At 44.3% G+C, this 119,012-nt stretch overlaps 26 protein-coding genes and 1 non-coding gene across 27 annotated transcripts; 12 read left to right on the plus strand and 15 right to left on the minus strand.

The window, feature by feature from the left end:
- Nucleotides 1-2,494: 2,494 nt before the first annotated feature.
- Nucleotides 2,495-5,636, minus strand: F4807DRAFT_331002 (amidase signature enzyme). The gene is made up of 6 exons (XM_047995273.1): nt 5,327-5,636; nt 4,882-5,272; nt 4,585-4,819; nt 4,058-4,504; nt 3,297-3,969; nt 2,495-3,117 (listed from the first exon to the last, which is right to left on the minus strand). Exons 2-6 carry the CDS (start codon nt 4,899-4,901, stop codon nt 2,762-2,764), a joined length of 1,731 nt encoding a protein of 576 aa, XP_047849013.1. The 5' UTR covers nt 4,902-5,272; nt 5,327-5,636; the 3' UTR covers nt 2,495-2,761.
- Nucleotides 5,637-5,644: 8 nt separating this feature from the next.
- Nucleotides 5,645-7,428, minus strand: F4807DRAFT_446955 (uncharacterized protein). Its single transcript, XM_047999848.1, has 2 exons — nt 6,507-7,428; nt 5,645-6,410 (listed from the first exon to the last, which is right to left on the minus strand). The coding sequence occupies exons 1-2, from the start codon at nt 6,915-6,917 to the stop codon at nt 6,285-6,287; spliced, it is 537 nt and encodes a 178-aa protein (XP_047849014.1). The 5' UTR covers nt 6,918-7,428; the 3' UTR covers nt 5,645-6,284.
- A 4,034-nt stretch (nt 7,429-11,462) lies between these two features.
- F4807DRAFT_446972 (cytochrome P450) lies at nt 11,463-14,000 on the plus strand. Its single transcript, XM_047999849.1, has 3 exons — nt 11,463-13,421; nt 13,475-13,884; nt 13,934-14,000. The coding sequence occupies exons 1-2, from the start codon at nt 11,965-11,967 to the stop codon at nt 13,674-13,676; spliced, it is 1,659 nt and encodes a 552-aa protein (XP_047849015.1). The 5' UTR covers nt 11,463-11,964; the 3' UTR covers nt 13,677-13,884; nt 13,934-14,000.
- On the minus strand, nt 13,878-24,182 carry F4807DRAFT_331130 (vacuolar protein sorting-associated protein 13). Its single transcript, XM_047995274.1, has 2 exons — nt 17,451-24,182; nt 13,878-17,369 (listed from the first exon to the last, which is right to left on the minus strand). The coding sequence occupies exons 1-2, from the start codon at nt 23,909-23,911 to the stop codon at nt 14,219-14,221; spliced, it is 9,612 nt and encodes a 3,203-aa protein (XP_047849016.1). The 5' UTR covers nt 23,912-24,182; the 3' UTR covers nt 13,878-14,218.
- A 702-nt stretch (nt 24,183-24,884) lies between these two features.
- Nucleotides 24,885-26,815, plus strand: F4807DRAFT_446975 (uncharacterized protein). The gene is made up of 2 exons (XM_047999850.1): nt 24,885-25,665; nt 25,721-26,815. The coding sequence occupies exons 1-2, from the start codon at nt 25,297-25,299 to the stop codon at nt 26,582-26,584; spliced, it is 1,233 nt and encodes a 410-aa protein (XP_047849017.1). The 5' UTR covers nt 24,885-25,296; the 3' UTR covers nt 26,585-26,815.
- Nucleotides 26,816-26,888: 73 nt separating this feature from the next.
- F4807DRAFT_331262 (uncharacterized protein) lies at nt 26,889-28,039 on the minus strand. Its single transcript, XM_047995275.1, has 2 exons — nt 27,451-28,039; nt 26,889-27,367 (listed from the first exon to the last, which is right to left on the minus strand). The coding sequence occupies exons 1-2, from the start codon at nt 27,716-27,718 to the stop codon at nt 27,069-27,071; spliced, it is 567 nt and encodes a 188-aa protein (XP_047849018.1). The 5' UTR covers nt 27,719-28,039; the 3' UTR covers nt 26,889-27,068.
- Nucleotides 28,040-29,665: 1,626 nt separating this feature from the next.
- Nucleotides 29,666-32,485, plus strand: F4807DRAFT_454625 (glycosyltransferase family 4 protein; the record flags this gene model as incomplete). Its single annotated transcript, XM_048000603.1, has 8 exons — nt 29,666-29,755; nt 30,040-30,419; nt 30,473-30,753; nt 30,852-31,054; nt 31,219-31,562; nt 31,622-31,644; nt 31,701-31,827; nt 31,882-32,485. 8 exons carry the CDS (start codon nt 29,666-29,668, stop codon nt 32,483-32,485), a joined length of 2,052 nt encoding a protein of 683 aa, XP_047849019.1.
- Nucleotides 32,486-33,582: 1,097 nt separating this feature from the next.
- Nucleotides 33,583-35,288, plus strand: F4807DRAFT_331285 (flavohemo protein). Its single transcript, XM_047995276.1, has one exon. It carries the CDS (start codon nt 33,696-33,698, stop codon nt 34,932-34,934), a length of 1,239 nt encoding a protein of 412 aa, XP_047849020.1. The 5' UTR covers nt 33,583-33,695; the 3' UTR covers nt 34,935-35,288.
- A 2,446-nt stretch (nt 35,289-37,734) lies between these two features.
- On the plus strand, nt 37,735-45,517 carry F4807DRAFT_471991 (beta-ketoacyl synthase domain-containing protein; the record flags this gene model as incomplete). The annotated part of the gene is made up of 3 exons (XM_048002978.1): nt 37,735-41,294; nt 41,354-45,159; nt 45,252-45,517. The coding sequence occupies 3 exons, from the start codon at nt 37,735-37,737 to the stop codon at nt 45,311-45,313; spliced, it is 7,428 nt and encodes a 2,475-aa protein (XP_047849021.1). The 3' UTR covers nt 45,314-45,517.
- Nucleotides 45,518-45,721: 204 nt separating this feature from the next.
- Nucleotides 45,722-46,479, minus strand: F4807DRAFT_454628 (manganese and iron superoxide dismutase; the record flags this gene model as incomplete). Its single annotated transcript, XM_048000604.1, has 2 exons — nt 45,722-46,290; nt 46,350-46,479. 2 exons carry the CDS (start codon nt 46,477-46,479, stop codon nt 45,722-45,724), a joined length of 699 nt encoding a protein of 232 aa, XP_047849022.1.
- Nucleotides 46,480-46,895: 416 nt separating this feature from the next.
- F4807DRAFT_447014 (DNA replication complex GINS protein PSF3) lies at nt 46,896-48,031 on the plus strand. The gene is made up of 2 exons (XM_047999851.1): nt 46,896-47,138; nt 47,208-48,031. The coding sequence occupies exons 1-2, from the start codon at nt 47,097-47,099 to the stop codon at nt 47,730-47,732; spliced, it is 567 nt and encodes a 188-aa protein (XP_047849023.1). The 5' UTR covers nt 46,896-47,096; the 3' UTR covers nt 47,733-48,031.
- Nucleotides 48,032-49,045: 1,014 nt separating this feature from the next.
- Nucleotides 49,046-52,520, plus strand: F4807DRAFT_331525 (TFP11-domain-containing protein). Its single transcript, XM_047995277.1, has 2 exons — nt 49,046-52,137; nt 52,425-52,520. The coding sequence occupies exon 1, from the start codon at nt 49,129-49,131 to the stop codon at nt 51,970-51,972; it is 2,844 nt and encodes a 947-aa protein (XP_047849024.1). The 5' UTR covers nt 49,046-49,128; the 3' UTR covers nt 51,973-52,137; nt 52,425-52,520.
- A 261-nt stretch (nt 52,521-52,781) lies between these two features.
- F4807DRAFT_454631 (oryzin precursor) lies at nt 52,782-54,274 on the plus strand (the record flags this gene model as incomplete). The annotated part of the gene is made up of 4 exons (XM_048000605.1): nt 52,782-53,380; nt 53,532-53,677; nt 53,728-54,010; nt 54,082-54,274. The coding sequence occupies 4 exons, from the start codon at nt 52,782-52,784 to the stop codon at nt 54,272-54,274; spliced, it is 1,221 nt and encodes a 406-aa protein (XP_047849025.1).
- A 38-nt stretch (nt 54,275-54,312) lies between these two features.
- F4807DRAFT_331551 (OPT-domain-containing protein) lies at nt 54,313-57,854 on the minus strand. The gene is made up of 6 exons (XM_047995278.1): nt 57,516-57,854; nt 57,287-57,447; nt 55,689-57,236; nt 55,286-55,517; nt 55,044-55,095; nt 54,313-54,988 (listed from the first exon to the last, which is right to left on the minus strand). The coding sequence occupies exons 1-6, from the start codon at nt 57,632-57,634 to the stop codon at nt 54,515-54,517; spliced, it is 2,586 nt and encodes an 861-aa protein (XP_047849026.1). The 5' UTR covers nt 57,635-57,854; the 3' UTR covers nt 54,313-54,514.
- A 2,679-nt stretch (nt 57,855-60,533) lies between these two features.
- On the minus strand, nt 60,534-62,594 carry F4807DRAFT_465627 (amino-acid permease inda1; the record flags this gene model as incomplete). Its single annotated transcript, XM_048002298.1, has 5 exons — nt 60,534-60,788; nt 60,863-61,418; nt 61,500-62,064; nt 62,157-62,214; nt 62,307-62,594. 5 exons carry the CDS (start codon nt 62,592-62,594, stop codon nt 60,534-60,536), a joined length of 1,722 nt encoding a protein of 573 aa, XP_047849027.1.
- Nucleotides 62,595-66,858: 4,264 nt separating this feature from the next.
- Nucleotides 66,859-67,376, minus strand: F4807DRAFT_465628 (uncharacterized protein; the record flags this gene model as incomplete). The annotated part of the gene is made up of 2 exons (XM_048002299.1): nt 66,859-67,006; nt 67,084-67,376. 2 exons carry the CDS (start codon nt 67,374-67,376, stop codon nt 66,859-66,861), a joined length of 441 nt encoding a protein of 146 aa, XP_047849028.1.
- A 1,351-nt stretch (nt 67,377-68,727) lies between these two features.
- Nucleotides 68,728-77,252, minus strand: F4807DRAFT_331715 (uncharacterized protein). The gene is made up of 3 exons (XM_047995279.1): nt 74,013-77,252; nt 72,842-73,959; nt 68,728-72,784 (listed from the first exon to the last, which is right to left on the minus strand). The coding sequence occupies exons 1-3, from the start codon at nt 77,166-77,168 to the stop codon at nt 69,064-69,066; spliced, it is 7,995 nt and encodes a 2,664-aa protein (XP_047849029.1). The 5' UTR covers nt 77,169-77,252; the 3' UTR covers nt 68,728-69,063.
- A 1,453-nt stretch (nt 77,253-78,705) lies between these two features.
- On the minus strand, nt 78,706-83,744 carry F4807DRAFT_447039 (SAPS-domain-containing protein). Its single transcript, XM_047999852.1, has 4 exons — nt 82,469-83,744; nt 80,927-82,381; nt 80,188-80,865; nt 78,706-80,066 (listed from the first exon to the last, which is right to left on the minus strand). Exons 1-4 carry the CDS (start codon nt 83,135-83,137, stop codon nt 79,299-79,301), a joined length of 3,570 nt encoding a protein of 1,189 aa, XP_047849030.1. The 5' UTR covers nt 83,138-83,744; the 3' UTR covers nt 78,706-79,298.
- Nucleotides 83,745-85,324: 1,580 nt separating this feature from the next.
- Nucleotides 85,325-86,861, minus strand: F4807DRAFT_465631 (dynein regulator; the record flags this gene model as incomplete). The annotated part of the gene is made up of 3 exons (XM_048002300.1): nt 85,325-86,503; nt 86,573-86,738; nt 86,824-86,861. The coding sequence occupies 3 exons, from the start codon at nt 86,859-86,861 to the stop codon at nt 85,325-85,327; spliced, it is 1,383 nt and encodes a 460-aa protein (XP_047849031.1).
- A 1,880-nt stretch (nt 86,862-88,741) lies between these two features.
- F4807DRAFT_447049 (armadillo-type protein) lies at nt 88,742-92,467 on the plus strand. Its single transcript, XM_047999853.1, has 3 exons — nt 88,742-89,338; nt 89,408-92,017; nt 92,073-92,467. Exons 1-3 carry the CDS (start codon nt 89,279-89,281, stop codon nt 92,097-92,099), a joined length of 2,697 nt encoding a protein of 898 aa, XP_047849032.1. The 5' UTR covers nt 88,742-89,278; the 3' UTR covers nt 92,100-92,467.
- F4807DRAFT_447052 (NAD(P)-binding protein) lies at nt 92,468-94,615 on the minus strand. Its single transcript, XM_047999854.1, has 2 exons — nt 93,155-94,615; nt 92,468-92,921 (listed from the first exon to the last, which is right to left on the minus strand). Exons 1-2 carry the CDS (start codon nt 93,905-93,907, stop codon nt 92,643-92,645), a joined length of 1,032 nt encoding a protein of 343 aa, XP_047849033.1. The 5' UTR covers nt 93,908-94,615; the 3' UTR covers nt 92,468-92,642.
- Nucleotides 94,616-94,826: 211 nt separating this feature from the next.
- On the plus strand, nt 94,827-94,932 carry F4807DRAFT_t156. The gene has a single exon. It is a non-coding gene; the product is annotated as a tRNA-Ile (tRNA).
- A 113-nt stretch (nt 94,933-95,045) lies between these two features.
- On the minus strand, nt 95,046-96,960 carry F4807DRAFT_472005 (MFS general substrate transporter; the record flags this gene model as incomplete). Its single annotated transcript, XM_048002979.1, has 6 exons — nt 95,046-95,519; nt 95,576-95,666; nt 95,721-96,077; nt 96,157-96,336; nt 96,406-96,561; nt 96,676-96,960. The coding sequence occupies 6 exons, from the start codon at nt 96,958-96,960 to the stop codon at nt 95,149-95,151; spliced, it is 1,440 nt and encodes a 479-aa protein (XP_047849034.1). The 3' UTR covers nt 95,046-95,148.
- A 743-nt stretch (nt 96,961-97,703) lies between these two features.
- Nucleotides 97,704-99,346, plus strand: F4807DRAFT_472009 (Clavaminate synthase-like protein). Its single transcript, XM_048002980.1, has 5 exons — nt 97,704-98,131; nt 98,182-98,451; nt 98,559-98,676; nt 98,817-98,858; nt 98,917-99,346. Exons 1-5 carry the CDS (start codon nt 97,733-97,735, stop codon nt 99,222-99,224), a joined length of 1,137 nt encoding a protein of 378 aa, XP_047849035.1. The 5' UTR covers nt 97,704-97,732; the 3' UTR covers nt 99,225-99,346.
- Nucleotides 99,343-100,895, minus strand: F4807DRAFT_447060 (uncharacterized protein). Its single transcript, XM_047999855.1, has 2 exons — nt 100,111-100,895; nt 99,343-100,064 (listed from the first exon to the last, which is right to left on the minus strand). Exons 1-2 carry the CDS (start codon nt 100,750-100,752, stop codon nt 99,450-99,452), a joined length of 1,257 nt encoding a protein of 418 aa, XP_047849036.1. The 5' UTR covers nt 100,753-100,895; the 3' UTR covers nt 99,343-99,449.
- An 848-nt stretch (nt 100,896-101,743) lies between these two features.
- F4807DRAFT_454641 (zinc-binding dehydrogenase) lies at nt 101,744-102,775 on the plus strand (the record flags this gene model as incomplete). The annotated part of the gene is made up of 1 exon (XM_048000606.1): nt 101,744-102,775. The coding sequence occupies one exon, from the start codon at nt 101,744-101,746 to the stop codon at nt 102,773-102,775; it is 1,032 nt and encodes a 343-aa protein (XP_047849037.1).
- Nucleotides 102,776-102,924: 149 nt separating this feature from the next.
- Nucleotides 102,925-106,228, minus strand: F4807DRAFT_331956 (threonyl-tRNA synthetase). Its single transcript, XM_047995280.1, has 7 exons — nt 104,921-106,228; nt 104,314-104,843; nt 104,198-104,230; nt 104,023-104,068; nt 103,722-103,964; nt 103,446-103,661; nt 102,925-103,356 (listed from the first exon to the last, which is right to left on the minus strand). The coding sequence occupies exons 1-7, from the start codon at nt 106,020-106,022 to the stop codon at nt 103,169-103,171; spliced, it is 2,358 nt and encodes a 785-aa protein (XP_047849038.1). The 5' UTR covers nt 106,023-106,228; the 3' UTR covers nt 102,925-103,168.
- Between the last annotated feature and the right edge of the window lie 12,784 nt (nt 106,229-119,012).

Consider the following 119,012-nt stretch of genomic DNA (forward strand, 5'->3'; position numbering starts at 1 on the left):
GTCCCAACTGACCTTGTCGAATACACCTATGATATTATCTTGGTTGTAGGTATGCGTTGTCGAGGGCAGCGTGTACGAGTACGTCGTGTCCGCTCGCCCCTGTCTTTTCTTTTCCTTTTTCTTTTTTCTTCTTTGCATCGCAACCATATGACATCTTCACACGTACCTACATATGATCTCAAACTGGATTTCTAGGTTCTAGTTGTATCCAGATGTTGCCCAGCAAGGTTTGGCTCGGGCTAGGCCCGACTTGGCTCGCCTGTGGCAGAGAGCCTGCAGCTATCGTAGATCCTCAACTACCGGCCGATGCATTTCCGGCATTCCCCATCACATTAAACCTCGTACTCCTGTAGAGCAAAACTAAGTGCCCCGTTATCGGCTATGTCACGATGGCATGAGATGATCAAGATTCGAGAAGTGTCCGTGATTCTATTTATTAAGACCCAGGTTCTTCTATTATACTTAGATGTACTTGGGTTCCTAGCCATAATACGTTCGCCGGAGATAATGACCTACATAAAGATTTGGCTTTTTTAAGAGGTTCGGAGTCTGTGGCTGCACATCGAAGCTGTATAACATGTGCGTTAGCAACGTTTAATTAGGGTTGTCGACCGCCCGGTTGGAAAGAGACGGGATTGCTTAGGCTGTAAGGTAGGTTTCAGACGATCGCTTCCCCCTAAAGTGATCGCATATATTCTCTTACCAACAACGATGATAGCGTGGCGCTACTTTGCATAGCGTATGTACTATAGAGATCAGAACCGCCAACTCCGCTGTTGCTGGGCTGCTAGGCTAGCTGGTAGCTAAGCTGCTGCCAAGTTCCATAGCGAATGCATCGTGTCGATCACGTCCATCACTAGTGCGGGGGATCACACACGCAAAGACAAGGATTGTAATCGTAGTACCTAGTGTAGTGTATGATCAGTATTTCTCCTCTTCAACATCCCCGCGCTTCTTCAAGCCCTCGAGCCCTCGCGTCTTCACGCCCTCACTTCGCTGTCCGCACCAAAGCACGTACGATGTCGAACGAGAGCGCTGTGAGCTCCGGACCGACTTTATAACACAGCGTCGTGTCTTCGGGACAGAGCGAAGTGGCAAGGTAAACGGGCGACCGCGGTCCTGGAAAATGCTTTCTGCTTACCGCCCTTTTCCCGTCTTCTCCGATTCCTCTCTTATCAGTCGGTAGTAGCACGACCCCATCACGAGTTGTCCTCCGCCAGCCCCGTATGTAGATGATGGATGGGTCACGCCCGTATGTCAACACCCATTCACTCTCCTGTCTTTCTACATCTATCTGATCTATTCAAATAGCTAATCTAACCCCCCACAATTCCCCTCCCTTGTGAATGCATACTTATCTCTCTAGGAACAGGGGAGACATACGAACAAGACTTCTACTCAAAAGGGAAGTGAGAGAAAAGGTGAGGGGAGGAAAAGGCATACCTCGGTAGTCTCTACGCCTAACCCCACCGCTGACAATTATCACTTACTGTTTCCGTAGGTAATTCAGACTGCCTCGGGGCGCTCGTGTAGGTCTTCAAATGCATATCAAGATACAATGAAACGTCGGCTGGCCTATCGTGGATTAGCGCCTATACGTGTAATAAGCTTGCTCTGATAGATTGAGGCATACCCGCAGACCGGGCGGGACAAGCCTAGGGGTTGAGCTGGCTTGCATATGATCGACGCCTGGAGAGTTTGCCCCGGACTTCTAACGAACCAAACATATCAGTAGAGGCTTACTACATAGCATGCGGTTCATCCGGTATGAATAGGTAGACAATCTATGCCCATCGCTGCGCATAGCCACCGATGTCATCTATTGATTTCTTCGTTAAACCGACATCTAACATGGAAATAGTTGAGGTGCCCGTTTCGGACATGGTGTCGTTGGGTCACCATCAATTGGGTAAAGACAACGACTTGACGACCAACATGGGCGCTCCCTTACCTATTCATACGTATCACTGCATTTGGAATGACGTCGTATCGTATAACTTTAGCGGATGCGAATTACTAACACCCAATCAGTCCTATAAGGTTTTCCATATTGAGCGTCTATCTGATGAACAAGGAACTCTTAGAGAGCTCGACTCTCTGGACCACTTCCGGAATTGAATCTCACTTTAGCAATTTTTAAAAATCCTACCTAGGAACAACTTGCACAGTTATAGATTACTAAACTTATAGAAAGACTAAGGGATACTAAGGTGGGCAATAAGGTGCTTTACAATCAAACGATTCAAGTGTGTTTCGAGTCTATTCTATGAGTAGGTGTTGATAGGTAGGTAGTCAGAATGTACTACAATAATCTCACACCTTGGAGAATGAGGAATATATACCTTATGATACCTATTCATCCACTATACAACAGCATAAACAACTGTTAATAGGAAGAGAGGTGACATGCACCCTGAATTATCTACCTACATAAATAATCCACGTGTGTTCATATTGTCAAAATGCAACGCATAGGTAATTACTTCAAATAATTGATTAAGTCGTATGAGTCTGGGCAATATTTCAATCTAGTCAAATATTAGGTCATTAAGCATGTAGAGAGGTAATAGGAATCCATGGATGAGTTATGTCATCCATTCTTATTCCTATTTGACTTATGTACATTAATTGGCGACATAACTTATTCGCTTAGAATGAGAATCTCGATGACAAACATGCGTAAACCTGCCTATGTTAAGTACCTACTTACCTGTAATCACTCTTTCATAACCACGCACCACACTCTTCCTCATTACCTTACTCATTCCTCATCTAGCCCTAGCCCACCAACCTCCCACGCGGCAGCGGCAAGGAAGACAGCCTGCTCGTCAAATCTCTTGCCCACGATCTGCATACCAACCGGTAACTTCGCCTTCCCATCTCCACCGCCGCCTTCAACGTGACCCCAGCCAACGGGTATAACCAAGCCCGGATGGCCCGTAATGTTAAACGGCATGGTGTTGAGCGTGTTCGAGAGGAGAAACTCCGCCTTCTTCGCGATACCCATGCCCGCTCCTGCGTGCTGTGGCCCGACCGTCGGCGTCGCGGGCATGATTAGCACGTCGAACTGCTGCAGTGCTTTGTCGTACGCGGCGCGTAGTTCTTGGACGTGACGTACTATACAATAATTATTAGATCTCTTATTTTTATTTTTTTATGTATATATTAATAAATGAAGAAGCTGATGAGATCTATAAATGTATAAGGGATCATGATTTTCAATGAGCTTAATCAGGAAGCTATCGCTCCGAAGACGAGTCAAAAAAGGGGAGATAGAAATTCTCAATGTTACATACCAGCCTTATCCCGTACGGTTTCTGGATACTTCGACCGGTCGGATAGGACCTCGCTGCTCAAAAGCAAAGCAATGACAAGCGGGTTCGACGCAGTCATCGTCTCATACCAGTTCTGATCAGGAGCAGCTGGGGCGGGGCCCGGGAATGGGAATGGGAGAGAAGACGCGGTGGAGGAACCCTGGCGGGATAACAGGATATCCGCCATGTAAGCGCGGGTTGAAGCCGTGAAGATGTGCGGCGCCGCGATATGCAGCGGAATAGAGACATCGGCGACGGAGGCGCCAAGGGCGGCGAAGCGCGATGAAGCCTTGCGGATGACGGATATGACCTCAGGACTGATGCCGGCGACGCTGAAAGCTTCTTTAAGCACTCCAACACGTATACCACGGCCCGCTGCTTGGGGTGTCCAGGTGCCGGCCGCGGCACGCGCAGCGATCTGTTCGTCAAGGATGGCATGGTATTGAGGTACATTAGCTCGAAGGGGGGTTTCAGGGGTCATACGGGGATCGAAGCCGTCGTAACCGGCGAGTACCGCAAGGAAGAGCGCGGTATCATGAACAGAGGATGCCATTGGACCAACATGGTCGAGTATGGGGAAGAGCGAGCTGATGCCCGTGAAAGGAACTAAACCATGTGTTGGCTTGAGGCCATAGATACCGCAGTACGCAGCAGGCTTTCGTCATGTCAGCGGGCGATACATTCAGTCGATGGGAGTTATTAGAATGGAAACTGGTTTGGCGATAGAAGAGGAGAATACGAACGACTCTGATGCTGCCGCCCTGGTCACTCCCAGTAGCGAAGTCTACCCCTTCACCTAAATCTTCGATAGGGAGACCTCTGGATTCGCGCCACTTCTTGACAACGTTGAGGGCGATAAGCGCCGCTGATCCGCTACTACTTCCACCTGCGGAGTAGCCCTTCAACCAAGGGTTGTCGACGGGTCCCGTGGCGCTGGTACAAGACATAGCCGACATGCAGTAATTCTCGCATGTCGAAATACCTGTGATTACCGCGCCGGCCTCAAGGATGCGAGATACGACGGGGGCATCGAGGGTCGGGATCGGGGCTGGCTTATCGTTGCATAGGTGGAAAGGCTGAGTACCGCCTGTAGTTGGAACGCCCGCGACAGCCGTGTTGTCCTTGATAGCGACTTTCTTACCAGCTAGTAAGCCTGCGCTATTTTGGAGCTCCGGACCCTTGATACACGTCTGAAATAAGAGCATGTGTTAGTGAATATGAAGTGGGATATCGTTTGAACTTAAGGGGGAGGATAAGGGGTAGCTAATACCCGATAGCTCCAAGCATTCAGAGGATTCTCAGAAGTAGATGGCAGAGTATACGTTCGAGAGGATTGAGCAGGAGTCCCGAGGTCTGGTGTAAGCCAGTCTGGCAAATGGTCGACGATATTCACGGATTCCTCCGCCGCGTGAACGATGTCGAGATATTCTAGCTCATCTTGAGGTTTCAGCTGAAATCCATGCGCCTCCGCGATTGCTCGCAAGGTGTCGACAGACGCGTGTTTCCTTGACAAGCGTTAATTGAAATCTTCTCAGAGTTCGCCTTCAGTTTCGTTGAATTTACTTACTTCGCTTGCTGGGAAGGCATCTCGTTATCTCGAAGATTCTTAAAGTGGAAGTTATGTATTGTATATTATAATATATTCGAATTTGAGTGAGAAAGTGAGAAGTTTCAAGGCGGGCGGCGTCTATCTTCTTTCGAGAGGTCAAACTTGGAGGCGGGAATTGGACTATTTATCATCTGGGCTGAAAGGCTGGAAGAGTTGAAGGCTTGACCTCGATCCTCCCGAAGCAGCATTTCCCGATACCATTAACGATACCCCGGGCTGTCCCGACTTGTGATTGGCCAAGACTATACGACCACCTCTATCCCCTGTGCCGCTCCGAAGCTCCGCTGACAGTGATTCAATAATTATCGGAACGCCGCAATTGCGGACCGCCGAAAACATGCGGTCGATACTAAATTCCACCAATATGAGACGAGTTTCTTCATGCTGGGGACATTTTCTCTACCCAAATTATCGCCATATGTAGTTGGCCTGGCAGCTTCTGCGTCATATTCTAATACCCACATGGAGTGCGGTGTAAAAGGAACTAATGATATCCATGGATAGCTGATTCTGCCTCTCCGGGAGAGTAATAGAGTCTACATTGAGCATATAAACTTATTCGGAAATCACCACAAATTTGTCATAGTTAGGCAGTAAGGTACCTAGGCGCTTTTCGAATCGTAGGGCTGGCTGTTGACCAGATTCAGGGGTAACCAAATTATATAGGTAGTTTTCTTTGAGCAAATCATACCACACAGCAGATGCAAGATGGAACAATGTAATGATTTGAATGTTGTTATTGATATTGATATCTTTGGGAAAGCTGCGTTTCCCCGTCATCATTGAGACCGCGTCTTCCCAGCGTATTCTGTAATTAATCGTCCTACGTTATCGGAAAAGTTCCCCCGAGATAATAAAGCAGAGATGGGTTGCCTAGCCAGGCCATTATGCTTCGCGTATCCCAGCCCCGGAGACACCCGAGAAGTCTCAGATACTGCACGTCCAATTTCGCCCGGCCCCGAAAATGCAGAAAAAAATTTAAGACGATCAAAACGCCTAGCCCAATGCAGATCTCTCCCAACCTTTGATGAAGGCTCGTCCGCGAACGGAAGGGAAAAGAGGATGCGGCCTATCTAAAAATGGTTGTCTAATGAAAATCCCGTTATATCTCTGCAAGGCTGTAAAAATTCCAGTTGTCCAGTTGTCCAGTGGGGTGCCAATGCGGTATATCTAATGCGTTCGTTTGTAAATGATGCTCGTGTTCCTTATATCGACGTGATGAATAATGCGCGCGAAAAAAATAATAATGACGATTCTACAGCCGCCGATGCGGTTATACAAATGCTGTATTGGGTATCTCGTAAAAGAAACAAAGGACTGCTCGGCAATCCTCGCGCTTCGGAATTTCATTCGTCGTTCGTTTAGTGCTTGCCATGCTCGTGACCCCCCGACGCGCCGGTCGGATTTGCGTTGTGGCGATGATGCTGGTTGTGGTGATGATGGTGATGATGATGATGCTGTTGCGAATGGGAATAGTGCTGTCGCACCTAATTTAGTTTAGTTAGCACGATATCCTTCTTGTGTTCTCATACGACCTAATTATAGGTCTACAGGTAGGTAATATGTTGGTTTGTAAAACTTACCCTTTGGCGACCTCGCTGCTCCTCCTCGGCAGGGAAGCTCACCGACTTTCTCTCTTCCTCGTACCACGCGCTTAGGCTTTTCCCTCCAAACATAAGGTCGTCATCGTCTATGACTATCGGTTCCAACCACACCTGTTTTTGGAACTCGATTTCTTGCGCGTTCGTATCGGGCAAATAGTAATGCAGAGCGTCGTCGGCCGGAGCATGTGAGGCCGTAGTAGTGGTAGTAACCATCTTGAGAGGTGAGGGTTTATGCGCCTGCGAGGTTGCAAGCTTATCTGATGATTTATTGTAGGAGGATTGATGCGGTGAACGCGGTTGCGAATGCGGAGATCTGTGGCTCTGTTGCGACACCGGTCTACTTCGTGATCTTCTGCTGTCGTCAGATACACACGAATTACGTCGCGACATGGGCGATGATGGTGATGCTGATGATTAAACACAATGTCGCGAGGGAGAGAGGAGATGCTCGCGACGCGTTCAAGTGACGTATACACAACAACTGAAGAAGGTATGTAGAATAAGGTAAGGCCGGTAAGGTTGGTGAGTTATTCTGAAGTGTCAGAAAATGGTGGCAGTTTCGATAGTCAGGGCTGCACCAGGCTGCCTTATGTGATTCCAAATCCCCCGCCGTTCCTAGAGCGGGATGTCTAAACTGTGACTCTGGGGTGAATAGGTGGGTAAAAAGGACAAGAATAGAATCGGGAGGAAGAGGCAGAGGGAGAGGTAATAATAAATATCGGCGATGAAGGGGCGCGGACTAGCACCAAGTACCTAGTCCAGGTCCAGGGTTTGTTGTAAGCCCTGCAACGCTCGGAGCCGTAATAAGGAGAATAATATTAACAAATTGTTGGGGGCTGGCTGGGAAGAAAAGGGAGAAAAAATGGAGAAAATGGAGAAAAACGGTTACCTTTAACGCGGGGATTTCCGGAATAGGAAATCCAAGACTGTCGAAACGGTCGAATATATTATTGCGCAAGACGGTTTCCAAACGGATATACTTTTCTTGGACTTTGTTGTCGAATTCTTTTACGTTGGTAGGATCGATGGTAATGGCACTATAATACATTTATTCGATGATGGAAATGATGGAAATTCTAGTCGGTTCTCAAGAAGTTGAAAACAAGTTCAAATAGAATTGAGAATCAAAACTTCTCATCTTCACTTACGCGACGATATTGTGGGATCCGCGGCTATTTATCAAGAAGAAAAAAAGGAGAAAAAAAACTCTTTACAAATCTTTCAACGACTAGGCCGACTAGGTTGACCGGGCTGATGGAAGAGAAACGATAGGACGACTACATAGTAAAATCTACTTCTGGATGACTTTCATCTGAGCTAATCCTCACTACTATATCCTGCTTTTTTCGTGTGGCGGAATTCTGGCCTCAAGTACCTCATTAGTTATGTCATGTTTCTTAATGGACAGATGGAATCATGGAAACTATTCAAGCTCCTTCACAAGATCTCACGCAGACATGATGAAATGGCTGATCCCAATGGCACCTTAGAACGAATTTAGCGCTCAAACGGTTTCGTGTTTTCGCCTTCGCAGCCTCGAGAACTTTTCGGGATTATCGAAGTATGACAATCCTTGCAAACTTCCATTTCCCCTAAGCAGGTAAGATATACCAGATCCCGAAGTCCGTTAAGGTAGCGTCTAAATACATGCACAATCACAAGTACCTAGGTCGATAACAATGAGAAGAAGGGAAAATAAACTGCTCGACTGCTCGATTGCTCGATCGATTATGACTACCTAATGCGGCCTCAACTCGGTCTATCTTACAGGCCCATCAGCCTATAACATGGGGATTACCTCTCCGACCGGTTAAGCAGGTTGGCTGGCCTGGCTGGCCTAGCTGGCCTACTTGTCAGATTTGCTGGTATACAACAAGGTCGCGGTTGGGGAAGCCAACAGATACACCGTAAGCACCGGTCGCGTCTGGACCGGCCGAGACGGTTCTTTCTGGGCAAGAGCTGCAAATCGAATCACCCATCGGCGAGCCGATCATCAGCGATCGACCCTGTCGAAGTACCTTTTTACGGGAATATTCTTGGTTACGTGCATCATTATTTGCTTAACTTTTGCCGTTCGTCAACTCCAACAAGACCATGCTTACAGGTAGATATACATTTTAAGCCTCGCCCAAGTCCCAGTCCCTACGTACTATATGTGGGTTGCATTCGACAGAACCCCGAAGTCTTCTTTAACCCAGGCTTCCTTCTGATTCGTTTAGGAAACTTGGGCAGCTTAATTCAAAGGTTGCCAATTTTCTCACATCCTTGCAATCGCAGACATGGCGACGTGTAATCAAATATGTTATTATTAGCTTGACCGACACTCTTACATGCCTGGCGGCTGAGTGATATCGATCAGAGTCGGGTTACGAAGACTGGAAGAGTAGGTACATAGCACCGCGTGTTGAGGGATACACGTCGACTATAACACGTTAAGCAGCTAGTTAATGGCTCGCTCTCGAGTTGCCAGGCAAGTTAGGCCGCCTGGCTGCCTGTGCAACTCCAACTAGGTAGGTATCTACCTGATCTCCTCCGGGGTACCGGGGTCGAAATAAGCAGACAGGCAGATATGTCGAAGGCCATCTCTCTCCGCTTCTGCTGATCGATACTATTGGCTTAGAAGCCATGTGCCGTTCGCTTATCGTTGTCCTCCTGCCAAATAAGATCAGCTTGATATCTCCCCTCGTTCCGTTCCGTATCGCGAACAGAGCCAGAGCTATTAAGACCTGCACTAGGGAGGCTGTGTAGGTAAAGATATGTAGAAGCATGAACAAATCTCGGTTCCTAAAAGCTCCGAGCACGCTCGGCTCGCCTTAATTACGAACTGTTATGTCTGTGTGGTGAGCCTGATGATAATTTAACGTATGTCCGTGCTGTCCGTCAGATCGACAGGGTTACAATTTGAGGGGAGGGGTTCATCAAGGCTGATCGAGCTCACCATCCCACATTAGCGGGCGATCCTTTGCACATGCCCGCCCGCGAAACACGAGAGTTCGCGAATGCGCATTGATCTATTAATTATCTCTCGGCGATTCGGTGGCTACTACATATATGTCTACCTAGACAGACGAACAGATAGGTAAACATCACCGTTCTTCTCGACGACCGCTGGTAGATACCTAGGTAGATAGATATCTCACAGGCACTAATCTAGATTACAAGCTCGTCGATTGGCGACCACGTATGTACAGCGCATCAGAGGTGATGTGTACATACCTGTGGAATATGTAGGTACCTAGGCACTCCGCGTTCCATGTGTTCTCGCGTAATAAGTGAAGCGGCAAAGCATTGCTAGCCTACCTAGTAGGTACCTTACCTACCGACGTAGTAAACTTCGGGTTACTAATCTGGTCTAGACGGAGAACTCGACAGGCACAGCCTTCCTTGTCCTTCTGCGGTGCTAGAGAAGACTCACCGTAAAGTTATAATATTTCACGGTGGGAGTTGACGGGATATTTCGTCAAGTGTTGCAAGAAATATGACCGACATCTAATAAGTCAAGTCCAGTGATGCCAGTAATATACCGTGATATGCCATGGATGCGGGATAGTAGGGTCAACTGATCGACCGCTAGCTTGTTAGTACCCGGGTTGAGGCTGTCTTAAGACCAGATCTTGTGCCACACCACTGCCCTCGACGTATATCATGTGCTCGACTAACGGTTGGTCGCTTTAGGAATTATCAGCTTCGAGTGTAACTGAACCGTTTCTTTGAAGTTTGTGCCGGAGCAACGCGGGATGAAGGAAAAAACGGATTTGAATAGTCTCGGGAATCTGTAATTCTGCGATTTTCTTTTCCCCATAGCAAATAATTCTATTCAACACGTCTTCATACGCCCCCATACGGCTACGTAGTGTACAGGGCTGACTTTAGGATTCATTTCGTCATTGCGGGCCCGGCCGAGCTGCCAAGTTGCAGTTCATCCCGGCGCCATAGGGCAGGATGCCGATGAGCATCTCCCAATTCGATGCCCACCACATTCGCTGAGTCGGCTCGGTGGGCTTGAGCTATTCATATATCGCATAACACTTTAAGCCTGTGACAAGAAATCAAGACTGGAAATTTCTATTCCTCAATCACACTAGCATTGACCCCGCTTCAATGTTGTCTCTATAACCATGGATGTGTTGACGTCCCTTGGCCGCATTAAGACATGTGGCCATAAAACTTGTAATGTATTGTCACCATGCCTAATTCTTTTTACCCTCATTGACGTCACCAACCCAACACATAACCAGGGATTGTTGTGGGGTCCGTACGTATGAAGACGTTGAATTCGCTTGAAGCAATTTAATTCTTGATATTCCTATTTCATACCGTTACTGCAAAACGGATTGCTTCTCTGGATTACGGCACTACAATCGTGTGCGTGTAAGCTATAATCTAATGTATCAATGCTACTGTTATATTTCTTGACGACAATCGATTTCATTCGATGTAACTCCTAGACATGCACTCTATTTCCACCCAGCCTGGACTTTCATATAGCTCGAGCTTACCGTCAGCTTTCAATTAATAAATGTCTACTTCTCATGGAAATCTGCCACCTTCGCCTTTCTAATGCCAGTCATCATTGCTCTAAGGTGGCCAAATTGAATCCTATACGGTGAAGCGAATACCACAAATGATACTAAGACCTCAGGTCACCAATATATGGAAATGGGAAGTGAAAAAACTGTCTTCGATGAACAGTCTGTCTTATATCTGGTACTCGTCCCTAGACCTCGTTGTTGTCATACCTGCCCGCCTGATAGTCGGCTCAACGACGCGTAGAGATACTTGCACACGGATGATTGAAGCTCATGCTAGAAATATACTCGACGGAAGTGATGTCGCTGTCGTATAGGTGTATTCATATACGATACCTGCATGCTTAGGTACGTAAGCAAGGACAACTCTGATAGGGAAAGGCTCAGCAGCAATTAAAATGATATCTAGGATGCTAAGTTCGAGGTTCATAATCTAAGTCTCATAAGATCCCCCTTATCATTTGATGTGTTCTTGTCCTTCCTTAACCTAAACGTGTGAAGCTCTTGCTAAATGATTCTGTACGCTGCTGTACATAACCTTAACTCTAACCCTGACCTTGTTCGTTGCCAATGTCCAAGACAGGTAAGTACCTACCTCAACGTTCATTCGAAGCATGTGATAACTTATTAATATCTTAGTATAATTGGCTACACGCAACGCGGTACCTTCCCTACCAAACCTATTTGATGACATCATGATCACACTACATCGCAATAGCCAGTGAATGCAACGTTCACCTTGTATCCTCCCAGGATACGCTAAAGCAACTACCCCGGATTTCTAGGGGCAATTTATATCAATTCTCACGCGGAACTCGCCCCGCAGAAATACTCCCCACAGTCTCCTTCTCCTGACTTTACATGATTCCTCCTCGGGGTACCGGAAATACATCTCGGAGGTGTGAATCATGGCGTCCGCGAAGAAGACGCGTGAAATGGATTCACTTCCGAGGAGGGCTAAGCAGCAGTATGTCGTCGCGATGGTCATCGCAGCTCTCCTGTGGGCAGCCTTTATGGTCGACATCCTCTACTTGAGACCCGGGCTTTTGTCAATGGCGCAGAAGGCTTTCGGACTGCTGCTGGCCTTAGCTATTACCTACACGCAGACCACGCTGCGTGGAGAGCATCGGTATTATGTCGAGATGGCGAAAGCCGGGTGTGAGCCTTTGCCATCATTCCCAAACGACCTTCTCGGAATACGGTTCCTACTGGATGCAGCGCGGCAGATAAAGTCGAACACCTTGCTAGCAGGATGGAGCCGGCTTTTCGACACGCTAGGACACACGTACCAGCATAGAATATTTCCCAATCCGGGCGTCGTCATCGCGACAGACGAGCCAGAGAACGTTCGCACCGTGCTCGTCGTGCGATTCGACGATTGGGTTATCCCGCAGATGCGAACCCGTGCTTTCCTCCCCGTTCTCGGCCGCCACTCTATTTTCACCACCAACGGCGACGAATGGAGGCACTCGAGGGCAACTTTGCGGCCGGCCTTCGTGCGTGACCAAGTTGCCGACCTGCGCTGTCTCGATCACCACGTCGCTAAAATGATCAGTCACGTCCCGCGCGACGGGCAACCTTTCGATTTACAGGCCATGCTTGCCATGCTAACGATCGACACCATCTCCGACTTCATGTTTGGTAATTCGACGGATTTATTAGGCACTGCTCCTGAGGACGGACTCCGATTTGGCCGCTGTTTTGACCTGTCTATGCAAAAGATCGCCCACCGGGCGAGATTAGGTTGGCTAACGCTACTCCGGCCGGACCGCGAACTGGATGAATGCACTTCGTTCATCAATGCGTACGTGGAGAAATATATCGCCAACGTGAAAGCGGAGCGGGACGAGAAAAAGGGGATGGGCCAGGATAGTCAAGGCGGCAAGCGGTACGTGTTCCTCAACGAACTACTCGAGACGGGAGAACCGGACGAAGTGATTCGTGATCATCTCGTAAGCATCTTTACGGCCGGTCGAGATACTACCACAAGTGTATTGTCTTATCTATTTTTCGAACTCTCGCGGCGACCAAACGTAGTGGAAGCTATTCAGCGTGAGGTGGAAGAACTGAACCTACGTGATATGGACCAGCTCCCATCATGGGAAGACTTGCGCAATATGAAGTATTTGAACTGGGCTGTAAAGGAGGCCCTCAGGTTAAACCCTCCCGTGGCGACAAACGGGCGTGAGGCCGTCCGTGATACAATTATTCCGAGAGGCGGCGGGCCCGACGGCAAGTCCCCCGTATTCGTCAAGAAGGGAACCCTACTTCGCTATTTTCCTTGGGCATTGCATAGACGGCGGAATATCTATGGTGATGATGCTGATGAATTCCGTCCGGAGCGCTGGGAGACACTGAGAACTACGTACGTATGCAAAAACTCTTGGACTGACTACAATGATCCTGATATTTTCGCAGTTTTGAGTATGTCCCGTTTAACGCGGGACCGCGCATTTGCGTCGGACAGCAATTCGCCCTAACGCAGTTGGCGTTCGTCACCTTTCGGATACTACAGGCTTTTAGGGCGATCGAGCGGAGGGACGACAGGCCGCCAATCCAAAAGTTCGGGATCAACACCTCCATGCTTCACGGATGCTGGGTCAGCATGACGCCGGCGTGAGTAAAGTTGAATGTTTAGCTGTCTATTAGATAGCATAAGTTAACCTCAGCCCCGCTTTACTTAGCAAAGGCACAGTGATTTGCATTACAGGCCTAACAATGCAGGCTCGAGAAAATATTTAAAGGACTAGGAAGTCAAGACTACCTACATGTTTCCGAGACACATGCCCTGAAATCCGAGATGGATTAAAAAAGAGGCTGACTGATCTGTAAGAGCTGTTCTTTTAGGGAAGTTATCCCGTCTAATAAATTCTCTAGATAGGGACTTTGCAGGGCACTGTAAATTGAGCTAGGACCAGGCATTGGCCTACAGGTAGATTAGGTACTCAAGTATCATTCTCATTATTTTCATGATAAAGTCGTAACAAGTTGTAGTTATTCATATAAGACGTGAAAGCACCATACGCCAGGATCGCATCCTCTGCATAAATACTCTATGTAGTCGTCGGTCCGTTCGTTAATTACCTTGACATGTTTTAATAAAGAGACCCGACGAATCCGGTCCCTGACCATTCTCGTCCTTGCCATCCAATGGAGCCATAACTACTCTAGACCTCTGAACCTACGGTTGAATTCTTCAACGGCGATAGCTACCATTCGGTATAAGAAGGCGCGTTGGCTCTCTTCGCCGACGGGGATGAACGGCCCATTTGTGCCGCCGCGTAAGACGATGCTAAGGCCCGTGCGTTCTTTTGCGATCGTCTGCACGTCTTTGAGTGGGATGTCCCATTCAGTGGTTAGCCTCCTACTCCTAATAAGAAGAATCCGGCTGAATGTGACCATGACCACCATGTCTTCCCTTGGTAGCTCTAGATGCGCTATGTAGTTCTCGTTGAAATACTTCCCGTTATCCACTTGCTTGAGCCAAGACTGCCCTAGAGCCTCGCGTTGGTTATAAGGACGTACGATGCCATCCGCTGGCACAAACCGCGTTAAGCGAACACGGTCTAGTTCGGATCCGTCAAAGACGGTCGTAGTATTGCGAATGCCCTCAGACACGTTAGACGCGAGATCGAAGACGCCGACAGCTGGCTTCGTAGCCAAACCAATAAATCCTTTCCCAACACCTTTGAAGAACCCGACGGCGCCCTCTTGTTCTGCGCCTTCGAGCGGCTTCCGAGCGACACCACCGAGACCGGATGCAACCGACGTGAAGAAGGAGTTTGCACCAGCCGTAACACCGAATAAGGCATGCTTGGGTCGATTTCGAGCTCGTGTTATGCGGCGGCGATCTTGGAATTGCTTGTCTAAGGTTGCAGCTGCCAAGCCTTTGCCAAAGCTGCCTGTGACCTTGGAAAAGGAGTCGGAGAATCCGTACACGGACTTTTTAACAAAGCTAGCAGCCCCCTTCGCGATGCCTAGCCCAAGGTCTTCAGGTTTGTCAGACATAATGAGACCCTGGTATGGCTCATAGAAGACATCAGTTATACCACTGCTGATGCTGTTAAATAAGCCGACCGGATTGCCGAGGAAATCAGCACTGCCGATGATCTTGTGGACCTGGAAAAGAACCTCTTGACTGTAATGATTCGAAATGTTCTGTGTCAGAACGGGAATAGAGACTCGAGCGTTCTCTAGTAGCAGAGCATTCAGCCGAATTGGCGCATCGTTGACATTTCCGATGGCCATGGTCATGACGTTGACGAAGAACATAATAGGATTGCGGGAAGATGTCTTATCCTCGACGTTGACACGCTCTGTACGCATGAAGGATAAATCCAACTGCATCGGCTGTATATTTAAGAGTTCGAAGTAAATATCCTGGCCCGATTGTTCTTGTTTAGGCTCCGGAATGTCCAGACCTTCGTCACAGAGCTTGCCTTCGTTAGTCTCTGACCATGATGCGCCAGGAATCTTCGAGAAATCCAACACGGCATATATGAAGTCCTCATCAAGATCGACGGTCATCTGCTGAAGTAAAATGGTGGCGTATTTGACGTAGAGCACACCGTACGAATCATCCTTGACTCTCGTAACCATGATATGTAACGAAGGGTGCAGCTCAGTCTCCTGTGCCTGTTTGGGGACCACACTAGGATAAAGTATCATGGGGAAGAGTCCGCCGTAAAGCTGATTATCAACCTGTATCCACTTGATCGAGGTACTGATCGTTTGATATAAGGCTGATTCACTGTACCGGAGGTTGATGTCTCTGAACGTGACGTACGCAAGCTCCTTCAGCTGTTGGTTAATGAGCGAGATGCCAATACCAGAAAGTCGTAGTTGTGCTTGGAATGTTGTATCGGTATCTTGGCTCTTTACTTCAAAGCCACCAGTGCTGCTGGCATTGGAACCCGTTTGTGTCCTCTGACGGTATAAGCTCTTACTTGGCTTGAAGTTGGATAAGATGAGCGTCTGAGTTGGGCCATCGGCGGCGACGTTGATGTCGATTATCTTTTGCATGCCGGAACTACTGGTAAATTTCATCGGTACTTGATTTCCAATCTCGGCAAGTTTCACGTGTCGCTCTTTGCCATAGGCATTGATGACCACTTCTCTAAACTTGGCGGCTGGGAAGTCCCAAGCATATGGCATGATGCTGCGTGGTGGTAGGCGATATCTAATCGGCCTCCATCCAGAGCGATCTTCTACGCCGTCCTCATCTACATTCGGATTCGCTTGGTAAAAAGTGAACTCCGTGTCACTCTCGTTTCGCATGGAGAACGGCCAGTTCTTTGCCTCCATGCTAAGATGGAGAAAGATAGTCGAATCCTCCATAAGGACTTCGACCCTAATGAGTCGCTGTCGCTGACCCGCTTTTGCAATCTTGATGTGTATGGTGCCTAGGTCCGATATGTTGATAGGCGATGTCCACTGGTCATCGATTCCCGGAAACCTCAAAGCTATTTGCTTTGTCGCTGACCGTTGGAGCCAGTGGAGAGGCTGCAAAGCTCCCGATTTCAGGGTCATGGTCTTGGACGATGTAGGCTCCCTAATGACAAGCTCCTCGCCAACCTTGTTCTTCACCACGAAACGAGGTGCTAGAGTAACGACCTTGGTTAACTTGTACTTGCCCTCACCGGGCTCAACTGTTATACCGACGTGAATTTCGGAATCCTTCTTAGAAGACGGCAAGACAACTTCCGCCGTGCTTCCGATAGCATCGAAACTTTGTGGTTTGCTCCATTCCGAGTCGCCTATTCTTAGAAGAGCTCGGTTGCGCTGATCATCGTTCGAAAATGAAAACATGAAGGGTAAGGCTTTCGGTCGCTCTTGATCTGAAGTGTCTGCCACAGCTGATTGACCCGCGGCTCTCTTTGGTTGTTGCAAGAATTGCTTGCCACGGATGTTAACTTCCAGCCCGGTCTTGTTCAATATTATGTATGGGCTGTAAACGGTGACCTTGAAAGCGCCGCCGCCGTCTGGTATTCTAAAGTAATGAAGCCTGAGATTGAGAGGGAGATCCTCGGCATCCTTGCATACTAATTTATGCTCTTTTCGGAAGTCTTCTTGCGCACCAGGGTTGACGATGGCGAACTCGCTTGGTTTGAAAACGGTATCTTGCATGTCTATGCTCAACAAGAGAAGATGCGACAACTCTACGACATGGACAGGGCTGACACCACCCTTTCTCAAGAAGTTCGTCCAGTCCCGTTTGGTGTTTTTGTCGTAAATTCGGTATTTGAAATCATACGGAAGAAGATTCTCAAGGACGATAGGTGGAGAGAGCTTTAGTTTCATATAGGGATATTTTCTGTACATGTTAGAGATGGGGGGTTTTTTTTTTAAACAAAGAAAAAAAAAAAGGAAAACTCGGTTTCAAGCGAGGACTTACCCAGTCAAGAAGTGGCCCCTATCAAAGCTGGCATTGAGCTGGAAGTAGAACAGGTCGCTGTTTTCACCCTTACACACGAGCGTGCGTGTAGGTCGCTTGAGCAAATCTCTCCACCACAGATGTTCGGACGACCATGCGTAACCAAAGCCGGAGTCAGGTCGTACCAGTAATGATTTGACATAGGAAGCAGCTACTGGAGCTGGTCGGCTTTCCCCTGGAGCAATCTTCTCGATCTTGAGGAGGTGGCCTTCTTCGGCGTCGAACACACCTAGCTCTACCGGTATCTGTGTCTCGTTTTCGACTACGAGTGGGGACCGAAGAGTTACATATTTTATGTTATCCGAGCCTAAGTTGACTTCGACCAGTAATCGATGGAGAGTATTATCTGTTTTTGGTCGTAAGCTGTACAAGAACTCGCCTTCACGGTTCAGGCGAATATTCTTGATCATGTCAAAGCCGCTACCCTCGATTTGAACAGCAACGCTACTCATAGCATTGCTTTCTGACATAATATTTTCTCTCATCTTCTCCCAGTGCTCGAAACTCCACGGCCCCTCCTCGCCGTCTTGTAGCTTGAGGGAGATATTTTCGTCATCGCTTTGGCTTTTGGCTTGAACCAAGACGTCAAAGCCGGTATAATTCCGGATCTTATAAGGAGCCTCGACGCCGCGAGGCTTACCTAAGACATCTTCATCTTTGGTCAGGAAATCGAACGACTTGGATGCTAGCGCAATTGTTGCCGTTGTTATTGTCACGTCGAATGTCCTCTTCGAGGAGACATCCACTGAGAAGAGGCCGCTTTCCTGCGCCCTCGCAACACCTAGACCGACCTGCCAAGGTTCCAATAGTGGCTCCCAAGCAGATTTCGCAAAATTGTAGACATTGATATACATATCAATCGCAGTCTCAGCTTTGAGAGTGCTAGACCAGTCGGCCGCTGAGGCAGTGAAGTTTTTGATGCTTAGGTCTAATATGGGCAATTCATGAACATCGCCGATCAACACAATACGGACTCCTTCAACTGTAGCTGTGAGTTCTTCATGGCGCTTGGGACCTTTGCTGATATCATGGGGTTGGTGGAATGGTTCTTTTCCAGACCTTTGAGTAGTTACTGTGCCAGGAGTCTTGGCAGTTTTACTCCTGTTAGCAGCAATCGTAGACTGCCCTCGGCCACTCGCCGTGCGTTCCTTAAGACCCGATTGGCGAAGCTGTTGGGCCTTCTTGTCAGACGCACTAGCTTTAGGTTGGCTACTATTACTTTCAGAGAGCTCGGACGCCTTGCCGATTATCTGGAGAACGAGGAGGATATCTCGAAGTGAAAGTCGAAGGATTAACGGGTCGACGTCCACATGGATATTTGTTTTGGTTGGCTGCGAGCTGTCCATCGATACCTGGACCGAGAAGTCATCAAGAACACGAAGCCGAGTCTCGTCAAATTTGTCCATGCGACAAAGGAACATCCCCACTTGAGATACTTGGAAAGTTAAGGAGTGCTGTTGCGACAGTAACACTTGCTTCGTGCCTAAAACAATCGCCTCCGAGCTAGAACTGAGGGGATTGGCGATCAATATGACCTGCGAATCGACGATATTAACGCGGAAGGCAATACTCATATTAGACTCGTCATTTTTCTTTGTCGTATTCTCCGACGACTGAGACCCTTGGATGCTCCTTTGAGGAGACTTGCCAGTCCACTGCACATGCATTGATTCGGCATCAGAGATGTCGGGGCTATCCACGGGACTTTCTAGCCCCGCTAGCTCAGGCTCGCTGGTTTGTAACCCGGTCACCAGGAATTTCTGGATTGCGAAGAGGTAATCTAAAGCGAAGATGATTTTGGGGCTGTCGATAGCGACAACGGCAATCAAATTCTTCTCCTTGCCTCCGGTCATAGACACGCTCGCCATAAACTGTTGGACGTTTTTATTGGAAGACGTCATAATCCTTCTATACTTGCTACCCTCGCGAGCACGACTGTCATGTATGGTGAACGACTGTATCACAAACTCTGCTTCTAGGGAGCCATCAGCAAGCATTCGGGTCTTGAGCTTGCTGTCGTCCAGTGAAAACCGTGACAGACTAGCGGCATCCATGTCGCCAACGGGTTCTTTCTCGCGGGCATTGATCAACTCGAGACCAATCTTATGGAGATTGAACACGAGGTCAAGCTTGGTCCAGGTATGTTCTCTCGAACCCAACTCTGGCGAAAGATCAATCAACTGGCCATCAGCCCCGCTGGTAGTAGATGTCATTGTCTTAGCCCTTCGCAGTGTACCCTCGTCCACATCTCGTTCAGCTTCTTCTCCCCTAGCGTTAGCGTCCGTCGCGAAGGCAGCTGGGACGGATCTGGAGATTTCCAAGAGAAATTTGAGCTGATATTGGGTAAGCCTAAGGTTGATATCGGTCATGCTGCCTTCGACCTCCATATCTGGACGCTTCCACCCTTCTTTGTGTTCCGCGTAGGTAATGTTAAAGCCGAGGTCCACGTGATCAATCATTTCAAGCTCTTCGGACTGTTCATTGGGATAATGGAATAAAGACGTAAGTCTGATGTTCCTGATACCCGCAGAGAGCTTCATGGCAATTTCGGAATTCTCGGAATCGTCCAAGGGGGCGAATTTGTTCTGTGCGTAAATCTCTCCTAGGTAGACGGTGACTAGGTCTCGCCTTGGACGATCTGGAGAGACATCATGAGGGAATACGATGATAGGGGTGTTAATGATGATATCAAACTTGAATCTACCAGTGCTCTGCTGTAATTGTTGGGCTTGGTTCGCGGCCGCTTGACGAGCAGCATTGTAGATAGCTTGCATCTTGCCGAATTTGACCAAGAATTCGATAATCTTCCTGAATGGCTCTTCAAGGAAGTTGACCTTAATGGAACCAGCACGTAGATAGACTGAGGAATCATATCCTGGGTACGCCTTCTTGTTACTAGAATCATAAGTCTCGTAACGGAAATCGGCGAGCTCGTCTCCCTGAATGGCAACAAGCTGGCGGAAACTCGAGTCTTCTGATGCACCGATGTTAACGTCATCGACTAGTGTTAGATCACCGAGATTGGCTGCTACCCTCATCGTCTTGCCGAGCAAGAAAACTCCAACATCAGCATGATTGAATGAGAGCGTCGCTAATCGGATACCGTCATTGTTAAGAATCAAGCGTATACTCTTAAGATCAACCTTAACCCGGATAGAACCACCCTCGCTCTGCTGTGGAGCAATAGATGGCTCCGCAATTTCGACCTCATCCTCTCCTTCTTCAGAGTTTTTGACTATTCTCTGTTGGGAATTCGAGGCTTCATTATTAGTGAAGGTGGCGAGTATGAAATCCAATAGTGTGAGCAAGGTCTTCCTCGTCACGACGAGGTTGATTGTGGAGACAGCAACATTGACATTTGTTTCTATGCCTTCGTAAACTGGCATAAACTCGGGAGATTCCCTTTTCACTTTAGTGAACTTGACGCGAACTAGATCCCTCTTTTGCTGGTGGTCTTCAACGTCGCCCGACGATACGATAGATTTGAATTCCGCAGGAGGATTGTCAACGAAGTCGTCTACCGCTACAGACCCTAGTGACACCTCAGCTGCCATGTCGAACGGCCTGATGTAGAAATTTAGGTCAAAATTCTCTGCAATCAGTTCTACCAACAGGGATTCAGGTTGTTCTCCATCAGGGTCGCTCCTATAGAGAGAACCTTGCAATTTGTCAACGGCAAATTTGAACTCGAAGTTCTTCTGCTGAGTCTTAAGTTGCTGAGTCGAACTTCCGTCAGCGGCATCCTCAAACTCGTCCGAGTCATCGTCCGACTCGCTATCCAGAATCACGGCAGTTTGTTGAGTAAGGAATAAGTTGGCTGAACTTTTACGATCGTGGGCTTTAGGTGAGCGAGTTGATGCGGAACTGAGCAAACGTGGTCTTTTAGGCTGTTCAGTAGGTTGAGCTTGTTGCGGCTCTCCATCAAATTTTGGTATTGCAACATCGATTAGTTTCATGAGGCTATTGTATCTAGTGTCCGATACCATAGCTCGAAGGACTGGCATGTGGCCTGACACTTTGACCTTAGTCAGGTTCGGCGCCTTAGGTAATATCGACAGAGCCACCACAAAGTCGACGTTGATCTTCTCCACGATATGTAGCATACGAGAATCATCCTTCTCAACTAGCTGGGATTTCGTTTCCTCGATCGAGGATCCGATCAGGACTTGCGTTGACGTTAGCTTAACAAGAAAGCGATCGTACATGAGAGATTCAAGCCGTTTGAAATCATCTTCGGAAAACTTTTGATTGTGTTTATCCTGAACTTGTTTCAGGGTTCCCTTGTCAACCAATTCACTGTTGACGCTAATATGACCAGCATCCAAGATCAGACACGTTGATGTACTGGTTTTAATAGACTGGGGTATTATGATAAGAGGAGCCTGAAGATCTAGCTTGGCATTGATGGTCTTATGTTCTTCAAGGGCGAATTCGAGCCCGGCACGCGTCTGCTGTCTTAATCCTTCAACAGTAGCCCCGGCAGTCTCCATCAACGCGGATATGGATTCCATGTGCCTCTCGGGCGGCTTGAAGAAGTCGACGATGCCAATGACGAAGTTGGGGTTCCACACAATTTCCAAGGGCTTGAGCTTTGCCGTGACCGCGAAATCACCTTGGCCGTCAAGTGGATTTTGTTCAACTTGAAGGTCGAAGAAGGTCTCTTGGTCAGCTTCCTCAAGCTCGGCAATTGAAAGCCGCCTCTTGCTAATGGTATTCGGCGCGTCCTTGACCCGAACTATCTCTTTGAACAAGCTCTCGGGCGTGGTGCCATCATTAACTCGGAAACCACCAAGGCTGATATCAGCAAGCACGGAATCTGGTCTCTTAATCGCCTTAGCTTTAAAAACATCAAAATGCAAGCTAAGCAGATCGGTCTTGCTGCCATGGGGGCTTTGCCTCAGAGTGAAACTGCCTGTGCTGAGAGATGCGTCAATTTGCATCTTGACGGTGTCACGCGGTGTATCGACAGCCTCTGCTAGAGCGGTCTTCTCATCCCAGTCGATGGCCTCGTAGAGCTCTTTACGCTGCTCCTCGGTCATCTGGGTGTTCTCCTCCGTCGAGTCCGTAGGTTCGGCAGGTTTTGAACCCCAAGCCCAAGCCAGCCAACCTTGCTGTTGCGGCTCGGTCTTTGGGGTTGCTCTTTTGAGGGCTTCAGCATTCTCCTTCCTTAGCTGGTTGCGAGCTAAAGATCTCCAAAAGCGCAAGTCCTCATATCCAAGCTTCCATTCTAGCCTGTCGAGATCGTCAATATCCTGGGGCGAAAACTGTTGATTCGCCTTCTTTTTCTTGAAAAGCTCGATATATCGGCGACGATCATCGCGACGCTCGCGGAAGTACTCCCAGGTCCACCGACGGTTCCTCTCATGGATCTTCCTAAGCACCGCATTGCCCGCAAACTTCAGCCAGGCTCGAGGATCTTCTTTCGGCGTCACCCCCTTAGGCTGAAGCTTCTTGTATTCTTGATGACGAATGAAGTAGTGGAAGAGGTCAACCATCATCAAGCCATCTCGATATTGGTCATCGTCGAGGACCACACCTATCTCATCAAACAGCAGGCTTGCCTTGAATTTAGGCACGTGTATGTCGCCCGTCTTGTCCAGCTCAATCTTAGCTTGGCCACTCACCGGTTTCAGGATAAACTGATGGTCTGCCGAGGAGGTATCGTCGCCCTTCCCAATCATCTCTTTGAAATCTTTTATCATATCATCATGACGAACCGAATGTTCCTCATTACTCACTTCACGGCCCGGACCGAGAAGTGTGGTGTCTGTATTCCAGTAAACCGCCAGCGCCCCAAGCGTGGCCAGCTTGTGGGTGGTAGTAGTCGAATTCTGGATGAAGGTAGGTGTCCACTCGCCGTCCGTGCTGACTGCACTGAACTCAGCAAGGGTGAGGCCTAAAGCGAAGGGGTGCCCAGGCGCAGATATAGAGTCTTCATATCTCACATGAATATTCTTGACTGTAACCTGCAAATTATCGACGATCTTGGTGACAAGGCTCTCCGTAAAGCTCTGGCTCCTCTTCTGCTCCTCTTGGCTGAGACCTTCTTGGGAACGTTCTTTCAAGAGCTCGGCCGAGTCTAGTTTTTCCATCTTTACTCGCTGCCGCCTACGCTCCTCTTCTTCCTCGTCGTAAGCGGCTTCTTCCTTTGGGGACGCGAGAAGGAAAACATCCTCAATAAGGATTTTGACCGGGGCGCCACGTAGGTTGGACCAGGGAATGGCGAGAGTAAGCTCTCCCAAATGTCCTTCCATAACGTTGATGGGGAGTTTCAACTGATCGAGCGCCTCCTTTCGGAGCTCGAGATTGTGTAGTTTCACATCGCCAGACCATATACCGACTTTCAACTGGGTAGGGTCAAAGTTCTTGACGTACATACCCAAGAAACGGTTGAGCAAGCCAGCAACCAAGCCTTCCAACATCCTGACAGTGTTGTGCCGTAACCCGGGCCGGGATGAGTTCGTAGATTAATGGGGGGTATTAGGTCGCTTCATCTGCGAGGACGGGATTAAGTTAGGAAGTTGGGAATTGTATTGTAGCGCATTGGTCTATGATCGTTTCGCAAGGTCTTAGCTATCGAGTAAGTCGCGCGTTACAGGTATAGGCACCTATTGCGTATTCAACAGCTCTACGAAGCTATATCGTGATCGTCAATTCGTTATGGTGGGGTACGGATGAGCACGTGCGCCGCGACAAAGAAATCGAGAATAGTCGAAAGTAGCAGAGAAGTTAAGTCGAGCAAGGGAAGAATTCAATGAGTGCCTCCTGCAAGGGATAGATGGTGTAGATAATATGAATGGTACGTGGTTCCTAGACAGATAGCATAGGAGGAGAGTAGGTAAGATCGAGGCTGTGTCGTTGCAAGAAAGCTCATTAGACCTCGGGTTAGAATATGGAGAACAGAATTAGGTTAGCTACTAGGTGAAAGTAGCTTGAAGTAAGTACCTATGACGGAATTGATAATATTATTTGGGCAGCTGCAATGTAACATGTAGTTGTTGTTTTGAACTCAACGCACAAAATCTACGAAGTTGGTGATAATTGTACCTTCCATTATGAATAAATAGGTATGGATTGGGCTCGGTTGGAATAGCATCCGCGACCAAAAAAAAAACTCTTAGGTCTTTTGAGAGTTGGGCCTCGTTCAAGGTTGCCTGTTGTGAAGGAGCGATGACGCTGGGGAGTATTGTGGCTCGACCTGACCAACTTCAAATTTAAACACCCTTGCTCCAAGCAAACCGTCCAATGGGTAATCTCCAGTCGCGACTAGTGGGGAGTACCTGGATAAAGCTCAGCCACATATGGAGGGGCAGCATCTAGGTACATATCCAACGCTAGCTAGACTTCGCAAGTGCTATGTATTTCATCTATTTCATCTATTACGTCATTACATAGGTGCACACAATTTGATATTGAACACTGACATATGACATCAAGAACAGCCAGGAACGCCTCTGTTAGGAGGTCTCACAGTGAACTAGAAAGGGTGTGACGATGCAATTACATCAGTTCTTCCAACTATTATTTGTTTACAATCAACCTTCCAATACAATGCGACGAAATTACCAATATCAACTCTCTACATGTATCTATCTGGTAATTCTCGTGGTTCATGGTGATATTTTCGTGTTGTCTTCATGAAAGTCTTTCAGATTGAAGAAAGGAAAACCAATTTGCTGCCTTTCTGTGTTACATACCCCGTAATTGAACAATTCCAGCTCCGGACAATCTATTTCGCTTTCATTATCGCATTCCTGTCCAGATACTCTCTAGATTCTTTCAGATACATGACCCTAAAATTTCCAGGATGCTGCGAAACACACGATCTCTCTTTACTAAACCTCTTCCAAAAGTTGCGGCCCAAAGAGCTCCAACTTCACCATTACTACTAGATTTACAACATCGAGTAGCAATTAGAGCCACGACACCCAGCTTAGTTCTCCCAAGAGGGCACATTTCTCACTTCGTTCTACCGGCACAGAGAGCTACTTACTCTACTAAGACGCCAAGCGGCCTCCAGTATAAGAGAGATCCCCAAGAAGAAAAGAAGTTTAGCGAGCAGAAGCTTCATTCGGACCCAAAGGCGGTGACTTCGGAATCGAGCGTTCGCCATGTATATGAACCTAGTAGTAGTCAAGAAGAGAAACCCATTGGACATGGCGTTAAGGATGAGCTAGTACAATTATCTCTCCTTCTGCTATGGATTATATTTGCTAACAGGTTAAACGTAGGAAACCGTCAAGGAGACATTTGCGCTCACGGATGTTCCAAAAGAACCCTACGTGCTAGGCCTCGCCGGTACTTTGCCTTATCTTGCGACCTCGATATCCACAGTCTACCTCTCATGGGATCTGAACACGGAGTGGCCATCCACATCTAACTTCGTCAATAACATCTTAATAAATCATGATACGGCTCGCGACTTACTAAGTGTCATCGAGCCTATACAATTGGGCTATGGTGCTATCATTATCAGCTTCCTTGGTGCTGTCCATTGGGGTATGGAGTATATGGAGAAGGCACCCAACCCACAGCGTACGCGGTTTCGGTACGGGCTTGGTGTTTTGGCACCTATAGCAGCCTGGCCTACCTTACTGATGCCGATGGACTTTGCCCTGACATCCCAGTTTGCCGCTTTTGCCATGTTGTATTTCGCCGATTCTCGAGCTACCGTCCGAGCTTGGGCACCATCGTGGTACGGAACATATCGGTTCGTCTTGACGGCTATCGTAGGCGCTGCCCTCGTTATAAGCCTCATTGGTCGAATGAAACTTGGCGATGCTAAACCGAGGCTCACTGGCCTAAGCGAGAAGTTCCACGAACGTGGGCGCGAAGAGAACTACACGAAGAAATGGGAGGAGCTCGAGGAGAAGGAGAGGGAGAAGATACAGAAAGAGAAGGAAGCCGCTAAGGAGAAAGAGAAGAAAGAAAAGGAAAGAGAGGCTAAGGAGCGTGCTGAAAATGAGAATCGCGAGAAGAGCAAGGAGAAGGGTAAGGACGACAAGAGTAAAGATGACAAGAGTAAGAATGACAAGGACAATGATGGGAACCAAGAAGAGAAGCAGGAAGATGGAGAGGAAGGGAATGAAAAATAATGATGATGAAGGAAATAACGAAGTGGCCTGCAGACAGAAATTTTGTTGGAATTGGTAGCATTTGATGAAGGCGATCATGGGGTTAGGAATCAAAGTTACCTAGGTAATTGAGGGGGTCTTGCGTTTACTTTCCTACCTAGGTAGGCACTGCATTCAAGAAGTTTATATTATACCAATTGTTTTAACACCATGACCCGTGTTAGCTTAATCAATCATCACCATTCTGCTTGTCGTATCTCGTTGACCTTGAGATTTTGCACGTATTCTGCTATTCTTAACTTTGGCACAATTAAAGGAGACTGAGTATTATGAACATCTCGAGACTTCATTACCTAGGTAGTCTTATAAATCATGCGGCTAATGAGTATGCTCATGTGTAGGTATATAATATTATATCTATCCAGTGATTGCGCAAATACCCCAAGTGTAAATACGAAATCTCCTCGTGACCACATGCAATGACTTTCTTACCAAGTAACCCGTTTTAAAATAAAAGATTGAAAAGCATTGCCAGTACCGCCATCCTCATAATAGAACCAGAACCCAGGTCACTTTGGTAACTCAAAGCGCCACTTCGAGAAGTGCTGGAAGTCGCTGATGCGCTCGTCATGGTGTTGCTCGTGGGATTGCTAGCAACAGTACCGCTAACAAGGCCTGACACGGTACCCACGATGGTAGCAGGAACTGTGCCAGAACCGGTGACCGTGGCGGCGGCTCCCACGTAAGAACCAAAGGAGCTCCCGACGGTCAAAGCACGAGGGATTGCAGCCGCACAGTTGCAAACTATTAAGATACATAACTTTAGTCTCAAGGCACACGCAGAAGAATTGAAAACTGAAGTTAAGACTTAAGTGAGATGGACTCACCAGAAGAAGCGCCGTCGATAACAGCTTGGAAAGAAGATTCCGAGCACCCAGAGGCAACACACGGTTCTATTGCCGCGTAAAGGCTGGCCTCATTTTGACACTGACAAGCAAAGTCTAATCCACCACATCCAACCGAGGGCGCATTTTCGAGGAAACAGGACTGCGCGCAGGAGGGGATTTCAGTCTGAGCTACGTCCAAACAATCGGCAGCTTGTACCACCAGCTTGGTCGTAAAAAGTGCCATGCTCGTGAAAAGCAAAAACGCCATTTCGGTAGAGTAAGCGGTGCTCGTTCTCAAACGAAATCCCTCAATAATAGGTAGCTACCTTATTCAAGCTATAGAAAAACTTGTCAGTGGGTTGAGTATAATAGAAGGGGACGGTCACACCGTTACGACGACATCGGCGGGCGGCCGCGAACATATGAAAAGGCCCGTCGGCAGCGTTTTCAATTTTCACATGGTAAAGTAATACTCCCATCATGTCGGCTTAACCTTGGATACAGGTTTGGAGGCGTTCCTACAAACCGGTATCGTCCTTCCCACCTTTTCCCCATCTTCCCCATCTTCTCCAGCTTCCCCGGATTTTCTGTATACGATTCCTGGCTCTACCTCGGCGCGTATACCGATGGACGGGAACGAATGACTAGGAGGAAAAGGGAATAAATTCCCAATCCAGCAGGTCACCCCGCCTGGCTGGAGTTATGATTGGATATGGACTCTCAGCTATTGTAGATCATTCTGATGTTACCCGAGGACTGATGAATACCTACCTATGCGTATTGTGAAGTGAAAAACGAAGCAGAATGAATAGCTAGAGAATTCAGAAGGTTGGTCACACTCGACTTGGCTTGACTCTATTCTGTACCTAATGTAGAACCAGAATGTATGTGCATAAAATGTTAGTATCAGTATGGCCAATAAAAGGGGGTGTCCATGCTGCCATGTTGGATTTGGTGTTGATTCAAGTTTTTTGAATCCGGGTGAGAAATTAGAATTCGTTTATTCGCAGCATCACAAACGTGCGCCGCGGATGCGGATGCGGATTCCCGTCACGAGCGTGCGGTGCCGCGCGCCTTTCGACAGGGGCGAAAAATGGACTGATGCACATCTCGCTGTGATCATGCCAATTTGACGGAGTCACCAACTTACATAAGACTAAACGAGTTAATAACCGTCAAAACATCAGATCACAGAGGAGCCAGGTGCGTAAGAGCCGTGGACCTGGGTGTTTAACCATGCCCAATATGTCGGTAGGTTATGTAAGTATGTATTCCTCTCAGCCTCAATTCTAAACTTGACCACCAGTTTTATTTACTATTATACTATTTGACTATTGGAGCTTCACTAAGAAGGTTAAGCGTTTAATCCGTTTCAATATTCGTCGTCGGTTGAACTTTCAATTAGAAACCCTTCAAGGTTGTATTTGCAAGTACTTCAAATACCCCTGTACCCCGGCAACTCGGATCGAATGCGTCACTGTGACACCGGGATACGATTGAATTACACTAAAAAGTCGCGCGTTTCGCTCGCCTTCCGCGCACTGCCTCGATCAATGCTTGATCCAATGCGCGGGATGAAAAGAGGTAAGAGCCACACGTTTGTACACACGTGGGTACCCTGTTCCCGTGCCCAAACCTAAAGCCTTCTCCCTGTGGCAGCAGAAGGCAATTGCAATACGGAAGAAGGACTATTCCTGGGCAGTCACCAATTCAAGGTTCACCGCGGGATGCAATAAACATTCGAAGATGCCCAACCTTGAATGAGTACCTGGGTACATGTATCTGCTTGTACCTGCTCACCTCACGTATATGGATACATGCATACAATTAACATCCCACATTGCAGATATGTACTTGTCATATATGTAGGTGTGTAGGTAATTCCTTACCTTTGTAAGTACACATAATATAGGATTTATCAACTTCAATCAGTAAACCTCTCAGCTCTGTTCTCTCTCACCGCTTCCTTTCAAATCACCTTCGCCGGTCCACCCGGACGTCGCCTACCTGAGCCACCAACATACCATAGGAATTCTCCTGACGATTCATACCTGCCCAAGGTATCGACCGGAGGCGAGGGGGAGGTTAAGTGATAAAAAGATGCCATCAACTCTCTCTGGGCCTACCTAGGTACTATCTTATGTCCATAAGCTCTTTGTCTATCCAATAAATACTAGTCTGTCAGCATTGACTTTTGTTCGGTGCCCAATCAGAAATGGCCCCGATCCTAGAAAGGAGAAGGAGGTTCTCAACCTCTTCTACTCATCACAAACGCCGCCTGAGCGAGTTCGCTGCTAAACGGTCAGTATTTCAAAACCTCCCTATTTCTACGATGTTCTCCAGTCGTATGCTATATCTCACAGGGACTGACTCGTTTACACAGTACGTCATCGTGGTGTTTTCCACTGCCAGATCACCTCTCTTAGCATATCCCGTTGATCGGAGGTTATGCTAAGGCAGAATATCTCGCCTTTCTATGCAAGATGCTAATATGTAATAGATGGGCCTTATTCGCGGGCTCTCACGGTATGTCCATATCATAATCTTGAAAACTAAAACCGAACACTTAGCTAACTTAAATCCTCAAAGCCACTATTTCTTGGAATATCGGCTGTAACAAGCGATGATGATACCGTGGTCTTGTCTATTGCGACTCATGATCAGACCTATCTCATTGATTACATGGTTGAGCATTTGAAGATCAATGACTCTTCGAAAGCGGGCCAGGATGTCATCGCAGACTATGTAATCAGCCAGGTGCAGAAGTATGAACATGAAAACTTCGTCAAGTTTGTCGGTGCCGGGCTTCCCCTCAATCTGATGCAATTGAGTCCTACACTCAATTCCCGCCTTTGGTTGGAAATCGATATCGTCCCGATCGACTTTGACGTTGATAGTTCCGAAACATCCTTTTGGGATGACAAGAACGTTGACGAACAAGCCGACTCGATGGCGCGTAAATGCGTCATGTAAGCCAAAATATTCTCATATTCAGATTCGCCCTACTAACGCAGTCCAATAGGGTTTTTGGACCTTCTCTGGTCCCTATCCTACAGGTCGGCTTCCGGGGCGCTGTTATGAGTGACGCTGGATTTAGAGCGCACTTGACAACGCTCGGCGACTACAAACCGACATGCAGCAGTGCAACATGGGATTCCACCATGCATTATGCTAATCAGCTTAAGGAGAAAAAGGTCAAAATCGCCTTTTTCAGTTCGACTCCGCAGGGTGGCGGAGTCGCGCTCATGCGACATGCCTTGGTGCGGTTCGCTCGTCTCGCAGGTGTTGACTTGACTTGGTATGGTATGTCAAATCGCAATATTGCTCAACGATTTGCTCCTCCTTTTAAGCATCTCTATAATGATCCTAGTCGTGTACTTTATGTTAACATGTTATTCAAGTCCCGAAGCCGCGTCCAGGGGTCTTCCGAATCACCAAGAACATGCACAATATCCTTCAAGGTGTCAGCGACCCAGCCGAACGTATTACACCAGAAGACCAAGAGACGATTACCGATTGGATCACTGAAAATGCCAATCGTTATTGGCTCTCTAAAGGCGGACCGTTACGTCCAGTCGAGGAAGGAGGCGCCAACGTCGTTGTGGTATGTATATGAAATTTGGATCAGGGGGTCGATCTCTTTGAGCCCCTTGTCCCAAATACACGTCTTCTCCCTATTAGACCCACACACAACTCTCTACGTATTCTCAATACACGTAGTCAATATGTGGATATTTCTATCTATCTAAACTAACGTAATCGTATTAGATTGACGACCCTCAGATGCCTGGCCTCATCCCACTCATCAAGGAGGTCACGCCGGATCGGCCTGTTATCTACCGCTCGCACATCCAAATTCGTAGTGACCTGGTTGCTCAAAGTGGCTCACCCCAAGATCAAGTATGGACGTTCTTATGGAACAACATTCGGCATGCGGATATGTTCGTGAGCCATCCCATACCTAAATTTGTTCCAGCCAACGTGCCCCGCGAGTTGGTCACCTACTTGCCAGCTACTACTGATTGGCTCGATGGCTTGAATAAGCACATAAACGACTGGGACACCGGTTACTATGGAACCAACTACAATTCGCAATGTCATGCTCAACATATGTAAGTTTGATCAATATCTACTCACTAAACAATGCGATGATTAACATGGACCCTCTTAGGACTCCGCTGAGATATCCAGATTGTAAGTGTCATAATCCCAACATTCTATTAACCATACTAATACTCATACCTACCTAGCCAAATACATTATCCAGGTCGCTCGCTTTGACCCTGCGAAAGGAATACCCACGGTTGTTGACTCGTACGGCGAGTTTCGTAAGCGCGCCCAAGAACTAGGGATAGAGGATGTCCCTCAGTTGATAGTGTGAGTTATCTCAAGAAACTCATTTTCCTTATACGAAAAACTCACTCGTCGTAGTACCGGCAATAGCTCCATTGATGATCCTGACGGGAATTTGATATACGACCTCGTCATGGATCAGATTGAGACCCACTATTCAGAATACGCAGATGACATTAGCGTCATGCGTCTACAGGCCAATGATCAGCTTCTGAATACCCTTATCGCAAAAGCACATGTCGTGCTGCAGCTGTCCACGCGGGAAGGGTTTGAAGTGAAAGTGTCCGAAGCGCTGCACGCCGGACGACCGGTGATTGCCACTCTAGCGGGCGGAATACCGATCCAAGTCAAAGATAAGGAAAATGGTTTCCTCGTCGAGCCCGGCGACTATAAGGCCGTGGCACAACACCTCATAGAGTTATTCACCGACGAAGACCTATGGAATCGGATGAGCCGCGCAGCGAGAACTGGTGTCAGCGACGAAGTCGGTACGGTTGGCAACGCCTTGTCATGGTTCTACCTCGCAAATAAATTCTTCGATGTCGGAGCCAATAAAACTGGTATTAACGGCGTTGGAGGGTTTAAGGGGAGCTGTAGATGGGTGAACGACCTGGCGCGAGAAGAAGCTGGCCATCCGTATAAAGAAGGGGAGAATCGTCTCCCACGCGAGTTTACGAAGTAAGCCGAATTACCCAGATTGCATGAATATGGCTCGAAGCAATATATTTCGTTTTACACACTCGCAGTGGATGTGGATGTGGATGTGGATGGGATGAAAGGGACAGCCTCTCTTATTAGGATTTTTTTCCCCTAGCATGTAGCTAGGGTAGGGTACCCGTCGTTTCGAAAACATGAGTCATGGCTTGGCCAATTTCTTATGTACTACTGGTCAAAGGGGATTTTTTCCGTAGAGGATACACATAATAGACGACTGGCTAGAGAATGCGATACATGTCTATATCGTATGACTTGGTGCCGGAGATGAGTGATTCCGGGAGTTGGGTATCTAGTCCAGAGTCAGCGCCAATTACGTAAATGGTAGCGTTTTGGACTAGCACACACTAGCGGGTTGTTCAAGCTTCAAAAGTGGTCGATGAGTAATGTGGTCGTTTTAAGAGGTGATAAATTTTCAAGCCAATGTGTATTTACGGCGTTCAAAGGTTGACATGGACCACTCAACGTAAAAATAGCCCACTAGTGACGACGTGGACCTTCCTACGCCGCATCTGGCATCTATCTAATGCCGGGTTTCAGGCTACTTTTTCTTGGAAAAATGCAGCGAGGATATGAGAATATCCGAGGAGATGCTTGTCAGAAATGTCTCCGTGGATAAGCTGAGATCAGTCAAGCTGCCAAGATTGGAGTCGATATACGAATATATGAACCCAGGTCTCTCGTCTAGTACTTGTGTCATCATATCTACCCATGCACTAGATTCAATTAACGAAACATCGGGGGATATTGGGTGGTTTTGACTAGCCCACCGCGGAGATAGGAAATCCACGAAAAAGGCCGGGGAGCCGCGTGGGTTCATCACGGCTTCTATACTTCGTCGCTGCGGACGAGCCGCAAGCATTGACTCGGCATCTTCCATAGGGCCGTGGTACGATGAATTTATGGCATGTCGGGGATTTATGCGATGTTTGCGTCCGACGAATAGATGCATGTGTGCAGGATGGGTAGGAGTATATAAAGACGATGCTACCACATCGAGGGAAGCTATTCCAATTCACTTAATTACTATTGCAATCAAAAGTCAACAACCTTATAACAACGTGCTTCTCGTCGATAATATTCGTCGAAGGGGATAAGCAACTACTTTACTCGCCGAGGGACTTGCCTGGACTTGCCTGCTTACCCACCCCCTTCTTCCGGAGACCTACCTATCCAACATGGCCGTCTCCGCGCCCATTTCGCCGGAGCATATCGCCATCGTCAAGGCGACCGCGCCGGTCCTCAAGGAACATGGCACGACGATCACGACACTTTTCTACAAGAATATGATCTCCGCGCATCCCGAACTCAAGAACGTATTCAGCATGTCAAACCAAGAGAGCGGAGCCCAGCCAAGAGCCTTGGCTGCTGCCGTATTCGCGTACGCTACCTATGTCGACGATCTCGGCCAGCTGAAGGCGCTGGTAGAGCGTATCGCGCACAAGCACGAGAGCCTCAAGGTCAAGCCCGACCAGTACCACATCGTCGGGAAACACCTACTCGAGGCTGTCGCGGCTGTTCTAGGCGACGCTTGCACCCCGGCAATCGCGGAGGCCTGGACTGCCGCCTACGCCGCATTGGCCGACGTCTTCATCAGTCGGGAACAGCAGCTGTACGCGGCTCACGAGAACTGGCCGGGCTGGCGCCGCTTCAAAATACAGCGAAAGGTGCCGGAGACGTCCGAGATCACCAGCTTCTACCTCATCCCTGAAGACGAAAAGCCGCTCCCGTCCTTTCTGCCAGGCCAGTACATCAGCCTACAAGTGTTCGTTCCCCAGATGGGCCACATGCAACCGAGGCAATACTCGTTAAGCGAAGCGCCGCGGAGCGACTATTACCGAATCAGCGTGAAGAGGGAGAAGGGCGAGCAGCTCGGCGTTCCGGGCCTGATATCCAACCTGCTGCACGACAATTACAAAGAGGGCGACGTACTCGAGCTGTCGGCGCCGGCGGGTGAGTTCTTCGTAGACCCGAAAGAAAGTAAGAGCAGTCCGATCGCGCTCATATCCGCCGGCGTCGGTATCACTCCTATGCTCTCGATCCTCAACAGTTTGGTGAACGCCGGTTCTCGTCGGCGTATCTCGTGGATCCACGGTGTGCACAGCTCGGAAGCGCGCGCTTTCAAAGATCACATCCGTGGCGTGTGCGCCAAGGGCGTGGACAATGATATCAAGACTACATTTTTCGTGACTTCGCCTCAGCAGGGCGAAGTCCAGGGCGTCGATTACCACTTCGCTGGAAGGACGGACCTAAGCAAAGTCGATCCCAACACTGCCCTCTTCCTTGAAGACTCCGAGGCTGAGTATTACATCTGTGGACCATATTCTTTCATGAAGGACTCGGAGAAGTACTTGATTGGTGCCGGTGTTGGGGCAGAGCGTATTCATCTCGAGGTATTCGGAACCGGTGATCAGTGACGATTGTTAGTTCACGAACAAAGGTATATTCACCTCTCTTGAGGAAGCGATATTCATACTGTACATATTTTTATCTCGTTAGCGGTAGCATGTCTCAGAACTGTTGGGCACAGCCAGGAGTCTTGGGGATATTTGGGAAGATTCCTCTCCAATAATGTACTTGTTCGATAGATACTTAGATACGAGGACAACGTTAGAGGTTTATTATACGGTGGTCGTCTTGTCTCCTGTAAGTATCTATCAAGGTACCCTAGGTTGAACCGAGGTAGGCATCCACCTAGGCAAGGAAAAAGTAGCAAACTTCGTTGGAGAACTTCTTGGGAGTTCGTAAGGACGCGCCATGTCAGCTATATGCGGTAGGTTAGTGTTATTCTCTTGTCAATCAATGGCCAACGATTCACGTTTGTGGTGGCGCTTGGGATCTTTCGGGACGGTCCGCTGTCACACTGTTTGTAAATTGTAACCTCGGTGTGTACAATCTCCCTTAAGACAATTCCATCTGCATACAAATTGTCTAAATTTCGAGTGAGACATACAGGATTAACCTAGTAGTCCATGGTGCCTGATTGGTCCTGACTGTAGATGGAGAATTAGATACCGTAGGTAGCAAACAAACGTTGATCCTTTATTCTTTTTTTTTTTTTTTTTTTTTTTTTTTTTGCAACGTGACCTCACTTGCTAACCTAGGTAGGTAGGTATTTGCTTTTTCATTGCGGGGAACCGTTGAGATTTCCAACTGTTTCAGAGGATCTTAGGGAACTCGAAATGACAAGCTGTAAGTGTCTAAGTATGTCCCTACTCCTGGGTTCAGACGAGAGTAACAATCAACGCAAGGGGTTCGGTAATTACTAATTACAGCTAACTCCGAGGTGCTCGGAATTGAATCATTTCTCCAAATCACATGGAACTCCCCTCCATTTTCAAATCCCGTCACGGCAAGCCTCCGTATATTAAACGAATTTCTGTAGGTACCTACCTATATACAGGTCTAACAAGACTGGTACCTTCGTATTCGACGTAGAGTAGGAAACACATCGTTTGCTTGTCGAGTCCAACCATCACATATGTTTAGATATTCTATTCCAGATCAAGCAATGTCATGATGGCATAATTTAAGTTCGTCGCACAACTATGTCTAGACGTCGACGTGACTGGTAATGTCCTAAGTCCTATGATATGTATTATGCACGTTACTCAATGACGTTTGACCAATATGGTAAATACCCTGAAGGTATTCAAGTCAACACCGACGGCCGTATTCAACCTAAAGCCGAATTGGGGTGGTCCATCGGTAGCAGACTCGAGGAACCACACGGAAACCAACATATGCTTGTGAGATGTGTCTAGCTCTTCCTTCGACATAAGGTACTCAAGTAAACCCGTACGCGTGGATGCCTTGCTTTATTCGGTGTAAGGTACTGGGTGAGAACTATAGATTAACATAGAATTATCTGCTAGAATAAACTCCTGGGGCCAGGACTGTGGCGAGAGGGCCGTACTACGAAAGAAGTAGAATGTATCCGACATCTTGTTTTTCTGCTAGTACGGTATCGCAATTTACCATATAAATTGATAATGTTTATACTGATCCACCAACGGTAGAGTGATATCTGACTGATAAAGTCTAGCTTCGGGTATTTCCATTCTACCTATCTCTTTTGCACAAAGAACAAGGCTACGAATCTAAGACCTGGGAAACCCTGAGGAGCATTCTAGCCGGGATTTCTTATAATAGACATCTTTGTTGTAGGTTTTCTGGTGGACTCGATGTTGTAATCTATCATCGATCAAAATCTCGCAGATACGTGACGCTTGATTAGAGAAATTTTCTAAAATAATATCGTAGTCACTACTTACACACAGTTTTAGTCAGTGTAAGGGACGTGTTTAGCTACCTATCTAGTTCTGTTACGTGTTTTGTCAACTACCCAAGTAGATGGATACGGCTGAATAGGGGTAAGTGAGGCTGTGTTAATAGGCAGGTAGTTGGATATGACCTGTCTACACGTATTCTACTTAACTACAGTGCAAGTATGGCCGAAAGTATTTGACTAATAAGCCTCGAAGGAAACCATATAACGAAACAAATATGTTAGCATTGGTTTCGGAGGATTATAGTTGCTATGGCTTCGTATCTCCTTGGTAACAACCTCCTACAAGTTGCCAACTCTTATCAAGGGCGTTACCTTAACGACGAGGAATTCTCACACTAGGTAATAAGGCCCGTCGACTCTTTCGAAACTTATTAGTTGACCTAGATGAGCCACTTCTTTCTATTTTAGCATAGGATTTCTGAAGATAACTTCGAATCAAAGAATCTTCCTCGGTTTGTCTCCATCCTACTTACTTCATTATAATGGGTGTACCGCCCATGTAGCCCAGAGGTCGTTGATTATCATCTCGAGGTCATATCGATCTCGATCTCATACCCATAACTATCTCTTTCAAGTTTACTTCTCGTATAGAGCCCTCGTTGCAGCCTCATAGTCAATTCTCCTTGTCCCCTTTCTAAGCTACTGTTTCGACCCTTTGATCATCAACGACACCTACACCCCCCTTTCGCTCAACTACCCTCTTGTTAAACCATTCGCCGTGTCAAACTATGCTCTTTCAGTTATTCCATCTAACAGTTTATAATAGATGACCTCACATTTATATCCACTCGAGAATATCCTGTTGATTGCTCAGGTTATTTACCACCCCTTTATTCTCCACTTTCTCAGTTGGTCGCACGCCTTGCACACCAAATTGTAACACCTCCTACATAATACAAATAATTTTGGGTTAAACCGTCCTGGCGATGGTGTACAAACGCCCCTCATCAGAGCCTGTCGCAGTTGTCGGGAGTAGTTGCCGCTTTGCTGGCGGTGCTACCTCGCTAGCCAAGCTATGGGAAGTCCTATGCGAGGTCCCCGACCTCTCCCAAGAAGTGCCACCTGAAAGATTCAATGCTACAGCATTCTATCATCCCGATGGCGAATACCACGGCACGACGAATTCCATCAAGGCATACTGGTTACAACAGGACCATCGAGTTTTCGACGCGGGCATGTTCAACATTACACCCAAAGAAGCTGAGGCGGTCGACCCCCAACAACGCATGGTTCTCGAAGTCGTCTATGAAGCAATGGAGTCAGCTGGATATACCTTAGACACATATTACGGGAAGAACGTATCCGTCTTCTCTGGTGTGATGACGGCGGACCATGACGTACTATCTCAGCGCGACGAGCTTTCGACAAGTCAGTATTACGCCACTGGGAATGCACGTTCGATCATTTCGAACCGGGTTTCGTATTTCTTCAACTTTCAGGGCCCGTCTATGACGATAGATACCGCTTGCAGCTCGAGTCTCGTGGCTCTCCATCAAGCAATCCTGAGCCTGCGGTCTGGCGAGAGCGCTATGGCCTGTGTTACGGGCGTGAACTTGATGTTAACGCCGGAACAATTCCTCGTGGAATCCAGTCTGCACATGCTTAGCCCAACAGGAAAGAGCCGAATGTGGGACGCTTCCGCCGACGGCTACGCACGAGGAGAAGGCGTCGCAGCGTTACTCCTCAAGCCCCTTTCTCGGGCCTTGGCAGATGGCGACGAAATTATGGCAATTATTCGAGACACTGGAGTTAATTCAGACGGGCGAACGAAGGGAATAACTTTGCCTAATCCCGAGGCTCAGTCTTCGTTGATTAAGGAGACTTATAAGAAGACGGGGTTGGACTCTATAGACCCCGAGGATCAGTGCCAGTATTTTGAGGCTCATGGTACCGGTACACCCGCGGGTGACCCCAGAGAGGCGGAAGCAATTTGCAATGCCTTTTTCGACCCAAGTACATGTGCTAGCCCGACGGCTAATGCCGATAATATGCTAGTCGGGTCTTGCAAGACAGTGCTTGGACATACCGAGGGTGCCGCTGGCTTGGCTGGGTTGCTCAAGGTCATACAATCAATGAAGCACGGACTGATCCCCCCAAATTTACATTTCAATTCCATCAATCCTAATGTAAAGCCGTTCTATACACGCCTGGAGATTCCCACTTCTCTTATTCCTTGGCCGCAGCCTCCCGTAGGCCAACCAAAAAGGGCAAGCATCAATTCATTCGGATTCGGAGGTGCTAACGCCCACGCTATTATCGAATCCTATGAGCCGCACATTCACGATGCTATCTATCGGCAGCGTACAAGAGAGGAAGGGAGCGAAGGTCTACAACACCAGGATGTAACCGATAAGCCTTCGCTCTACCTACCACTCCTTCTATCAGCTGCCTCCCAAGTATCATTGCGGGCCGTCGTTTCGTCTTATAGAGAATACTTATTACAACATCCAGATGTCGACCATGATAAACTGGCATGGGCTGTATTCTCTCGTCGAACAGCCCTCCCGTACCGTCTTGCTGTTTCAGCGAATTCGAGGTCTCAAGTCCTTAACGCTTTCGGGAAGATACTGGACGAGTCATCATCGCCTAGTAATACAGGAATCCGGAATAAGACCATAGGTGGGCGACCCAGGATCCTCGGGATCTTTACCGGCCAAGGTGCCCAATGGGCTACGATGTCTAGGTCGTTGTTCCTCAATAACAGAACATATCGCTGTACTATACGTAACCTCGACCAAGTCTTGAGATCTACTTCTCAGCCACCCGACTGGACTTTGGAAGGACAGATCTTAGCAGAGGGGAGTGCGTCGCTAGTCAATATTGCTGCCGTATCCCAACCTCTCTGCACTGCGATACAAATAGGGCTAGTCGATCTGTTAAAGAGCCTAAACGTCAGTTTTCATACCGTCGTTGGGCATTCATCGGGAGAGATCGCGGCGGCGTATGCGGCAGGAAGATTATCGGCGAGAGATGCGATTTTGATCTCGTACTATCGTGGCTACCTGGCACACCTCGCTAGCAGCCCCGAAGGTCAGAAGGGCGGCATGCTCGCAATAGGAATTTCGGAGAAGGAGGCATTCCGATTTTGCGAGGCACCAATGTTCGACGGCAGACTCCATGTCGCCGCGAGCAACTCTCCGTCTAGTGTCACACTCTCAGGCGACCTGGATGTGATCCAGAAAGCTCACGAGGAACTAACTAAGGAGAGAAAGTTCTCAAGGATACTCGTAGTCGATTCGGCCTATCACTCTCCCCATATGATAAAACCTGCGGTCGAATATGTCAAGGCCCTGCAATCTAGCGACATTGAGCCAGATAAGCTGGGTAACGGAACAGTCTGGGTATCTAGCGTGCATGGGCGCTCTATGAACGGAGACGAAGAGCTGAGCGCTGAGTACTGGAGGGACAACATGGTTAACATGGTGCGATTCCATGATGCTGTCGCGAATGCCATCTCTCAACACGGTCCGTTCGACTGTGCTTTAGAAGTTGGTCCCCACCCAGCTCTCAAGGGTCCTTTCACCCAGACAGTCAAATCCCTCGGACACGACCTTCATTATTCGAGTCCTCTGAATCGAACCAAGGATGACACCCTGGCGTTTTCAGACTTTCTTGGGTTCCTATGGTCTCATTATGGCTCACAAGAAATCAACATTGGCAAGTATATTGAACAGTCATCCAGTTCAGCTGTCCTCGACACCCGCATTGCTGACCTACCGACTTACCCATGGGATCACTCCCAATTGCATTATCGAGAGTCGCGAATCTCCCGCCAGTTCCATTTTAAAACCAGCCCTCCTCACGAGTTACTTGGCGTTCGTACTAGAGACGACAATGAGCATGAAATGCGATGGCGAAACCTGCTGAAGCTGGATAAGCTACCTTGGGTAGAACATCATAGCTTCCAAGGCCATGCTCTCCTGCCCGCTTCAGCATATTGTATCATGGCACTTGATGCGGCTCGATGTCTCTTGAAGGAAGAGTCGGCGTCGTTGGTGGAATTGCAGGATGTGCAGATTCTAAGCGGCATAAACATCGAGCGGGATTCCATAGGCACCGAGATCTTGTTTACGCTTGCCGTACTGCCGCAGAGCAATGGTTACGATAAAAACTTGATCGTTGAAGCTGACTTTACATTAGCATCTTGTCCTGCTGACGGAACCACAGTTATGAGAAAGAATATGATGGGACGTCTGATAATTCATCTAGGGGAACCTACCTTGGATGCATTACCGCCTAGATGCCCTTCAGAGTCGGAGACATTTCCTGCGACTCCAGAGTCATTCTATAAAACGATGGAAGAAACGGGATTGGCATATACGGGTCCTTTCCATGCCTTAAATTCTATTCAACGCCGTTATAACTACTGTTCCGCGACCTTGAAGCGCTGGCACCCGGAGGATTCAACCACCCTGCAGATTAGTCCTGCTACGCTTGATAGTTGCTTTCAATCCGCATTCTTGACGTATACGTTTCCTGGAGATAAGTAAGTAACAATTTATCATACAAAGTATTGGAAAGTTTTCTTGCTAACAATGTTTATAGATCCCTTTGGACATCATTTTTGCCAATATGCATCGACCGAATAAAATTTAATCTCGCAACGAGTAAGGGGGACAACCTAACTGTGGACACGCACATGGTCGATATCCAACCTTCCTCAACGGATTCCAAGGCCACATTCTTCGTCGACATGGACATATTCAACGAGGATGGGGATATGGAGATACAAGTCGAGGGACTGACCGTTGCTGCGTTGGCTCACACCTTGCCAAAAGACGACTATGAGCTGTATCTCAACACCGTCTTCGACATCGATCCAACTGACGAGATCGTGCAAGGAGATGCTTCATCTAGCACCACCGTCGACCCGGTTCTCATAGAGGAATGCGCACGGGTTGCTACGTTCTTTGTCAGAAATAATGCTGACAGCAGCGATCCATCACCAGATCTAAGTCCTTTCTATGAAAGACTGGCAAGTTGGTTTCCCGAAATTTTAGGGATGGTGAGTGCGGATTACTGGCGCATCGACACCAAGGAAACTATCGACGCTCTTATACAAGGATCAGATTTTTATGGTTGTCTGAACCTGATTCGCGAATTAGACAGCCACCAGCCGGACTTCGTGGCCGATGTCCTACCTATCTTGATCGAGGAGACGCACCACTTATCCTGTACTAGCCGTCATGTTGGTCGTATCGCGAGGCAGATCGCTCATCGGTACCCTCAAATGGACATGCTCGGTCTAGCTGGGTCTGAGTCTGAACTCCTTGCCGATGTCTTGTATGCCGTAGGCTCTGCGTTCTCTTCCTTTACCGTCGGCACCGGGACGCTGCGGTATCCAAGCCGGAGCCAGTTGGTTCCAGCAGAAGAGCTTAGACGGAGAATTGTTCCTTTGACATTGGATCTTACCAAGGACTTAAAAGATCAGCTGGGACGAGAAAGAATGTACGATCTCGTCTTGCTGTCGGCATCCGAGCTTGAGGATAATTATATTCCTCACACGCTGAAGTACTTGCGCGAAATCATGAGACCAGGAGGCTTCTTGATAGTAGTTCAATCTTCGAAGAGTCCAACGAAGTCTCGATTATTGCGAAATCTCAAGGAACAGTACGACGGAGCTGGAGCTCCCACACCACCCCAGTGGCCCGACGTCCTCGATGCATACGGCTTCATTCAAGTTGCCAAAAACAGCAATCAATCATATTTTGCCGGTTACTCTATCATGGTGCGGCAATTGAGTAGCCCAGAACTAATACTACTCAAACAGCCATCGAGGACTATAGACGATGCTATAACCGATCACTTGCTTATCATTGGCGGTAATGAATCCTCCAGTCGCCAACTAGTTCACCAGTTGGAGCAACGCCTCCTGAGCCAATGTCGGCAATTTACCGTACGAGCCACGTTCGATGAGGTCGAGTCGAAAGCTCTGAACGCCTGCACCGCCGCAATCGTTTTAGCAGATCTTGATCAGCCGCTGATGACAAATATGACACAGGGGATGCTGGATCAGCTGCGGGATCTCTTGCGGCCGAACATGAAGGTACTCTGGCTCACTTTCCAGGCATTGTCAGGGAATCCGGACAATGCAGCCACCTTCGGTTTCACGCGCACAGTATCGGCCGAGGTTCCAGGTCTCGTGCTGCAGATGCTTGATCTAGAAGAGATCGAGGGCTCTGGAGATCTCGTAGCGGATCACTTCATCTGTCTAATGGGAGGAGTTGAGAAGAGCGAGAGCAATGCGCTATGGACGGACGAGCGTGAGATCCATATCAAGGGTGGACAGCGATTAATCCCCCGTGTCCTACCTTTGAAAGAATCAAACGATAGCGTCAACTCTTTCCGACGAGTAGTTTCACATCCAACAAACTCCCTCCGAGAACCTGTCGAAGTCACCTCATATCTCAACTCGGATGGCCTGATTCGGTACGAGGCCAGGAGTGGATGTTCTAGTCCTTCGGGTGACCCAGCCGATCAAACCCGGATTTATGTAGATTACAGCTCCGCGGAAGCGCTAAGACTCGACAGCGAAGATTGCGAACGGACCGGCGGCCCATGTCTTGCCTATATATGTTTCGGCGTCAACTGTTCCACTGGCGAAGGGGTTATGGCGATATCTTCCAACAATTCTTCGTACCTCTCGTTACCGAGTGAGCAAGTATATCCTATTAGCCCGAGTGCTGAGATTGGTCTACCTTTGATATCTCTCGCGATGCAATACATAGTAGCCGAAACGATTGCGAATCGAGCTGCTAGACAACCAATTATCCTGATTGATTCGGATCCTATGCTCACCCAATGCGTAGTAGAATCCGTCCACGACCTTAGCTCTGTCATTTCGTATTCCACAACACCTTCTGGGAAGGACAATGGGCATGCTTCCGAATTTTTACATGCGCGTGCATCGACGAGAGATATCAAGAAACTCTTCCCGCCGAAAGGGGCGGTCATCTTCGATTTCCAACCGGCAAAGCACGTAATGCTGTCCGGGCAAATTTCGAATTTGCTTCCAGCCAACTGCAAGTACTATTCCGGCGACATAGCAAATCCCCGTAATTACTGTGGGAAGACGTGCTGGAAAACGGCTGTATCAAAGGCCTTGGAGTCGGATCTCACAAGCTTACGAAAGCATGTCAAATTTGACACTTCTTCTCTACCAGAACTGCTATTGAATACCAAATTATCGCCGTCGCCTTTCCGTTTGATCGATTGGAGAGCTGACCGAAATGCGATGTGTACCAAAGAACACGTCATGTCGAAGAAGGTTTTCCGCCCGGACAGGACGTATGTGCTGTTCGGGACGACAAGAGATCTTGGTCAAAGTTTGTGCTATCTGTTCGTCGAGCATGGCGCCCAGAATATCGTACTAGCTAGTCGAAACCCGAAAATGGACCCGAAATGGGTCAAGGAGCTATCAGACGCCTACAGCGCAAACATCGAGATACGCAAGTGCGATGTTACAGATCTTGCTAGTGTGGAAGCGTTGAAGGAAAATCTGTGGCAGTCCATGCCTCCAGTTGCCGGAATCGTTAACGGAGCCATGGTTCTCGATGACCGTGTCTTCGCGCAGATAGACTTGGATACTTGGGAGCGAGTAATGCGACCCAAGACGGTTGGGTCGCAAAACCTTGACATCGCATTCCGTGATTCAAATTTAGAATTCTTCATCATGACTTCATCCTTTGCAGCTATCGGCGGCCACCCGGGTCAAGCCAACTATGCTGCCGCCAACATGTACATGAACGGATTAGCAGGTATGCGACGATCTCGCGGTCAAGCCGCGTCGGTCCTGAATATCGGCGTTATTTATGGCCTCGGTTTCCTTCTACGAGAGAAAGAAGAACTCTACGCCGGTCTAGAGCGCGAGGGATATCCACCCATCTCGGAGCGTGATATCCACCATATGTTCCTCGAAGCCGTCGCCGCAGGTCGTCCTAGAGGAGCATCAAACCCGGAGCCACCCATCGACATCACCACCGGTTTGCGCAGATTCGATCCCACCGACCCGAATCCTTTGCATTGGCATCAAGATCCACGATTTAGCCATTATAATTTCCAAGATAGAGAAGAGTCGAGCACGGCGACCGAGGGTGAACGGAAACCCCTCAAAGACAGCATAGCGGCACTGACGGAGCCTTCCGCCATCGCGCAGGTCATCCTAGAGGCGTTCATGGAAAGGTTGCATACGCTCCTCCAACTACCTAAAGAGGCCATCCATGCGGTCCAAACCCTATCCGAATTAGGCGTTGATTCGCTTGCTGCAGTAGAAGTCCGGACGTGGATCTTCAAGGCCGTCGGTAAAGATATCTCGGTGATCAAATTACTCGGTAGCATTAGTATACAGAAAAGTAAGTAACATCCCCTTTACTAACCCCCTTTTCAACCTTTTCCCCTCTCCCTATTTATAAATTGAAACAAGCATGCTAACAATGACGAACAGTGTGCGCAGACCTGGCTGGGCGGATTATAGCCGAGCGTCGCGTTCAGAATGACGGCATGTAATAGGAACGCTTCCTTTCACTTACATTATATACATGTCACATTATCCGAAACAAGTATCGGGAGTCGTTTTTGCTGCACTCAACGGGGAAGGAGCCTATAATTTTAGCATGCAGTATGAGATGAGCAGAAACTTACAAGCGGAACAAGAGCACATCGTGAGTAGGTAACTACGCAGGTAGATTACCCAGGCACCTAGTCAGTAATACTTCCTGTGATTAGATTTGATACTATCTGAAATAGCGAGGCGTTCTCTGAATAGTATTTCGTGATAAAGTTGCCAGATATTGATTGATGATTTGATATATGTGAGCTAGTTCATATTAACCAACGGGCGACATGTGATATAATTCTTTGATCCTTTGACCCGTTTCGTTGTCGCCTAATTTACAGAAGCGAAGCTATTGCGACTTAAGCCTGGCTCAATCTCTGAGCTACGGTACCCCAGTTTATGACATTCCAGATCGCCTTGAAGTATTCGGCCTTGCGGTTCTGGTATTGAAGGTAGTAAGCATGCTCCCAGGCGTCAATGCCTAGCAGTGGGATGAAGTTGCCGGTGACGGGGTCCTGGTTCGGCTTGGTGATAACTTGTAAGGTTCCGGCAGTCTTGTCCTTGACCAGCCAAGCCCAGCCGCTTCCCTGGATGCCGGCTAGGGCAGTGTTGATTTGCGTCTGGAGAGTACCGAAGGAGCCGAAGTCTTTGTCAATGGCAGACTTAAGAGCACCCTCTGGCTCACCACCACCACCCTTGCTGTTAGGAGCTAGGTTTTCCCAGAGCAAAGTATGGTTCTTGTGTCCACCGCCGTTGAAGTTAAGGAGGGGAGCGGCAGCGGCAGCTTGGGAGAAGTCCCCCTTAGCCTTAGCTTCTTCGATGGTCTCTAGCGCGGTATTCAAACCATTGACATAAGCTTGGTGGTGGCCTTTGTGGTGGAGCTCCATGATTTTGCCGGAGATATAGGGTTCGAGAGCGCCATAGTCGTCTACGCAACCATTGAGTTAATCAAGGAAGACCTTACTACCTAGGATTCGGATCGCTTACAAGACAAGTCTGGCAACGTAGCTTTGCCTCGAGTGAAGGAAGTGGCCAAAGCCGCTGCGCCGGGTTTGACAGAGCCAGCTCGTAGAGCCGCTCTGGCAGCTGGGGCAGTTCGGAATAGTGTAGTCGCCATCTTAATTGAGAAGAGACCTTTAGGATCGAAGGCGGGGTAGAAGTTGTCAAGATACGATTGAATATTTTTGATATTGCGATGTTATGATGAGGAGGAATTGCAAAGTTGCAAGTTAACCGAAACTACAGGTGCTAAGGTTGATGCTTAATAAATGGATATCTCGGTTACTCCCGCATGGAAAAAATACCCTCAGCTCTTTATTACATGTATGTTACGATTTCGCAATCACGGATGATGTCAACTATTACATATGCAGCTACGACCGAGCTTTCTCAGCTGTATCTGGTTTGGAGGGGGAGCTAAGTACATTTGATCTAGTACTTGCTAGTAGTACCTACGATTGTAAACACGGTTAGCGCCGTTAGTTACATTTGTAACGCATCTAATTCTTTCACAGTACTTACGCCCAGTAATCAGATACTGTACCTGTCACCAGTACCTAGTATTGCTCTAAGGCGCTCTCTCCCCCACCACAAATAAATATTGTCCTCCAATTAACATCCCACTTTCACACGAGACGCGACTTGCGTTTGCTTATCCTCGTTCATTTCAAAGGCGTACTCGGGTAAGAATGTGGAAATCTCTCGTGTCCAATTCCAAGGACACCTTAATATAACATGTCCTATTACGATATAGACTCAATACTTACCGATGCCGAAGTAAGTCGATCCTTTAGCTGTTGATACATATTTCATTACTTCCACATCACTAACCAATTCTTCCGTTAGAAAGTTCCCTGTAAATTCGAGCTCGACGTACCCGAACTCGGCTATCTAGACAACAACCCGTCACATCCTCTCAAAGCTGGTACTTCCGTTGGTCTACCGCTATGGCTCGCCGAACCCCTCGCTCTCACTAGAAGAGAACCAACTAGCTCAGAAGAAGACTCCAAGTCGTTCGTCTCGCTCGACCTGCCACCGTCCTTGTCAAACGAAGTCATGTCCGCTCTGAAGGCCGATCCCCGTGCTGTGCCCCTTCGCGACCAATCTCACAACTTCTACGGTCTCGGAACTCGCATGCTTGACGTCTTCGAGGAGAGGGAAATATGCGCCATACTCAGAAAGACCTTCGTCACGAGGGCTACTGATATTGCCCTCCACGCTAGAAAGGCTGGCGCTACTGAGGATATGGGCGTTGGTGCCGGCGAAGAATTCTTGAGAGGGCTGGAGGAATGGGAGAGGAAGCTTTTTAGGAAGGCCCATGAAGGTACCAAGGGAGGTAAGGAGTGGATGGAAGGTGTTAAAAAGCATTGATGACCTCCAACGGCTCCCGAGCCAATTCTTAAAGAAGCAAGAATCATCTAAGATGCACCCCGTTCAAATACCTACATATGCTTCCACGCAGGGATTACCTAGGTTGGCGATTTGACAGTCATTTGCGCCATCGTATGAATCTGTTAGTACGCCCAGGCGGCTCCAGGTGGTTAACGACACGCCTGAGATATGACATCGTTGCTATATTATGTTCCTAGGCTTTAATGGATTATATGAAAAGGCTTGTTTGTATGCAGATGCCTCTACCTACAAGAATAAAATAAGTAATTAATCGCCTAGTATTTGCATGTGTACGTACATACTAGGTAAGTTCGGGGGGTTGTTAACGGCACCCCCTATGAACGGCACCCCCTGTAAAAACGGGCTAAACTTAGCCGTTTTAGGTATAGCGCGGTATATTCTTAAATAAAAAACCATTTTAAATTAATTAAATAATTTTTAATTATTATTTCGGGTATAATTTAATAAAATTAATTAATAAAATTTTATTATTAATTTTAATTAAATTAATTTTTAAGTTATTAATATTTTAATAAAAAAATTTTATAATTAATATTTTATATATTAATAATATTATAATATATTATACGTATATATAAATAATAAAATACGTATAATATATTATAATATTATTAATATATAAAATATTAATTATAAAATTTTTTTATTTAATTAAATTCGGAACTTTAATTTAATTACATAATTATTTTTATTTTTTTAAAAATAAACGTTTAATTAATTTATTAAATTTTTAATTAAAAATATTTTTATATATATTTTTAAATATTACGTAATTTTTAAAATTAATTTATATAATTTATAAAAATAATTATTTAATTAAAAAATTAAATAAAAATAAATCTTAAAATAATTTAATTTAAAATTATTTTATATTTTTTTATATTATATTAATAATCGTTTTATATATTAATTAATTTAAATATTTATTATAAAACGTATTAATAAAAATAACACGTTTTAATTAATTTAAAAAATTTTAATAATAATATAAATAATTAAATTAAAAATAAAAATATAAAAAGTAAGGATAAAAAAATATAACAAGTTATATAAATTTTCAAAGAAATTTAACGTTTAATTAATTGATTTGGTCCGGGGTGCCGTTCATAGGGGGTGCCGTTGACAACCCGCCGAACTTAGGTACAAACTTAAATAAATTTATGGAACTACACGTCACTGGCCTTATCGATTAAATTTTTCAGAAAAAGGCGGGTCAACGCGAGGTACCATACATACAGGGGTACCTAGAAATAACTAAACCTTTCAAATAACAATATCGATTTTGCACCCTACAAACATAGAAATGAATAACCACTTCTCTTCCTAAGCTTCGCATGCAATAAGTGCAAGCAATATGTCGTTTGATCCCAGCAGGATTTCCAAGGCCGACGCAGCTGCTTATACTTCTTCATCGTCCGACGATGACGATGACGACGGGTATCTACAGCCGTCTGTTGATCCGCGAGCTGACGACTTTGCTGATCTCAACCCTCGTAAACGAAGACGGACCGGTCGCAACGCGAAAGAAAGTGCTGCCTTAGGAATATTCGGCTCCGAAAGCGAAGACGACGGCCCAGGCAGGAAGTGGAAATCTAAGAAGGACTTGCGCCATAAGAATGTAGCATTCGTTTCGGCTGGGCAGAAAGATTTGAATTCGACCCTTGACGACGATGACGATGACGATTACGAAGACGAAGATGAGCCTAGCAGTCACCCTGGCTTGGGAGCGAAAGACTCGACCTCGAAAGCGCAACGGTTGGAAGATGATGAGTATGGGGAGGACGAAGATGAAGAAATGACTGGGTTCGGTCTGGGATTTGGTGCTTCTGCGCGTAGCCTAGGTTGGGCACCTTCCTCTCGATCGCAAACAATGTCAGCCTCTGGGGATACACCAAGCAAACCGCCAAAGATTAGGTCTGTGTATGATGGAAGTACACCTCTAGGAAAGGGATTCGTCCCATCATCTGCGAACGAACCCGTCTTAAAAGCAAATATTGACGATGGACCGTCTCTGGCATCTCAGACCCCTAAACCGGGCGCATCCGGTAAAGGGGGAAAGGCCAAGTCCTTCGCAGCTCGGATGATGGAAAAGATGGGTTATGTCGAAGGCCAGGGTCTCGGCGCTCAAGGTCAAGGAAGAAACGTCATTATCGAGGCGACTCTGCGTCCGCAGGGTGTCGGTCTTGGTGCTGTTAAAGAGAAGTCGCAGCAAGAACGCAAGGAGGAAAAGCGACAGGCACGTATGCGTGGAGAGGAGGTGGTTGACTCGGACGAGGAGAGAAAAGAAAAACGCGAAAGGAGGAAGAAGGGCAGAGACAGCATAGCTGGTAGCGGCGCAAGCACTCCAAAGAAGCCTAAGACCAAATATCTAACCGTCACCGACATTCAAAAAGCCGCGCCCGGTCTCCATATACCGGACGCATTTACCCCGATCCTAGATCTTACTGGGCGCGATCAGAAACTCCTGACGTCTGGCTCGGGGTTATTAACACCCACAACTGGCACCGAAGCGACAGCGCAGACGGAGGCACGCAAGTTGACAAGGCGCGCACAAGGTGACCTTGCGGCATTTGTTGAAGAATGGAAGAATCTCGAGGATCGGAAAGCATGGCTCGCCATGGAAGAAACGCAACGTCAACAGGAGCTCGACGAACTTAAGGATAGCTTCTCGGTGCTCAGTGTGGTCTCATCCGTCCTAGATGGAGTTAGCAAAGCCGCCCATGAGAGGGACTGGGATCATGTCATATCGGGGCTCAAGAAAGCCGAATCTACAATATCAACTCGCGGCGACGAAGAGATCGCGGCGCTCTCAGTGTCTGCCATTCACCCTTTTCTGAGGGATGCTATTCAAGGGTGGCAACCTTTGGACGACCCCAAATTAGGTAAATTTGCCTCTGATCTTTCGGACATTCGAGGATTACTGGGTCTCACCAAAGCTCCCAATGGGACTGCTATTACAAAGTGGAATGACACTGAGATAGATGGCACACATCGTCATCATATCAGATCAACAACACCTTGGGAAAGCATGATCTATCAAATCATCTTCCCTAAACTTGTCACAGCCATTTCCCAGACATGGGATGTCCATGACGCCACGCCTGTCCTGGAATTCTTTGAGAGGTGGCAACAACTTCTGCCTGATTTCGTCCGCTTGCAGCTCCTTGAGCAAGTAGCAAGGCGACTCGACGAGGGTATTAATAATTGGAAGCCAAGAAAGAGGCACGAAAACTTGCATATATGGTTATTTCCTTGGCTTCAGCATCTCCCGACTCACCATCTTGAGCCGAAAGGCCCTGGGCTGGTGGGAGAAGTGAGGCGCAAATATAGGCAACTGATCAATACGTGGGATTTCTCGAAAGGCGTAGTACCCGGTCTCAAGCAGTGGAAAGACGTATTCCGCCCGTCCAAGGAACAGGACCAGTGGAAACCTTTAGTCATGCATCATATCCTCCCAAGCCTTTCTCGATACCTGCGCATTAATTTCCGAGTCGACCCAAGCGATCAAGAGCCATATCTAGATATGCTTAACGGGGCGCTTAAATGGACAGAGGTTATCTCCACGTCCATGGTAGGGGAGGTTATAGCTTCAGAAGTGTTTCCTATGTGGCACGACGTTCTCTACCAGTGGCTCACCAGCGCAGATGCCAACTACGAAGAAGTCGGCGCGTGGTTCGAATGGTGGAAGGATCAAGCATTACCAAATGAGATATCGTCTTTGCCGAGTGTCGCGGCCGAGTTCGAAAAGGGTATGACTATGATCGAAGCTGCTCTAGATCTCGGCATCGACGCAAAACACCAACTCCCTCGACCGGACGGACAACCTGCCCATCAACCGAAATCCAAATCGCATAAATCAAAGGCAGATAGGAAGCCCGACCTAGCGCCGCCGCCGCAGCAGCAGCGGCCTCTAGAGAAAGAAGAACCTACCTTCCGCGACGAGGTAGAGGATTGGTGCCAAGAGAACGATCTCCAGTTTATCCCGATTCACAAGGCCAACGAAGAGGGCAAACACTACTTCCGCATCACAGCACGTATGGATGGGAAGGGAGGCGTGTTGGCGTATTTCAAGGGCGGCGATATTTTGGTTGTCGAATCCCGGAAGACAAATTTAACATTGAAGCGATATACGAAAGAGGATTGGGGTCTCCTTCTCGAGCCCCTGTACCAGGAAGTCGAGCAAGGCGGGAGAAGATGAAAACATGTGTATCAAGAATTACTTCAAAAAGGGGTAAAAGAAGGCACCAGCAGTCAATAAAGCCACAGATCAGGATTTAATCACTGCTCGTCACCGCTTCGCTAACACGTTGCCCATATGGTCACAACCTGAATTGGATTTATCAAGCTAAATAGTATTGCGGTTGTAAGTATTTCTCCTAGGATTACACCCTTCGGAATACATTTATTATTGTTGTTTAAGATGGTATGAGAAACGTGGTGGTTGTTATTTCTTGCCCAGCTCAGAGTGTCTATTCAAGTCTCAAGAAGGGATTATGTTTACTATCACGTTTCAGCTCACTCGACGCTCCCCTGTCAGGATATCTGCAGTTTCTTCCCACAGGCCGAAGTTTCTTTTCAATACCTCCCTACCTAGCAGATAAAGACTTAGGTAGGTGATATGCATATGGGGAAACGCTTATCTACGCGCAGGTCTCTTGGAACCTTACATGGTCATCAATGAAATTGAGGGAAGGGATCATGGTCTCTAAACCCGCCGCCTACTCTTTCCGACAGACATATTGCTACATACCTCATCAACTTCAAGTATGTGTTTGATCTTCCCGTCATTCTCATCATTCTCGCCTGTCTTGGCCTCTTTTTCTTGCTCTACAGGATATTATCACCCGTCAATATCCATAATCCGTCAATTCGCTTCTCCGGACCGCCATATCTTTATCGATACATTTCGTATCGTTTCGTTCATTATTCCATCTTCTATTATGATATCAACTACCTCGTAGGCATACTTCAAGCTACTCACGCCCTAGTTCCTGAGCCGTCGCAGCAATGGTTAGCTTTAGAAAGCTACCTCTTACGAGTATCGTCCTCGTTAGCTTTGTATCTACTCATGCTCTTCACCTGCGTACAAACGACGAGCCAGACCCCAATACCGGCCGGTATATCGTTACCCTCAGGGATGGGCTAGAAGCTTTAGCCGTGGAACAACATGTGCAATGGGCCACTAGTTTACGCGCCCGTGATACCGCTGCACCAACAATCGAGATAGGAAGCCGATGGAACATCGGCTCTTGGAACGCTTACTCTTGTACCATGGACGGGGATACTCTTGCTCAGGTTAATAGGAGCAACGCTGTCAAGTTGATCGAACCGGATAGCATAATCGACCTCTCTAGACACATTACACAAGAGAACACATCTTGGGGTCTAGGTTCCATCTCTCACAGGGAAACAAATCACACAGATTACGTCTATGACTCAAGAGCTGGCGAGGGTACATACGCTTACATCCTCGATACTGGGCTGCTAACGACGCACGAAGAATTTAAGGGCCGTGCTTCTTTAGGTTATAATGCTGTCGGGGGCGTATTCGTGGACGAGGTCGGTCACGGAACCCACGTTGCGGGTACGCTTGGTGGCAAGACATAGTACGTGGACTTCAGACCATCCACTAGTGCTTCTCTTGTCCTTCGTAACGACACAAGTTGTCTTTATAGAAGCTATCCGGTGACAACGAACTCGAACCACCAAACCTACATTACACAAGGCTAGGCGCTGTTGCTAATCAGGTACATATAGTGGCGTTGCTAAAAAAGCGAAGCTCATTTCCGTCAAAATCTTTGCTGGATACCGGTCGAGCGTATCCAACCTCCTCCAAGGGTTCGAATGGGCTGTTAGCAATATTACAAGCGAAAACCGCCAACGAAGCTCAGTCATAAGCATTAGTTGGTTTCCCGCGAAAGTTAAGTATGCAATTTAAGTAACATCTTGGCAGGTGCGGGAGGTGAAGCCCGAATAGCTGTTAATCAGGCAGTTGAAGAAGCGTACAATTTAGGTGTATTGACAGTCGTGGCAGCTGGTAACGCAGATCAAGATGCGCAAGGTTTCTCGCCTGCCTCAGCCCCAGACGCTATCACTGTCGGTTCTGTAGGCAGAGATGATTCGCGTTCCATGTTCAGCAACTGGGGTGAATTGGTTGATATCTTTGCCCCAGGCGAAAATATCGAGTCCGCGTGGGTTCGCGACAATCGGGATACAAGAAATCTCACCGGTACGAGGTATGCAGCATCCAGTCTTTGCTGTCCTCTTCCCTTTTTCCCCGAGTGCCCGCTAACTTGTATTACCACAGTATGTCTACACCTCACATCTCTGGTCTGATCTTATACCTCAAGAGTGTTATCCCTTATCGAATGGAAACCCCTGCAGATAGCATCAAGGAGCTGCAGCAGCTAGCAACACACGGAATCGTGAGAGATGCTAGGCGTTCCAATAATCTGCTCGGGTTCAATGGCAATGGTGAGACCATCCTTGCAGATGGTTGAGTATCTGTGATTTACTCGAGTCACTCGATGTTGAACCAGACTCGCGGGATGTCGCCCTTGAAGGGATTTGTGTAGTTAAAGCTGAATACAGCTGACTACACAAGCTTCGTAATACCTACACAAGCCACTTCCTTTACCCCGATGTACTTCAGGTGGAAGTAGAACACTAATATATAACCTAATCGCTATAAGCTAGACATGTTTCCTGTGACTCTTAAGAACAGGCACGCGATAAAATTCCTAATGGAATTCCCCTATACGCGGGCCAAAGTACTCATTCTCCCCGAGTTGGTATAATGTGCAAGCGTCCTGTTCACATCCCTGAGATGTAACAGAATTGCCCCACCATTTCAGCTCAACCTCCGTCCACTGAAGAGAGAAGAATATGATGATGGCAGAGACAGCAATGGCGCTGCTAAAAGAAGCAGATAGCACAAAGTTGTACTTGGACCAGAACCCGAGATAACGCTGCTTCAAATAGACCCACGAGAACCAAGCAATAGGTACGGCTGGCCAGATATAGGATAAGTTGTACGGGGCCAGCGAAAGACTCCCGTAGAAAATGGCAACAGGGTGTATTTGACGCATCCAGGTCTTCCGGAACCTCTTGTTCATGTAATAAATAATTATCGGAACGACAAAGCCAATGGGGAAGCCGGCTAATAGCCAAGTGTACATGCCTCCTCGGCCGAAGACCCTGTAAGGTTCGTAGTTGTTAACGAGGATAAATTGTTATAGTAATGATTATAATTAACAAAGCTTACTTGATAGGGCCCACGGTCCCCCAAAGGACGCTGGCTGTAAAAAATGTGTTGATCCCACTACATTCCAGAGGATTAGCAATGCCTTCGAGTAGGTGGGTATTTGATGATGCGATCCGTTTGGTAAGAGTTGCAGCAGTCAAATATGCTGAAAGAGGAAACCGGCGCAACAAGGAAGGTCAAAAGGAGTGACGGTTGATGAATACCGTGGTGGGAATTATTCTATGGGCAACCTCGAAATAGTACTTACGGACAGGTAAATCGGTTGGGGGCGTTGACTGTGCAGACATTTGGAATTTGATTAATCTGGAAGTTGAGCACACCCACGCTGACGAAAGTGGAAACCAGCGTGCCCATCATTTGAGCTGCGAAGGTCTGCCGAGGCGGGATCTTGACATAATGGGCGAGCTTCAGGTCTTGTGAAAACAGAAGTGCATGAGCACAGGTGACATAACCGAACGACTTGAAATAGTTCATTGCCACTGTAGCATTACAATGTCAGTTACCACTTATAGCATAGCGAGTATCTTGTGAGCTTCCAAGACTTAGGTCGGGAATTATTCAACTCCCGAATAGGAATGCCATGAAGAGGGTGTTGCCAACGGCTGTGAGTGTTGGCCAAAAAAGGGGACTTGGCTCTGAGGGGCACTTACAAGCGTTTCCTGCCACAAATGAGCCTCCGATGAATTCGGCGAGCACGTTCAGCGTAACCTCAATTCCAGTTATAGCCTTGACGATACCTATAGGGATGACGAAAAGGGCACAGAGTGCCAGGCCGTAGAAGACAACACCGGGACTCGTATATGTTTCCCAGTGCGCGATCCCGACGCATCCGAGGGCGATGGCAGCGGCAAGTATGATAGTATACCACCACTCAGGAACTTCGGCATACTTGGACATGAGCCTGCTGTGGACATCTTGGTATTCGTTGATTGCGTCACGCTTATCCTTGCGAAAGCTGTTGAACAAGTTTACGAAGCCCATCTTGATTTCGTGGCGATGGTAGAGGTACGCGTACGAGATGATGGCCGAGTATATAGCAAAGAAGAATAAATATATATTGATGCTTCCAGCAGACAGGAAAGGGAAAGAGTACGCCTCGTACTTAGTGGCGTCAAACAGACCACGCTCGTCCACGGCGTTGGAGACGTTATAGAGCGCGCCCGTGTTGTCAAAGACTCGGTTGGAGTTGATTGGTAGATAACCAGTGTTATACGTGTTCGTATACCATAGTGCAGCGATGACACAACAAGCCATGGCGGCGCCGATAAATTTATTTAGAGTTGAAAAGAAGGGTATCATCAAAGGATCCGTTGTGTCGAAGAGTAGAGTGTTCCAATCCCAAGTAGGCCACGGGTTGATACCCAGGCCATTGTAAAAGCCCGTGATTGCGGAGAGATTCACATTGTTCGGCGAGATCCATGTGAGCCAGCTGAATACGCTGAGGGCCGTAAATATATAATTAGGGAACCAGAAGTATACGAACATGGCAGTGAAGGTTATGCCGAAGAATCTGATGCGAGAGACGGTGAAGATCTTGCCAAACGGACTCTCTACAGGCACATTTCTATCGTTGTGGAAAGCTGCGTTGAGGGCAATCGTCACTAAGGACGAAGGCCACACGCAATATGACGGGTAGACCAAGAACCGCCGAACTATGCCAGCCATTCCATAGCCGATATAGTTCGTAGAAAGCGCAATCAGTATCTGGTACGAGAACTGGCCGGCATAGCTCTGGTTAAAATAGGCCGGCAAGTATTGGACCCATATAATGTTGTTGGTATATGGATAATTCCACGAGACGTTTGCCATAATGGTGATGAGCATATGCTCTTTCCTGGAAAAGGGGCCTGGGTTCAAACTGTGCCTCGTACCCCAGAGCGTGATGCCAGCATCGGGAAGCAATCTCTCAAACGCCTTTCCGATGGGGAATGCCAACAGCTGAGCAACGTTCGCCTGGACAGCTATCGTCGGCTGGCGAATGGAGAAGAGCTGGTTGATGAAAGCGAGGAGTACCGAAAATCCCAAACCAATCACCCAAGCTCGAATAGTCCCGCAGGGTATGCTAACATCGTCGTGATTGTCAACAACTGCGCGCACCTCGGAATAAGGGCTATTGACGGTGATAAGAGCAGCCTCTAGCTTCATCTCGTCGACCAGGACGGCATGTTTTTCAGGATTCTCGAAGATATCCTCGTTTCCTGACAAGTAGATTAATATATTTTCTTGACCCCGGCCGCCATATGCGTACCTAGGAACGCCCTGATGCGCTGAATGATGCTAAAGGGGAAATTCGGATCATTTTCATGGATTATTAGCACCCTTTCCATCATAGGTCGAATCTCTTCCAAGGTAAGCCGGTCAGCTAGCCCTTTCGCTTCGGCAAGATCATTCTCAGTAACGTTAAGATCTCTATAACGAAGTCATCAGCGCATGTTCGTAGTATCCACCGAGACGGATTTATATCGACAGATACATACGTTTCTACCTGGGTATTGACCGGCAATTCAACTTCGCTGTTGCGGTAGCCATCCGAATAGGCCTTCTCATCCACCTTTTGGGAAGCAACCGTGCCCTTATTTTCTATATCATGGGCCATATCGGTCGCTTGCCTATCTTATAAATTCCTTTGGTATGGTGTACGATGAGAATGGGGTTTCCAATGTTGCACATGGAGTTAGACGACCATAACAACACATACATATAGAATAGAAGGAAGGAGACCACATCCATTAAATTCGCGCCCACGAACGCTCCCCTGGAGCAGAAATACTACGAGAATTTATGGGTTTTGTTCTCGAGGAGGGTGCGTGCGCATTGCGACATGGTACCAAGCGCACACTCGGCTACCCGAAAGCAAACACCAATATAACCATCTTTGGAATGAACAATGATATATTGATTTGATAGGTTATGTCGGCATCTTCTTGATAGCGAACAGACCGGTGATAAGACCGTTGACCTTCCACAAGTAGGTCGGCTACATAGGTACCATTTCGAGTGCGACAGGTGTGGGAAGGGACCGAGATACCGGTCAGTTTTAGCCGTCGTGCGATGAACCCAATGATACCCAGTGGATAGGTATCTCTAATCTGCTTGTCTCGGAAATATTGGTCACATATGTACCGGCCTTGTTTAGTAAGTTCCTCGTTATCTTGTTTCTAAAGCATGCCGAGTTTCCAAGAACATCGCGGCAACGATAATATCGGCATCTAATCACGTTGAAACAAGAGTACCGGACACCCAGCTTAATACTTGGCACCATGGAAATCATTACAGATATCGCTACCGAGGGTTACATTTTTCGCATAATCATTTCTCCCCGACCTGGATGGGGTGTTGTGATGCCATGTGCAAGCTAGAATGCGTCAACACGGATCGCCATCTCAGCATTGACGCACCCACATCATAAATGTGTTTGGTGTTTGCAATGGGGCCCATCAAACAAGATTGTCGCTACCAAGTTATGATTGTTCACTGGGCATTGAACCAACGATTAAAAATTTTGGCCATGTCGACACCTTTTCAGGAAGGAGATGGTGTGACATTGATTTATTTCCCTGTCCGGTTCAGAGAGGGGACAGAAAGATAAGGACGAAAACCCAGTAAGCTATTATACATCCAGATTCGCCTTGAATATAAAGATCTTCATATACCGGGTAACAGTAGCAGTAACAGTAACAGTAACAAGTAACAGTAAAAAGAAAATCAAATCGGTAACAAGATACTTAAAATAGCAGGTTAGCCTTGGGCTTGAAAGGCAATACAAGCTGCAGCTTTTTATATCAGCTATGACTTACGACAATCAAGGGGTAAATGAATATTTCGTCCCCAAGCCGAAGCTAGAACTTTCGTAATAGCCACCAGTGGTCTCTAGATGGAAGGCTTTCACCACTAGTATAATATGACATTACTACAGGTTTCTAGTGGTGTACCAAGAAATTTCCATCAGCTCGGTCTCAATTATAGCTTTCATCGTGAAGACATAAACTATTCGCTTGCCAATCGTTATTGTACATCCTTACTACGATATGAATGTTACTTACGTCCGCCCATACATCGTTGTTGAAGAGCAACGCATCATAATGCAATCAGAGATAACTAGGTACCTAGGTAAGAATGCACCTTTATAGACCATTAATGATATATATGCCACTTACCCTGCTCTAGGACAATGCCCAATCCAATGACCATAACCATGTACAGGTAGATAAGTAGCTCCCGGCAATATCGTGATAGCCTTACGGCCGCATCCAAAATCTAGCAAACTTCATCGCCTATTGCAAGCAAGCCTAGCTAATATGTAAGTTAATTAACATACTACATATCGTGAAGCTATATAGTATTACATGTAAGGATGGGTATCTTTTATTTTCTTAGCCGGAACAAGTCTTCGGACAGGGCTCAGGAGGTAGAATACTGTTCAGCTAGCCTGAGGGTCCTCCCAGCATACCAGAATCTAGCTTTTATGGGTGTCAGTGGGCGCCGGTATGTTATTACCTGAGATTAAGTGTATTCTAGTTCATAAACCTCTTCCGAAGGAGATAAGTACCTAGGTAGGTAGGCAAATAATTATGCGTCGAGCCCCTATCTTTGGACAAGATCCATTACTAATAACTTTAGGCCCTCATACATTTAGAAATGAAGCATCTAGACCACTTAAAGGAACTTTTCTAGCTTTAAGATCTCATTTAGAGTTCAAGTTTAGCTCTAAAGCAGTGTGCTTCTCATGATATTAAGGTACGTAGAGAATTGTGTTGTTTACACAACTGTATCGGGACCGCTTACCAACAGAACTGACACGATAACAATAGGGTACGATAATCAGTAGGCACCTATCAACCATGCTGCTTATAAGCCTCCTAATCAGTTTATTTCCCCGAGGCAAGCTACTACTCAAACAATTAGAGTCGTGATTTGGTATGGCTGGATCCTAGAAGGCTTTTCCATACTTACATCGTTTCCATGTTGGCTAACCTCCGATTTCCCAAGCGACCCCTTATTAATAACTAGGAATATTTAAAGTTATAGGATGCGTTGGAATTGGAATTCAATGTCATCAACACTGGTAGAATTATTTCACTTTATAGCTACATAGGTAGGTACCTAGGAAAGGGTATTCATGGCATTACATTTGGTTGCAGTCCACCCTTGGACCTCTGTCTCTACTGCGGTACCTACAACGCCCCCAATATCAATCATGATGACTATCAAATGGGTGATACTTATTCACGTCCTACGTATTAGATTCAATATGAGTCCAGTCGAACTGTCCCATCCCCATTTGTGGTTATGATATACCAAGAATGGCACGACTCGTCCTCAACTCTTACATATGTTCGACCATAGCATATTGCAGTTAAAGCAACAGAAAGACCTAGTGATTTACACATGTATCTCCTTAATTTTTATACGTCCATATATACACGGTGCTAGTCTAGTATCCTATTTGAAAGGTACGACCTAGGCAAACATCCCCTCCTATATAGCTTTTCGGATCAGAATAAGAGATGAAATATGCGGCTCAATGCAGGCTTTGCGGCAATCTGTGCGCGGTACGCGTTGATCTCGTCCCAGTCAACTTCTCGTCGACCCGTGTCCACATCGATCTGGTGTGTGCGGAGCCAGCCTGTACGCTTCCAGCAATAGCCTACGATCCAGAATAATATGACAACGGGGAGCGCAAGGTAAGATTGGAAGAAGCCTGCAGCATCGTTGAAACCGCCTTCAGGGGGGCAGATCGCGACATAAAACTAAAGCGAAGTGAGTATTCAGAAAGGGCATACTAGGTATATATATACCCATGACTCGGAGCGGATATGCTTACCTGAGCAATCAATACTAAAATAATCAAGATTAATCCGAGCCACGATCCCCAAACGCCACCGACCGCTTTGAAGGGAATTTCGTCAAGGGTGTGGCCGCGATACGCCCAAGCTTTTCGGAAACGGATGTGCGACAAGCAGATAGAACCCCAGGTGAAGAGAGCGGCTAGACCTGACAAGGCCAAGAGCCAGTCGAAAATGTCCGGTCCGGCGGCAGCTAAGTTGAGGTATGCTAATAGTCCAAATAGGAGGAGAGCGCCAACAGAAAAGGTAGGACGTCCGCTGCGGTCGACGTAGGAGAAGATCTTGGGAGCATAGCCCTGCTGAGCGAGAGCGGTGAGAGTGCGGCTCCCGCCGTAAACACCTGATACGCCGATTGAAATGACGGAGATTAGGATGATGAAGTTCATGAAGTGGTTGAACCCGGCGAGGCCCGCATATTGCCCGACCAAGACGAAAGGCGACGCGGTAACATCGTTGGAGCTAGTGGCATTCAATAGATGAGGGTCGTCGCTAGGAATTAGAAGGCCGACAAAAGTGAGACCAAGTATATAAAAGCTGGTACTCGTCGTTAGCGCTAACCTCTTACAGATATAAATAAGGGAAAAAAGAGTTAGTTATGGCTCGAGGGACACGTACAGGGTAATACGCCAGAAGACCTGTTTGATGGCGCCGGGAAGAGCCTTGGCGGGGTTTCTCGCCTCAGCAGCAGCGAGACCGACCAACTCAGTTCCGCTGAAAGAAAAGGCGGCGGTGACGAAGACGGCGCAGAAGCCACGGAAACCATGGCGGAACGCACCAGGGTCGTACCACAGTCGTGCACCATAATAATTGTCGTACCAACCTCCTTCAGGGCCACCTCCAAGGACGCAAACCAGAGAGATAACCATGAAGATAACCGTGGCGGAGAGCTTCAGAATCGAGGCCCAGAACTCTTCCTCGGCATAGCCTAGGGTGCCGAATATGTTGACTATGATGATGAAGACGTAGAAGACGGTAATCCAGACACCGGAGCTTACTTCCGCATTCCAATACGAGATCGAGATGGCACACACGGTCAACTCAAGCGGAACGACAACGGCCCATTGCAGAACATAATTCCAACCCATGGCAAACCCCCAGGAGGGGTCGATAAAACGAGTCGCATACGTGTAGAAACCACCAGAAACAGGATACATAACAGCAAGTTCACCGAGAGCATAGACTAGAAAACCGGGAGTCAATATAAGCTGTCCAAGGGAGACGCCGCGAAAGAAGTCAGGGAGATTAAGATAATTGTTAGGTAGCTATGCATACCGACGTTGAACATCATCACACCGATGATTACGAAGTCAATCAAGAGAGTGGCAGGGCCCTATGAAAAAACACATTGATTAGCAGGAGCAGGGAAAAAGAATGAAAAGGGCATGGCGGAAGGTTAAGAAAGAAAAGACTCTTGCGACTTACACCGGTGGCTAAAGCGCTGCCCGAGCCGACGAAGAAACCAGCTCCAATCGAACCTCCGATGGCGATCATGTGTAGATGTCGGGGTTTCATGCTTCGGTCGAGCTCAACAATTCCGGTGCCGTAATCGCGCTTCTTGAAAGATTCCAGATTCAGACCATTGCGGGTAGCCCAGCTGTCGGAATTCTGGACATCGTCCGCCTGGGTAATGACCGGGCTCGAATAGCTCGGGAGGCCGACATCCTTCTCGTCTTTGCTGCCGCTACTGGCAGCGGGGTCGGAAGACACCATTATGGATTACGGGATTCGTCGGCTAGCTCGACGGAGGCGGCGGCTGCGACAGCGATAATTACGAAGAGGTTTGCTTGGGACAAAGAAGGAAAAGGGGAAAACGGGGAAGAGGGGTTTATAGTTGACGATGGGCGAACGGCCAGAAATCGCGACAATGTATGTTCCAATCAGGCCAGGGACGGCCGCTAGACTGCGCGAGTCTTAAGAGTGAGTGAAGGGAACAGCGGAAATTCGATGTTACAGTAGAAGGGTTACGAGGGCGTGGTAGACTCTTATTTATTATCGAATGTTATGTAGGAAGGTATTGAACCTATTACATGGCATGGCGTATAGTACTTTGTTATATTTCATACAAGGGTGTTGATAGGGATTGGTGGATCAGTTGGCGGAACGGGGAGGGAAATCCTGGTAAGCTGGGGGGCACTGGGTGCTGTTGGGTGGTGGCCAAGAAAGCGTCGACCGCATGAGAAGACGAAGGATGCCTGTAGCCGAGGAGTAGTGACATTTGAAGACAATGAGTAGGTTCAGCTTCTGTTAAAGTGATTCAGCGTGCGTCTGGAAGAAATTACCTACAGTCAGGCTCTCTGCCACAGGAGCTGATGGTAGAGTGACTGCGTAGAGTGACTGTGCATTAATAAAATGGGACGAAAGGAAGACCGTCAGCATAGGGAAAACGACGAATAAGACGAATAAGACGAAGAACATGAAAACGGCCAGCTTCGGGGACAACTCGCGTGATGCATCGCATCCCATCTTGGCCACCCGGAACCAAGCCCATCAAGAAGCTAGTATATTTCTAGACAAGGCGGCCGAGACGAACACACGCGCCTCGAAAGCAACGCCGCTCGCATGCAGCTTGGGTGTACATAGTATGGACACACAGATATCTGCGTTACCTACGTACTCACATACCTACATACATGCCTACATACCTACCAGCTACCTAACCATCTATCTAACCATCTACCCACCTACCTACGTCCATACCTACATATACACATACCTAGATGCATAGGTACATATTCTAAGCCTTGTTTTTTCGATCTAGTTCTTCCCCTAACAACGTGATCGACCGACTAGCTGACGGGACTAGTTGACGGGCCAGTCCCTTAGTGTTGACCGAATTGCGACGGCATATGAAACGATGGAAAGTACATGGAAGAATGCAGAGCGAATTTGGGTTGTTTCTTACATACCTGGTGCGTATGTCTCTCCCCTAGTTGAGATCACGCCCTTGTTACCGGCCCGAAAAGGCCTGGCTTCTTTCTAGATGTCGTAGATAAGACTAACTGGCTGACGGGCTGACTGGGTACGCACGTTTACCTACATACCTCAGCTCATGACATGTACTGACATACCTGCAGGGCGGCTCCCTAACATCTCCAGTCTTTTCTCCACCCTCGGATCTTAAATACTGTTTATTCTGTACACTAGAGAAAACGCTTGTCTGCCGAGTTGCCTCACTGACGATGCTTCTCCAGCTTGCCAAGGCTCTACCACCTTCTAGCTCTCAAGCCCGCCCTAGGTTTTTGTATTTCGCGCGGCATTCGTACGGCTAGCCGATCCGGATCCCTTAGATATTTGTTCGCCCCAGAATGACGATTGAATCATGTTTCTAAACATACAAACAAAATAAAGTAAAATAAAATCAAACAGAATAGCAACGAGTCCTATACGGCGGATTATCTAAAGTGCTGACGAGCATTCGCGAAAGGATGCGCTAAGATTGATCATACAGGCCTTTTTGTTTTATTATTTTTTTATTAACGCCGGTTTGCTCCAATTTAGATAAGAGTTTATACACACTCTGGTTGGCTGTCTCGAGGGGGGCGCAGTTCATTTGCATCCCTGGTTTGCCTCTGTATTGTGTCATGTTGTCTTGTCTGTACTTTTACGAGGTACCCTACTTTTCCCTTTTCTGCTGATGTCTTGGGACAGCAAGATAGAAGTTTGACCTTCTCTTCTTGGTACCAGCCTACTTTTGAAAATAAATGAACGCTCCGTCCGCGCTCTTCTGGCCGCAATGCATAAAATAACTTTCCTTGTGTCTAGATCTTGGTAAGGTCTAAGCTCCGATCACACCTGTATGGACCTATCCGTCCTGTCCGTCCTGCCTGTCAGAGGCTAGATGCGTAGCATTCGGTCAATGCTCTAAGAGAAAAAAAAAACACTCGCGAAAGGGATCGTAAATGACAATTCCAGGGAAGAGAAAGAAGGTCTTGACGGTAGGTCGTCAATTAAACGTTGATGAGGCCAAGACGCCGCAGGAAGAATGGAAAAGAGCGAATGGTAGAGAAGAGGACCGAGCCCAAGACATTGGGAGCATCAAAGAACCATGGTTGGAGATCATCCTTCCCTGTAGATTTTCCCTTTCCCCGATAATATCTTGGTCACTACCATGTACATATATGGACATATGGTACAATATTGGCCATAGCTCTTGTGGAGGCTGGGGTTGACGATCAGCCATGTACTATTATGTAGGTGTTTATTAGATCGCGAATTTCTCGATATGATTTGATGGCTCAATTTCAATATATTATAAACTGCATTAGACCTAGTACATACTACATACCTTCCGGAACGAGCTTAGACAGGCAGGACTGTAGGAGAAGACTAATGCGTAGAACTTTTCTAGAAGCCCCTCTTCCTCGCGAACATACCTAATGGTCATAGTACGGTAACTTGTAAGCACGCCATGGCGTTAGGTATCTAACATGCACTTGCTGGTTTCACGGCATCCTGAGCTACGAGGCAAGGCATCGATGATTCTCTCACCACTCTTGTAGCATCTATCTTAGGTATAGGAGGTATAGGAGGTATAGGAGGTATGGTAGGTATGGTAGGTATGATTTAAAGTAAAGATCCCGGTTCATCTGTTTCACGAAATGCCATATTCAGCACAGACACGTCCGTGATGCCATACTGATTCTCATCACAGATCGATTTACTTATACATATATAGCTATAGGTAGGTAATAAAATAGAAGACATGCCCGAGCTTCACGGTTAGAGTCGGGCGATCAGCATAACCCATAGGTCTACAGTAATACGTAACGTGGTATTGTTCCAGAACAATTCGTCACCGATGCCATCAGTCATAGCGCTTCTCGCCAATCTCATCAGACACCCAATTAGCCATGTGTTGTCCACTCAAATCCCCAGACGTTGTTACCTGAATCTCTACCCGAGTCCCTACATATTACATAGTATACTATAGTATATTAGTTACCTAAGTACTCGGGGTAGCCCGTCAATTATGCTTCCAAAGACAATTCGCCGGCTTACTCGCGTCACAGACCTTGCCGATTCAATAATTGGGCAACCAACCCCTCCCTTCACTCCTCAGGTCTCATCCCCCTCCGTGCGCTTTGATCCACGATAAATCCTGCTAGACAACGACAAGACGCATGTCAAATTTTTCACGAAAAAAAGAGCCCGATGCCAACTTTCTATTGCTTCGGTCAATCCGAGCCGTTCCTCTCGTTGAAATCCAACAGCGGTCTAGTCTAATTATAATACCCGCGTATCACACGTAGCATATGTATATCGTTCTCGCCGCGTATTGTGATCTCGGGACCCGGTAATACGGTAGCATGCCCTAAAAAGGGTTCGGTGTGGCCCGCGGGATGGCCTGGTGGGCGAACCCCTAATCCCCCTCTGTCCCCTAAAGGGGGGGTCCAAGTGGATCTTACCGGGGAATACAACTTGGCTGGCTTCGCTGAGTGGAGGATTCAGGGAATGGGTCAAGATTGGAGTTCGCTTCCGTATTGGCTGTCTACTTTATCCATTGCCTTTTCTTGTACGTAACGTTATGACCGGCTATTGGCTCACCGCGTCGATAAGGCTTTCGCAAAATGCGGAGGGCATTAGCCAGAACTGTCATATAAACCTTGAGCCTGTGCATTATATGGTACCGTCCCGAACGAATGCGCACTGTATGCTCTTTTACTGTAATCATCGACTTGGACGTTCAGAAAAAGATCGCGAGTCTCTTATCTATCAGCCTCCTGGTCAGTACGAGCCAAACTACTACGGACACTATGTCTATATATAATTAGTAAGGACGCAGGCGTTATCGCCCGTATAAGAGCCTCACCTAAAGTCAACGACCTCGGTATGGTAGTCGAGTACGTACCTGACGTCTCGATAGGGCTGACCTCGCTCGTCCGCCGTCCAAAGACTCGCCGTTCATATGGTAACACCGCCGTGGTCTCGGATGCATCCGATATGCGAGACTCAAACTTTGACCCGAAATACTGGTTCACCCAGTATAAATATCGAGGAGGGGGATTAGTGGTCCCCAGAATCTCACTTCCATACATTCAACCGACTGGCTATTGCGCGCGTTCGCTTTTAAGGTGGTTTGCTCACTTAACCATTGCCGCCACTCAATATCAACCTTGAACCACCTGTTGATCAATCAGCAACTACGCGCAAGCCGTCATTGGATTATCCGCTCATGAGATCACCCCTGAATGCGGCATACTCATCTGGCACCCTGTCAGGAATCTCTCTGCCCATTCTTTCGTTGCTATACCAGACGTGAATCTGTCGTATCCGTTCTTCGAGCATATGTACCCTCGAGCCGGAATATTCTTGGCAAGCCCTCATACAGAACATCTGATCTTTGAACCTGATACCAGGTGCCTTCGATGTTGTTGAGTTGGTTCCCCGTTCGTCTATGACATCTTGGATAAGTTTGAGTTCCTTCTTAGACGCATCGAGTTCCTGTCGTATCTTCTTCTCGGCAACGACAATCCAATTCGAGTCTTCCTTCATCATTCGTTTATCTTCTACTTTGGTGAATAACGGTAAGCTGAGTTACTTGACAGGAGCAAATCGAGACTTGAAGGGATTTATCAGACTAGTTGATGAATATACCAGATAATGCGGCTTGTTGAACGCCAAACACAGGCTCATAAATAACGGATCTTTGTCTACGTCAGGACAAGCGGGCTGGCTAACTCCTAGACAAAGCGCATTTATGCTTTGATGAATGCATACAACGCATTGACAAAGAGAAACATGATCATTATTGAAGTTTGTCAATAATAGGGAACTGCACATTCAAATGAAAGTTAATAATATTCATTGCATCCCATCTTTCATAAAAAAGGTCATCATTATCAACCATTATCAACTCCATCATGCCCGGGTGTAAGATAGATACATTATGCAGTGCCTTCTACTCGCAAGGGACGATGATAATTACGTACTATTAAGTACAATGCATCACATACAGCATTGTACTTGAGCCAGGAAAGAGGTATACCGTAGTCATAGTAGATCACACCTGCAGGCACATAGAGATATCTAAACCTACATACCACCTAGGTGCTCTAGGTGCTGCAGGAGACAGCTTATCAAGTGGGAAAACATGAAAGGGCAGAAGTTACAAGCCCTTTTTCCTGTTACATTTTAATTCCAATAAAGGTACCTGTGACAAAGGGAGTATTCAGTATCAATTCTAATCATAGAATAGAGATCTTACATGTCAATATTGAGCCTTGTTTGTCGTTACAATGGTATTGTAATACAAGGGAAGTTCAACAATGTCATATATAGTGACGTTCATCTCAACCCCAAATTCGTGGGATTCAGTTCTGCGGGAGTCAAAATAACTAGGTAAACCGATTTAATACCAAGAAAATGTGTTGGACAAATCAAGAGCGATATCACTGCTACGAGTGCCAACGAGAGTTTGGCCACCGGGAAATTCGTATACCTTGCTTCGAGGTCGAAGAAGGTAGACCCTGCCTAAGGCTCATGAAAAGACAGGCGGTGGTCCTAGACCATTCGACCTGTGATAGATGTAAGGAAGCTAGAAAGGCAGAAGAGATCTGCCAGCAGAAGATCTACCGTCAAGTACCCCTGTACTACAATCTCGACAAACGAAGATGTATCCGCGAGGCGTACTGGTAGGTAGATCCCATAAACCCCACAAACCCCGTCACATCATCTCCGCAATCTCCACATTCCTCCAGCTTACCCCTGACCCCTGATTCTGCGGACAAGCAACACGACAACTACTCAGACTAAGTCGGATAGGGCCCACTTAGAAACGAGCAGGAAAGCGAGGATGGATGCTCTGGAGAAGGCGGAGGAAGCCAAGGCCGCTGCAAAGCGAGAGTGAATAGGTGGAGGTAACTATTAAGTCGACGATAACTACATGTACTTAGGTTTTATAAAAGTGCTAAAGGAGAAAAAGGTCGTGCTGATCTAGCGTGATATCTCTACATGCAATAGCCCGTCCGTAGCTTATTGTATACTGCGGAATCAATATAATAGCGCATAAGAGTAGGTAGGTAATGCTAAATGCCCAGGTACCCATACAAGAAACTTGCCATTGCCCCCGTGCTCTTTTGATTCCCAAAACACCATCCATGCAAATGCTAACAAGCGTGTCTATAATATATAATGCAACAAGTAGGGAATATTCCATATGATCTTGGAGAGAAAAGGAGATCTAGCCGGATATGGCGGGTATCATCATTTTCCCAAGGAGGGAGGCCCCCTTTTTCGTAGCTTTCGTATCGTACGTCTTTATAGCCGGCTTCTTCGTCCACGGAGCGCTAGAACCTAGCGGGATATCTTCTCCGAGTTCCTCGTCGCTTTGACTACTACCCATCGTCATAGATGCTAAAGATGCGCTGCCACCACTGCCCTTATGTTTATGGTGGTTCCCTATAGGATACCTACCGGAAGTTGCGTTTGTCGAGTTAGGTATTCCGCCAAGTCTGCGTATGCCTTTGCCCCAGGCCGACTGTCTGCCTATTAGCATAGGACTCCTGCTACGTCCAATTTGGGGCGCGTGCTTTTTGGCGATGATCAATTCGTATTGCTGCATCATAGTTGGGTGGTCAATGATTTCCTCCATCGTGAAATTCGTGCCCTCAATGCCTAAGACAGAGTGTATGTTCTCGGTATAGTACCTAGCAAGCTCAGCTGCGGGTATGAGTGCGCCCCAGATTTCATAGAATGGTACTGAACGAATATCGGGCACCTTGAGCGAATGAGCCTCTAAAACTGTATCCCATGCGGCGGAAATTATGGTATGGACACCTCGAGCCAGATCCGGATCGACCGATTCTATCGTTGATAGCACGCCGAGTTCACGCTTCGGTGTTGGGAGCGGAATCCTGGATGTAGAATAATTGTCACCAAGACCTTTCAAAACTATCGGCTCCATGACGAATGACGAGGTCAGAAGGGTGATGATGGAGCAAAGCATCTTCAGCACATCATCTGCGAAGTATAGAGGCAACCTCTTCTCGCAGAACATGAGGGATATATCAACATTGGAGGCTCCCAACGCGGTAGATCTAATAAAGATATCCGACTCTTGATGATTCGATTCCACGCAGCCTAACTTGCAGCAAGCGGTGCCGATAATGAAATTAGTCGATTTATAATCTTCAATTTGGCTTCTATGGCAAACAACAGTGCTGAATCGAGACCAGGATGGCCAAGGCGTACATTTCTGTACAATGTCGGAAGCCTGCATGTTTTCATAAGGCACGCTGGCGACATGCTGGCTTTGTATATACCGAAAGTATTCATACGGTGTGGTGGGGGTATCTGGAAGTCGTGTTCGCACCGGCATGATGTTACCTATGGGACCGACGACGTCTGATATATCAGGAAGGCCAGTTGGAAGGCTTAAGTTTTTGCCTTCGATAAGCTGCCCGAACACCACGTCATCCGTTCCAGACAAATTTGAAAGAACAATAGACCACGCACCCTTGAGGATTGTCTCGAATGGTATACCTAGATTCTGCAGTGATCCCACGGAAATTTGCTGACGGATGGTGATAGAATTGGAGCTGATGCTTGCAGGTGAGGGTTGAGACACAATTTGCGTCATTGTCGCTCCCGAGAGGAGAGCACTCCAATATTCGCTCGCATGGTTTGGATACGTAAACTGAGAAGCTCTAACTACCTCGCAAAAACCAGGGCGTGGAACGACCTGATCGCCGCAACTGAGGCCATAAAACCGACTGAGGTCCTGGGTAAGTACAGGCAAGGAATAATCGTCATACTGGGCTCTGGAGAGGCGGATTAGCAGCATAGAGCTCTTTCCGGCATCGAGGTAGGAAAACTTGGTGATAGGTCTACGGAAATCGGCCGGCTTTAACTGCTCCCTCTTAATGATCTTCGCGGCCAGGTTGCCGAGCCTCCAACTCTGACATTGAAACCTCATGAAATCTGGGCGATATGATCGGAGGACTGTCTGATAGAGTTGGCGGCCATGGCTTACGAATGCGGTTCGAAGTATTGGGTGGGCTTTAGTCAGTATGAAGCACGCGGTTTCGAGTTTACGCCAATCCAATGATCCGGTAATGTTGATTGTTAAGTAATCGACATTACCACGGCTCTGTAGCATTCCAGACTCAACGAACATTGTCTGAATGTAAGATGTCTCCGCCACGTCTTCAATAACGCTTCTATCGGACCCAAGCCGAGGCACAATCGCTTCATCGACGAAACTATCCGGCCGGCTTGGCTGGACGGATCTAGCATCTTGGACTGCTGTGGGGAACACCTCCGCCATGACAACTCCCTTACAAAGTTCAGCGAGAGGAACGTCTCGAAGGACATCAATGATGGAAATGCTAATGCCTCTCTGCTTGCATTCGACTATCAAGTCGTGGGCTAGGACGGCGTCGCCGCCTAGACTTAGGAACCCGTCCCCAGCCTTTATTGAGTCTTCTTCAATACCGAGGACATATGCCCAGATAGTTCTCATTTGGCGTTCTACTTGGGTCAGCGGAAGTGGTTTGAAGCTGGCATCCTGGACCGTCGGATTCGAAACCTCTGCTAGTCCTAGAAGTTGCTTTCTGGAATATCCCGCGATCATACGCTGAAGTTCCAACCTGTCGATATCCAAAGTCGCTGTTAGCGGCATCCGCTTGACCGGTATGTATGCCGAAGGAATCATGTAACTAGGCAAGGTCTCCCGAAGGACCATATCGGCCATCTTTTTCGATAGGTACAGTCTTTCTCTAGTGGTACGGGTGAGGCTTAACAAATCTTCGCTGCCTTGTAATATATTATCCCCAAGCTCTACGAACGCAGCGAGGATCGGAGCCGAGTTTGGATCATTAAAAGCGATGGTTTCGACAACCACGTCGACACCACTACCAAGACACTGTCGCAGTTTAGGCTCGACCTCCGAATGACGAAATTTCCTGCCGTCGATCGTCGTCTCTTCACTACCATCTGAGATAAATTCAATCTCGCCGTCTTCGAGGTAACGAACGTAGTGCCTTGTCTTGAATAGATGACTCCCTGACTTTTCCAAAAGCGATCTTGCCCGTGATTTACTCTTGCTAATCCAGGCCTTGATATTAGTATCGCTGACGTTGAACCAGCTAGCAAGTGTTGGTCCCCCTATCACCAATTCACCAAGAGCCCCGACTGGCATAAGTCGATTATTGTCCTCAGGAGAAACAATCCAAAAGTTGCCACAGAAAGGACTGCCAAAACACTGTGAAGTCTTTGAGAGGGTCAACTCAGTCGTGGAGAGTCCCAGGGGACAGGCTTCGGGGCAGCCGTAGACCAGCAATACCTTTGCTGTCTTGTTGATCCATGTAATATAGACGTCGCTATCTAGGTTTCGTGTGCGGAAGCAGACCACGGAGATATCCGGCAGATTCTCTGTGTCGACTTTCCTAGATAACGTCGGTGTTAAATACGTCCAGTTGACACGCATGCGCTTAGCCGCTCCGGAAAAGTCCACAATTCTTTCCGCCGAAGATGGTATGCAGACGCATCCTCCATTTACTAGGGTAGTAAATACTTCCGAGAGCGCAATATCGACACTATACGAAGAAATTTGCATAACCCTACTAGATGGGTTAATCAATAACGTCGAGCCCTGACCAGCACACGCGGTGGCTAGAGCAGCATGGCTGTACGAGATTCCTTTAGCATTTCCAGAAGATCCTGAACTGAAGAGAATGCAAGCTATATCGTGAAGTGAGGGTTGCGGAAGTATCATATCAACCATTTGTGCTGACATAGCTGAAATAGTCCTTTCGTTCACGACGATAACCTTTGTACTGAGGCCATCTATGTGCCTTTGGACGTGATCCGAAACTAGCATGAAACTGGGAATGACGGTCTTGATGACCCAAGCAAAAGATGAGACCATCTCAGCATCGACGGGAACCAAGATTGCGCCGGTACTAGGATCGGTTAGTGTATGCCCCTATTCGAAGGGGTGTCGGGTGTCGTCGACTTACTAGAGTACGGCCAGCATAGCCACCACCGCCCATCGACTTTTGTCGACGATTACTGGTACGGGAGTTTGGGGCTTCAAGCCAGAAGCAAAGAGATGCCTAGCGAGTACGCGGGATAATCGGTGCAGATCGTAATATGACAGGCTCCCATCCCAGGAGCAGACAGCTTCTATGTCGGGGTTTAACAATGCTTGCTTTGCGATTAATTGGTGAACGTTTTCCTTGGAAACATCGACTCGAGGCATGCTGTTCCACGCCAAAATCTGTTTGTGGTCACGCATACTGAAGAGGTCTATTTCCCTAACTGTGCTTGCCGGCACATCTATAATGGCTTCTATGGCGCCCCCAAAAGCGCAGGCGACAGTATTGGCCTGCTCTGAAGTGAGAATTCGATATCCGATATCGAGCGTGACATTCCCGTCATGAAAATATACGTCGATATTAAGGTCAGACTCCGACGCCTGCTCAGTCCTGACATGATGGCAGTTAGTATTTGTGGAAACATCGTCCGAAAAGTATTCGTATCCGAATGAGAGACAAGTATTGAACAGGCGCCCTCCCTTGATCTTAAGCTCGTGCTCGATTCTTGTCAGTGGTACGTGCTGATGGTCGAGCATTCGCCGGCGTTGATCTTCCGTATCTAATAGTAATCGTGCGATAGATTCCCCAGGAGGAATGGCAAGCCTGGATGGCAAGACCATCGAAAATGAGCCAACGGCGTGATCTAAACCCTCGACGGGAAGATCCCTACCAGAAACGCGAAAGCCAAAGCAAACGTTGTTCGTCCCGGTATAAGTTCGTAATAGCAAACCCCAAGCAATCTGAAGTATAGTTGAAACGTTAATCTTGTAATCCTTGGCGAAAGTTTTGAGGCGCTCGGATGAGACATTGAGGTTGATAGATGTGGTCTCCCACTTGCTAGGAACCGGTTGCTGTGAGATGAGCTTGGGAAACTGGCATGGTCGAGCGCCACGTAAGTGCTCCCGCCAAAATTCGATACTGCAAGCAGTCACCTTGAGACATTTCATATATTCGAAACGGGATACTTCGGACCCTCGGGAGCTTTGATCATCGGAATAAGCTTGTTCAAGTTCCCTAAAAAGAATCGCCATGCTGGCAACCTAACCTCCGAATTAGCGATTGAGTGTGGGGGACAAGGAGAAGACAAACTTACATCACATAATGCTTGACTGGTTTCCAATTTTAATAGGGTCTTCCCGGCCACTTTACAAACGACAAGCCTGTGCCACGGGATGCCTTCGTTTAATGACAGTAGCGGGAGGTTCTTCAGGGACATCATTGCATCATCGACGCTATCACTTTCGAGGAAGAGCATGCTGGGTGAGTGAGACCGTAAAATTAACTGGTCGTACAGTCCATTTTTCGAAGCGGCCTGGGAAAAGACGGTTCTCAAGGCCGAGTGTTTTTCCGTTACTTTGTGCCAGGCAGCGCAGATTCGGGAAATGTCAACAGGCCCATCAGATGTGTCGAAATCGTGGATCATCTGTGCGTTGGAGCTCCCTGACACTAAAGACTGGTTGGTAAGAATATTCTGCTGGATGATCGTTACAGGATAAATGGCTTCTATGTCGGAAAGGTTAAGGCCAAGACGAGGTAGAATTGCCGTGTTTAATCGACCGAATCCTTCATCGGTAATTTCCATGCGAGGAATGTTCGATGACGGTAGCGCAAGCGACTCGACTTGCAATTCATTGATAGTCTTGCGCACAATCGTTTCGTATCCACGAAACCAATTGCGTACCCGCTCCTGATGTGCGACATCTCTATGGCAAAGGAGCTTGAATTTGGTTTCCCCTTGGTCGACCGATATCGATGTTTCGAATATAGCAATACGTCCAACATTACGCCCAATATCCGATGTCTCAGAAGCTAGCATTTTACCCGGCACGGGTATCTGTTCGAGAAGTGAATCTTGACTCTGTACGTTTTGCATGGTGCTAGGATGGGTGAAGACAAGCTCAAGAGGACAATGGGAAGAAACAAAGGAGAGCGCGGAGCTGGAATCAATTAGATTCCTAGCAAACTGCGATGGACCTCTCCGGGAATTGGCACGCCGCGAATCTTTCACATGGTTGAGGACGGTCAGAAAATCGTCTGCGGAGGAAACTTCCATGGCTAATGGGTAAAGTGAAGTAAACCACCCGACAGTCCCCGACACGTCACGGTCTGTGTCTGATACAGACCGTTCGTTCTCCTGATTCCATAAGGTAGGGACTAGCCGATCGCGAAACGTTTGCGCAAAGGAAAGGACAAGGGCAGCCATGAAAATATCCACGGTATCCATCCTTAACTCGCGACAATTTTCTTCAAGTACAGACGTTACGTCCTGACCGAGTGTAAAACTGAAAGCTACTATGTTTCCATAGGTATTAGAAGCAGAATCGACACCCCAGTACTGGGAATTTCCTTCTGGGATGTTGAACGAATGCTCCGCCCCTTGGGTGCGACTTCTTTCATACAGCGACCACTCTTTGAAAGAGAGATTGCGACCAGATACAAGACAGCCACTAGTTAGCAATGCGCCTAAGTCATCTATGATGATCCTCCAAGACTTGAGGTCGACGACGAGATGGTGTGCGATCATATAAAGTACCTGACTGCCATCAGAAGTGCGGAAGTGATGAGCAGCGAACACTGGACCAGTCTCAATATCAATCAACCCTTGCGCGGCCCTTATAACTTCTTCGACTTCAGCATGGGTCTTGGTTGAATGATGTGAAAAGTGATACGAAGATGAGATATCTGACTCTACCAATTGGCACCAAGAGCTCTCATTCCGCCGAAAACGACATCTAAGCATGTGATGATGACCGACGAGGGCCTCAACTGCGGCTCGGATATCGTCCACGATCAAGTTCTGTCTCAATCGAAATAACATGCTTTGGTTAAACCTATAGTTGCCGTTCTTGATTTTCCGTTGCCTATAGTCGCTACCCATAGGCGTATGGAAATATAGACGCTGCATTGGCGACAGATCGAAGGTCATGTTAGCGGTCCCGCTGGGACCCCGAGATTGCGAGACGTTTGATGTGGCGAGAGCAGCGAGTTGAGTTAGAGGTGGCTTCTGTAAGACGCCTCCTGCAATGAGCAATTTCAGTTTTGTCTTTGAGTCGGCAGAAAGAATTTGATGATATAGCTCGTCGTTGGCGTTTTGAATCCATGTTTGCAGCTTCCTCCGATTATTTTTTCCGGCATCATCCACAGGCATTTTTTCTAAGACTACCCAGACACGCGGCGCAAGGCCTGGCGGCACTCGTGATTCAACTGCTTTGCGAATCGACGGTAGCTGGCTTGTACGACAAGGATTATGCAGCTTGACTTCACAATCATTCGGTCCCTCCGCCAGGTAACCTGCTAGAGTGACAAAAGCCACTAGCTGGTCCTCGAACGGGCCAGCCTTTGGTTTGAGCATAACTGCCCTTGAGATGTCGCCATGTGAGGTTAGAACCTGCTCCACCTGATTATAACGTCTCCGAGATGGTCTTATTTTGAGGTGTGACTGGGAAGCTGTGTATCTAGCCGGTGCCTTAGGCGGAATTGCTGGAGGTCCTTCAGACTGTAGTGCTCGCTGCTGGGTGCTGCTCATAGGATTCTCCAAGGAGGCCAATTTCAGCGGGCTGACTGTTGTAGTCGAGACCTTGTTCTCCGAATATCCAGACGGGTTGAGCGGTACCACATACGTCTCTAGCTCTGCAATAGTCTTGCAGTTCATGATATCCTTAGTTTTTATAACAAGGCCTTCGTCCATACACTTTGCGCGGAGTTCCCTAGCTTTTCGGTGATTGCCTCCGAGATCAACAAACGACTCATCGAAACGTAGCGATTCAGTGTCTAAATTAAGAACGCTAGCCATCGTGGAAGTGATACGCTCTTCGATCGAAGTGCCCATTGATTTTCTCCACTCGTTGATATCTGTAGGTGACGAGTACACCGATGTCGAGCTGGCTGAGCTCTTCCGTATGAGCATTGCCCCATCGCGGACATATTGAGGGTCACTTGAATCCGAATATATCGAGCTTGAATCATTGTCGTTCTGTGATTCACGAAATGGCGTGGGGAGAGAGCTCGCATCGATGCCCAAGGCGGTGGCCACAGCAAATCTTAGGAGTTCTCCATTGTCTTCTGGCGTTTGAAAAGGAGATGAGACGTCGAATGATACGGTAGAATTCCTCCTAGACATACTATTTACTCTATTGGATGGATTCCTGGGTTTGATATTGAATTCCTCGAACATATCTTCGTCGAGCAGGTCTGTTGAGCTATCCGTCGATGACGATATCAAGAAGCTGTCTTCTGTCAAAGAGGCCATTCCCGGGAAGATAACAGAAAGCAGAAGCGGAAATACTGAACAAGATGGGACGCGGGCAAAAGGTTGTGAATGCTAGGGAGCGAAGGATTGAGCTTCAGCCCTTGTCGCTACGTCTGGCGGGTCCTAGGGCTACCAATTGCACCAAAATGTGTTTGTGACGAGGGCTGCTCAAAGGGCAAGCGTCCGGCAGGGATTAAGGTACATGGAGTCCCGAGATTCTTTACAGAAAAAGAGCACTTGAACTGAACCTAGATCCGTAATAATAGGGTAGTGTCCGGAAGTGGGCGGGGAGTAAAGCAGAAGGAATGTGAAAAGAAGACAGCAAACAGAAGAAAAGCAGGGCATCACTATTTACCTACATCAGGTAGATATGTGTAGCTGACACGTTTAGTCTCTAGACTACATACGGCATTTCGACGCCGCAGCAGAGTGGACGTGCCGACTTGAGTCGAGCGGATCCGGGGCTGCCCACCACATATGTGGACGGGCGTATAGTAGGTAGGATTCGTCCACGGGATACCTACCGCGGGTTCTTACATAAACCTAACACCTGAATAAGATGATGCCATCAGACGAAATGGATCCCGGTTAGACGTTCGCGGTCTCTGTCCGGACGCCACGGATAGTTGTGCCGGGCAGATCCCAGACAACTTAGCCACGGCGTCGCCTTCGGTCTTGGTGGCTGTTGAGCCAGGTCTGCCATTGAGGCCGGGGCTGGCAGGATGCCTATGTCAAAGAGAGCAACAGACGATCTTGCATGCATGTAGAAAAAATAGAAAGAAGGAATAAAAATTACCTAGGCAGGTTAGGTTAAGAGGCTCCGCACGTGGCTCGTGGCTTAATGTTGACGTGAGCGACAGGGGTTTAAACTTAGGCAAAGCAAGGGCGATGGGCAGCTTGCAGGGGTTAGCTTGACGGTTTTGGCAGTTGAACTAAATTTGGAAGCAATAAGCTATGCTTATCTTGGGTCTACCCAAAATGGGTTTAGCTGACGGCAGCTTATGGGCTATTAGGGCGAGTAGCAAAAAGCCAATGACCCATTGGGCAAACTTCTTTTCTCCAACGTTTCCAAGTGCAGGTTATTTTTTTGTAAAAAAATAATATTACTTTTTATTGAAAAAGAAATACATATAAGGCATTTTCATCTAGTAAGTATAAGACATACCGAGGTAACTTTCAAGGCGGGTTAGCTAAGATTTCTGCGGCACCTCGATAGAACTTTTTTCTTTCGAAGTCAGGGATAGTCTAAAGAGGTCTGAGAGGTATCAAGATGCCAGGGATTATGCTACAGCTAGCCCTAGCTGACGACATGTGTATTTATATATAGTTACCACCTAACATATAAAATATCATCCTTTAGCTAACATGGAAGAAGCAAACCCCGTATATATGTAGATCCTTCAATATCCTTCAATGCCTTCCGCAACCTGATCTCAAATGTCACTCCGGGCACCTAGTTATGTATATATATATATATATATATATATTAATACATTGGTTTTCCTAGAAAATCGTCACAGTAGTGAAAGCGCAAACGCAGATGACAATGCTTCCCTAATTTGACTAACTTAGAGTTTTCATACAAAAACACGGTTCGCAATTCGCTCCGTCTTAATAGAAGTTTTGTATCACAGTTAATACCAGTGGAGCATTGGTCCTCTTAAACTAACAAAATGCTCGAAATGAGTAAACGATGTCTTCGCCATATATCTTAGTGGATCCTTACCAGGATGTAAAAAAAATAAAAATTTGCCGTCTTTCAAAATGCGTACTATTCTATTGTCATGGCTCCGTACCCATGCCAGCATTACGGTAGACTATAAATCAGATTCCCGAAGCGATACGAGTCGCCTTTACTTTTATCAAGGCGTGACTAGGAATCTCTTACCATTCCAGAAGTACTGTACAGGTTGGGAAATCGTAAAACATGCAAGTAACCATCTCTAAAACCACATGTATAATACAAACGCGTCCGACGATGCCCATTACCATTTCCCATCAATCCTTCAGCTGGGGGAGGCTATGGACAGTGGCCTGAACATGATTGATTGTCGGGTATCATCCGTCTAAGCCTTGAAAAACATTGACAAAGTCGTCACACAGAACCCCGTTCGTTTCGGACACCGGCTCCTAAACGACCACTTCCTCATCGTCGGGGTCCTCAATGCTGGTCCTTCGAGCTGCCTCGTGAGTGCTCTTGATCTTTTCGCCATCGTCCCCCGTAATCTCATCCGCCTCTTCAATCTTTTCCGGCGTTTCGTCCTCTTTAATCTTCTGTTTATCTTTTTCTTTCGACCCGAAGGGCCAGAGGCTGGTGAAGGCCGAGCTTTTCTGATTCTGTGACGGTGGGTGGACTGGGAGAGGCTTTACGATGACTCCACCCTTCTCGTTGTTTCCGTCTTTATCTACTTCGGGCATTGCAAAATCACCAAACTCTTCATCATCTTCGTCGCCTTCAGCCGCCTCGTCCTTATCGGAGTCGGAGTCGTCTCTCCCGTCACCAAATCTTTCCCTGCCCCTTCGCAAGGCGCCCCGCCACCAGCTACCTCTGGATGGCCCGGCACCCCAAGCATCTCTGTTGCCGTCGTCTTCCCCTAAGCCGTCGTCACTTTCGTCATCGACATCATCCTCTCCGTCGTCCTCGAAGGGATTGCGCAGAATGCTTTCACCATCTCTGCTAGACCTAGGCTCATCGGATTCTTCGTCATCCCCTGCCTCGCCAGACTGCGTCGAGGCAGCAGCCGCATTTTTCTGATGCATCTTCAATCTTGCGGCAAGTTGTAGGCGTGCACGTGACGGGGGAATATTCAATGGCGGAGGCGGAGGTGGCGGCGGCGGAACAGAGGGAGGGTCCATTGAAGACGAAGACGTATTCAGTGGATCGGTGTAGGCGCGAAACTGCTAGGGTGTGAGTAAACGTATTGCATTACGTTTTATAAATGCTTGCGAAAGCAAATTGTCAAATATGGTGTGCATAAAAATGGTTCGGGGGTAGTCAGATCGCTGTAAAACAACTCACCTCGCTATTAACATCCTCTTCGTTGTCCTCCGCGTCATCCTCCTCTTCGTCGCTAGAACTGCCGAAGCCAGACCCCGACAGCAGACCGGAGCTTATGCTGAAGGGACCAAGGCTGCTTCCACTACCATTGTCTTGTATCTCCATGCTGCCACCACCACCACCATTCAATCCTGCCTCAGCAAGCGCGCTCGAACCTCCGCCTTGGGCGCCACCAAGCCCAAGACTTGACAGGCCCATGCCGCCAAGACCGTTGCCAGCCATCTGCGCTCTGTTGTTCAGCGCAACCTCCGGCCTGACGCCACCGAGGATGGCATTATCCCTCTCTCGTGTTTCCGCTAGAGCACCTTCAACGTAATTGATCCAATCTTGGCTCATGACACGATCCAATACGAGCTCCGACAGAAGCTCCGGCGGATTTCGTTCTGTAAATTTGACGACCTCTTCGGCAATAAGCGTGAGGTGGCCCATATAACCCATGCGAGTCTTGTTACGGGCTTGTGACTGTTCGCTAGATGCCTGGCCGTTAATGATGGCGTTTGTAATGTCGGCGGCTTCGAATAATGAGATAGCTAGAGTAGGATTGTAGCCACGATCCATGGGGCCATTAAATACTTGTTGGACGATATCGTAAACGACATTGTGAAGGAAGTTGTTCCAAGGATACATGAAAAAGAACGACTGGATTAAGATTAGCCTCATATTGAGCCCGACTACCACGATATCGCCTAAAGTCACTCACCAATATCGTCGGCACCACCTGATATTCCACAAATTGCATCTTGAGGAAGTCGCCAACAACCGGGTCGAGACGTTCCACAGGCCCAGGCGGACCCGACTCCCGTTGACCTTCAGCTGCAATGGGTATTTCGCCTGACGCAATACCCGCATTTTCAAGCTTGAGTTGCGACAGTTCGTCGGAAACCGCACTCAGCTCGTCCGCCATGGAGGTGTCGATCGCAGTAGATGCCCCAGCGGGGAGTGGAGGAATGGCCTCTGCTGACTGGGCTATTAGGCTGGTAGAGCTTCCTGGTATCTCGCTGGGACCTGCAGATGATTCTTCAGATGTGAACTGCGGTTGCGTAACTTCAACATTAGTCGATACAGGGTGCCTGTCACCCGGTGACTTATCGCTGGCTTCCTCTGTTTGGTGTAGTTCAGTGGCCAACTGCGGTGGTTTTGGCTCGGAGCTACCCGCCTGGCTATCGTCCTCTCGTGTCGGTTGCTGTAAAGCCGCCGGTTTCTTTGGTGAGAGAGGCGCGACAACGAGCTCGGGGTTTTCAAATTGTTGCTCCTCGACTTTGCCGTCGTGAACAATTAATCTTGGAGAACTGAGAGGCTCTTCCACAAAATCATCGTCCTCTCTGTCTAGGAAAGACGCGGTCGGCCCACTAGCAATCTCATCCTCGGCCTTCACAAATTCATGGGACGTATCCTCAGTCATCTCGCCCACAGGAGCAACTTCCTCGAACCCATCATCATCGGAAGCATTTGTAACCTCGAGGCGGCGGCCATCATCCGGCGACGAATGTCGCATACGCATAGTTAGGTCCTCTGATGATTGCACCTCTTCGCCGCGGTTCGCAGCAAGTCGGCCTTGGGCTCGTAGTCGCTGCCGCTCTTCGTCCCTCAAAGCAATAACTTGCTCGGAGCCAACTTCGTTTAGCAGTGCCATGTTGCTGCAGTGAAGTAGCTCGGCCATGAGCTCACAAGTCTTAAAACGGTCAAAGCCGAGGGGTTCGATCTTCTCACCAAACGTCGACTCCAATCGGTTTTTCTGGGCCGGGGCATTGAGAATTAATGACATAAAATCGGGAACATGGTTGGCGAAAAACCGAAGCAGGGTACCGAGATAAATAGGGTCGCGACTAGACGGCAAAGCGTTCGAGTCGGATCCAACGTCCGGGTCATAATCGGAGTTGTTCTTTCGAATAACTTCGATGACGATTCCCACGCCAACGGTCAGGGCGTTCCCGCCACCGAGCATATACCCAATAAGCGTCTGAATGCAAGGCTTAGATACTAACTGACGCGTGAGTTCGTTCGGGCCGATACAAGCCTGCTCGTTCTGCGAGGCATTAGCAGAGACAGTGATAATGGCTTTGATGAAATCGCCAGCAGACGTCTGCGTGGCATAGTTATGTTCCGGTCCAAGAAACGAAAGCAACGTCGGCATGACGTCTTTCGTATAGAGCCACTGGTGGGAACAAGATCATATTAGCTAGTTATCTTTATACCGATTGCGCTTTACGCTTCTTGTTTCTAGATTTGGGCATAAGCATACCTCAACTATACCCTGTCCATTCTCGGTTCTTTCGAGACTGATAATCTTGAGAAGGAGATCCATAATCATCGGGCAGTCGACGTGCCGTAGCATGTCGGGGATGGCGTCATCGAGAGATTTCAATAAAGCTATCATCTCGTCCGTCTTCTTGTCGAATAGAGCCTCGTTTACTTTGGTGAAGTAGCTGGCCTGCAGTGGATCCAGAGGAGACGGGAGCTTCAGGAAATTCCAGAAGTTGCACAAAAGACGATGGCTCTCCATCAGGGCCTCGTAGATAGACCAGTTATCGGAGGAAAGGACCTCGGCTGCAACATAGGCATATCTGTTCCGCTTCTTCTCGACTTCGTCTTCATCTGCGCCATCGCTAGTTGCCCTCGACGAGGCACGGGGACGGCCAAAGGACAGACCCCTTGATCTTCCTTTCTTGTCATCGTCGTTGGTGTCGTCTTCGGGAGTTTCTACTGGTTCAAGTTTTGGAGTGACGACATATTCAAGTAGCCTCTCGAGGACCTTGGGTTCGCGCAAGTACTCGATGAGTTTGGTGTTATGCTGTTTCAGCTCCTGGATCAGATCACTCTCGTCAAGGAGATCTTCGAGCTGAAAGTCGGGCTTATCAAGAATGGTATCGATAGTTGAGATGTTGGCGTAACCGCCAAATCTCCAGAACATGGCGACTCGCGATGGGGGCGATACCCTAAGTCACTGCACCGGCTGGGCGGCACCGGCTGGGCGGCACCGGCACTGGACTGAAATGGTTATAGGTATAAGTGCTGAAATGAACGTGAATGCGAATGAAGATCGTCGGTGGGCGTAAGGTGCGGGATTCGGCATACGAGAGCGTATATTCGGTAGGACCTGGTTTGATTGCGCGCCTGGGGGAAAGGCGAGAGCGATGCCCAAATGTATAATGTTGATACCGGCGCAAGTAAAGCCGAGTGTTTATTATATTTCTTTATTTCTCTTCGACTCGGTCTGGTGACAATAGAATCAATTTGATCAATTTGTCAGGTTGATCTTAGTGCCTTAGGTTTTCGCATCTCAAACCCCTCAATAAGGGGGGGCTAAACTAATTCCAAATACTGCAAACCAAGAATTAGATGTCCGTCCGTACACTAAGAGCGACTAAGTAGGATGAGGATGCGAGAAGAGAGAAAAAAAATAAAAGAGAACACAGATTTTGTTAGGCGGCGATCGTGGGATTGAGGCGCTTGTCCCTCAATTAGCTACCAAGTTAGGGTATGTAGGTAAGTTACCTGATAAGCCAATGCTAATGCTACTACGCAGTAGGTAATCATGTAGGTGTCGCTTCAGCCACACCGGACCTGTTTCTTGGTAGGGTCAGGTAGCGGGTTAAAAGGGACGGCATGCGAAGTACAGGCGAGAGGATAAAACCACGGGTTTGGTAAAGCAAGATAAAGTAAGCACCTAAGTACGTATGAGCAATGATGAAAGTAGAACAGGCAAGTTATGTAAATAAAATAAAGGATGGAGGTTGTTTGTTCCATGCACCTTTTTTGAAGTTGGGAACTGAGAACTGACTGACCTAGACCTAGACCTAGACTTAGTAGGTAGATTTAGACTTACTGTAAGGACTCGAACTTGAACTTGGGACCTACATAGATCTTGGCCGGGGGATTTTGATTGCGGAGGACGGATAGGTGGATGGGTGGATGGGTGGATAAGTAAGTAGGTATATGTAAGTAAGCTACTAGACGGATTATGGATTATACGATTCAATCAAAAGTTCGATTTGATTCGGTGTTTTCATTCGACATATACATCTGCGGTAGGGAAACCCGGGAAACTAAGAAACCTTAGGGTCAATGCACCTACTTGGACACCGCTGTTGCTGCAAGTGATGTGATGTGTTGGATCAAGTGCGATTCTCATTCCCATTCATTCCGCCCGTTGTTGCAGCTCGAAGGGTTACACACGTGCATGTGGCGCAGTAATCTTCTCTTACTGTGCGGGCAGGTCCGCGCGAGGACCCGATTGGGCAAGGAACCGCCCGTGAATACCTACGTAGGTACCTATCTATGTTATGTAATAGGCACGTGTATCACATCCATGGATGTACCATCGGAATTCAGATGTTGAAGACTCAAGTCCCTTGCTTACCGAGTATGTACCCGGTACATAACAGTTATCCGTAACACGCCGCATTGCGATGTTGCTATGAAAAGCTGCAACTTCGGAATACTTATAGGAATGCAAAGACATAATTTCGGTGTTTACGTATCTCAGCTATTAGATAGTTATAGATACGCATAGCAAGTTTCACCAACTGCTATGTAGATTAAAAGTCTCATCTTAAGATAAACATCACTACAATCTCTTATACCTAGAAGTCGAGAAGATACGCATATTATAAGCAATTAAAACTACCTAGGCAACACGCACGGGATTCATGCTCGATCATCCATATTCAAACCTCTCGGTACGCGGTGATTGGGTATCTATTTTCTTCCATATCTAGGTACTGTTGCCATCATTGATCAGCCTGACGATGTCAACACACCGCAGAAAGATGGTGCCAACCTTGGAATTTACAACACCTCCAAATCTCGTCACTTCTTCATTCGTCAAGTTCGGTTCCATCCTATAGCCTTCCAATCACTCGGCTTCAAAAATCCGTCTCGGGATTTCCTGTAAGCTGCCTCAAAGAATGGCGTAATTGCAGTTGCGCGATAGCCACGGCATTCGAGTATAGGTCCTCTGGCCTCTGCTTCAGGGTACGCATTATCTAGCCGTGAAAGCATGCCAGATATTGGTGGGAGCCTAAACCAACTACTAATCGACACCAGGACCAGCCGTTTCTTGTTCTTCTGGGCTCTGTTGCATATCTTGGTTATACTTTCAGTTGGCGAACACTCTTAGTTTGCAGTCCACACACCCAGTTGCGATAACGCATCGGATCTGCACGTCAGCCTTCGCGGTACCATTCGTAGAAGCACCATTCTGTCCTTCGGCTGACCCGTTTGCCGCTGCTTCGCGTACAATTCCCGGCGCCCACCTTAAGCAAGACACGAAATGTCCATGTGCGTCTACGAGCATCTTGACGCACTTTCCCTCTTGAGACAAGTCCCAGCAACGCAAGACCTTGTCGTCGGAGACGCTGAGCAGGTATTTCCCTCCTGGATGAAAGACTAACGCCCTCACCCAGTTGTCATGCCCCACAAGAGTCTTGATACAATTCCCTCTCGCATCCCAGATGCGTATCGACTTGTCTCGGGATCCAGTCGCCATAAACTCCGCAGAGCTCGACGCCGGGGGCGGTTTACTCAGTCCGGCTAAAGGCGCAAGGTACTGGTAAGTGGAGGGAGGTGCTAGAGTACAACATTCGATCGTATGCTCGTGGCCGACCAATGTCAACTTGCTCTCGGGGTTTGCAAGCGAAATATCCCAGAGGCGAGCGGTCTGGTCGTTGCCGGCGGACAATATATAACGGCCATCCGGCGATGGGCATACATCCCTAACCCACTCCGCGTGTCCTCGTATCGTCTTCACGCAATAGCCCGTCGACACATCCCATATACGTAGAGTCTTGTCCCTAGAGGCGGATACAAGAAGATTACTAGAACTTGGCGCACCGGCGGCACCTGATGGAATGAACCGAACGGCACTAACGCTATGGTCATGTCCTGGTAAAGTCCTGATATTCTTGTAATCTTCAGAAGGGTCCCATAATTTAATGGTTAGATCGCTCGAGCACGATGCGAGCAGGGTTCCTCCCCTTGGACCACCGAAGTCAACATCTAATACCGCTTTGGTATGTCCCTTTATCGTCCGCTCCAATTCTCCCAGCTCCCAGTCCCATATTTTTATGGTGTAATCCTCAGAACCGGTGGCTAGGGAGGAGAAGACAGGGTGAAACGCGACGGAGGTGATAGGACCTCTGTGGGACTCCAGGGTGTGGCGTGCAGGAGATCGGGGGAGCCAGCTAGACGGATCCTGGTTTCGCTTAGAGAGAGAGGTGGGTGTTGCATTATCCAACTCGGATTGTAGGGAGGCGGTCTTTGACTCCAGCTCCATAATCTAGTATAGGGGTGATCTATATATCAGCAAACGGCCAATGCTCATAGAGGAGAATGTCGATTGCCATACCTTCTTCTGTAGCCGCACAACGCTGGTCCACTTCTTTTCTAGGAGACCCTCATATTTCTTTGACGTAGCAGAATCAAAGCTGTCGCCAAGATTCAATTCTTCTCGTAGTGCAGCGGCAGTGTTGGGAAGATTGTTAGATGAGAGGTATGCAACGATGGCTTTATGCCTTGGACAAAAGTTAACATTGTCTCCTAATTTTTCCATTTTCGAACGTGGTGAGAATACAATGGATTCTCAAAGGGAGAACTTACAGCTCTTCAGCTTGGCGTGAAGTCAGGAGTTGGCTCATCTTGTCCAGTTCACACCTCAAAGACGTTCATGAGCCTAGCAATGAGAGAACGATGTTAAGTCTGCTCGGGAAGTGGAAGTGCGGTGATCAATATAGCTGCGGAACCTGAATGCAATTCTTAGGAGAACCTGGCCACAACAAAGAGAGGGCGCAGCCAACCCGACACAAGATGTTAGGGACGGTCTCAGAAAATAGCGACAAAGAAGAGGTATGTAATATAATAGGATTTCCAGTGAAGTGACAATAATGACAGCTTAGGAGACGTCGTTGGAATGTTTCCGAATTGGACCGGACAAGACTGCTCGTCAAAATGGGAAAGACGCAAGGGTCGGGCAAAGTGAACGAATTGCCGGCGAACTATACAAGACTAGGATATACTCGGAGGGCTTTGCCAGCAGATCGAGTATGCGAACCGGACTGGCGTAAAAGATGTGATATCCTCAAACTATTGGGTTGAAAAGGTAGTGGTGTTGGTGGTCGAATTGTTCGTTCAGTAAAATGTGGCGTGTGTGCGTATGCGATATACGGTATACGTAGAACCCAGACTACATATGCACCTATTTACGTTTGCGTGACGGGTGTGCGCCGGAACGATAGAGTTAAAGCTCGACGTCGCCGTTACAAGTGCGAAATAGGATCGTCCAATTTAATCAAGTAGATGCGTCCGTATGCGGTAACGGAGGCATGTCGTTTCGGAGGGAGACAGATGGGCGATCGGTCAATTCGTCGGACCTTGAATGGAAAGAGAGAGAGAATAAATAACAGCCAAAGATGTTTTGACTTATTTCTCTATTCCGACGGTGCATTGACTGGTGATAGATTGGAACATTAGAACATTCATTGGAACCCGACAAGACATGTGCACATGTGAAGCCACATGGCTTGACAGTTGGTAGTTGGGAGCACAAGCCACAAATATACCCCTCCATTTACAGGTAGGTACGGACGTTCCTACTGATGCCACTTGCGTTCTGGGGTATTTACGTATTGACATCCTCCATACGTACCTTGTACATTTACATTCGATGTTCATCCATGTAATAAATAAACGAAATACGGAATATCTTGATACCTTACACATAAGTAATTATATATACACATTCAATAAAAACTGGTTCAATACAATAAAACTTCAAGAAGATTTTACTTATATGCTATAATATTCATCAAGTCCTCAACACATGTGTTAATTAATGCGGTGTACCTTGCAGCAACAGTGCAGTCATGGATGTGTTCAATTGTTCCGACCCAAGTATGTATCGCTGTACCCAGTTGCCCTGATGGCAACCCCAGCTAAATCGCTACGTCAACATTGAACCTTGTAAGTCAGTAGCTAGGTACCCCATATTTACTATTTCGATGCGTGAATATTAGTGGTACAATTTTAGTGGGATGCCTAAAGGCAATAATTCGGCAAACAGATACCTTTCGTTATCGTCAACATAAGGTTCAATTGTTCGACCAGGTCATACCTAGTATGGTATAGGTACCAGTTACTTATGTAGCATCGCATCTTACCTATGTATGTTTTGCACCCCTCAACTTTTAAAACTTCAGATGCACATATAACTTTATGGAATCTTTCCCCTATCGGATACCCTGGGTACATAATTGTTTTTATCTTGCCTTTCCCTTGGTAAAACTTTCTAAGGAGAGACAGCGCTATCAAACTCCCTTTGCCGCCTATATTCTACCGAGTCCCGAATCCCAAGACCCAAGATCCGAGTCTCGAATCTCGGTCTCATCCCATCAACACATCTAGCCCGAGAAAACTTTCCACGACGAGCAGTACGAAGAGCGTAAATACACGCAGGAGATATACGTTTATCGACGGGCGACTGATTATCGACGGCTGACGACTCGACGGCTAGCTTAAATCCCAACTTTGTCTCATGAAAGCAATGTATGTTCATCATGTCTATTATGTTTACCTTCACACAACCAACTCGGCTTGTCCCTCATTCTATCCCTCGCTCCTCGACATTCATACTACCACATGCTCTTCTATGTGTGGTATTGATCAGTCTCTCTATACGCTCTACGGATTGCCTTCCCCCGACACTGGAACCAACGCGGTAACATCATCATACGTACTTATTATTCCCGCGATGGATGCAAGACAAGGCACGCAGAACGAGGAACGAGGGACTAGAAACATGGGAAATCGCCTTCCCAACTCTATCCCGAGCTCTTTGTTTCCCTATGTTTCTCGCAATACATGGACAAGATCCGTCTTTACCTGTCAGGAATTAGTTGTAACGAAACTGATACAGAAAAGCAGTCTCGACTTTGTCGCCTAGACGTGCTGAAAAAGAAGCCAGTCGCGCACCCTTCGACTACCACACACCCGCTCCGCCCCGAAATCCACATCTACGTCGTCTACGGTCCAATAATATTTTCCTCCTGTCACCGCCAACATGGCTGAGGGAGAGCCAGACTACAACTCTCTGCCGCTAACAGACAGATGGGTACATAAGGTGCGTATATCGATTAATATGCCCGCGTCGTCGTGGTTCTATTATACTAAACAATCTCAATATTAACAGGTTTGGAAAGCTCGCAAGCAAGCGTATGAAGAAGCAGCAAAACAGTTTGAACTTACTCCAGATGAACACGATCCCGCATTTCGGCCATTCAACCAAGATCCCAGTCTATGGAAAGGCGCTGTGGCGGATTCGAACGTTGCCGCGCAATCGGATGGCATCGCTGCATACTGCGCATTCCTTAAATTCGGTGGGAAAGAAAATTGTGTACGTTCGCGAGGCCAAGTAGTTACCCCCATCGTCGAAAAGGGCCTTGTGTCTACAAGGCCGGCTACCAAGGCGTCTTCGGTCGAGGCCCTATTGCTGCTCATAGAGCTCGATGTCGCCGGCCCCATAGTCGAGGACATCCTCCCGGCCATATCCGCAAAGCAACCGAAGGTCATTGCAGCCGCCTTAGCAGCGCTGACCACCATCTTCCACAACTACGGTTGCAAAATAGCCGACCCGAAGCCTGTTCTTAAGATCCTTCCCAAGGCATTTGGACATGCGGACAAGAACGTACGAGCCGAGGCTACTAATTTGGCGGTCGAGTTCTACCGATGGCTGAGGGACGCGATGAAGCCCATGTTCTGGGGCGATTTGAAGTCGACCCAGCAGTCCGACCTAGAAGCACAATTCGAAAAAATCAAGGCAGAACCGCCGCCGAAACAAGAACGTCTCTTGCGATCCCAGCAGGCGGCCATGGCTCGCGCACCTCCTCCAGGGGCCGAGGGAGAGGATGTGGACGAAGACGACGGAGCTGACGAGCCGGCCGAAGTCGACGCGTTTGACCTTGCAGAGCCCCAAGACGTCTTATCAAAGGTACCCGCCAATTTTCACGACAACCTCGCCTCTTCAAAATGGAAAGACCGCAAGGAGGCTCTCGAGGCAATTTACGCTGTTCTCAACGTACCAAGAATCAAAGATGGTGACTTTGGCGAGATCAACCGTGGTTTTGCCAAGTGCATGAAAGATGCCAACATTGCCGTGGTAACTCAGGCAGCTCAGTGCATCGAGGTACTCGCCAAAGGTCTTCGAAAAGGCTACGGCAAGTATCGGTCCGTCGTCATGGCGCCCATCATGGAGCGGTTAAAGGAGAAGAAGCAGAGCGTTGCAGATGCACTAGGTGTTGCTTTAGATTCAGTATTCCTTTCTACAAGCCTGTCCGAATGTCTAGAGGATATCTTCTCGTTTCTCAGCCATAAGAACCCGCAGGTCAAGGAGGGGACTGTGAAATTTCTTGTCCGGTGTCTAAGGACAACCAGGGAGCCTCCTAGCAAACAAGAGGTCGCTGGTATGGTTGAAGCAGCGAAGAAACTACTCTCGGAATCGAGCGAGGGTTTAAGATCCGGCGGCGCTGAGGTTCTAGGTACGGTCATGAAGATTATTGGCGAACGTGCCATGAACCCTCATCTCGAAGGCCTAGACGATATCCGAAAGAACAAAATCAAGGAATACTTCGACAAAGCCGAAGTCAAGGCTAAAGATAAGCCTAAGCCAGCTCCGGCTCCGGCTGCGCGAGGCCCACCCGGCGGTCCGAAAAAGATCGTTGGCGGTGGTAAGAAAGCCCCCGGTGCCACGAAGAAGGCTGCTCCTGCTACTTCTGCACCCCCTCAGCCCGTGTCGGAGTCCGCCCCCACGGCGCAACAGGCATCTCGACCCGCTGCGGGCAGCAAGCTTGGCATGCCTAAAACATCCGGCCTGACCGGGCTCAAAGCGCCGCAGAGACGTATCGGTACCCCGGGTGTCGCATCCCCCCGACGAGCACCAGCTGCCGCAGCCCCTCCGCCGCCTCCCGTGGAGGATGAAGAACCCCTAGTATCGTCACCTCCGCCGAAACCGCGAATTGGGCTCGGGCGAGGTGGTCTTGCTGCACGGTCGTTAACAAAACCTGCGGCAACCCCCGCGGCAGCTCCTTCGGCGCCCTCGCCGCCTCCATCCAGCGGCCTCACGGCCATGGAGCGCGCGGAGCTTGAGGAGCTGCGCGCGGCCAACGATCGACTCACCAAGCAGGTAGATGAGATGCGACATGAGCGAAATAAACTCGTTTCAGAAGTCCAAGAGCTCAAAAACCAGAATGCCGGTCTTATTGAGGACCACACGCGAGACGTGCTTAGCATCAAGGCCAAAGAGACCCAGCTAGTCAGAGCGAGAAGCGATGCGGAAGCAACCGAGCAAACCAACGAGAGGCTCCGACGGGAACTAGAACGCCTCAAACGCGCACTTAGCAGAGCCGAGGGTCTGGGCATATCTGGGGGTGTCGTCAGTCCAGGAATGACGAGCCCTACACCAGATGACGTGGGTATATATCGCGACGGTGCAAACTACTCGGGTTCCAGAAACAACAGGATGAGTTTCACCAGCACTCTGTCGGAAGAGAAGGAGAATGGCGACGTGCCCCACAACTACCCGAGAAGCAAGCTAAGCCCAGATTTAAGGTATAATAGCGGATCGAGTGGTAGGGGAAGCCCTGCTCGCGGCTTCAGGAGCGCGCCAATAGAGGAAGGAGTTGGTCACGGCACCGGATCCGGTATGAGTTCGGCCCCAGCTGGAACCGGTGGTAATGGCGTGGAGAGTTGGAAGAGGGCAGCAGAAGTTACGAGCCAGCTCAAGGCCAGAATAGAGCAGATGAAGGTGAGATTCCAGACCGTTGCCGTTCGTGTTTGCAGTAATAACTAACGGATCCTAGGCCAAACAAGGGTTTAACCGACCGTAAAGTCGGATACGTCCAGGAGTCTGGTCGTCACGAAAAGGCGTTGGTTAGGAGACGAAAGTTGAAAAACGGGGGTGGGAATCAGGGTCATGTCTGCTTGATCGAGTGCATTTTCGTGGCGTCGGTTACATACCCCAGCTTATTTCGTCCGCTACTAAAGAATTCGGGAATGTCATGATAATTACTTAGGTATTCTTAGACTTAATTACCCCGGGCTTCAGACGGGGGCGTGTTCGTACAACCCGTTCATAATGATGGAAGTCTAGGCCCCTTTTCGTGATCGGTGGTTGAGGGTGACAGGTCCAGGCAACTACCACGGTGACCTGATAAGTAACAATGTTCGCTCTAAAGGCTTTATATTTTTAAACATCATGTCACTTAGATTGGGAATCGGCCTGGGAAAACCAGGTTCAGCTTATCAGATACCAAAGTGAATGGTATAGCTAAGCCACTGCCACCATTGTCAAACAGCTATGTCAACTACCGAGTTCCCATGTGGCCATGTAAACTCATCTACAAACGACACCACAACCGCCACGGACTCGTCTATTTGATTTTCAGGAGAGCCTTTCCAAAGTTCTCACCCTTTAGCATGCTAACGAATCCCTCAGCAGCCTTTTCGATGCCCTCAGTGACGTCCAACTTGGCCTTGATGGACCCCTCCACAATCCACTTCTGGACGTTTTGTTGATGCTCTTGGAAGTATGCACGCCCAAATTCTGGTTGCCCAACCAGGAACCCTTGCATGGTTATGAGCTTCGAGATAAGCAGGTAAAGGCTTTTGACACCGTATCTTTGGTCAGGAGGGAGGTTATATCCCGAAATCTACACAGATGTTAGCACAGAAAAGCTACCAGACTTCTTCAAACATTAAGGGGGGAGGGAGCTGATCGCACCACTATAACAACACGAGTTAGCAATTACTTCCTAACGAATGATTTTAGAAATAAGCATCAGGGGTAAAAGTCCTTCGGCCCAGTAGTCTAAGAAATTGCGGCTGCAGAGAAGGGCTACAATAAGGGGGCAAGAATTTCCAAATGGTACATACTTCCACAAACTGGGATCCGTCCGTGGCTATTCATATTATGGAGGGCAGCTTCAAGCTGTTCCCCTCCCACGTTCTCAAAATAAATGTCGATTCCATTCGGCGCAATGCGGGGAAGCGCGTCGAAGGCGCTCTCCTTCTTGTAGTTAAAACCACCGTCGAACCCGAGCTCCTTCGTGATATAGTCCAACTTCTCGTCGGAGCCAACGGAGCCAACGACTCTGAGTCCCTCATGCTTGGCAACCTGCCCGACGACCTGTCCAACAGCACCAGCGGCCGAACTGACAAATACCGTCTCCCCCTTTTGGGGCTTCCCGATCTTGTGCAAACCAGCATAGGCGGTCAGACCAGGCATCCCTAGCGGGCCGAGAAACAAGCCGAGATCCAAATTGTGCGGGTTGTTAATCTTGCGGACGCTTGCCATCGAGGGGTCTGGGATTCTAGCATACTCTGCGATCGGGAGGAAAGCAATTACGGTGTCCCCTTCTCTATACTCCGGGCTGTCCGATTTGAGCACCCGAGCAACGGTATGATTTGTCAGCGGATCATCAATAGCAAAGGCCGGCGAGTAGGATTTGATGCCGGCATCGCGCATCTTGCTACGAAGGTAAGGATCAAAAGAGGCGTAGAGTATCTCGACGACCAGGCCTCCTTTGGGGGCTTCCGCGTCTAGATCTATCGGCCGATCCTCGACAGCGAGATGTTCGCCCGGTACCGGAAACCCGGTTGGGACTTTCTTAAAAATAAGTGTTTTGTTCGTAGTCATTGTCCAAGAATCTAGTCGCTTCTATGTGGAGGATCTTAATTGGTTTTGATGGGAAGGTGAAAGATCGGATGCTATCGACGAGTAACATGTATATGGGGTGGAAGATCCGCTTGCGCAATCATTTTCTTTCTTTCTTTTTTCTTTTCCTTTTTCGACGGATATCCCACTCTTATATCTCCTATTACATATCTAAGTACGCATTTTAATTTTGCACGCATAAGTTAAGACGAAAAAGATGACGTTTTAGGGGCGTCAACAAGCACGACTAGACGAAAGAATCCACCCCCGAAACAAGCTTCAGTTCGAAGATATCCGAACAGCAAATTCATCAGGTCCCACATGCCTAGGCAAATGAGTTAATAGCCTAGGCGTTGTACCTAGCTTAGGTTAAAGGAGGCAGCAGATTGCCTAGATAATGGGTAGAACAGTAGGTAGAATAGGTAACTCGCCCGTATGGAATTTCCGAATCCGTGAGGTTGCCCCGAATTTGTGGGATTTGTGGAATTTCCGAAGTTGCCTAGGCATTGTTGGCATTGTTCCGTACGAATCTGCACGTAAGAGACATTCAGCATTCAGCATTGCCGACTTCCCCGCCACTTTGCCTCCTAGTATGTCGTATCAAGAGAAGGTCTAGAACACTAAGCCCATCAGTGTATGTGTACAACATTACGTCAAGCCGTAGATTCATTATGGCAAATATACCAAGTTCATTTATGTCTAAGAAAGACGTTCTTCATCACGGGTTTAACTACGGGAAGGTAGGCAATATACATTTTGCGGTATCGATAAGGGGTTCGAAAAAAGGCCCGCTAGCGGCTCTGACACATGAGCAAGACATACAATGAATATAAGTAAAGATAACCAATCAGCCGACAATTATCCAAGCGCCACTTAGCAGTGGGAGTCTGGATTGAGAAATGGTCCTATGGTGCAGTGGTCAGCATGGTGCTCTTATACTTATATACAATTGTGTATTGAACATATGAGTTATGCATAGGTCGTGGGTTCAATCCCCACTAGGACCAAGTTTATTTTTGCACAACGCTTGCACACATATATGTCTATATACCTATGTATCATCTATGCGTTTAATTCAATTATGATAATGCATTCATTCATTATTCGTCTTGACCGATGCCGCCAACCCCAAATTCCTACTTCATGCTGTGCAACATAATTAAAGCTATAATCATAATTTAGTTTTGTTTATCTTTTACCTCACATATTCTATAGGCTCGCATTTACACATTTAAACCCTCTTCTGCCTGTCTCTTCCGATCTTTCCGCCAAACAAGAAGCCACGAGGTAAGTATCGATGCGATCCCTACGCAAAGAAACCCAAGGCAGATCCCGTATGACACGTGGTACGTCGGACCAAATACCGTACTAAACACATGAGGACCCGCGATGCCGCTGAACTGAGCCATCGCATTCGTCCATCCGATGCCGAGCCCCGATCCGACGGTCCCCTCGAGATCTCGAATGCGTTCGGGCCATATTACCGGATACGCCGAGCCGGCACACGACACGGCGATGATCATAAATATATATCTTGCCAGTGCATTTTGGACGGTGAAGAGAACAATATAGCAGACGATGATCGCCAACTCAACTGCAATCCAATTAACCCCTAGATCCAAATCATTTCTAGGCCGAGTGCTAACTTACTCGCTACCGCGGTCGTCCACGGCCTGATGGTTTTTTTATGTAGAAAATAACCGACGATATTAAGGAATAGGAACGCAGAAACATATGGAGGCTGTCATTAAATATTAGCTACGACTCGAGGCTAATGGTTGATGCGATTCCTTACAATGTTCATTAACTGCGAGTTGGATGTAGTCGTAAATCCCAGCTCGTAGATGACAGTAGGCAGTGCGGTCCCGATTCCAAATCCGCCGATGCCGTGGCAGATCCAGAAGATGGAAAAGGTATAAAAAGTTGGATCTTTAAAGAGCTTTCTCAGAGATTCGAAGTCCCAGCTCCCTTTCTTGCCTGTCGGGGCAGTCTGTGCGAGACGTTCTTGGAGAACGGCTCGCTCCTTGTCCGTGAGCATACGAGCCGTCTCCGGGTAGTCAGGGAGCCATAGTGCTACGGCCGAGAGGGCAATGGCGGGTAGACCTTCGATTAAGAAAAGCCACCGCCAGCCAGCGAGGCCTCCTAATCCATCCTAGAACGTAGGCTGTCTCAGTGATGGCATCCAATAATAAGGTTGTACGACAAGGGAACATTTAGATAATATAACCTACCATAAATCCGATAGAGTAAGCAAGCAGACCGCTCACCGCTGGAGAAAGCTGACCGACGGAGTAAAAAATGGCAATTCGTTGGGGCATCTCCCTAGGTTTATACCAGAAGGCCATGTGATAAAGTACGGCTGGGAAAAAACCCGCCTCTGCCATGCCGATGGCAAAGCGGACGCACATCATCTGAACCCATTCATCGCATCAGCAACTTCCAGTTCATTACCCTCATATCGTACCACAGGATGTGCTTACACCTTTAAAATCCTGTGCTGCGGAAGATGAGCAGGCAGATATACCCCAGCCGAGAATAAGGACGAACATCCACCGCGAAGGGGAAAACACTTTCATTGCTAAAGTATTTGTTGGTTCGAAGATCATATAGCTATATGAGAAAATAGACAACGTCCACTACAAATTTCAGGGTCAGTTATTCTACCGTTTGTATTATGATTCCAAGACCAGTCGAGGACTCTCGATTCTAAGATAGGCTGAAAAAGAGGCTGAGCGGCGGGTGCTACTCACTGCCCACTGTGAGGGACTCAGTCCGAGTTGTTTCTTTATACCTGTCCCATGCTCAAGATTGATTATTGCTGCGTTCGAGTAATTGGCTGAGTCGATAACCCTGAAAATATAAACCAACGAATAAAACCCGACCAGCCACAGATCTATCCTTTTTATAACTGACTTTTCTAACCCGGATTCAGCTTCTGGTAACTCTTGATCTTGAGATATTCCGACGTCATTAATCTGACCCGACGTTTCCGTGTCGTCAGTTATAGCATAAACTTTGCTTGAGCCAGAAGCCATGTCAACGTATGTTCAAATTGATTAGCTTTATTCCAGGTGTCGTAAGTTGGACGAGAATCTAGACAAGAGGATATAGGACCTAGTGAGATAACAGGAGACTCCTAACCAAGACCCTGGGCCGGCGGTTATAAATGACGATAGAGAATCGCTCGAAGTATAATCCTATGGAGCAACAACAGTTGACCCAGCTTGGTTTACACGGGCTCTACTAAGATATGGCGCCATATCACAGAAAATTGTGACAGACTCGATACCCCGGGTTCATTCCGCCTTAATGGTTCCTAGTATATATCCCAACGATAGGCGATACCCCATGACATTGGAGCTGGAGGGAAGAGTAGATGTGACTACAGAAAAAGATAGTGCTCCTTTCATCTTCGTCAACGTTATCATTGACTGCGGGGAACATTGTCCGTCGTGGAGGCGCATCCGACGTTTTCGGAACCCATCGAGGCACCCCGGAAGTTTCTCCAATCTCATTACTATGTTTCTGAGCACGCCTACGATGAGGTCGATGAGAACACCAAGCACGCAATTACCCCCGCCTCCAAATTCACCTCCAACGCAACCAATTAAGTTATGGATGACAGGCTATATTCATATCAGGAGGGTATAGAATTGATATGAATTAATCAGAGCCAATAGAAGAAACGATATTCTTGTTTCCAAGCATATAAACGCCCAAGTAGACATAAGGCGCAGCTATCTATGTTATATTACATTACGATTGTTTCACCCAAAAGGAATAGACTAATCAGTTAGATCGATCAAAATGGCGCCCATTGCCCTTGAAGCACCCACAGTTGATCGATCAGGCGATGGCAAGATTCTCGTGAAGCCGTGGTCTCGGCCAGCAAAGACATCAGAACAGCTAGAATGGGCAGAATTGCCGAAGATTGATCTGTCACTCTTTGACAACCCCGATGGCAAACAAGAGCTTGCCCAGCAGCTTTACGACGCTGTCACCAGAGTTGGATTCTGGTCTGTGGTCAACACAGGGATTGACGATGAGCGCGTGCTCCGTCAGTTCAGCATCGGGAATACCTTCTTCAAGCAGCCAATCGAAGAAAAGCGAAGGTTCCCCTGCAACTTTGCTGAGGGTGAGTATTTCGGGTACAGGGAGAATTCACGCTGGATTGGCGACACGGGGATTAAAGAAAACGTGGAAATGGTACGCACATCGTCCTGAAATTTGCAGATTCCAAACTCATGATATGATAGTTAAACATCCCCAAAGCTATCCCGGCATACGACAAAGTAGGAAAACACAGGATAGCGGAGGAGAATTGGGACGAGATCGCTTCATTCCACAAAGATTTATTCGAGAAGGTGGTGCGAAAGCTCTTCGTTCTAATCTCTATTATCCTTGAGCTTCCGGAGAACTACCTCGTTGATGCACACGGTTATGATGACGAATCTGACGACCACCTCCGCTACATGCTATATAATGTCAGAAGTCAGGAAGAATGGGACAAAGCCCAGGCTTACTCCGTACGCATAGACGCATTCCGCCCCCCGTCCTCTTACCGCTTATTATTTTTCGAACCCCTATCGAGTGTGAAGTGAAGAGATACTAATTGACATCTTGGTACATGCAGAAAGGGGGCCATACCGACTTCGGGAGCTTGACTCTGCTTTTCTCGCAGCATATTGCCGGGTTGCAGATCCGCACGCCCGAAGGCCAATGGAAATATGCTAGTCCAGTGGACGGTGGTAGTAAGTCCAAATTCCTAAAGTCTCATCAAAGATATCCGTGATTTGCATAAGACGATCCTCCTACCTTTGAATGATACGCCAGAGTGGAAGACGTATGGAAACTGCGCAAGAACGCGAGTTGCTAATCCAAAGTATTGCAGTTACGTGCAATGCGGCGGACACGTTGACATTCCTTACGAACGGTGAGCGTCCATCTCAGGTTGACTGAGTGCCCGCTTGACTAACGTGAATATACTATAGGTTTTATAAAGTCCACCATCCATCGCGTAGTCACGCCACCAAAAGATCAGATCAACATTCCACGTCTCGGCTTACTGTACTTCAGCAGGCCAGGGGCTCGCACGCCTATGAAAACAGTCCCATCCCCTCTCCTGGATCGACTTGGCCTTATTCCACAGGAGGACAAAGATCCTAACAAGCCCGTAGTGTCCGGAACCGAGTACGTCCGAGCAAGAGTCAAGGATGTTCACTACAAAACCGTCCTGGATAAGCGTGAAGGAACGACATTCGAATTCAAGGGTCTGAAGGTACAGAACCACTATGTATGACAGGATGCGCCTATAATTTTACAAGATGTCCGCGTTGGTCGTTATGTCTCTAACCTGTCAAGACGTTCTGACGAACATGCTGTAGGGCAGACTGTTGGCAGCTATTGGATCACTTGCATTTTTCCCACTTCTGCATCTAGTTCGTGAATTATATGAAAGCATATTGATTTTCGATTCCCTAAACCAGTGATCCTCAACATACACTAGAGCTCGGCTTTGATGACGTTATACATCGTAGTAGGGGTATGGTGCGCTGCTATCTTCCCCCTTTTTCCGCCTTTCATCTAGTAGCTTATACCAAAATATGACAAAAGCAGGCCGGCAAATCATAGTCAGCACATCACCCTTTTCCATTGGCTTTTCCGGCGCATATTCCCCCAAAGAGTGACGAATTAGATCACTCGCATCGTAACGGCAGTATTTGCACATCGCCTCCATATGCAATGGAAATAGTGGCTTCTTGTCCTGACGCACGACGATGACACTCCCTACGCCGTCCTGCCATTTCAAGGGGGCAAATCCCCAACCTAATTTCCCCATTTGAAGTTTAAGGTCGGCGTTCGGGTCGCAGCACAGATGGAGGTAGGTAGCGTCTTGATTATTAAAGGGGCTCATACCTTCGAAGGCCTTGTAGTTCTCGTTGTTGGCCCACTTTGGGTCGGGACGGCAATGTTGTGTGATGATGGGCAGCTCAACGCGTTTCATAATCTCGGAGACGTCGCCATAAGAGAAGATAGGGTCTGGCTGTGCAATCTCAACTGCCTCAAACTTCGGCCGCCCGCACATCTTCTGGTCCCCGATACAATTAATCCTGACACCCTTGATCTTCTCGCCGACGGACTGCAGTCATGTAAGTAACAATAAGGATAAACGATATAAGGTTCACCTTTTGGCGCAGTTGCGACAACTGCCGATTGACCGGCACTGGATCAAGGCTATACGAGATCAAGAGATCGGCCACATGTCGGAAGTCGTTCAAGTCAAGGTCCTTACAAGCGATCTGGTCGATACCAAGCCCCTCCTTTCCATAAGCTAGTATCGGGCCTCGCCAGTCAAGGGACCGGTATGGTTTCGTGGCAGTGATAGCAGCGATACTTCTATTGGGCCTGGATCCATCGACAAGAAAAGAATCGCTATAGCAAAGATTGATTGTATCCGAAAGATCCCTTTCCAAGATCCGGTTGCGCTGAATACTCGTGGTACTAGCAAACACGTCTACACCTAGAAATGGCTTCTTGTCAGGATGCTGATACCATCCATCCTCTTCGTCATCGCGCCACGGGCAATGAAGCCAGATGAGTTCGGGTTTCTCCTTGTCAACCGGGAAGAAGATTGCTCGAAAGTGATTTTTGCTTGGTCGCTTGGTAGTATCGAAATTCGAAAATGCTTTACAGAGAAGCTTGTGGGTAGGCCAGTCAGCACGTTGACATGCTTTTGAGCAGTAGCGGATGCTCTTGCAACGGTCGCAAAAGTTAGCACTAGATGTGTTGCAAATGATGCACGAATCTTTAACTTCGACGCCCGCCATGATTCACTCAGTGGGAGAACGATGTGCTTGAGAAGAGACGGATAGAGTGGATATGTTTTTTTGGTAAGGGAAAAACCCATGAAGGAGAATATAAGAGAAACATATGTTAAACATTTCAATAGGACCACGTAGCTCGTGGGAGGTGTGTTTGTGATAATGATTTGCTGTTGGAGCTGCGGCAACCTGCATGTGCCGAACGGTTTACTACCTACATACCGAATCAGATCAATTCCAAACACTTGAACCGAAAACGGACATTCGAGTAATACGGTATCTTTATTGTGCTTCATTTCAAAGGAGGTATGCTTATAATATAAGAAGTCACATACTATATCTTCCTAGGTACCTTATGTTATACAGTAGGTAGCCATCTAATATAGAAACGGGATATCACACGAACTTAATCATCTATACACAAAATGAGAGCCCTTGGGCTATTCCACATCACCAGAGCAAAACCATACAAGAACAGTACCGCTCCAAGACATTGATTAACAAGGTAGCGAAGGAAATGTAGAAGATGTAATGCGGGTTCGTACCAATGCCAAGTCTATGGTGACCGCCTCAATGACATGTACCTATGGTAGGATATATGATCCCAAGTAAACATTTCTGTCGACAACCTATCAGGCGCACATCATTACACGTCTGTTTGACAGGGGAATCCCTCAAGTAAACATTCCCGTGTCAATTATATTCCTGTATGAAGCTTATGTAATAATTCCTAAATATTTCATTGGCTATGTCTTCGTATTTATTACAAATGTTCGAATTTGTCAGCTCCTATATTATTAACTAACACCCGTATCAGGTCACCGCTCTAAGAAGAAGGCATATATAAATTACTTATACCGAGAGTAACACTAAAGCTTTCATCCAAACGGCATCATTGCCTTCAAAGCAACTATTTGTTCTGCATACACACCCTATCACAGCCTCACCTCAGACACATACCAATCCAATTGCTCATAGGGTCATAATGGCACCGAAAATGAAGGCCTTGGTCACCGTCGAGGGAAAGACTGCGACCGTTCAGGAAGTAGATATCCCGAAACCTAGCGAAGGCGAAATATTAGTCAAAGTCCATTATGTGGCCCTGAATCCGACGGATTGGAAGCACGTGAAATTCGTGCCGCCTGGTCGAATCATCGGTTGTGACTTTGCCGGTATTGTGGAAGACAGCAATGGCTCCCGGTGGCGCAATGGGCAACGCGTCTCAGGTTTTGTCCAGGGTTCTTCTGTCGATCCGCTCAGAGGAGTATTCGCAGAGTACGCCGTCATCGAAGCCAGTCTGGTATATCCGATCCCGGACGAGATATCCTATCAGGATGCCGCCGTCATCCCATTAGCCTTTGCTACGGCCGTGCAGGCAATCTTCGGGAGGCTAAAGTTGCCCGAGCCAAGCAACCCAGCCAGAGACGCATTCCCTTTCCTTGTCAGCGGTGGTACCTCGAGCGTTGGTCAGTACGCTGTTCAGTTGGCTAAGATGGCCGGTGCGTTTGTGATCGCAACCGGATCAGCTCGAAACCACGAGCTTTTAAGATCGCTGGGTGCCGATGCCGTGGTCGATTATAAGGATCCAAATTGGCCAGAACAGGTACGCAAGCTCACTCACGATGGTCTCGAATTTGCTTTCGATTGCATATCCGAGAAGGGCACACCAGAGGCTGTCGTAAAGTCGTTGTCGCCCGCAAAAGGAGGGCACGTCGTCACTATCCTCCCCGCGAAAGAGATCAGGAACAAGATTGGGAGCGAAAAGGTCCAGATAGAAAGTACCATTGTGTATACCGTTTTCGAACGACCACGAAGCTTCGGCACCTTCGACAACTGCGGAGACGCGACTCCGGGCGACAAAGCCTTATGGGAGAAGTATCTGGTCATCCTACCGGAATTGCTCTCTAGTGGTAAGCTCAAGCCTAACAGGGTAAGGGAGCTTGGAGGATTTGATGGTATCTTGTCTGGTTTCAAGGAGCAGGAGGAGGGCAAGGTCAGTGCCGAGAAGCTGGTCTGTAAGATTTCATGATTTTCGAATGAAATTAGTCGCTAGATCCATAGGGAGTTATTTTCTAACCTGGAGAATATGAGGGTCTGGTTGACCTCAAGTCGTAACCTTAACAATTTCCCCAGTCGATATACTGGCGAAAAATCAACACGATTTTCTATTTATTTTATTCGGGACTGTATTGTAGTGCAAATGCTTACCATAATTCATTTCCTCCTTTTTTATAGTGAACATAGGCTTATCTAGTTGCCTGTATATTCTAGAGAGGATAACTTCTTTTTATTCTTCAGCCTCGTCCTCGTCGAGTAGAACAGATTTTCGAAATTCCTTTTATTATAAGTACTTCGCAGGGTCAGTCAGGTCCGGCAACCTGAGATGGTCTATCGCCTCTTGCTAACAATGTCAAGTCACAACTCAGGCCACCTTCTTATCCGCCTCCTTCGCTGACGGGAAGGGATTGTATGATCCCCGATCAGCTCGCAGTTTCTGCAGCTTGTCGACCACCTCTTCCAGCAATACAGGCTTGCCACGATCCTGGGTCGACGTGTCGTCGCGATATCGCACGTTTACCTGTCGGCCCCTCATCTCCTCATCTCCGACGACTAAATTTGACAAACACCGATTCCGTTAGCAACTTGCCAGAGCTAGAGAAGGAATAAAGTAACGAGACGTTAGCAAGGAAGGCACTCACCAAAGACAAAGTTGTACTGCGCCAACTGTGCATTTCGCACCTTCTTGGGAAGCGTATTTCCGGTTGTGTCGATGTCTACGAATATCCTCGCTTTCTTGAGGATCTCTTTGACTTCTTGAGCGTATGGCACAAATCCCATGCCTACGGGTATCACCATCACCTGTCGCGGACTTAACCAGAAAGGCCACTTGCCAGCGAAGTGCTCAATGAGAATGCCTACGTGACTCGGTCAGTATAAGCGATATAACTATCCCCTTTCTTCGTCGCCATGCTTACCCATGAACCTCTCGATAGAACCAGCCATTGCGCGATGAATAATTACCGGACGAGCGCATCCGGGGCTCAGGGGTTTGACCACTCTTCCCCGTTTGGCTCCGCTATCGCCTGTGCCGGGGTTCCCGGAGTCCGCATTAGGTGGCTGAGTTTCCTGGACCTTTACTTCCGCCGCCGGTGCGGCTGGCTCATCCTGCTTGGATTTCCCGGTCTGCACCTCGGAGGTGATGTATTCGAGGCCGAAGTCTAGTATATATCTGTTAGGGATGTATATTAACCGGCAGGTTAAAGACGCATTACTTACTCTCGGGACCCATGAAGTCAAGCTGAATAGTAGCGCATTGCCACTCCTAAAGTCCTAATTAGCCCACCGGCTCTGAAAAACAAGCAACGACTTTGAAATTCGAAAGGGGAAAACACCAAGATGATACACTCGGTTTTTCAAAACTAGGGAGATATTTAAACAAGCGCGTACTGACCCGGTTCAAGCAGTCCAAAATCTTAATATCGATCTAGTATATAGTTAGCGGAATCGACCATAATCACGGTAACAGGGGAGAGCCGGGTGCGAGGGAGCGAAGAGGACAAGAAGTACCTTGGGCCCATAGAAGGCGCCATCACCCTCGTTGAGAGTCCACGATACACCACCGGGACCTGCCGCAAAGCCATCCAAAGCTTCCTTTAGCATGCCTTCGGCCTTGTCCCACGTTTCAATCTGACCCATGAATTTCTCCGGGCGGGTAGATAGTTGAAGCTTAAAGGTAAATCCCAACAAGCCATACATCTCAGATAGGAAGTCGAACAGGTCAGAAATCTCGGCGGTAACCTGGTCGAGCCGACAGAATATATGGGAATCGTCCTGTTGGAAACGGCGGACACGTGTCAAGCCCGACAACGCGCCGCTCGCCTCGTTTCGGTGAAGGACGCCGAAGTCAGCAAAGCGTAAAGGTAGCTGATTGTATACCCTCGGGGAGTGCCCAAACATGAGGAAATGAGCTGGACAATTCATGGGCTTCAGGCCCCATTTCTCTTTTTCTAAGTCCATGACAAACATGTCCTCTTGGTAGTACTCCCAGTGACCGCTGATCTTCCAGAGCTCCGAATTGAAAATGTTTGGGGTGATGACTGAAATCGGACTAGTCAGCTAAGACGGGGAGAGAAGAAGTACAGCGAGTGATGAGGAGTCTATTCCATATACGAACCTTCTTGATAATCCCGTTTATGGTATTGGTCTCGGAGGTACTCGAGAAGGGTGTTGTAGATTCTTGTGCCGTGGGGCAGGAAGAATGCCGAGCCGGGGGAGAGCTCGTGGAACATGAAGAGCTCTTGTTCCTTTCCAAGCTTCCTGTGATCTCGCTTAGCTGCCTCCTCCAGGAACTTCTTGTGCTCTGCCATCTTCTTCTTATCCGGGAAGGACACTCCATAAATACGTTGGAGCGAGTCATTCTCTTGAGAGCCAAGCCAATAGGACGCCGAGTTCTTCATGATGGAGAAGGCTTCGATCCGACCAGTATCCGGCACGTGTGGTCCACGACATAGATCGATCAGGGGGCCGTTACGATAGATGGTGGTAGAGGTACCGTCGGGAATCTTAGTGGAGATGATGTACTGCTTGTATTTGTTGTAACTAAACATATCGAGAAGATCCTGCTTTGTGACTTCGAGGCGCTCAAATCGCTGACGATCCTTGACGATGTCGGTCACGATACGTTCTAGAGGCGTCCAGTCGCTCTGCTGAACAGCAGCGCCTCCGGGCAGAGCCATCTCATAGTAGAAACCATCATCGATCGGGGGACCGATGCAAAGGGAGCAGCCGAATCGCCTCTCACAGGCTTCGCCAAGAATGTGGGCAGAGCTATGCCAAAACACCTGCTTCCCCTGCTCGTCGTCAAATGTCAAGAGCTCGAGCTTGCAGCTCTGCTCTAGAGGTCTGTCGAGATCCCACAACTTGTTCTTGTCTCCGTCCAACCTGGCAACGACGGAGCGCTTATACAAGCTATTAGAAACTCCCTTGGCGATCTCTCCCGGCGTAGTCTCCCAGCTAGTGCCGACTTTAATAGACCCATCAGGCATGGTGATGGTGATTTGTTCGCGAGGTCGCTTGGCTACGTCTTCGTCATACTTTTTCTTTAGGCGATCGAACAAGTCGAGTCGCGTCTTCAGGAAATCGGGCGGCGGGTTCATCTCGACGGGGCCAGCGCTGGCAGCATCGGCGCCGGCTTTGCTCTTCTTCTCCTTTTTCGCCGGCTTCTGCCCACCGACCACGACTTTCTTAACATCCCCAGACCTTGCGTCGTCGGCCATCTTTGCGCTGTTCTCGGTAGTGAGTGTTGGCCGAGTCCGCCTCCCCGAGCAAAGTTGAGGAGTGAAATGGAAGATGAAGGCAGAAAATATTTAGAAAGATTGGGTGGTCGGAGAAAAACAAGATACCTTTTTTAAGGTTAAGGAAAAAGACTGAATTGAGTTGAGTCACTGTTTCCTTCCTTAGGTACTTGACACATAAAGTTCTAAGGTACATACGAGATAAGGTAAAATATTATTTTGCCCGCCGTTCAACTGCTTATTGCCCCGCTACCCCGCATACCTACTTCAATAGTACTCGATGTATTGTACATACGATACCGTGCATGTATCGATAAGCATCTTAGCTCCGGAATCGGGTTAGTGCAGGGACAGTACTACGTATAACCAGTACAGCAGCACCTTATCCTATCATCAACTCATCCTGTCGTATGTAAGTTACATAAACTACGCGCATTTGCACACAAGATAGATCACCTCAATATCCTCTCACAACGTATGTCGTTTTCATTCATGAGACCAGCTTCCAACACGCCATCACACATTACTTCATTCTTTTCCAAACAACGCCTCGGCCTTGGATGAGCTGTCTGGATCCAGAAAAGGGGCTTCCCCGATCCCAACCGCGCGGAGTCCAAATCTCTCTCCGAGACCGTCATAGTCAAAGGTGGCAGTATGAAACACACTTCGGTTATCCCATATTGCTGCTTGTTGTTAAAAATACGGACTCTGGTCATAATTTCATCCTGTCATCTTACCTAGGTCGTTCTTGTTCCTCTACTTAAATCGATCCTGCAAGTCGTGATTCTCTACGATAGCCTGTTTGAACCTGTCTAACAGTTCGGAAGACTCTTGCGCCGACAGCTCATTGATATACTTTGGGAAAGGTCCGATGGCGAATATACTTTTCCAGCCAGTGACTGGATTGGTTCGGACGACGGGATGTACCGCTTTCAGATAGATACTGGATAGAGGGATAAAAGGTAGTTTAGGTTCGATTCCTATTAGGCCTGTTGGTGCCCGCCTTTTATCCCTTTTATCTCAGATCTCCTCCGGTGTTAGACAAGCTTCCTCTTGGCTTCTCCTAGAGCTTGATGTTTTCCGTGTCTGCAGATGCAGCAGCCAGGAAGCCATCACCGATGAATGTTGCTATCAACCCCTCGATAAATCTCTGGTAGGGCTTCGAGAATATATCGTAGATGTCGTACTCCGAGGCCCAAAGCGTATCGCCTCCCGTCTTCCGAAGCTCGGTCAAGCGAAGGGAAGTATAATCCGCGGGGACTGGCTCAAATTGGATATCTGAGTGCCACTGGGCAGAGTCATAACGTCTCTTGTCCTGTTGGCGTTCGTGCTTGAAGAGCTTCTTACGCTGGAGTGAGCTGATGGTGCTAATTTGATTGTCACCTACGTTAAACTCGGATGTGCCATTCACGATTAGGTGTATATGCAACGTTAAATCGACAGGCTTGCTTGTTAACTTGCCTAGTTATTGAATTAAGTGTTTTTGGAATTCGTTAGTAAAATTGTTTTATGCCCGGAAAAATACCACACTTTTTTTAAAAATTATGAAAAGGGTTAATATTTTTAATAAATTTTATTAAAAATAAATAACGTTAAAAAAAATTAATTAATAATTAAAATATATATATATACGTATTTTAATTTAATTATACGTTTTTAATTATATGTTTTAATTACGTAAATATAATATATTAAATAATTTTTTTTTCGAAAATTTTTAATTAATTTAAAATTAAAATAATTAATTATTATTTATAATATTATAATTAAATGTTATTAAAATTTAAAATTTAAAAATTTTTATTTTATTATTTTTAAAAATTTTAAATTCCGTAAATATTAATTTAAAAAAAATAAAAATTAATTTTATAAATTTAAAATTAAATTAAATAAAATTATATAAAAGTTTATATTTTTATTTATTTTTTTTAATTTTTAATTTAATTTAAAAAATTATTTTATTTCGAAATTTATTTTATTAATCGAAAATAAATAATAAAAATATAATTCCTTTTAATTATTATAATATTTAATTTTAAATTTAAGTTTTATAAAATTATATAATTATAAAATTAAAAGTGGGTTTTAAAATTAATTTTTAAAGTTAAAAAGTTTTTTTACGAAACCGATTTTTTATAATTAAATCTTTTATTTTAAAATTTTATTTTAAATGTTAAAAATTTTATTTTATAATTTAATATTATTTTAAATAAATAATTAATTAATTAAATTAATTATAAATATAAATTTTATATATATCGAATTAACGAATTTAATTAATTCGATTAATAATATATATATAATTATAATTTATTTATTTAATTATTAATTATTAATTATTTTAAAATAAAATAAATAAGTTTTAATATTTTAAAACTTTATATTTTTTTTATTAATTTTTTTTAATTATTTATAATATTTAATTTAAAATTAAAATATATAAAATTAATTTTATTATAAATTTATTTATTAAAATAAAAATGATTTTAAAAACTTAATATATATAAAACGTTAAATTTAATTTAAATGTAAAAATTTTTATTTTTTTTTAATTTAATTAAAATTTAATTTTAAATTAATAAAATAAGTTTTAAATTATTTTTATAATTTTTAATTGTTTTTTAATTATTAATTAATTAAGCTTAATTAATTTAAAATAATGTTAACCGCGTAATATATAATCGTTTATTTCCGGCGCGTAATACCGTTAAAATGGCGTTAACGCGTTCGAATAATATATAAAACATTTTTTAATTTTACATTTAAATTAAATTAATTATTTTACGTTTAATTTAAGTTTAAATTTCTTATAATTATAATAATTTAAAAACTTTTAATTCGAAAAATTTAATATTTTAATTTTAAAAGTTATAACTTTAAAATAATTAAAATATTAAAAATTAAAAAAAATTATTAAATTAAAGCAATTCCAAGTTTTATAACCGCGATTTAACCATTGCTTTATTTTTATTTTATAATATTTCTTTTAAACTTTAATTTTAAATTTTATAAATTAAATTTAATATAAAATAAATTAAAAATTTTTAAATTATTATAATTATAAAAGATTTAAACATAAATTAAACGAAAAATAATTAATTAAAATTAATTAAAAAATAATTATATATAAAAGTTATAAAAGTATAATTATTTATATAACGGTTTATATGGTAATAAAAATACCCGATTTATATTTTTTTCGGACGCGTTTTTTTAACGTTATTACGCGGCGGAAATAAATAACTTTATATTACGCGGTTAACATTACTTTTAATTTAAATTAAAGCTTTAATTATAATAATAAAATATATAAAATTAAGTAATAAATAATATATTTATAATTAATTAAAATTAAAACTTGAAAATTAAAAAAAAAATTTATTTTTAAACGTTAATATTAATATTTTATGTAATTTTTTATATATAATACGCGTAATAAAATATATATATACTTTAATTTAATTATATATTTTTAATTACATGCTTTAATTAAATTAATATTTAATAAATAATTTTCTTTTTAAAAACTTTTAATTAATTTAAACTTAAAATAATTAAGTATTATTTATAATATTTAACGTTAAAATTTAATTATTAATAATTAATTAAAGTTTTAATTAAAATTAAATTAATTAATTCGAACCTTAATTATAATTAAATTTAATTAATTAATGTTTTAATTAAAATTAAGTTAATTAATTAAAGCTTTAATTAAAACTAATTAAACTTAATTAATTAATTAATCGAAGAAAATTAAAAATTAAAGTTTTTATATTACTTTTTTTTAAAATTTTTTAACGTGTTAAATAAAAATTATAAAAATACTTTAAAACTTGTTTTATTAATTTAAAGTTAAATATTATTTAAATTTAATTTAAATTTAATAAAATAGGATTTTTTAGATTTAAATTTAAATTATAATTAAAAGTTAAATTCAAATTTAAGGTTTTATATATATTAGGTTTTTAAAAATTATTTTCGTTTTAAATAATAAATTTAAAATAAAATTAATTATATTTATTTAAATTTAAAGTTAAATATTAAATATAATCAAAGGAATTTAATTTTTAATAATTAAGTTAAATTATTTATTAAGGTTTAAAATAATAAAAAGATTTTAATAAAAGAATATTTAAGGGTTTAAAGTGTTAAAGCTTATTTGTTTTACTTTATAATTTACTTAAAATAATTAATAATTAAGTAAAGAAATTAATTATAATTATATAACCATTATAATATAATTTAATTGAAATTATTAATTTAATGCATATATAATTTATATTTATAAGTAATTTAATTAATTAGTTATTTATAATAATATTAAATTATAAAGTAAAATTTTTAAAATTTAGAAATTTTTTCTAAAGTAAAATATTTGATTATAAAAATCGGTTGCTTAAAAAGACCTTTCAACTTTAAAAATTATTTTAAGGCTTACTTTAAGTCTTATAATTATAACGTGTTATAAACCTTGAATTTAAAGTTAAATATTATAATAATTAAAAAGAAATAAAATTTTACCATTTATTTTTAATTAATAATGAAAGATTAATAAATCATTTCGAAATAAATAAATTCAACTTTTTATAAAATAATTTTTTAAAATAAATTAAAAATTAAAATAAATAAGTAAAAATATATAATTTTATATCAACTTATTTCATTTAACTTTAAATTCATATAATTAATTTTTATTTATTTTTAAAATAAGTATTTACGAAGTTAGGAATTTTTTAAAATAATGTAATAAAAACTTTTAATTTTTAATTTTTTCTTAATTATTAATTAATTAATTAAGCTTAATTTTAATTAATTAATGCCTTAATTAAAACTAAATTTAATTAATGAAAACCAAGGTTAAAATTTAATTATTAATAATTAATTAAAACTTTAATTAAAATTAAATTAATTAATTCGAGGCTTAACTAAAACTAAATTAGTTAGTTAAGGCTTTAACTAAAAATAACTAAGCTTAATTAATTAGTAACTAAAAAAAAACTAAAAACTAAGGTTTTTAAACCATTTTTTTTCAAAAATTTCTAACTTATTAAATAAAAATCGTAGAAATAATTTAAGACTTGTTTTAATAATTTAAAGTCAAGTCTTATTTAAACTTAAAGGAAGGGGAATTTTTTGATTTAAATTCAAATTATAATTAAAAGTTAAAGTCAAATTCAAGGTTTTATAAATATTAAGTTTTCAAAAATTATTTCTATCTTAAATAATGAACCTTTAATAAAATTAAATATATTTACTTAAATTTAAAGTTAAACTTTATAAGTAATCGAAAGAATTCGATTTTTAGGAATTAAGTTGAATTATTTATTAAGGTTTGAAATAATAAAAGGATTTTGGTGAGGGAAAATTCAAGGTTTCAAAGTGCCAAGGCCCACTTGCCCCACCCTGCAACACACTTAAAATAATTAATAACTAAATAAATAAATTAATTATAATTATATAACCATGATTATTCGATTTAATTGAACTTATTAATTCGATGCATATATAATATATATTTATAGTTAATTTAATTAATTAGTTATTTATAATAATACTAGATTATAAAGTAAAAATTTCAAAACTTGGAAAATTTCTTTAAAATAAAATATTTGGCTGCAAAAAGTCCGTTCCTCAACAGGACCTTCCACCTTCAAAAATTATTTTAGGGCCCACTTTAAGTCCAATAATTATAAGGTCTAATAAACCTTAAATTTACAGTTAAATATTATACGAATTTAAAGGAGGAGGAATTTTAGTATTTATTTTCGATTTATAATATAAGTTCGAAAAATAATTTCGATATAAAAAAACTTGACTTCTTATAAAATAAATTAAAAATTAAAATAAATAAGTAAGAATAAACAGTTCTAAATAGCTTTGTTTTATTTGACTTTAAATTTATAAAACTGGTTTTTATTTATTTTTAAAATAAGTATTTACGAAGTTAAGAATTTTTAAAAATGGTGGGATAAAAACCTTTAATTTTTAGTTTTTTCTTGGTTATTAATTAATTAACTAAGCTTAGTTTTAATTAGTTAGTGCCTTAATTAAAACTAAGCTTAATTAATTAAAACCTTAATTAAAATTAAATTAATTAATTAGTTTTTTTACGTAATCTTAATTAATTAATTAATAATTAAAAAATAATTAAAAATTATTAATTTTTTTTTAACCTTAAATATAATAAATAATTATATATTTAATATAAAATTTAAAAAAAACGTAATATATTTTAATTATATATATAATTATTTAAATAAAATATATTTAAAATAAAATAAAATATTTATTTAAAATAAATAATGTATATTTTAAATAATAAAACATATGTTTTTAATAAAATGAAACTTATATTTAAAATTTATATAAAAAAATAAAACTTTTTATTTATTTTTTTTATTTATTTTTAAATTATTATTTATTATTTTATTATATTAATAATTTAATTATAGCTTCTTTAATTAATTTTTTTAATATTAATTTAAATATTTTAAAAACTTTTAATTTTAAAACTTTTAAATTAAATTTAAAAAAAATCGATAAAAAAATTAACTTAATTTTAAATTAAATAATATAAATTTATTTATTTATATTATTAAAAAGAAATTATTTATACGGACTTTATTATTAATTAATTAATTTAAACTTCGAAAAATAATTATTTAATATATTACGTACGTATTATTTTATTTTATTTTATTATTTTATTTTATTATTTTATTTATTTAATTTATAATTATAAATGTATTTTTAAATTAATAATAATTGTTAAAAGGTTTTAAAATTTAAATTATACACGTTATTATATAATAAAACATTTAAATATTACTTATAATAAAAAAACCGAAATAATAAAATTAAAAAGTAAATTATTTTTATTTTATTTATTTATTTATTAATTTATATATTAATTTATTTATTTATTTATTTATTTATTTATTTATTTATTTATTTATTTATTTATTTATTTATTTATTTATTTATTTATTTATTTATTTAAGTTATTTTTAATTATTAATCGATATAAAATCCGAACTTTATTTAAATTAAATTATAAAAATTCTTTAGTTTTTTTTTTAATTTAAGTTTAAACGTTAATTTAAAAATAAACGGTAAATTTTTTATTATTTTTAATATTTAATATTTAACTTTAAATATTTATTATATGGGAGTTATTTTTTATTTTATTAATTTTAAATTTTATAAGACTTAAAAGTTTATAAGCCAAGAAATCTCCTTATAATAAAAGGCTTATCCCTTTTTGGGATACATAATAAAGCCATTATATAATAAGTAATAGAAGTGGCGGTTGCATAAGAAGCACGTGTGTTATATGCGAGAAATTAAATAAAGTATTAAGATTAACGTTTAAAAATAACTTCTTTTTTTAAATCCTTAAGTTTTAATTTTAAATAATTATAAACTTATTATTTATTACTTAATTTTACTTATTTCATCCTTACAAATTTAATTTAATTTATAAATTAATCGGATTTAAAAATTTAATTTTAAATTATACCGGAATTTATTTATTTAAAAGATTTTAAAATATTATTAAAAATTATAATTATTTATTTTTAAAAATTATTTTTAAATATGTTTTATTATTTTATTTATTATTTTATTTATTATTTTATTTATTAATTTATTAATTATTTTATTATTTATTAATATTACCCGGGATAATGTTCGAAATAATAAAACTTTTTTAAATGTTTTTATAAATTATTTTTTTTTAAACGAATAAAATTTTATAAATAATATTTAATATATTTCTTATATTATTAATATTAATAAAATACACTCGTACTTTAGTTTAATTATAAAGCCATATATTAAAGCCACATTAATATAATAAATAATTTTCCTTTTAAAAACTTATAATTAATTTAAACTTAAAATAATTAATTATTATTTATAATACTATTAAGAAATATTATTAAATAATAACTTTATTTTATTTTTATTGCTTTTTAAGGTAATAATTAATTTAATTTTTTGCCGCTTATTTAAGTAAAACCCTTTTATTTTTTATTTTAAATTTTCGGTGTAATAAACCGCTTATTTTAATAAGAAAATTATTATGTAATTTTTTCGTTAAATTATTATAAGAACCTTATTTCACGTTATATGTATATAATTTTTTCGATTTATACGAAAAAAAAAAAAATACTTATTAACTTCATTTTTAAAACCGAATTATCCTTTTTAACGTGTTATAAATTTAAGTTGTTTTTTAAGTTCTTATTAGTTTTAAGTTTATGTTAATTATTTTCCGAGTTTTTATTAATTACTTTCCGAGTTTTTATTAAACTAAGTTTTTTTTAATTATTTATTAAGTTTCGAAAAAATTTTATTAATAATTTAAAAAAGTTATATCGGTTATATTTTATAATTATATTAATTATATTTTATTATGTTAATATATTAATATTAAGTTAATATATCGAGTTTATTAAATTTATATTAATTAAATATAATTAATAATTCCGGAAGAAAATAATTTTATATTTATTATTAATTTTTTCGAAAGATCGGAATTTTAATCCTTTTAATATATATAATATATATTAAATAAAATTATTTTAAATTTATTTTTTTAAATAAAGTTAATAAAACCTTTATTAATATATATAAAAATCTCGGCTTAATAATATATTTACATTATATTTAAAGATTTAAAACTTTTATATAACTTAAAATAAATTATTAATGATTTTAAATTTCGAAAAAATTTTAAATAAGTTATTTAATATTTATAAACCTTAAAAAATTAATAATTTATTATTAATTTACTTTTTATATCGGAAAATCTTTTTATAAATTTTATAAACTAAATTAATTACTTTATTTAAACTTTAAATTAAACTAAATAAAAAACCGATATTAAGTTATAAAAAATCCTAAGAATATACTTAAAAAATTTTCAAAATAATAAAAATAAAAATTAATTTATACTAGGTAAAAAATATAATAAAAATAAAAAAAATAAGATTAAATTTTATTAATATTAATTATTATAATATTATTATTAATAATAATATTAAATACTTAAATATAAACCTTAATATTAAAATAAATAATAAATATATTATTAATATAAATTCTTATTACCTTATAAATTATTATTATATTATTTATATAAACTTTTATAAATACTTTATTAATTTTATAAAAACTTACATTAATATTATTATATTTTATATTAAAACTTTTAATTATATAATTATTAATTATATAATTAATTTCTTAACTATTTATTTCTTAATTATTTATTTTTTAATTATTTATTTTTTAATTATTAATTTTTTAATTATTAATTTCTTAATAAATTAATTATCCATTATTTAAATTATTAATAATAATTAATAAACCTTTAAACCTTTTAAAACTTATTTAATAATATATTTAAACGCTTATCTTTAAAATAAATAAACTACTTACTACTACATTTTCATAACCATTAAAACCATTAATATTATTATTAAAACCTTTAATCCCAACATTAAATCCATTAAATATAACATTAAAGCCCTTAATCTTAACATTAAAGCCCTTAATCTTAACATTAAACTTATTAATATTAAATTTAATATTATTAATAATAACATTATTAACATTAAATTTAATACCACCCGTAATAATATTAATATTATTAATTAATATATTAAACTTATTTACATTAATAATAAAATCACTTATTTAATTATTTTTCTTTACTTTAAATTATATAATTATAAACTTAATATTAATATTATAAACATTAATTATATTATTATAATTATAATTAATTTATATTATTATAATTTTTATTCCGCCGTTAAATAATTTTAATATTTAATTATTAAATAAAATTATATTATTATATTCGTAATTAACTTAAATTATTACTACCTTTATTTTAATTTTTATTACTATATTTTAATTATTATATTTTAAATTATATTATATTACTACAATTCCCAAAATAATAAATATTAATAATAAATTAAATAATAATAATTTTAATAATTTAAAACCCCCGCTTCCCCGCTATAACCATAAAATAAAACAATAATTAACCGAAATAATATTAATAATATAAACCGTTATAAAATAAATCTTCGGTTTAAAAAAGATAATAAATAATATAAATAATATTATAAAAAATATATAAACAATTATTAAAAAATAAATAAAAACAATAAAAAAAAAAGTAAAATTAAAAAAATAGTTTATTCGAAATATCGGGTATTTTTATTTTAATTTAAATATAATAACCATTAAGTTATCGGATATTACCACTTTAAATAAAGAAACCCATTAAAAATCCGTATACTTATTTATTAATACCGTTAAAACCGTTTAAACATTATAAATATAAAAGGATACGATTCGAGAAAAATTCTTATAACTTTTAAAAAGCTTCGCGCAATAATAATAAATAAAAATATTATTATAAAAAAAGAAAATAAAATGTTTAAAAAATAATATAAAAACTTTAAAAATATTATTAAAATAATTTAAAATCTTAATTTATAAAATAATAAAAATTATTTAATAAATTAAATATAATAAAAATAATTACTTTAAGGATATTAATTTTAAGTTATAAATTATAAATTTATTTCGAATATATTACGTTATTAATTTTATAAAAATGGAATATTAAAAGTTATTAATATATAATATATTAATAAAAGATTTACGGTTAATTTATTTTTTCCCGACTATAAATATTATTTTAAATAAATATATTACATATTTATATAACTGTTAAAAAATATAAAAAAGTTAAATAATTAACATTAAAAAACAAAATTTTAACTTTAAAAGTACGGATCCTTTAATTATAAATATAACGAAATGTTAAATTTGCGGGATATTAAATAACGTTATAATTAAGCTTAAAATAATTAACGGAATTACGAATATAATTATTAATAAAAGATTTAAGTTAAATTATAAAAATAAGGATTAAAGTAAAGGTTTATAATTATAATAAACATTAAAAAAATTATAAATATCGTTATAAAAAATATAATAATTATCGTAAAATATATAATAATTATTAATTTAATTATAACCATGATTATAAATATTAACGCAGTTAAAGGTAATTTCCTTATTAAAACCGAGGATATTATTATTAATATTAATAAAACGATAATTATTAAAACGGATATTTACGATATTTTTATTATTAAAAATAATAAAAAAAACGTAAAAATAAATAATATTATATAATAAATAAAGTTACTTATATTATTAATAAATTAAACGTGGAAAATTATAAGAAAGAATTAATAAAAAATGGCTTTTTTTTAATTAAAAAATATAATATTTATAATTTTAAATATAAAATTAACAAGTTTAATTATATTAAATCTTTATAATATAATAAAATTAAAAGAATTTACTGAAAATATAATAAGGTATTTAATATAAAATTAAATTATTTTATATATATTTATGTTAATAAATATATTAAACTTATATAATTTAAAAGGTCCTTAAAAAAGATATGAAAAGTTACGAAGTGAAAACTTTATAACTTTTTTTAACCCTTAGTTTTAAGAAAATATATAAAATTAAAATATTAAAATATTAAGTGTTAAAATAAGTTAAATTTATTTATAATTTAAGAATATTTATATATATATTATATTTATTTTATAATAAAAAAATGGAAGATATATATTTTATTATTTTATAAAAAAAAAAAGAATTATAAAATATTATTAATATAAGAAATGGAAATAAAGATTTAACATATATTAATTTAAGATAATAATGTGTAATAATAAACAAAGATTATAAGATATAAGAATTTTCGGGTTATTAGATTTTTATTATTATTTTTATAAGAAAAAAAAAAAATGGGTTAAAAAATATAACAAGTTTTAAAATTAACGTCGTGAATAAATATAGGATTAAATTAATAATTTATGCCGATTTAAGTTTTTTCGGTTAAATAATGGATTGAAAATAATTAAAAAAATTTGTTTAAAATTTTAAAACATTTACGTTAAAAATTTTATATTATATAACCGGGATAAACTTAAAAGGTATAACATTAAATTAAAAAGTACGATTTTTTTTATAAATGAAAGCAAAAATAAAAGAAAGAATAAAATTAATAATTCGAGTGTTAGTGGAAATATAAGTATATGAAAAAAGTTTATCCGTGTATTTGTTTTTAAATAACGATTTTTTTATTAAATATAAAATTATTTTAAATTATTTTTAAATGAATATATTTTTCTTAGTGTGCCCGTAAACATGGATCCTTATATAGGTTATAAAATTTAAATTAATTTAATAAAAAGTAAAAGTAACTTAATTAATTATAATATTAAAATATACGATAATATTAATTATTATAAAGTATTTTAATTTATTAAAAGGTTGAGATTTTTTATTTATATTATATTACCCGGACATATATAATAATTTATATTAATATAATTCGATAAAAAGAATAATATTTTTTAATAATATTAATAAAAAAATATAAATTTTAAAAAATATAAATTTTAAAAAATATAAAGTTTAATATTATTAAAAAAATAATTAATTATATGTTTTATAATATAATATAAGAAAATGTAAATATAACTTAAGTTATTACTTTTAATTTTAATGATAATATATAAATATTTAAATTTAAAGAAAGATATATTTTTTTAGTAAATTTTACAATGGATAATATATTAAATATCGTCTTATAATTTATTAAATTAAATCCGTAAAATATTTAATATATAATATAATTAAAGAAAATTTTTTTAAAAATAAATATACCATTATTTAAAGTTATTATGTTAATGAATATTCCCGAAGTGATATTAAAAAATGGAATATATTATTACATAATAAACCCGGATTTCGGAAAATAATTAAAAAAATTAATAAAAAAATATAATTATTAAAGTAATAAAAATATTATTAAAATGTTTAAAAAAAATAAAATAATAATTATATTAATTAATA

The sequence above is a fragment of the Annulohypoxylon truncatum genome (genome assembly GCF_022578515.1).
Source record: "Annulohypoxylon truncatum strain CBS 140777 unplaced genomic scaffold F4807scaffold_56, whole genome shotgun sequence".
Lineage (NCBI taxonomy): Eukaryota > Fungi > Ascomycota > Sordariomycetes > Xylariales > Hypoxylaceae > Annulohypoxylon > Annulohypoxylon truncatum.

Bases quoted from the DNA above. Each gene is read 5' to 3' on its own strand.
- F4807DRAFT_331002 (XM_047995273.1), bottom strand. From the start codon at position 4,901: ATGCCTTCCCAGCAAGCGAA. The intron at 4,505-4,584 runs GTATTAGCTACC...CTCTTATTTCAG, and splicing joins TGAATGCTTGGAGCTATCGG to ACGTGTATCAAGGGTCCGGA. The intron at 3,970-4,057 runs GTTCGTATTCTC...ACATGACGAAAG, and splicing joins AGGGCGGCAGCATCAGAGTC to CCTGCTGCGTACTGCGGTAT.
- F4807DRAFT_446955 (XM_047999848.1), bottom strand. From the start codon at position 6,917: ATGTCGCGACGTAATTCGTGTGTATCTGACGACAGCAGAAGATCACGA. The intron at 6,411-6,506 runs GTAAGTTTTACA...AAACTAAATTAG, and splicing joins AGCAGCGAGGTCGCCAAAGG to GTGCGACAGCACTATTCCCA.
- F4807DRAFT_446972 (XM_047999849.1), top strand. From the start codon at position 11,965: ATGGCGTCCGCGAAGAAGACGCGTGAAATGGATTCACTTCCGAGGAGG. The intron at 13,422-13,474 runs GTACGTATGCAA...ATATTTTCGCAG, and splicing joins TGGGAGACACTGAGAACTAC to TTTTGAGTATGTCCCGTTTA.
- F4807DRAFT_331130 (XM_047995274.1), bottom strand. From the start codon at position 23,911: ATGTTGGAAGGCTTGGTTGCTGGCTTGCTCAACCGTTTCTTGGGTATG. The intron at 17,370-17,450 runs GTAAGTCCTCGC...TAACATGTACAG, and splicing joins AGGGGCCACTTCTTGACTGG to AAAATATCCCTATATGAAAC.
- F4807DRAFT_446975 (XM_047999850.1), top strand. From the start codon at position 25,297: ATGCTGCGAAACACACGATCTCTCTTTACTAAACCTCTTCCAAAAGTT. The intron at 25,666-25,720 runs GTACAATTATCT...GGTTAAACGTAG, and splicing joins ATGGCGTTAAGGATGAGCTA to GAAACCGTCAAGGAGACATT.
- F4807DRAFT_331262 (XM_047995275.1), bottom strand. From the start codon at position 27,718: ATGGCGTTTTTGCTTTTCACGAGCATGGCACTTTTTACGACCAAGCTG. The intron at 27,368-27,450 runs GTGAGTCCATCT...GTATCTTAATAG, and splicing joins TATCGACGGCGCTTCTTCTG to TTTGCAACTGTGCGGCTGCA.
- F4807DRAFT_331285 (XM_047995276.1), top strand. From the start codon at position 33,696: ATGGCCGTCTCCGCGCCCATTTCGCCGGAGCATATCGCCATCGTCAAG.
- F4807DRAFT_447014 (XM_047999851.1), top strand. From the start codon at position 47,097: ATGTCCTATTACGATATAGACTCAATACTTACCGATGCCGAA. The intron at 47,139-47,207 runs GTAAGTCGATCC...TTCTTCCGTTAG, and splicing joins CAATACTTACCGATGCCGAA to AAAGTTCCCTGTAAATTCGA.
- F4807DRAFT_331525 (XM_047995277.1), top strand. From the start codon at position 49,129: ATGTCGTTTGATCCCAGCAGGATTTCCAAGGCCGACGCAGCTGCTTAT.
- F4807DRAFT_331551 (XM_047995278.1), bottom strand. From the start codon at position 57,634: ATGGCCCATGATATAGAAAATAAGGGCACGGTTGCTTCCCAAAAGGTG. The intron at 55,518-55,688 runs GTAAGTGCCCCT...GTAATGCTACAG, and splicing joins ATTTGTGGCAGGAAACGCTT to TGGCAATGAACTATTTCAAG. The intron at 54,989-55,043 runs ATCAAGTAAGCT...ATCCTCGTTAAC, and splicing joins TTTGGGGGACCGTGGGCCCT to AACTACGAACCTTACAGGGT.
- F4807DRAFT_331715 (XM_047995279.1), bottom strand. From the start codon at position 77,168: ATGGCCTCTTTGACAGAAGACAGCTTCTTGATATCGTCATCGACGGAT. The intron at 73,960-74,012 runs GTAAGTTTGTCT...TTCGGAGGTTAG, and splicing joins CCAGTCAAGCATTATGTGAT to GTTGCCAGCATGGCGATTCT. The intron at 72,785-72,841 runs GTAAGTCGACGA...AACCGATCCTAG, and splicing joins GCTATGCTGGCCGTACTCTA to TACCGGCGCAATCTTGGTTC.
- F4807DRAFT_447039 (XM_047999852.1), bottom strand. From the start codon at position 83,137: ATGTTCTGGAGATTTGGCGGTTACGCCAACATCTCAACTATCGATACC. The intron at 82,382-82,468 runs GTATGCTTATGC...TGTTCCCACCAG, and splicing joins ATGGACAGGGTATAGTTGAG to TGGCTCTATACGAAAGACGT. The intron at 80,067-80,187 runs GTGAGTTGTTTT...ACACCCTAGCAG, and splicing joins AAGAGGATGTTAATAGCGAG to TTTCGCGCCTACACCGATCC.
- F4807DRAFT_447049 (XM_047999853.1), top strand. From the start codon at position 89,279: ATGGCTGAGGGAGAGCCAGACTACAACTCTCTGCCGCTAACAGACAGA. The intron at 89,339-89,407 runs GTGCGTATATCG...CAATATTAACAG, and splicing joins CAGACAGATGGGTACATAAG to GTTTGGAAAGCTCGCAAGCA. The intron at 92,018-92,072 runs GTGAGATTCCAG...AACGGATCCTAG, and splicing joins CCAGAATAGAGCAGATGAAG to GCCAAACAAGGGTTTAACCG.
- F4807DRAFT_447052 (XM_047999854.1), bottom strand. From the start codon at position 93,907: ATGACTACGAACAAAACACTTATTTTTAAGAAAGTCCCAACCGGGTTT. The intron at 92,922-93,154 runs GTTTGTGGAAGT...ACATCTGTGTAG, and splicing joins ATAGCCACGGACGGATCCCA to ATTTCGGGATATAACCTCCC.
- F4807DRAFT_472009 (XM_048002980.1), top strand. From the start codon at position 97,733: ATGGCGCCCATTGCCCTTGAAGCACCCACAGTTGATCGATCAGGCGAT. The intron at 98,132-98,181 runs GTACGCACATCG...ATGATATGATAG, and splicing joins TTAAAGAAAACGTGGAAATG to TTAAACATCCCCAAAGCTAT. The intron at 98,859-98,916 runs GTGAGCGTCCAT...AATATACTATAG, and splicing joins GTTGACATTCCTTACGAACG to GTTTTATAAAGTCCACCATC.
- F4807DRAFT_447060 (XM_047999855.1), bottom strand. From the start codon at position 100,752: ATGGCGGGCGTCGAAGTTAAAGATTCGTGCATCATTTGCAACACATCT. The intron at 100,065-100,110 runs GTGAACCTTATA...ACATGACTGCAG, and splicing joins TGTCGCAACTGCGCCAAAAG to TCCGTCGGCGAGAAGATCAA.
- F4807DRAFT_331956 (XM_047995280.1), bottom strand. From the start codon at position 106,022: ATGGCCGACGACGCAAGGTCTGGGGATGTTAAGAAAGTCGTGGTCGGT. The intron at 104,231-104,313 runs GTACTTCTTGTC...ACTATATACTAG, and splicing joins GCGCCTTCTATGGGCCCAAG to ATCGATATTAAGATTTTGGA. The intron at 103,357-103,445 runs GTGAGTGCCTTC...TGTCAAATTTAG, and splicing joins GCAGTACAACTTTGTCTTTG to TCGTCGGAGATGAGGAGATG.